The 105486-nt window shown below is 38.7% G+C and overlaps 3 protein-coding genes and 1 long non-coding RNA gene across 8 annotated transcripts; 3 read left to right on the top strand and 1 right to left on the bottom strand.

Annotated features, from left to right (window-relative positions):
• The first annotated feature begins 11785 nt into the window (after window positions 1-11785).
• LOC127525482 (uncharacterized) lies at window positions 11786-44601 on the top strand. Of its 4 annotated transcripts, XR_007933353.1 has the most exons (5): window positions 11786-13353; window positions 13598-13651; window positions 34463-34632; window positions 34711-34792; window positions 42400-44601. It is a non-coding gene; the product is annotated as an uncharacterized LOC127525482 (long non-coding RNA). The 4 variants fall into 4 exon arrangements; XR_007933352.1 differs by having other exon boundaries at window positions 34463-34792; XR_007933354.1 differs by lacking the exon at window positions 42400-44601 and having other exon boundaries at window positions 34711-35937.
• fndc5a (fibronectin type III domain containing 5a) lies at window positions 27876-39840 on the bottom strand. Its single transcript, XM_051918058.1, has 6 exons — window positions 39328-39840; window positions 34444-34559; window positions 34100-34298; window positions 33842-33931; window positions 31376-31552; window positions 27876-31035 (listed from the first exon to the last, which is right to left on the bottom strand). Exons 1-5 carry the CDS (start codon window positions 39395-39397, stop codon window positions 31419-31421), a joined length of 609 nt encoding a protein of 202 aa, XP_051774018.1. The 5' UTR covers window positions 39398-39840; the 3' UTR covers window positions 27876-31035; window positions 31376-31418.
• Window positions 44602-70013: 25412 nt separating the features above from the next.
• Window positions 70014-72561, top strand: olig4 (oligodendrocyte transcription factor 4). Its single transcript, XM_051917148.1, has one exon. It carries the CDS (start codon window positions 71518-71520, stop codon window positions 72265-72267), a length of 750 nt encoding a protein of 249 aa, XP_051773108.1. The 5' UTR covers window positions 70014-71517; the 3' UTR covers window positions 72268-72561.
• A 5857-nt stretch (window positions 72562-78418) lies between these two features.
• bsdc1 (BSD domain containing 1) lies at window positions 78419-87922 on the top strand. Of its 2 annotated transcripts, none has more exons than XM_051917146.1 (11): window positions 78419-78503; window positions 79200-79257; window positions 80480-80596; window positions 80789-80956; window positions 81121-81175; window positions 81437-81552; window positions 81647-81715; window positions 82757-82844; window positions 82976-83392; window positions 84049-84152; window positions 86896-87922. In XM_051917146.1, exons 1-11 carry the CDS (start codon window positions 78493-78495, stop codon window positions 86926-86928), a joined length of 1236 nt encoding a protein of 411 aa, XP_051773106.1. In that variant the 5' UTR covers window positions 78419-78492; the 3' UTR covers window positions 86929-87922. The 2 variants fall into 2 exon arrangements, with proteins under 2 accessions (XP_051773106.1, XP_051773105.1); XM_051917145.1 differs by lacking the exon at window positions 78419-78503 and adding an exon at window positions 78586-78680.
• Window positions 87923-105486: the final 17564 nt, after the last annotated feature.

Here is a 105486-nt window from a genome sequence, read left to right as displayed (position 1 = left end):
TGCACTAAAAACTATTGATGACTCATCTTACCCTCCATTTATAAAGTCCATCTGAATCTGACCGGCAAATAGCATGTAGACATTTACGGCTCATGGCTGTTTTGCCATTTTTAATGTGTACACCTTCTAAAAGATTGTCAGCTTTCTTGTGTATTATAGTAAAAACCAAAGCCAGAGTGACTTTATCAAATGACTTCTCACATTATGATCATATTTCTTTCCAGAATGCAAGACACCTGAACTGATTGACATAATCTTCCTTGTGGATGCCTCTGGTAATCCCAATAAAGATGGTTTCCAGGAATTTATAAGCCTAATGACACATGTGGTGAACAAATCTGTGGTTGGAGAAAGACGGGTACGATTTGGCGCCATCACCTACTCTGACAGCCCTCAATCGGAGTTCACCCTGAAACAGTACAAAAGTCAGGCTGATGTTCGGAGGGTTATCTCAAACCTCAAACATTCAGGGGGAAGAAGAAACACGGCCCGGGCCCTTAAATATACACTCTCCTACTTTGACGAAACACATGGTGGACGACGGGCAAAGAATGTACCCCAAGTGCTGTTTCTGATTATAGATGGCAAGGTTAATGACTTGAGTGGACTGGAAGGATGGCCTGAATCCCTGGCAAAATCAGAAGTCAACTTTTTTGCTATTGGTACTGAAGATGCCGATGAGGTCCAGCTAAGGGAGATGGCGGGAGAGAAAGGAAGAGTGCACTATGCAAGCACCTACCAGGATCTGCGCGGACAACAAAAAACAATCACCCAAGAGCTCTGCAATCTTACCAAACCAAGTAAATTTTATTATCACCTTCTATACGTGCCTGAATAACTAACTAAAATGGCAATGCTACAAATGTAACTATATTTATCAGTAGTGTGAGTAGCTCAGCTGTTTTTAATATTCTGTAGATTTTTTAATAACAAACTTCCCTGTTATATTGATGTTCATTTCTCTGTTTTCATCTCCAGTTATATGTAATTTGGATTTTGTTCTCTCTCTTATGTTGTATTAAGCGTAAATGTATTTGTTTGTATTTATTTCTGCTTAGTCACTTCACACGTCTGTACTGTACTTGGTCGTAAAAATTTGTCACTGCAAAACAGATTTAAATTCGATCTAGTCTTCCCATGCTTAATGACAATATAATTCAATTTGAAGCTCTGTATTCGCTCCATATGCTGCTTGGTGTTTATGTTTTATGGTTGCTTCATCTATGTGTCTCAGCCACGATTGCTTGCTCACCTGTGGATTGTTTATATATTCAAGTCGTGACTCGTTTACATTTCATACCACCTTCTGAGCTATCTGTAGCTATCGGTACAAATGCAAGTTCTGAAGTGACCAAGTGTTAATAGTGCCTAAATTATGAGTAGCTTATGGCTTGCCAGTCTGCAGTTACAATGTTGCTTCACCTACAATGAGTTTTTGTTTTTGTCTCTATCAATGTTGTTTTTCTTTAATGTTTTTTGTTTCTTTTTCTAGTTTGTGAGATGGAGGTATCAGACCTTGTTTTTTTAATTGATGGATCAGAGTCTGTTGAGGAACCAAGTTGGTATATTCTCAGACAAACCATGATTGGCATCGTGAAAGAACTGGATATTGCTCAAGACAAGTGGCGAGTGGGTGTCGCCCAGTTCAGCGATATACTCTTGCATCAATTTTACCTGAACACATACACTAGTTTTGCAGAAGTGAAGCAAGCTATAAACAACATTAAGCAACGAAAGCAGGGCACACATACTTGGGACGCCCTGAAATTAATTAGACACTACTTCACAAAAGAGAATGGATCCAGAATAGATGAAGGAGTCACTCAGAATCTCCTGCTGATCACAGATGGAAAAGCTAATGATCCAAAAGACTTGAATGCATTGGCTTATCTCAGAAACAAGAAAATAACAATAACTGTTATTGGGGTTGGCAATGAAATAAAAAAATCTGAGCTGCGTGAAATAGCTGGATCACCTGACCGGGTCCTCATTGAGACTTTCGAAAGCCTTGAACTGAAGACAACCATAAAGAAAGTGTTAAATTTCCTCTGTAAAGACCAAGGACAGCCTCCCGAACTTGGTAAGTAATTAATTGTTTTAATTATTTTTACAGTATAATTCATAATTATTATATTCCAAATACTCTACATATAAGCTCTGTTCCTAAACTTGATGAGCTGCCATCTATTTCCAAATATAACCACTAAAATGCTGCCTTACACTGTGTCCTAACCAAACGCGATGTGATAAGATTCTAGCAATAAGCCTGTTTGTCCATACCAGATGTAATGCGACAACGAGATGCGATAAAATCAATCAAAAACCACAGCCAATCAGAAGAGCATCAGGGCGGGCTCTCTGCAGTCACAATGATGAGTACATAATCAAATTCATAAATATTACACAATTTAAACATTATTCAAAGTACATTCTGAGTGACTGAAACAATCTGTCATATAATACACTTGTTTGTTCACAATGAGTTGACAGTTTGAACGTCCTTCTGCCCATTTATTTATTTTCACGATCTGAGGTGAATTATCCATGGTTACTTTCAGTACGACTACAAAGCTGAGAACACAAAATGATATTCAAATGCACATTAGATGCTTTTAACAATAAATAAAGCACATAAACATTACTTATGATTATAATTGCCATACTTTGTGTTGTTGTTCCAGCCGTGCATATATTAATACATATATGCATATGTATTAATGATAATGATGTATAAAATTTTGTCTGTTCCCTTTCTTGAATCTGTTTGAACAGTTTGCGATTTTGATGTTGCCTTTGGGTTTGACGTGTCCAGACAATCAACACAGCCTCTGTTGAGACCTCAGGTTGAACCGATAGTTACTGCAGCCATCCACAGTATCTCCATGATGGGTGATCTGTGCTGTGTCAAAGTGGACAGCATTAAAACTAGATTTGGCTATAGGCTAGTGTCTGGACGAAATGGCAGAGTTCTGCATAATTTTAGCTTTGAGAAGTACAACGAGGATGTGGTCAGTAAAGTGATGTTACTGCGACCTACGGAGCCCCTGGCCTTCAACGAGTTTCTGTTAGATTCCTTCAAAGAAATGTTTATCGTCTCCAAAGCCAAGGCAAAGGTTGGAATATTTCTGAGATATAAAATTGTCAGCTATATATTAAATGCTTTATGTTAATGTGCGCTCAATTAAACGAGCACTTCTGCTGATGTTATTTGTTAATGATTATACATTTGTGATGTTTTACTGACATGCTGTAAAACAAAGTTGAACAATAATTTACACAACCAAAGAAACACTATGCACTTGGTATTTGGTAAGATATTTTTTCCAAAATGATGATTTAAGTTGAAAAAGAATCTGTAACAGGACTAAAAAATATGAATTTTAAAAATGCAATCATGATTGGGACATAAGATTCAGCATCTTTTTGTTTACTTAGATCCATATTGGGCGCCTAGATTGCATTTATTTTTTATTGCTCTATTTATTGCTACAATTAATTTTGCTGACATTTAATTGTATGTTTGTGTCTAGGTTTTAATAATCTTTACAGACGGTTTGGATGATAGCATTCAGCGTTTAATGGCGAGTTCAGAGAGACTTAAGCAAAGTGGTAAGTGGCTATGTCTTTGGCTATGTCCACATTATTCCGGGTATGTTTGAAAACAGTGCTTTTTTTCTAAGTAGTCTCTGTTCATGTTAGCTTTTTCAAGCATTTTCCAAAAGTTGTTTGCTCACTGAAACGTCTAAAAAAGCTTAAATCACCTTACTGAACATGCATAAAATGCTCACTGAGATGAGACCGAGTGTCAAGACATAATTGTTACGGACAGAAGGGAGCGGAGACACTGGTAAGTGTAAACAGATTGAACAACAACAGAGCATGCAGGCAGAGTGCAGGTGAGTTGAGGCAGATGAATATGTAGACTGGACGTGATACTGGATCTGATACTTGTCTTGTTTTCCCAGGGAGCGTGGATGGAGGTTGGCGTGGAGCAGACGAACACACTGAAACTCACAGGAGACGAGGAGACACAAGGAATCACAGAGAACGCTGGAGACAGGTAAGTAGTCGTTTAAAGGAGTCCTGAAGGTAAGCATAACAGGGTGGTGGTCGACCTCTGCCGCGAGGAGCTGGTCTGTTGGGATGTCTGGCATGGAAGTCATCAAGGAGACTTGGATCAAGAATATCATTCCTAGGAACCCATGATCGTTCTTCAGGGCCGTATCCTTCCCAGTCCACCAAGTACTCTAGGAAGCCACCACGACGCCGGGAGTCCAGGATGTCTTTGACTAGGTGGGCCACTCCGTCATCTATGATAAGTGGAGGAGGGGGATCTTCGGTGTCACCAGGCTCTGTGGAGGGAAGAACAGAGGGATGGTGAGGCTTCAAAAGTGAAACGTGGAACACTGGGTGAATGCGATACTCAGGGGGGAGTTGCAGGTGATAGGTGACAGGGTTGAGTTGCCGGATGATGGTGAAGGGGCCAACGAACCTAGGACTCAGCTTTCTACAGGGCAGGCGCATCTTGATGTCCCGGGTTGACAGCCAAACCTCCTGTCCTGGTTGGTAGTTGGGTGCGTGGGAACGTCGAAGGTCGGCTGTCAACCTGCGCCTGCGTAGGGCTCGTTGGAGTTACAGATGCGCTGAGTCCCAGACCCTCTCACTCTCCCGGAACCATTAATTCACCGCCGGGACGTCTGATGGTTCCCCATTCCAGGGGAACAGTGGGGGCTGATAGCCGAGTACGCATTGAAATGGAGTAAGACCTGTGGTGGGCTGACGAAGAGAGTTCTGGGCGTACTCGGCCCGGCCCAGGAACTGGTTCCAGGAGTCCTGGTGGCCGTGACAGAAGGTATGTAGGAAACGGCCGATCTCCTGTATCTTCCTCTCCTTCTGCCCGTTCGTCTGGGTATGGTAGCCAGAGGAGAGACTTATGGCCACACCTAGGAGCTTGAAGAAAGCCTTCCAGACTCGGGAGGTGAATTGTGATCCACGGTCAGATACAATATCTTCAGGTAATCCGTAGTATCTAAACACATAGTTGAACAGTAACTCAGCGGTTTCCATCGCTGTGGGTAGTCCAGGCAGGGGAATTAGTCGACAGGACTTGGAGAACCGATCTACTATTACCAGCAACGCAGGTATATCCGTTGGAGACTGGAAGGTCAGTGATAAAGTCCACTCCTAGGTGTGACCAAGGGCGAGTGGGAACGGGCAGAGGTTGGAGCTTACCGAAGGGAAGATGGCGTGGACTTTTGGAGACGGCACATTCCCTGCACCCCTGTACGTACCTCCTGACGTCGGGTGTCATGTTTGGCCACCAGAAGCGCTGTTTTAACAGCGAGAGGGTCTTGTTGACCCCTGGGTGGCCAGTGCCCAGTGAAGTATGTGAAGAGTGAATCAAGGGGGTGCGTCGTGCTCGTGGGACATACTTCAATCCGGGGGGACAACCCGGCGGGGCGTTGGCGGAGGCATTGGGCTCGGGGAGCGTCTCCTCTGACCAGGAAATGGGACTGACGAAGAGTTTTTCGGGGATGATGGGCTCTGGATCATCGTTGCTTTCCTCAGGACTATGAATGCGGGACAGGGCATCGGCTTTTACGTTCTTTGATCCAGGATGATAAGAGATGGTAAAATTGAATCTCGTGAAAAACAGAGCCCATCTAGCTTGGCGGGGATTCAATCTCTTGGCATCCCGTAAATACTCCAGGTTCTTATGGTCAGTCAGGACCACAAATGGATGTTTCGCTCCCTCAAGCCAATGCCTCCACTCCTCCAGGGCAAGCTTGATGGCGAGGAGCTCCCGGTTGCCGATGTCGTAATTTACCTCCGCCGGGTTGAGTTTCCGGGAGAAGAAAGCACATGGATGGAGTTTCCTGGGATTCCCCTGCTGCTGCGATAACACCGCTCCCACTCCGGTGGTTGAGGCGTCGACCTCGACGACGAAAGGGAGATCTGGGTCAGGGTGAGCCAGGAGGGGAGCGGTTGTGAACGCCGTCTTGAGGGCCTCAAAGGCTTGAGTGGCTGTTGGAGTCCAGGACAGAGACTTGGGCTTATTACGGAGGAGGTTGGTGAGTGGACTGGTGATGGAACTGTAGCCTTGAATGAAACGGCGATAGAAATTTGCAAACCCCAGGAACCTTTGCAATTCTTTTAAAGATGTGGGAGTGGGCCAGTCTTTTACTGCAGTTACCTTCCTCTCGTCCATGCGGACGCCACTGCGATCGATGTTATAACTGAGGAATTGCACTGAGGGCTGGTGGAAAGTGCACTTCTCGGCTTTCAGGAAAAGGTGGTAGTCCCTCAGGCGTTGAAGGATCTCCACAACGTGCTGGCGATGTTCGGCCATGCTCCGGGAATAGATCAAAATGTCATCAATGTAGACCAGGACTGACTTGTGCAGGAACTCCCGGAGCACCTCATGCATAAAGTCTTGGAATACAGAGGGGGCATTGACCAGTCCATACGGCATGACAAGATATTCGTAATGGCCAGTAGGTGTCACAAAGGCTGTTTTCCACTCGTCCCCCTCACGTATTCTGATGAGGTTGTACGCGCTGCGGAGGTCCAACTTGGTGAACACAGTGGCGCCGCGTAGATGTTCCAGAGCTGATGGGACGAGAGGAAGGGGGTAACGGAACTTGACGGTGATCTGGTTGAGAGCTCTATAATCGATGCAGGGCCGCAAGCCTCCGTCCTTCTTAGCCACGAAGAAAAAACTTGAAGCAGCAGGGGAAGTGGACGGTCGGATGTAGCCTTGTGTTAGAGCCTCGTCGATATACTCCTCCATGGCTTCCTCCTCCGGGATCGATAGGGAATAGATTTTTTTCCCCCTGGGCACTGGCTCACCTGGGATGAGGTCGATGGCACAGTCCCATGGCCAATGGGGAGGCAGCTTGGAGGCTTGCCTCGGACAGAAGACATCACTGAAGTGGGAATAACAGGCAGGGATGTCAGTAGAACGTTTTTCAAGTGGACTCTCCACTGTAGTAGCACAGACTTGGATTTCTTTGGAACTTGGAGAACTGAAAACTGGGAACTCAGTCTAAAGGAAAACAGTCTTGGAAACATTGGTTACCCCACTTCAGGATCTCTCCTGTCCGCCAGGAGATGGTGGGGTTGTGCTGCTCAAGCCATGGGCGCCCTAGAATCACGTCAGCTGTTGAATCCTCCAGAACCAGCAGATGGATCTCCTCCATGTGGAGAATTCCAACTTGGAGATGAAGTGGTCCCACGCTTTAACGTACTTTCCGCAGGGGTTTTCCAGTTACCGCGTGGATCTGGTAGATCTTCGGCGTGGGGGTTGTCTTGAGTTGAAGCTGGCGACAGAGGGCTCCGGAGATAAAGTTTCCAGCTGACCCAGAATCGAGGAGCGCACTGACTGGAAGACAGAAATCAGCAGCAGTAAGGTTTACAACAATGGTGAGTGGTTTCATCTTATTCAATGTGGGCAGAATGACACTCACCATAAGCCGCACTGGACGAGTGGGGCATTCAGAGATGTAATGCCCAGCACGGCCACAATACAAGCAAAGATTCTGGGCCAGCCTCCTCTGTCGCTCAGTTGACGAAAGACGGGAGTTTTCTATTTGCATGGATTCGTTGGCTGGTTCTGGGGAGCTGACGGATTCTGGCTGGCGGAGGTTGGATGGAAATAACGGCTGGCCCTGGTGCTCTTCGAGGCACAGCTGCATACGAGTGGCGAATCTGATGGATAACTGGATGAATTTCTCGAGCCCGATGGAATCCTCGTATGCAGCGAGATGCAACCGCACACGTGGATCGAGGCCTTGATGATAGGTAGTGATAAGGGCTTGTTCATTCCAGCCACTTGCAGCAGCTAGGGTTCGAAACTGGAGGGCATAATCAGAAACAGTTAGTGAACCTTGTTTCAATTTACATAATCTCTCACCGATTGATGAATCCCAAGCGGGCCTTCCAAAAACTTCCTTCAAGCGGGCCTTCCAAAAACTTCCTTCCTATTGAACTCGACAAGGATAATACAACAGGATTATTCAGATTCCAGAGAGGTTCAGCCCATCGAAGCGCCTTTCCATCGAGTTGAGAGATTATGAAGGCCACCTTTGTTTTATCATCCAGGTGTAAGTGCGGTTGCATCTCCAGGACCAGCGTGCACTGCAAGAGGAATCCGTTGCAGTCCTCCGCCAGACCAGTGAAGGGCGCCGGTTTGGCCATGGGACTGGCGACCGCAGATGGTGAAGGAGATGCAGCGCTGAATGCGGAAGTGCTCGCTGGTGTTGTTACCGTGGAAGTGCTGGTGAATGTGCGTCGAAGTGCATCAACCAGGTCTTGAAACGGGTCCGGATTGCTCATGTTGGTTGTTCAGACGGTGTTGGTCCGGTCTTCTGTTACGGACAGAAGGGAGCGGAGACACTGGTAAGTGTAAACAGAGTTTATTGAACAACAACAGAGCGTGCAGGCAGAGTGCAGGTGAGTTGAGGCAGATGAATATGTAGACTGGACCTGATACTGGATCTGATACTTGTCTTGTTTTCCCAGGGAGCGTGGATGCAGGTTGGCGTGGAGCAGACGAACACACTGAAACTCACAGGAGACGAGGAGACACAAGGAATCACAGAGAACGTTGGAGACAGGTAAGTAGTTGTTTAAAGGATTCCTGAAGGTAAGCATAACAGGTCAGTATGCATTAACGAGACCGGACAGTGAGTGAGTGTTCAGGAGTGTGTTTTATGCTGCTGTGGTGATGAGTGCTGATGAGTGTCAGGTATGGCTGGTTAATACTCAGGAGAGGAAGTGCGTTGTGATTGGGTGAGTGTAGAGCCTGGCGTGTCTGTGACAATAATAAAGTTCTCACACCATTCTTTTGGCACGATCATTTTATTAGCAGAGTCCCACGACTCACTGGTTTGTCTCGGTAACACTTAAAATTGCCTTTGCATATACTCTAATGCGCAATTTTTGTGTTTTCCACAGGAAATTTTCTGTCATATTTGCAGGAATATAATATGAAGATTTTACAAAGAAATATTTATCTTTTAATATTTAAAACTTCAGGTTTAGAGACTGTGACCCTGACCTTGAACCATTTAAAAGCTATTTGTGCTTATTTCTGATGTGTAAACTAGGGGTTGATGCACTGCTGATTGTGTCTTTGGAGGGAATAATGGATGTTCACCAGCTGGAATTTGGTTTCGGCTACATGCAGCCACTGACCATCAACATGCTGAATTTAGGCAATGCTCTTATGAAACAGATTGTAAGTATCAAAGCAATTCTTACTCCTCTGGAGTCTGAGGCTGATTTGGGGGCCTGGAGTAGTTTTGACATGCCCTGACATTTGTGTTTTTTTTTCAGTTTTTTATAAACATATTAATGACAAAAGTCTCATTACACTGTATTTAGAACAAACTACGCTACAATAATATGTGAGCAACAAGTATGTACATGTTTGTATTTTTGAGAGTATTACGTATATGAAACAAAAACAAAAAGTCACGTATTAACGTTAATGTCCACTCTTAACAGAAAACATGATTTTTGTGATCTTATGCATGCACATATTATTGCACATCATGTGAAGAAAATTCTGTATAGGCATATATTTTAAATTACAGTACCAGTCAAAAGATTGGACACATTACTATTTTTAATGTTTTGAAAAAAGTCTCATGCTCATCAAGCCTGCATTTATTTGATCAAAAATACAGAAAAAAAAAACAGCAATACTGTGAAATATTATTACAATTTAAAATAATAGTTTTCTATTTTAATATACTTTAAAATATAATCTATTTCTGTGATGCAAAGTGTCTAAACATTCATATTACCTCTATGGCATTTTATATATTATATTTGTTATATTATAGAGCCTAAATGTTAATGTGCAGTTTAATAAATTGCTAACACATTTTATTTCAGTATTTATTACGTATTTCAGTTGATTTCACCCATCTCAGTATAGCAATATAATTTGGGAATAGCCATGGCAATTTACTAATGTAAGTCGATCTACCCCATTAATTCACACTGAGACACACAAAACTTGCAGGATTCTTATTTAAACAGTCTTTTTGCGGCTTAATATTCACAGACACTATATCGCAATTAAAATAAAGAACTAAAGAATAAAAAAATCTTACCATTCACAGTCATTGGCTTAAGTAGATCCTCGAAATGAAAATGAAACCAGCTCTTCCACTGAGGTAAATACTTTTAGAATTATTCTTCACCGCATCTTAAAATGATGAAAGGTAGCCTACATGAAACTGACCAAGCTTGATGCGCTTTCCCGAGCTGACACGGGCGTTCACTTTGTTGAATGTATCGCCTCAGAATTTGCGTCTGAATAGGCGCATGCTCCGTGGGTGTGGCCGCATTAGAAGATAATGAGCTGTCTCGCAAACGTCTGACAACCTTCTCTTTCCAAACAGATTACATAAACAGAGAATATTTGTTTTCGATTTGACTTACATGATTTAAAACCTGACCTTTCACTGTTCTTTAGACATATGTCTCATTTTTTTGTGATTAGTATTCACTAAGTTACAGTTCATTTTCTGAGGACTATCAGATGGACTGCCTTCAGAGGGAGACGACAGATCACGCATCATGTTAGTTTTCTTTATTTTGCAAAAAGCACAACATTTTGTTTTTACTCTGAGTGTACACAAATAAAAGAAAACATTCTCTAGTTTCAATTGATATATTACATCTGTCTCTATAACAAAAAATGACAGAGTATTTTAAGTTGATTTTGCTGCTATGTGAAAAAAATCCAGCAAAACGCGGCGGCGTGTTTCCCGACTCAGAGTGTTAAAGGGCACCTATTATGCAAAATTCACTTTTACATGGTGTTTGAACATTAATGTGTGTCGGCAGTGTGTGTACACAACCACCTTATGATAAAAATCCACCCACTCTTTTTTAATCCCCATAAATGGGGGACGGTGTGTTTTTGCTCACACCCAAAAAGTGGGAAAAGTGGTTCGCCCTGGAGCAAGTGTCCAGGCATGCTGTGGTCTCCACAGATGCCTCTGCCACCGGCTAGAGAGCCACGTACAACGAGCATGCAGTTTCGGGTCTGTGGACACGACCCCAACTGCATTGGCACATCAACCGGCTCGAGTTGTCGTCAGTACGTCTTGCACTGGGCCATTTCATATTGCTGCTACTAGGCAAGCACATACTGGTCCATAAGGACAGCACTGTGACCGTTGCGTACATCAACCATCAGAGTGGTCTACGCTCCCGTCGCATGTCATAACTCACCCGCCATCTCCTCCTATGGAGTCAGAAGCATCTGAGGTCACTTTGTGCCATTCACAGCAGTCTCCATCCCCAGGTGGTTCAGCTGATCAGGATATGCTTCGAGACTGCACAGGTGGACCAGTTTGCCGCCCCGGACATGTCTTATTGCCAGTTGTTTTGCTCCCTGACAAGGGGACCCTCAGTACAGATGCGCTGGCACACAGCTGGCCCCAGGGCCTACGCAAGTATGCGTTTCCCCCAGTGAGCCTTCTTGCACAGACGTTGTGCAAAGTCAGGGAGGACGAGGAGCAGGTCTTGTTGGTTGCGCATTATTGGTCCAACCGGACTTGATTCCCGGAACTGATGCTCCTCGCGACAGCCCCTCCCTGTCCTCCCTCTATGAGGCACCTCTATGCATTGAAGTGGAACCTGTTTGTCGAATGGTGTTCTCTCACTGGGAGAACCCCAAACTTGCTCAGTCAGGAAAGTGCTTTCCTTCCTGCAGGACAGGTTGGAGCGAAGTGTATGTCGCCACTGTTGCCATGCATTTGCATGAATTTGAAAGTAAGTCTTTGGGGAAGCAAGACCTGATAGTCAGGTTCCTGAGAGGGGCGAGGGGATTGAATCCTCCTTGTCTACACTCTTTACTTTCTTGGGACTTGTCCCTGGTGCTTACGGCACTTTGGAGACTGCCCTTTGAGCCCTTGCAGTCAGCTGAGTTAAAAACCCTGTCCCTTAAGACAGTTCTCCTGGTCGCACTGGCTTCTATCAAGAGGGTAGGGGACCTGCACGCTTTTTCAGTCGAAATTGTGCCTATAATTTGGCCCAGGTGATTCTCATGTTATCTTGAGACCCTGGATATGGGCCCAAAGTTCCTACCACTCCCTTTTGGGATCAGGTGGTGAACCTGCAAGCACTGCCCTTAGAGGAGGCAGACCCAGCCCTGGCTCTGCTCTGTCCCATTCATGCTTTGCACACTTAAGTGGACAGAACACAGAGCTTCAGGACCCCAGATCAGCTCTTCGTCTGTTACGGAGGCCAGCAGAAGGGAAAGGCTGTCTCTAAGCAGAGAATGGCTCACTGGATAGTGGATACCATTGCACTGGCATAAGGGGTGTTGCTTCTTCCTGGGCGCTGGCATGAGGCCACTCGCTGACAGATATATGTAGAGCTGTGGGCTGGGCGACACTTAACACGTTCGCTAAGTTCTATAGCCTTGGTGTAGAACCGGTAACCTCCCGCATAGTCACCCCTAGTGGCCAGTAAACACCAGAACCCCCCTTCTAGTGTCGGCTTGCTGTGCCATTCCCCTCTCTTCGGACCGGATAAGTGTGCTCATTGCTCCAGTAAGTTTCCCAGTTGGCGAACCCTGTAGAGTTCATCCGTCACCCCTTGTGGCCTCAGACATTGTGGAGTGTCTGACGCTAGGCCTAGCACTCGTATGCACTGCTACATGTGTTATGCTTGGTGCCATATGTTGTGACCCCTATGGCAGTCCCATGTGTGTATTCTTCCACAGTAACTCCCCACGGTGAGCCAGTGTCTTTCCCTTGGCAGAGGCTGCTCTGCCGTCCCTGCTAAGTGTTGTCTTTTCCTTGTTGTCTGGAGCCACCCCAGGGACATGTATTCTCCACGGCACCTCCCTTCGAGCAGGATGTGGATTCCACAGTGTTCCATAGAAGGGCACGCTTTTCCAGTGTTATCCAATAGTCTCACTGAGTGGGTCATGCGGAACAGCAGTGATAGACTTCTTGGCGTAAGCCCGGTCCCTCTTCCGCTCCGAGGTGTGGGGGGATTCTGAGGCTTACGAGGGGCACTAGAAGGGCAAGCAACTGTGGCATTTTATTAGGGTTACCAATTCGTCCGTTCAATTCTGACATACGCCGAACGTGACCGACTGGAAGGGAACATCTCAGTTACGTATGTAAATGAATTTGTGGTAAAATACCCTAAAATTTGACTGGATGCATGGCCTGTGTCTTCAACAACAGTAAACGGTTTCACACATTGTGCACCTTTCTCTCCTCTCAGGAAACAGTGGGGCTGAGGAAATGCTGCAATGTGTCTTGTTCATGCACTGGTGCACCTGGACCACGAGGACCCTCTGGAAGACCGGGTCAAAAGGTCAGAGATCCTGGTTATGTGGATTTAATGGATTTTTCTCACTATGTCGCATTATGTCATTATGCAAAGGATAAATGCATTGCTGCTTTAGATTTTGACATAAATTGGTTATCCTTGAAAGCAGCATGATTTTAAATATCCTTTGCATAGGGAATGTGCCTATAATGCCTTTAAGAATTCTACTTATGTAGGGAGCTCACTCAGTTTTGTGTGTCAGCATCTCTTTTTTGTTTTTATTATTTAGGGCTCTACTGGTCAGAACGGTCATCCTGGATTTCCAGGAGACGAAGGTAGTGTGGTAAGTAAAAGTGTAAAGGCCCGTTCACACCAAGTATGATAACTATAAAGATATAGTTCTAAAAATCATTCCAAATATAAAAGAATAGCAGTGTCCACACCACAGCTATAACGATAACAATAAAGAGAAACTATATCGTTGGGATCACTTTCAGATATTTTTTCAGCTGTTGAACGATAAACGTCTCAGGTTACATATGTAACCATGGTTCCCTGAGAACAGGGAACAAGATTCTGCGTTTACCGCTATGGGGAACGGTCACTCATGACAGGTGTCCGAATGCCAAAGAATCACACCACTCCAATCCTATTGGCCGGCGACAGCCTATGACGTCATCATAGCGCGAACCCGGAAGTATAAAGGGAACGCCTGAGGAAGCAGTCAACACCTACTCATCTTGAGGGACTGTTCAGCAGGCAGCCCGAAGCATGGCAGGGCATTGCAGAGTCTTGTTCCCTGTTCGCAGGGAACCATGGTTACATACGTAACCTGAGACGTTCCCTTTTGAAAGGGAACTCAACTCTGCATTTACCGCTATAGGGAACGATATACCCACGCCGCCATGCTAAAGGAAAGTGTATGCCAAATGACTAGACAAACGCCCAGCAGTTTCAGAGAAATGCCGGGAGCAACTCCCCCTCAGGTCACGCAAGGCTGTCAGTGACAGCATTCCCTATGGCCAACAGCCCAAGCTGAGCCTAAAAGAGGCCATCCGCAGAAAGCCTTCCAAAGCTGCTCAGGGTATCTGGGACCAGCATTCCGTGGAAAGCGGTCCCTTAAAGGGAATATGGCCAGGAAACCGAAAGGAACCCCGGCCAGTCACTAGAGGTGAACAAAGTCACCCTCAGTGCCACCAGGGAAGCCGTACTAATTTGGCGAAGGCCAAACTTAGTTTGGGCCAACCCTGTCTGATACACAGAATCTCCATAACGCATTCTTCAGAGAAGAGAGCAAGTAAGAGCGACTGCGAATGAGCAGTGAGCAACTCAAACCCACGCGCAGAGATGGGCATCCCGGAGAACAGAACTCAGCTCAGTGCTATAAACCCTCGTATTGAGGGGAGTATAATCCGCTTATCCTAGGATCTACTCAGTGTCTGACTAATGCACTGAGGAGGCTGTGCGCTAGAAAAACCCTGGTACAGGGGAGCACAAACCAGCCTGGGCCTGGTCTCAACGGGAAACTTCATAGAAGTCTACAACCAATGACCAGCTTAGGGAGCTAAGCACAATTACACAGTCAATCCAAAGGGATATACGAAGCTCAACCTAACAGATAGACCATACTGTAGGCACATAATCATAGAGGCCGGAAAAAGGGGCCTTCAACATAACTAAAGTTCTAGAAGAGGAACTAAATATCATACCAGAAACTCAAATCGCATGGTGGTATTCCAGGGTGGCCCATAAGGCCACTCACCTGAAAAGCTAACATGCCGGGCGCACGTCCAACCATGTAATTAAGTAACTGTGAGTGCCCACAAAACAGTCCATCCTAACACAATCCAGTGAGCAGTGTATTTGGTAAAAGAACCATTTTACTCTTTAAGCAAGAGGAGTACAGTGTATGCCATCACTTGCCAAAGAAGGCCCCGTGGGCCTATAACCTCAGCAGACACGTGGCATCAGCTCGTGGCAGTGTTATCAAGCTCCAGGTGGGACAACCGACTACAAAGCAGGTTTATAAGTCACCCGAAGCCCTGGCCAGCCAGCGACATAAAATTCCCTTTACTCTCTTAGTAAAGAAATGTAAAAGAAATGTAAAAGGTACATTCCAGCATGTTACCAAAGGAGGCCCGAGGGTCTACCTGTCACATGCGGCACCAGCTAGCGGCCACTAAAGTTCTAGGAGCAAAATAGAACCGAGTTAAAAACAAGGTAACTACTTAGCTCAACTAGAGCTAAAGGAGACCATGCTCAAGGAAGTAAATGCATAAAACCGAACAACCAATCGGTTTAACACAAGAACTCACCCTGAGAGGCAAGCCACTCAGAAAACGTACTCAGTAAAAGCACCTTTTACTCTCTAAGCGAGAGGAGTACACAGCTGAAACTCCAGCATGATATATAGGAGGCCTAAAAAAGGCCTACGACTCATAAACATGTGGCGTCAGCTAGTGGCAATCATGACCCATCCATGGTGATGAGTCACATAGAGACCAACACAAAACTGTGCCAACATGCAAACTGAAAGGAGGCCCTGGTAGGGCCTTCAACCTCCATGAACACATGGCATCAGCCAGTGGTAGCTTCATGACTAAACCAGCCAGTAGGCCAAGTACTCGATAAGACACCTGAACACTTGGATAAGAGGAGTACACAGTCCGCCACAGTACTCTATGAGAGGCCTGACCTAGGGCCTACTCTTACAGAGGTAGGTGTGGCCGATGGCGGTGTGAGTCAGCAAACATGACTTAACCATGGAGATGGAGAAATATAACCAACCCAGCTGTGCCAACATGAAAACTGAAAAGGAGGCCTGGCAGGGCCTACTACTTTTAGCACCATGTGGCGCCAGCCACTGGTCATAAATAGGGACCAAGCTCAAAGGGGACCAGCTCTAGACCCAACAAGCTAATTGTGGGTAACTAGCTACACAACCTGAGCTAAGCCTACACATTCCAACAGGCAATGTACATGGTACAAATAAATATGCTACCATGGTCTAAGGGAGGCCTACAAGGCCTACCACCTCAAACAAACATGAGCATAAGCCTGAGGCAGTGCTAAGATATGTGAGCAAACTCGCGATCATAAACCAACAGCGCCCAAGATACAAGCTGTACTTAGAAAGAGGCTACCAATAAAGAGCCAACAATCTTAACAGTATATGTAAAACAGCTGCTGTGGTCATGATCGACTGGGAGCTATCAGAGATCATTTCTATTCTAACCAGAATAAGATTCTCTACACTCAACCTGAGTGTGCAATCCAACAGGTGATGCACTCAGTGAAACACAAACCCTAGCCGGGGAGTACAACAAAACACTACGTTCTTAGATAGAGGCTAAACACAGCCTGCTATCACAGAAACAGGAGATAACCTGTGGCAGCACTAGAGTAAGCTCACATATTTTAAAGTATGTAGGGCTAAGGCTTAGAACCCAAAGCAAAAATAAATGCTTTGTAATACATGCCATCCAAACAGGATAAATGTTTTCACAAAACCGACCTGAGATCTGTGTTGAACCCTTGAGAGCGAAAGCTAAAAGCATTTAGCACCGTATACTCAAACTTGAATATAATTCAAGGGGCTCATGAGAAAACATTATAAGCATGACAAAGTTATACAAAGTGGGGCCTAGCAACACTGCATAACTTATCTTCTCAAAGATAAGGGCCTACCACCTGGGAAAAACAGCACCAGGAAGGCTCATAACAGCCTATAACCCTAGCTGTTAACCTAGCACCTACATCACATCGAAGGGGAAATGGGCATACGGCCAGCAACTCCCTCAGGAGGAGGCCAGAACTAGGAACTATACAACCTCAGAGGGATAGTAATAATAAAGGTGATGTAACAAACAAACACCTAAACCTAGCTCTAGCCTAGCCGTTAACTAAGGCCTACTGGGCCAAGCAAAGCTTGGGCTTCATTTTGAATCCTTCAAATAAGAGGAGAAAATGAAGCACTACAAGCAAACAATGTCAGGCGGCCGATAAAGCCGACCTGCACACAAATAACTGAAGTGACGAGTGCTAACTCAAACCAAACTAAAGTATTAGCTGAGAAGCTACTCTAACATAGGAGGCTACAAAATAGCAGCGATAAAGCGACCAGCATGTTTTGAAAACTAGCCAACCTAATGCTACAGTTATTTTGCCCAAAAGAACCCCTTCTAAATTTACTGACTACATGCTCAGGAAAGCTATACAGGAAAAACAAGGTCCATACTTTTTATAAACATAAAAATATAGACCTAGCTTACCTTCCTGCGGCTCGTAGAACGAAGATTTTCCCTCCTTATTTTTATGCATGAAGAAGGATGAAATCAAGAGTTCTTTTAAGCCTAAAAGCACTTTCACTATCAAGCCAGAAGGCGGCCTTTAGAAAAAATATTATCAAAGGCCCAGCCGTCAGCCTAACTGTAAAAGAAACACCTGAGCAAGTAGAAAGAAGCTCAAACTCAGGAGGCAGAGGAAGAAGGGGCGAGGGCAAACGCAAAGTTGCCCCTGCAACGAGAGGGAATTAATCACAGATGCTATTGGTGTATGTGATTGATCACCTCCTCAAACCTGCTTCTTCCTCCTCGAGTCCAGCCGTCTCTGCGCCTTGCTCTGAAAAGATGAGGTGCCTGAGCGGCCATACTGGACCTCTGGCCCTGTCTCAGAGCCTCAGCTCGAGATGGGCCAGCCTCCTGATAAACTACATGCTCAGAAAAACTATACAGGAAAACAAGGTCTTATTTTAAAAACATAAAATAGACCCATCTCATATTCCTGCGGCTAAAAGACCGAAGATCCCTAATACTCTTTTTTTTTTTTACATGAAAAAGGATAGAATCTAGGGTTCTTTTAAGCCTAAAAGATCCTCTCATTATCAAACCGAAAAAGCAGACCACCAGAAATAATTACTATGGGCCCAGTCATCAGTCTGATCATAAGAAGTATACATGCATACAAATACACACACACACACACACACATATATATATATATATATAATATATATATATATATAGGAGGTGAAAGAAGAAAAGGAGAGGGTAGATATAAATCGCCTTTTTAAATAGCTGGGGGATCGATTACAAATGCAACGGTGTTTACAATCGATCACCCATCTCACTCTTGCTTCTTCCTCCTCCCGTCTGTCTGGCTCAGATCCAAATCTGAACGGCTAGGGGACTTTTCATGCCCTCACGATCTCAAACGCAGAGATCAGGAAGGAATGAAAAGTCTATGGGAGCAACATTCATGGACAGAAAGGAACCGTTCGACGAGCCATCTGCGCGCAGCCCCTTTCTTAACGCGCTCTCACGGCAGCTGCAGCACGCCGAAAAGCGCGTCCCAAAAACACAGCAGCTCCACATACCCCAGCAGCCAGGGGAGCGCTCACTATCGGATGCGATGACGTCAAACACGGACGTCTCCATCATCCAGCCACTCATCCTCGTCAGCCCCGGGGAAGCCGAGAGAGAATACAATTCACAATAGACAATTGAACAATAGACAAACACACAGACGGCGCCCTCAAGCACCGTCTATGCGCGCTCCTCTCCAGACAGAAAAAACACCAGAAACGTGTAAATCAAGTGTCAAAACCTGGGACATGGATGAACACATTCTCCTGAAAGTTTGTAAGGCATATATAGAGTAATTCCTTACCGGTGTTGAAAATAATGGCATAGACAGAACAGTCCCGAAAGACAAGAAGATGTTGACTGCTTCCTCAGGCGCTCCCTTTATACTTCTGGGCTCGCGCTATGATGACGTCATAGGCTGTCGCCGGCCAATAGGATTGGAGTGGTGTGATTCTTTGGCATTTGGACACCTGTCACGAGTGACGGTTCCCCATAGCGGTAAACGCAGAGTTGAGTTCCCTTTCGAAAGGGAAACACTGACAGCCAACTGGAATTCATGCATTTAAAATGGCAGACGGCATTGCAGAGAATTTAATCGCAGAGGTCCAGAAAAAGCCACCACTGTTTGACAAGTCAAGCCCCCTTTTCAAGGATACTTTGTGTGTATATATATATATATATAAAGGCTGTCGATTTAGATAAAGACAAAGCAAAACTGTTCATCTCCGCACAATGCACAGCAGTGTTTCATTTCTGAATATGTGTTTTGAAGGAACCGAGTGAAATCAATCTAATGTTGGTAGCATACAACGATTAGATGTGGTGCTTTATATGTTGATGTGGTGTTTTATGTTGTCGATGTATGTTTTCCATTCTTCTACGTGTTTTGTAAAGCGCTTTGGTGCAACCTTTAAATTGTGCTATACAAATAAACAAGACAAGACAAGACAAGTCAAATTAATGATTCAGCGGACCATTCATAAGACTTGTTGAACTTGAAGCAGTGCTACACAGACGGATTGGTGTATGATATCAAAGTACATCAAGAGCGATTCAAAAGCATACAGAGCTGTCTGCTTTCTATTCGCTCTTGCGGTACTTTACTAGTTTGATGTCATGTCATTGGTCTGTGTAGCACCGCTTCAAGTTCAAGATGCCCGAAGAGAACCATTTATTTACTTTACTCCTGAACAAATGCAGTCATTTGAATGAATCAAATGAATGAATGAACGACTTAATCAAGACATTTACCTTCACCTACTGGCAGTTTTAGTTTCTTATTTAGAGTCTAATTTTATTTTTAAAAAATAATTTAATATTTCCATATTAATTAAAAAATAAAGGTATAGTTCACCCAAAAATGAAAATTCAGTCATCATTTCTCATCAATATCTCAGAACTGCTCAGAATGCAGATAGAACCTTATAATTCCAAGGGGATGACTTTAAATAAAATGGATATGTGGAAACAATCGGTCATACCCTCAGAATAAATGGTGAAAAGTATACAATGAGATCATTATGCCAGGCTAGCAAACACTGTGAAATAAAATTACCTCAGGTAACTTATCCAGTGCTAGTTTCGACAACATTGTCTTTAAAGCTTCCTTTAAAGTTGCAGTGAAAAAGACTAGGCATTGTTTTGATTCCACAATATTGACTTTGTCAGCTAAATCCACTGTTAGATTAGATGGATTACACTAGCTATTCACTCGAAACATAGCATGCTGAGGACATTCTGGGACTTCCGGGCAAGATGGCATGTTGAAAAATCGCTCGCATCTGAGACAGAAGCAAAATTGTCCCAAATCTTTATCCACTTGTAAAGGCACTCCAAATAATTGTATAAATCTACTCTTTTTTTTTTTTAGCTTAAGTTATATATCAGAGTAAAAGCAGAAGGCTTAAAACTATCTTAGGTATTAAAAAATGAATGTTGACCTCCTTTGGTTTACCCAACATGAAGTAACAAACCCAAAACTTGCAGTGAATTGCACGTATATTATATTCATCTATTCAATCAAACATCATTTACATTGCACAAACAAAACAACAAATAAACCAAGTAGAAAATATGAAATGAAATGATCAAAAATATTCAAGAAATATTCAATAAATGTTCAATGTTTTGATGATATGGACCAGAAAAAAATTGTTCACACTTTGATAAATAAGCCTGAGGCTTCAGAGAAAGATTTAATATTATTGATACTCAATGGAATTTGACTTTGGTCTTTAAGAAATACAGTAGTATCATCAGCTAGTTATATTTTAAATTCTTTACCAAATATAGAGATACCTTTTAAACTGGGATTTTGTCAAATATTAATTGATAACAATTCAACAGCTAGAAGAAAAAGAAATGGGGCAACCTTGTCACACTCCTCTATCACAATTAAAGCGTTTAGTAATTTGAAAGCCAACCAAAACTGAGGAGTTAATGACATAATAAAGCATTCTCACCATGTTGATAAAAGTAAATACAAAACGCTAAGAGATTTAAGCAAAAATTGTTGTTCTATAGAGTCATCCATCAATGAATCGTGATTCTCTCTCCAACGATTCTGAGAATTTCACCACTCGAACCATCTATAAAATAATCTTTCAAACAGTTTCATACAGGCAGCCCTATTTTTCTTACAAATTCTCTACAAAGGCATCATTTATGTTGTTTGAAATTCTGTGGGCTTATATTTTATAAATACGAAACTCACTGACAGAAGGCTGCTTTCAATTTTATAGTAAATGCCCACATGCTGTTTGTGAAGAGCGCTTGTGCAAGTGGCTGTGTGCGACTCCGTGTAAGTGGTTAAATGTGCCCAAAATGCTTTTATGGCACGAAATTAATGTAAACACACTCAATTAGATGTCTTAAGGGAGTAAACAGACAGGACAAAGACATCTTGTATTTCAAAAGAGATCTGTGCATTAGTGTGAATGCAGCTTAATAGATCTTCCGCTGTCTATGATGACATCAGTAATAATCAAACAACTGTAGGGCTGAGAAAGAGAAAAATCCATCACAGCTTTTGAATGGAAAACGTTCAGATACTCTTAACTCTCAGGGGTCTGTTCATAAACATATTAATGGAAAAAGTGTCATTACACTGTATTCAGCACAAACTAGGCTACCATAATATGTGAGGAACATGTATGTACATGTTTGTGTTTTTGAAGGAATAACGTTTATGCGTGGTTATTGAAAAAACAAAAAACTTAAGTCACTGAAATAAAGCCAAAAAATATATATTAAATCTGTGTTCACAAGACTTCTGGGTATTGGAGGTTGTAGACTAGAGTTTTTGCTTCAAAATGATGTAAAAATTATCCTGCATACTCGTTCATTTATAACAATATATTGATTTAGTTTTTGTAAGACACTTTTTGTCAAGAAACACAGTATGCGTGGAGGCGTGAATCATCATGAATAATGGGTGATTTACACCTGAGAAGACAAAAGAATCGCATAAAGACATCTAATGAGCTGCATATTAATGAGCTCTTTCAGTCAGGTAGGCTGTGAAAAAACCCTCTGTGATCATGTCTCAAGCTCATCATGGTGTATATCAAACATACAGAAAAAACAGCAATACTGTGAAATATTATTACAATTTAAAATAATGGTATTCTATTATATACTTTAAAATATAATGTATTTCTGTGATGCAAAGCGTCTGAACATTCATGTTACCTCTATGGCATTTCATATAGTCTTTTAGCTTAAAAGCATGCACATTTGGAGAAATATTGATGGGTACTCATATGTTTATGTCAATTTTCTATACAGAGAAGTAATATTTATTCAATATTTATTGTCATCACTGTGAGCGCTGGATACTGTGTTTTCAATTCATACTTGCAGCCGGAGGGCGCTCTGTACACCTTTAGTCCACAAATTACTCTAAAGAAGAACAGGACATTCAGGAACTAACGGCATGTCTTCCAGAGATCGCTAACCATGGCTTTAACATCCAGATAAACACTTTTCAAGACAATAAATGCACGATTGAAATGATATATACATGTATTGCCTCAGAATTTGCGTCTGAATAGCGCTCGCTCCGTGGGCGTGGCCGCATTAGCGGATAATGAGCTGAATCACGGGCGTCTGACATGTGTCTCTTTTCATACAGATTACATAAACACAGAATATTTGTTTTCGATTTGACTTACACGATTTAAAACCTGACATTTCAACGTTTTTTTAGACATAAGTCTCATTTTTGTGTCATTAGTATTCACTAAGTTACAGTTCATTTTCTGAGAACCATCAGATTAAACTTCGTTCAGAGGGAGACGAGAGATCACGCATCATGTTAGTTTTCTTTATTTTGCAAAAAGCACATCATTTTGTTTTTACTCTGGGTGTACACAAATAAAAGAAGATATTCCACACATTTTAATGGTGTATAACTCTTAATTATATGTGCAACATTGACGGAGTATTTTGAGTCTCTTTCACACTGGTAAGAAAAAAACCGAGGTGGTATCGCCGGCGTGACCACCGACCCGAGGGAGTTAAAGGCAGAAGCGGGAGCAACACACATTCAGGTTTTTGCCCTCCTTCAGGGAACGAGGATTACATATGTAACTGAGATGTTCCCTTTCAGTTGGAATTGGGCTCCCTAACAGAGCACCACTATTGCTGCCCCTTCCAGCACCCCTAGTAAGCCACCTGATCCCCCCTTAACTACTGAGGCGGAAGACAGGACAGGGCTTACGCAGAGAGAGTCTATTACTGTTGTTCTGCTTGACCCATACAATAAGACTATTGGACTGGAACACTGGAAGGTACACTGCGGAATCCACATCCTGCCCGCAGGGAGATATCATGGAGATTGCACATATGAACTGGGCGTTAAGGGCAGTACAACTTATGGAATGTCCCTGAGGTGGCTCTGGCCTAGTTAGGATGGAGTCAACACCAGCAGGGACGTCAGAGCGGACTCTGACAAGCGAAAGACACAGGCTCACAGAGAGGGGAACCGTATCGTAGAAGAATACACATATGGGATCACTGTGGGGATCACAACATATGGACACCTAGCCTAGCACAGGGTTCAACCAATGGGCGTACTTAAGAGTGTTAGGCCTGGCGTCAGACATCTGACTGCCAAGGGCGATGGAGGAACTCAACAGGGCTCGCCATGTGGGGAACTGAACAGAAGATCAAAATAAGCGCACGTATATGGTCTATAGAGGGAATGGCGCAGCAATCGAGACACTGAGCAGTCTCTCCAGTGTTTACTGGATACTTGAGGTGAGTACACGGGAGGACACTGGCTCTACACTGGCTCTTTCCCTTCTGCTGGCCTCCGTAACAGATGAAGAGCTGCTCTGAGGTCCTGAAGCTCTGCGTTCAGTTCACGTATAGGCGCAAAGTGTGAATGGGAGAGAGCAAAGCTAGGGCTGGGTCTGCCTCCTACAAGGGCAGTGCTTGCAGGTTCACCACCTGATCCTTGAAAGGCATGGTGGGAACTTTGGCCACATATCCAGGCATGATTCATTGACCGAAAATGCTTACAGGTCCCTTACCCTCTTGATGGAAGCCAGCGCACTTAAGAGCACTGTTTTTATTGGCAGAATTTTCAGCTCTGCAGACCGCAGCGGATTTAAGGGGGCTCTCTGCAATGCAGTAAGCACCAGAGAAAGATCTCAAGAGGGTACGGGGTGATTAGGTCATGCTTTCCCAGAGATTTACAATCTACAGGATCATGATGTGTGGCAATCGCGGCAACATACACTTTTAGGGTGGAGAGAGACAGCCTTCGCTCCAACCCTTCCTGGAGGAAGGAAAGCACAGCTCTGATCGGGCATCTCCAAGGGTCTTCCCAGTGAGAAGGCATTCCTTGTAGAGGGTGCTCTTGCTGAAGTGATGGCGTCTACCACTGCCTGGGGTAGATCACCTAGGACCTCTGCGTCCCATCTAGAGACCATGTGTGGAGGTTCCAGAGATCTGGACATGGGTGCCAGAGGGTGCCCCGTCTCTGAGAAAGTAGGTCCTTCCTCAGAGGAATGCGCCAGGGAGGGGCTGTCGTGAGGAGCATCAGTTCTGGGAACCAGATCCGGTTGGGCCAGTAAGGTGCAACTAACAGGACCTGCTGCTCGTCCTCCCTGACTTTGCATAGTGTCTGTGCAAGTAGGCTCACTGGAAACGCATATTTGCGTAAGCCCTGGGGCCAGCTGTGTGCCAGTGCATCTATGCTGAGGCTCCCCCCGGTCAGGGAGTAAAACAACTGGGATGTGTCTGGAGAGGCAAACAGATCTACCTGTGTGGCTCCGAAGTGTCTCCATGTCAGCTGGAGCACCTGGGGATGGAGTCTCGACTTTCCCAGAAGCACAGGCTGTTGTGAGAGCTTTTTGGCTGTACGATTGAGAAGGCCCGGAATGTGAATGCCACGAAGCAACCTCAGATGCTTCTGACTCCATAGGAGGAGATGGGGGGGCGAGTTGCGACATATGGTGGGAACGTAGACTACCTTGATGTTTGATGTACGCAACGGCCGCAGTGCTGTCCATATGGACCAGTACGTGCTTGCCTTTTAGCAGCGTTTTGAAGCGGCCCAGCGTAAGCAACTCAAGGAAATTGATGTGCCAGTGCAGATAGGGACCCATCCAAATACCTGAAGCTGCATGCCCGTTGTTTGTGGCACCCCAGCCAGTGGTGGAGGCATCCGTGAAAACAGCATGCCTGGACACCTGTACTAGGAGAAGCCTACCACTTCATGGCTGAGTTGCTGTTGTTCCCAATTGCTTCCACTTTGTTATGATACCACTAACAGTTGAACGTGGAATATTTAGTAGTGAGGAAATTTCACAAATGGCAACCTATCACGGTACCACGCTTGAATTCACTGAGCAATGTTTGTAGAAGCAGTCTGCATGCCTAGGTGCTTGACTTTATACAACTGTGGCCATGGAAGTGATTGGAACACCGGAATTCAATGATTTGGAGAAGTATCCCAATACTTTTTGCAAAATAGTGTACTTTGGCTGCAGATGCCATATGCCCCAGGAGCCTCTAAAATGGTATAAGTGGAGCCACTGTTCTGCCCTTGAGAGTTCAACTCCATACTAAGTAAAGAGATCCTCTGCGTGGGAAGAGTTTGCTCTTTTCCCAGTTGACCCGAAGCCCCAGCTGGCTGAGGTGACTGAGCACTATGTCCCTGTGTTCACACAACTGCTCTCGCGACTGAGCCAGAATGAGCAGTCAACGAGGAAGTTGAGAATGTGAATGCTGTGCTCTCTCATGGAAACAAGGGCTGCCTCCATGACCTCTGTGAAGACGTGAGCCGACAGGGACAGCCCAAAGGGGCGGACTGTACTGTTATGCCCACCCCTCAAACACAGAGCATAGGAATGGTCTGTGTCGAGGGAGAATCGAGACATGAAAGTAAGGGCATAGCATTCTCGAACCAGGCCCTGCTGCCCGTTGGCGATAAAAGAGGAGGATGAGGATGCCCAGGCATAGAGTGACGCAACGTCATCCGCACACCCTCTTGGGACCCAGAGATAGGAGAAACTGCTCTTTTTTTAAAATTTTGGGTACAAAAAGAAAAGCAAACAAAAGATTTTCTACCTGGCCCTCCTTCTACCGAGGGAGGGAGCGATGCGGTCACCATCTCCCGAAGAGCTGTCGCCTCCATCTCTGGGTCACCCGTCTCAGGGCTGCTTGCTTTTATGCTTGCCGCTTGGTATGGCGGGGGCCTGGACGGGCAGCACCGCCTTCCTGCGGCCAGCTCCCCGCTGTTGCCTAGATGGAGGCTGCTGCTGAGGCTGTGCGGGGCCGGAGAAAGCCGCAGGGGGATGCCCTCTGCGACGAGCAGGCAGAGCAGCTGCAGCTGGCGGCAGGGTGGGAGCAGCAGCGGGCCGCTGGGGCAGGATGTGTCTGATCGCCTTTGTCTGCTTCTGGGCAGCCGAGAACTGCTGGCCAAATAAAGGTGCTGTCCAGGATCTAGTAACCTCCTCATGCACTTCCGGAAAGAATGGCACTGGGAAAACAATCGTCCAACCTCCAGGGCTTGGGACACAGAGGATGCCCACTGTGATCCTCAGGTCAGCCTGGCTGAAGTAGCCCTCTTCTGAAACCCAGAAGATCTAGATAGGTAGAGGTAAAGGAATTCCACCTCTTTTAAGGTATTGGAGTCTCGACCGTAACAACATGATAATCATCTTCCCGGAGTGTGTACGTGACTCATCCATGAAAGCAACCTCAGCGTGCTTGATGCCCAGACACGTGAGGCAACGATTGTGACTGTCATCCGGCAACCGGAAATGACCGCATCCAGAAACACGCAGGTGGAATGACATCTTTAGAAAGATGCAACATTAACATCTGTGTTTTGCTCTTTTAGGGATTAAAGCGTTCTTAAGTCCTGAAGCGCACAGGTGAAATGGCCGCTGCACAACTAGCAGGGAATAGTGCAGCCTGCGGTGTGCTCAAAGCTCTTTTAGACTGTATTAAACAGCAGGAAATATACTCTGGAAGATCGTGACCACCGCTGCAGCGCCGCCACACCATCACTGGAAGCAGGGGCTTCTTCCTGGAGAGCACTTGCAGACATTCGTATAACACTCTTTTGTAGTGATAGACAGAGCAGAACAGTTGAACCGCTTGGCTCTGAAGCGAAAAGCTGAATGTGCGTTGCTCCCGCTTCCGTCTTTATACCCACGCTGCGGGGGCGGAGCGCACAATGCAAATCTCGCATGACAATGAGCATTGGCTCGTTTAGTTTACACTCGAAGGTGATAGGGCTCTCAGGCGAGATCCCAATTTGTCTGTATGTTGCGACGTGATGTCGAATGTGACCAACTGAAAGGGAACACAAATTTTCCTGCCAAAACTAACACTCTTGATAGTCTGATCTGCTATTGCATGTAGTCTTAAACCATATTTAGTCATTATTTTATTGCTTTGAACATTTTTGCTTCAGTGGGTCGCTGAGGGTTTAGATGCATGCCAGAAGTGTGCAAAACTGAAGTGTTAAAGCTGAAGTGTGTTTTTTAGATGTTCAAATAAATTCTCCTATCCCAGTTTAATATGCAGAGACAACTAAAAGTATCCCATTTACAGCTAATAGGTTTGTGCAACCAATGGCAGACAGCGGGAGTGCTGAAGAAACTTATTTGAAAACTGCCATTAAGTTTGCTATTCCATATTCAGATTTATGAGGTGTGACAGTAACAGCATAAAATACTTTTTCAATTTCTTTTATCAGATTTAATGACAATTAACTGGTTCAGGTTAGTGTGGTAAAAGCACACAGTAAAACTGAGAGCGTAGTACAGTGATTTCTGTCCGTTAAATCCCATAATGTTATCGACCACCATTGATGGTCCTGTCGGTTTAAGTGCAGTCCTGGAGGCCGGTCAGAATCCCCCGTGGTATTATTGCTGATGTGAAGCATGTTCAGCCCTTGTTTAGAGAGGAGGATAGTCTCCTTCAGAGACGACGTTGAGAAAGCACAGGGAATGTCCTTTGGAGAAACATCATATTAGCAGAAGTTCCGATTGGCAGTCCACAGAAAATGTTCTATAGCATTCATCACAACGAAATTCTCTCACGCCATTTAAAATGACTGAAACCAGGACTGACATCATAATGAGAAATAGTAAAGAGGCCATTCACACAGAACGTGTTTTTACATTCCACTGTACTATTTTTCCATAGTTTTTCAATGTAAACATGCTAGACGGACGTCTCGCGCATGACACAGCATTCTAAAAATGCTACACTCAAAAGTTCAACTTTTTTAAAACACATTTTTAGACTTTGCTGGGGTCTTTTATTACACTGATCTCTATCTTTCATTTTTAACAGCAGAAATATGGTCTGTGTGGAACCGGCCCTTTAAAATGTTTAAATTTCGTAGCCCTACTACAATACCTTTTATTAAAGAATAAACACTACATATAGCCTAAGGAAATATACACAACCAAACTAAAGTATGATCAGAGCTGGGTAGTAATGGATTACATGTAATCCGGATTATGTAATCAGATTCCAAAAATTAAGTACTTGTAATTAGAGTAAACTACTTTTAAAAATACTCGTAATCAGACTACAGTTACTTTTTTATGGATTACATGATTACATATTATTTACACAATGGCAGTAAGTTGTTCACAATTCATTGATTCTCCTAATTTTTCATTTTTTTAATGTTTATATTTTTTTTCATAACAAACCTGCCGCTTATATACGTTCATGATTCTTTGAGTTTTTCTGGCGATGAGGGGGAGGGGTGTGGAATCGTGCACAGAAATCAACAACAACAAGAATATTTGTTTTTGTAAAGTTGCTGTTTTCTAAATTTACTTAATTTTAAGTAAAAATGTTTTAAAATCATAAGATGTGATTTTGTTTTATTCAGTGTTACTATCAGTAAACACTAACAGGTGTATTAGTGTCAGTATTTTGAAGTATTAATGGTCCATACATTGCACTTTAAAAAGAATCTGTTAAGGCTCTTCTTGGTGAACAGAATATATTTTTTGGAATATATTTTTTCTTTGTATCTTTCAAAATAGTACAAGATTATCCTACAATATATGTGACATCAAATAAGGGTTAGCGCAAAAGTAATCTAAATGTAATCCAAAAGTACGTTACCAAAAATGTGTAATCCAAGAGACTATATATTACTGATTACAAATTTTGTATTGTAATTTGTAATCAGTAACTGATTACAATTCATAAGTAATCTACCCAGCTCTGAGTATGATATTTAACAGTAATAGGTACTTTTTTGTCAATTCATCTTTTTTAGTACCATGACAGTAGCTCAGCTGGTTTCAATAGTGTAGTTTTTCCAAAAACAAGCTATTTGTACAACAAGTAGCAAGGCAGTATAACAAAACCCCCATATTTGTTTTTATGTCACATTATATCACCCACCGAGGTGATAATCAAACACACTCTCCTAACACTGGAGTGTATTTAGTGAATTAATTTAGTGAATTATTTCAGATTAAAAAAACAACTCACTCGTTTGAGTCCCTGCATCTGCATGGCATTTTAAGTGCTTGTTTAATAGTGAAATATTTTGTTAAATGTTACTAAAATTTTAACTTGGCTATATAAGTGAGTGTTTTCTAGTTTGTTGTTGTATTTAGTGTAAATTTATCTGTTCATGTTTAATTAAGTCACTCTAATTGAGTGTTTATTCATTTAAATCCCCTTATTTTGTGCCACAACAAATACAGATCTGATTAAATTATTCATTTTAAGCTTAAAAAGCTTCAGCGTACATTTTTCAGAGTAGCTTTGATGAATCTCACCTTTCTTAAATGACGAGTGGCTTAAAGAGTTTTAAAGTATCTTCCCCAGCACTGCTGGTTTAGTATATATCCGTTTTGTTTGTCAAGTATCTCTGCAGGTGTAAACAAGAACACAATCAATAGAAGTAAAAGCCGCTTCAGTATGCTGAAATGAGAGCTGTCAGTAAAATTATTTCACACTATTCTTTCATCTCTTTGTCAACTCTTTTGAACCAGTCCAAAATAAGCCGCCTATCCTCTGTATGAACGCTTCTCTCCCAGGAAGGGAACAAGCGATTTGAATAAACGTGTTTGGGAAAAGAAGCGCTTGATGAAGCCTTGAAGGATCTTGATGTGAAACATCCATATTCAGGACTGTTTATTAGTCTCTGACCACTCGCTGTCAAATCTGATCTTATACAGTGAGGTCCAAAAAGTCTGAAACCATTAGTAAAATGCTTACATTTTCTTCTTTATTTATTTATTAAATTCCATGTTCTTTTATAGCTGTTCTTTGTCTGGAATATTACAAAATCCCCAAACTTTATTTATTTCCAGGATTATCTGGTATTTTAAATCCCAGATGTGGTTTCAGACATTTGAACCCCAGTGTATGTCCTCCATTTGGTTCTTACTTTAGATTTACTTCATTATAAAAGCCTTCATCTCCATTGAACAGAGGAATGTGGATCATGCCATTTGGAAAGGGTTAAAGAGAAAACCAGATAAAGGCTCAAGAGTGTTCAAGTTTAAAAGAGAAGTGTTCTGAATGGGTCTGGAGAAGAGTCTTTCCCCCTGCATTTCTTTCAGAGGGTTTTCTCCTGTCCCCGAAAAGCCACAGATTTCCAAACAGCTGGAGCCAGAGCAGGTCTGTGTGAAAGTTCACCTTTCTGGCCTCTCTTTCAGATGCTCACTGTGCCCGCAGGATTATTCCAGCTGTCATCAGGAAACTTCCAAAATTCCTGCTTCCTGTTTTGAGGAGGAGCACACATAGCCGTTCTGCAGCCGTGTGGTAAAAGCAGAATCCTTTGAAGTGAAAACGATTCCCGTCACACTTTGATAATGTTCACAGATGGCGTTCGGTTATTGTTGTTGTTCATGGGGAACTGCGGAGATGGAAGCAGATGTCTAACGTTAGTGAGAGGATTCGAGCGCTCAACACAGAACATGGTGGAGTAAATGAAAAATGAAAGAGGTGAAGGTATATGGCCACATTTGCCTGTTTAAATCCAAAACTTTTTTTTTCTTTCTTTCTTTCTGGTTAGTAGAATGGACTATTGAAATAAGTTGTTACCAAAATGCATTATGGTAAGTGCATATTTATAATCCTATGAAATATTTATGTACTGATGTTCACAGAGAAAATGATGCTTATATAGTCTTTTTTTAGACATGAACTGAAATGTTGATGGAGTTTGGTTGGATTTACAATTCCGGATGATTCACCTGCCTAGTGTGGTCTGGACTCTCATAGGGTCGTGGTTATACCTTACTGCGCAGCAGGCCCCCCTGATGGATGCTCAGGGGTACTGCATTCTGACGAGTTCTTGGCTTTGTCCTTGTTATTGTTTGGCTCGTTGTCTTTGATGATGTCGTACTGCCGGCAGAAGAGCGCGATCACACCTGAAAGACACAAAAATTACATGTATGTATTCACCTTATTTTTAACGGAAGAGCGGCGTGGCCGTTTGTAACCTGAATGTGCAAGACTTCCGGAGTCATCTGCTTCAGTTATTTTAGGCCTACCTGTACAAAAACAGTCAGTTATGCTGCTTGATATTGCAAACTGGTATTTGTTATCATATTATTTACAATGTTATTTACACTGAATGCAGATAGGGACAGATGCTGTTTACACTAAATTTAGTGTAAAGAGCAATAAAAAGTATTTTCTTTGTACTAAGTATAAATATTTGTTAATGCAAATTGTGGCAGATGCTATTTACACCTCAGTATATTGTAGTACATTATAAAACAGTATGCAATAATAACATATTCAGTGTATATGATTATATTTATTAAAATTATAAATTGATGCCGCCTTATTGGGACGTTATCTACCCTACATCTGCTCCTAGCCTTACCTGTTAAACACTTTATTCCCACTATTACATACCGCAGGCACTTTATTTCCACTTTTCGAATATTTTCTTAATTTTTTATTTAAAATAAATGCCACTCCAAGCTGATATGCGATGGGAAAAGGGAGAAGAATGAGTTCAGCAAAAGGTGGATTCGAACTTGGGTCTGTTGCCCAAAAGCTAAATAATAAGCGTAATATTCTCTACGCCACAGATTCCATCAGGTAATGGTGGGCGGAGTTAGTGTAAATAGCTTCTGCCAACTAGGCAGGTATTTGCACTTGGTGTAAATAGACACTCTGTTTAATGTATTATCATACTCATAAACACTGGTTTGTAGCGCAAATAGTTTGACCGTTTACTGCACTTTGTTATTCTTCTAGTTATTTACTAGGGGTGGGACGGTTCAGATTTCTGACGGTTCGGTTTGTATCACGGTTTTAGGGTCACGGTTTCGGTACAGTTCGGTATGTGCTATGTTCAGTAAAAAATAGGACAATTGTCAAATAAAGATAAAGAAAATAAAAACAAATAATCTAACTACAAGAAACAGGACAAATAAATACATGAGAGCTAAGATACAAATAAAATAAACAATGTTTTTCAGGTATCTAACAGCTTTCAGGTACAGAAATTGAATAAAGTAATCAAATATAAAATAACACTGCATATAAACTTATTTGAATAGTTAAATAAAGATGAAGCATTATTGAAGTTACAAAAGCTGTTCAGTCAAGAGTGATTTCTTCGTGCTTTGTCGTTCGATTAACATTAAAACTCATAGAGCAGGAATATCAGACTGCTGTCCCTTTAAGACATAATTCAAAGATCCAGTACACTGATACTGATACACATGCGCTGTCTGTCTCGTTTTTCTCTCAAGACATAACCTACTATGTTTGTTAGGATACTCGCTAAGATGGGCGTGTTGACATAATTTTTGTGTGAATTTGTCCGTTTAGGTGCAAGTCTTGAAAGAGAATTTGCGCGAGAGCATTTGCGCGCTGTGACGCGGCTCTCTGTGTACGCGCTTCGGATGAGTAGCCTACACGCGCATGAGCTCTCTTTCGCGTCTTACGGATGAATGTTTAAATTGGAAAGGTTTAAATGAGTTTAGTTAAGCTCTCTTTCGCGTCTTACGGATGAATGTTTAAATTGGAAAGGTTTAAATGAGTTTAGTTTAAACACAGATAGCAACGTGAGATGTTTAGGTTTCACCTGCGCTTGCGTCGCGCGCTATCAACACCCGAGTGATGACGGCGATGGCTTTCGGCACGTCATTGAACATTTGTTTACAGTGACCGTTTTGTCCACGTTCTTTTGATCATCGCTGTTGTAACGTATCAAAACTAGAATGCATATCCATCGACTGAAACATACATTAGCCGAATCCGTCTGTCTGTTTTGCATGTTGTTTTCAACAAACCATATTATAGATGCGTCGTCAGATTTGGGTTGAACCGCGGCGCAAGCGCGTGCCGAACCGTGGGTGGAGAACCGAACGGTTCGATTTTTTACAGCGAACCTGTCCCACCCCTATTATTTACCTATAGGCACTAATGAATCAGAAGTCTCGCACATTCACAGAAATTAATTCCGTGTTGCAAAATAATGTGGATTGTCTGGAACTTAAAAAAAAAATATCAGAGTCTGTGTCCATCACACACTACGCAAAATCCATCAGCACCAACTGCCCAATATCTGCCTCTGATTTTTGGCAACTATCGTCGACTCCTCCAGACTGTAAATTGGAGGTGATAGTTGTGTAGTGTATTCCAGCCTTGTGTATTGAAGCAGGGTTTGAGTGATGTAATGATGGTCCAGTGCTCACCTGCCCACATGATCAGAACCACCACAATAATGATGAGCTCTCCCGCCCTGAGCTGAGCGTTCTGACCAACTTCCTCCATGGTCACTTCGTCTGTCAAGAATATAATGCATTATTAGTGGTGATTATTAATAACATCTAATGGTTTTAGAAATATCCCAGATGTTATAAGACAACATTCTCATTAGTAATTCATACTGAAAAAGCCGTGCTGTGCATTTCAGACTGTGATGTGTGTTGATGTGTGTTTGTTTTCAGTACCTTTGCTCTTAGAGGCCTGTGTTTCTGCTTCTTTCGGGGTTTTGAAATGCAGCGGTTCACTGAGGGGACTCGGTCCGCTTATACTGATAGACTGAACATGCACAATGTAGTCTGTATCTGCCTCCAGATCCCACAATGCACAGCTCTGCGTGGTAGTGTTCACTTCTTGGATGAAGCGCAACATGCGAACATCTTTTTTCTGTTATGGATAGATAAAACTAGTATTTAACCAAATGCTTTCTCTTTTGTGAGATGCTTTATACTAATGAACATGCGTGGTGAATATAGAGTGCTGAGTATGTGACCTTTCCTCTCTCTCTCTCTGTGTCACATGTTGTGATTACCTGTTGTGTGATGGCAAAGCCGATGACTGGCTCTCTGTCCGGGGTGTCCCATGTCACCACAGCTGAGCTGCCCTTCAGATCTCTGATGGACACGTTCACTGGAGCAGCCAGACTGTCTAAGAAGAAGAGAAAGAATCCAGTTGCTTCATTCAAATCATCTTTCTTTTTTGACCGGTTACGATAGCAGAAGTGAGATCAAGATCTTAGTTACACACACCTTCTCCAAATTTGACATCAAAGTTTACTCCTTTTACTTCTTTATTAAAGCACGTTCCTGGTCGTATTGTGCACGATTCATCAGTGCAAAAGAGCTGTGAAGGTGGAAGTCCCACAGAAACGATACATGAGGGTGAGTAAATGGAAGATTTTTCATTTTTATGACTTTTATAACAAAAATTTTTAGTTTGACTGAATAAATTGAGGAAGATCTCCATCTTTAAGCTTTAATCTTTAGATATTTTATAGCTCTTTCAGTTCTCATATGAGCCCCAGTTCTCTTTTGCTTCATGTTGACCTGTAATATAATGTGTTTTTGTGTGTTCAGTGTTCAAGTGTTCTCAGGTTTGTTGAATGATGTGTGCTTCAGAGAGCGCAGGCGCTGTTCTTCCTCTTCTCCACCTACACTGTTTACACTATTTCACACACACTGGATTAAAACTCTATTTCTAGAAGTATAAGCAGACGTGGTTATGAAGCCGTTTGGAGGGATGACTTGAGAGAATCTCACCAACCAGTAGAACTTATGGCGGCCCAGATAAAATTTTTATGCAGACATGTCTAAAAAAGGTTATAGTCCTGGGTTGAGCCTTTTTGGGGTTATTTTTCCAGTGTTTGGGTAGTTTTTGTGTTACCCAGATCCTGGGAACAGGAGAAATAACCCAGGGGTTGAATTATTTATCACGGGCTTTTAGCGCCCTCTTCAGGAGAGAGCAGTGCAGCTCTGTCAAATTGGTGCGTGTCTTCAGGATAAAATACAGGTTTGTGTACGTTTTATTTTACCTAAAAATGTGTTATTGTTCTGTATATCATTTAATTTTATGCAAAGCAACATACAGGGCGTGATGTGAATCAGCGAAACGAGTGTCTTTTCGCGTGATTGAAACGCCTGATGCCTTGCATAAAATGTCATGATTTTATTCAAAAAGAGACAGAATATAAATACTTAGGATGTTTAAATATGTTCTCGGAATTGTACACTGATTATTTATGGACAGGTTATGGAGTCAGCATTTTTCGGCTACGAGTGAAACACAGGCGGCGGTCTGAAGTTATCAGTTCCTCCGCCGAACGCGAGTCATCTCCGGCACGAGATCCAGCGCCGTTACAGTGGAAACAGAACAACAGAGACTGGTCCATTACACTTGAATTACTTCTAAATGTTTCATTTTTACTTCTAATATCTGTTAAACAAGCTTAAATGTGGGCAATATGTATTCTAAATGATATAAAATATGCTATAAAATATGATCGAAAATAAAGGAATTATCATGCAAACCAGTGGTTGTGGAGTATTTAAAAAAAGTTTAGAGGATTTAAGTTAATCCATAAACATTAATTCATGTGTGAAGTAAAAAAAAAAGCTAGTATTATAGTAAAATGAATCAACCGTGGGTTAAATAAACAACCCAATTTGCTGGGTAAAATTAACCCAACGTGTGTTCTGTGCTATATTTACCCAGCCCTTGGGTTGTTTTTAACCCAGTGTTTTTTAGAGTGCATGTGATGAACAAAACTGGTTGTAGTGTATTGCTACAGTGAGCAGAGAATCTTAGTATGTGAAAATTTATTGCGTTCATGTTTTATGCACGGGGTCTCTGAAACACCAAAATGAAGCTATGCATTTTTTCCTATCAGTGTTTTAATCTTTTTGCAAACTATCTGTGAACATTTGAAGATGTAGAGATTTTTGTATTTTATTTTAAATGTTTATTCTCAACAGCTGCATGAAAACCTGTTCTAGTAGAGCCCAAAAACAACATCAAGACTTTGAGAAAGGGCATAGTAGGTCCCCTTTAAAGAAAGAGAAAGAATTCCCTAAACGGTTGTGCCACTTTCTCTTGGACCATGATTCTCTTCAAACTGATAAATGACCATGGAAATGGCAGTTTATGCAAATGCTATAGTGTCTGTTGCAGCCTCGCTGAGAATGTGTACATGCATTTGTCTTCTGAACTGTGCTCTGACATATTTAGATGACGACGCATAAAATCAAGCTTGTGTAGCTAGAAGCATCTGTCGAGTATGTTTCGGTTAGACGTACAGTTTGACTCTTGCAGTAAATAGACTTCTCTATAGGCTGTAGAAGGGCATTCTGGGAGCAATGACATTCACATGTTGTTGAATTATAAATGAAGCATCCCACATAGATGTAGAAGACGGGCTGAAACACATAAACATGTACACTTAATTCCATTCACTTTACCACTTTATTTGTTCGGACATTGATTCAGAAATCATTAGGTTTATCTATCAAAAGACATCTCCATTTAATTCATACAAAACATTTTTAGCAATACAACACTTGATTTTTTTTTTTTTTTTGTTAAAATAGAACATAACATGAACAATTAGCCGTACTTCATACGGTGATGTTACATATTTTATTTGGCTAAGTTCTAGTTTGTTTAAAGGGGTGTTTGATTATGATTTGACTTTTTTAACTTTAGTTAGTGTGTAATGTTGCTGATAAACAACATCTGCAAAGTTACGATGCTCAAAGTTCAATGCAAAGAGAGATATTTTCTTCCCAGGTTGGTGACATCACAAACCCTAAAATTTACATAAACCCCGCCCCCGAGAACACACAACAAAGAGGGTGTGGCCATGTTGGGCTGCTTTAGAGAAGAGGAAGAGTTGTTGTAGTAGAGTGTTGTTGACATGCCGTCATTTTACGCCGGACTGCTTCACAAACGAGGGTCAATTCAACACAAAAGATTAACATGACGGCACATGCTAGTGGATGAGTTGAATCAACTCCACAGCAACTACATAAATTTATCCACTAACCATTCAGAAACGTCTAAAAGTTGTAACTTCTTCCTGAGTCTCTCCATCAGTGTCGACTCCGGTTTGAACAATGTAAGGCTGAACACTTTCGTCATTTTGGCTGCGTGAGATTCTCCAGCTTTGTTGTTGTTGAGCTGTTAAAGCTCCGCCCTCTTCTGGAAAGGGGGCCGGGAGCAGCAGCTCATTTGCATTTAAAGGGACACACACAAAAACGGCGTGTTTTTGCTCACACCCAAATAGGGGCAAATTTGACAAGCTATAATAAATGATCTGTGGGGGATTTTGAGCTGAAACTTCACAGACACATTCTGGAGACACCAGAGACTTATATTACATCTTGTGAAAGAGGCATTAGAGGTCCCCTTTAATTTAATCTCCTCACAAAATCAATTGAGACTGAAAATAAAGAATGACCCAATCTAGAAAACAGATCAAGATGATTGTACTAAAGAGGAAAAGTAGGAACAAAATGAAGGAAGGCTTTTGAGTGATGAGGATTTTGACTATAATTTTGTTCAAAGCCTCGCTTTTTGATCGCTTTTGAGTTTATGCAACTGTTTTACATGAAATTAATAAAGCAATTAGCCACATTACAGTGGGTTTACCATAGGGCATGAAACAGTATAGTTAATTAGCTGTAGGCAAGTTTTATTTCCCAAGCAATGTTGTGATATGATGGGAACTATCCATTTTATAAGAAAACCTCTTAAGATAGTGCAGTTTCTACAGATAAAACTGTCAGTGATGTACTAGTGAGTGAGTATGTGTTTGTAAGGGACAAGGGATATTTTAACTTCATAAGGAAATAGGTTTGTGCTCGGTTGCTATGGAAACATAGAATACAGGAGTAGGACTGTGTTTGGAAGAAAAGGAGGTGAAAGGTCCACGTTAATGCCAGATCGCAAAACAAAGCATATAAATATAACATTGTATATAAATAATGACTTGCTTTCAGTCTGTATCTCACACAAAGCTATATGACTCAACTATATATTGCACAGTGGTGATTTTAGCATCTTTTGGAGCTTGATAGCATGCATGAACTGTTCATCGTATGGAAAAGATTCACTACAAATTGTGTTCCACAGAAAAAACAACATCATACTGGCTTAGACGAGACATGAGGGCGAGTGAATCATGACATAATGTGCATTTTTGGGTGAACTATTCCTTTAAGCCATTATTATTTTTACTATGCTGACCTGATTTGCTCATCCACGTGCTTGTGCCGTTATTTTTGCGTATTTCTCTCTCCAGCTCACTCTTCATCTTCTCGTCTTCTCTGCCACAGTTTCATTTCAGTGTTTAATGCTTTCCCTGAAGTAAACTCACTCACATTTTCTCCTGAAAGCTCAACCTGTCACTGGAGCCTCTAAAAGCTTGAAGGAACTGATGGTTGAGCTGCCAGAAGCCTGTTTACATCCTGATTCATGGCTTTTCCCTCTTTACTAGGGGTGAATATGGTGCACTAAGAATTTATAGCCCATTAAGTTGATGTAGTTGTAGTTTGGATTTATTATTTTGCTGGTTCCGGCTGCATTAGAGGAGGCTTCTTTATGGTGCAGCATTAATGTGTCGAGCTTAAATTAGGCGGTGACATTTATTCAGGACAGAATCACTTAAGTGTCACTCATTGTCTTTCTCTAATTGCTCTCTGAAGAGATTTGCATGCCAAACTATTAAAAATTAGTACAAATATCAATAGCATATTAATATTGAATATTGCAAAACGATATTCGTAATAATGCAGTGCTTCATATTTCATATTTCAAGCCACATGTGCCCACAACTATCTTGTCTCATCGGATGTCATAATGAAGGGGATGTGCAACAGTCCTGCTCCATTAGTATTAATGGAATGAAATCTTGTAAACTTACCAGCCAAGACCCACGACGCTCCGAAACAGCTCAACAGGAGCAGCGGTGTGGGCATGAAGACCCTCCTCATCCTTTCCGCGCAGGCTGGATGTGAATGTCCGCCGCTGGTCTCTCATTCACGTCGATGAATGTCGCTGTGGGTCTGAGGGTTTCAGCACCGCGGACAGCTCCACATCAGCGTCAGCCCGTCAGACTCGCGCGCGACGCGTTACATCGTTCAGCGGATGCTGATATGAGGAAATTCAAACGAAGCCCTTTTTTGTCTTCGCGACGGCTGTCATGTAGCTACCTGCAAGCCTGTAGAGGCTCAAAAACTGACTGAAGGAGCGTGTGAGGAGCCTGTAGCATCGCGCGCTCTCTCTCTCTCTCTCTCTCTCTCTCTCTCTCTCTCTCTCTCTCTCACATACTGTACGCGCCCTAGCTTTCTGATTCTTACACTCTAAAAAGTGCTGGGTTAAAAGCAATGAAAATGGACAAACCCAGTGGTTGGGTTAAATGTTTGCTCAACTTGCTGGGCAGTTTTATTTAACTCAACTATTATTTAAAAATTACTGTATTGCTGGCTTAAAATGAACCCAAAATATTTTGGAAATTAAAAATCAGACACTTAATTAGAGGCAACAATAATAATCAAAAGGTGAACATTTATTAATAAGCAATTTAATAAATGTTTATTGTTTAATTATTATTCATTAAACTCATTGATAAATATTCATTTATTAAACATATTAATAAATGTTATTTTCCAACATTTATGGGTTCATTTTAAGGAAACAATACAGTAATTTTTAAACAATAGTTGAGTTAAATAAAACTACCCAGCAGGTTGGGTCAAACATTTAACCCAATCTCTGGGTTAAAACAACCCAATCACTGGGTTAAAACAACCCAACCGCTGGGTTAAAACAACCCAATCTCTGGGTTAAAACAACCCAATCACTGAGTTAAAACAACCCAACCGCTGGGTTAAAACAACCCAATCACTGGGTTAAAACAACCCAACCGCTGGGTTAAAAGTAAAACAACCCAATCTCTGGGTTAAAACAACCCAATCACTGAGTTAAAACAACCCAACCGCTGGGTTAAAAGTAAAACAACCCAATCTCTGGGTTAAAACAACCCAATCACTGAGTTAAAACAACCCAACCGCTGGGTTAAAAGTAAAACAACCCAATCTCTGGGTTAAAACAACCCAATCTCTGGGTTAAAACAACCCAATCACTGAGTTAAAACAACCCAACCGCTGGGTTAAAACAACCCAATCACTGAGTTAAAACAACCCAACCGCTGGGTTAAAAGTAAAACAACCCAATCTCTGGGTTAAAACAACCCAATCTCTGGGTTAAAACAACCCAATCACTGAGTTAAAACAACCCAACCGCTGGGTTAAAACAACCCAATCACTGGGTTAAAACAACCCAACCGCTGGGTTAAAACAACCCAATCACTGGGTTAAAAGTAAAACAACCCAATCGCTGAGTTAAAACAACCCAATCACTGAGTTAAAACAACCCAACCGCTGGTTTAAAAGTAAAACAACCCATTCACTCACTCAGTTAACATGCACATCATTTTCCAATTAAGAATCATATTATGCTTATGACGTTTTGATTCATATCCATGCACAATTCATTTCATATTAATATCGAAATATGACCTTATACTGATTAAATATAAAAATATAACAATATTAAAAATAAGAATAAATTAAATTGAATCTAAATTAAATCTGTTCATTACTTTAAGAAATAGATGTTTTGTTGTGGGGGTTTTTATCCCAGTATCTAAATGGTTCCTGGTGTTCTTTCTATAACATATCTAGAATTATTTAGCCTGTTTAAGTGTGAAACTCCAGATAATGTTTCTTTCGTCATGATTCTCTCTCTGAGTGTTTTTGTGTCTTCTTGTGTCTTTAAGCATTTCTGCAGAAGGAAAGGATCAGCTGAGTTTTCTGATGCAGTTCATCTTTAATTCGATGTGTAGCATGTAAGCTTTCATTTGAACTTTTGACAAACATCATACAGTTTAGTTTACATTGCAGAATATTCTGGCCATGAAGCACTTCGACAGAATGAGACTTCCTGACTGACATGAAAAGCGTCCGACTCTCATTTTTTACATCTAGGGTCGGATTATCTGTAAAAGCTGACAGCACAAAAATAGACAGCTGTGGAAAACAATTAATTCAAATAATATCACAGCAGTCGTTGTGAATAATGCATACAGACTTTGTGATTTCAGTCCATCCAAAAGTAATAAGCACTGGTTATTTCACAGACAATATTCAGTCATGCTCATGAATGTCTCGCTCTTCTTCAGCATGAGGCCTGATAATGATTGACAAGCGGAGGATAATCTCATTACTGAAGTCATTCACTCGTGTTCGCTGTGACACTTCAGCACGAGTACAGATACACGCACAAACACATGAGAGGTTTGGACATCTTCTCGATGGAAATGTCAGCCTGTGAGAGATTCTCCTGAAGCTTCTTACACAAGAGCAGCAGGAACTCAAGAAATTAAATCAGTCTGGATTTTAGCTGTGCATTGCCAAATTATTACACACCCTTTTTGAACATTCTAAACATATACACAATACAGTGCCTATAGAAGATCATCATACCCCTTTGAAATCGTTACTTTATTTGTTGTACAGCCTGAAATCAAAACCCATTCCCCCCCAAAAAATCCTCATTTTGTCTGCGTGAGATTCTCCAGCTTTGTTGTTGTTGAGCTGTTAAAGCTCCGCCCTCTTCTGGAAAGGGGGCGGGAGCAGCAGCTCATTTGCATTTAAAGGGACACACACAAAAACGGCGTGTTTTTGCTCACACCCAAATAGGGGCAAATTTGACAAGCTATAATAAATGATCTGTGGGGGATTTTGAGCTGAAACTTCACAGACACATTTTGGGGATCTTATATTACATCTTGTAAAAGGGGCATTATAGGTTCTCTTTAAAACAATAAACATTTTAATATTCAAAAAATAGATTACAACTGCATCAATTTCAGGTCAAATTAATTTAACGAGATTTAACAAGATCCCTTTTTTCCACCTTCTGGTTCCTACAGGATTCAGAATTTCAGGAACGGAGAAGGAGCGTCTCTCACTCTCCATCATATCAGAGCTTTGAGTCGTTATATAACGAGCCACAGCGATTCTCATCAAACCTCACGGCCTTTACCTCTCGCTGTCTCCGGGGTGTTTCTGGGCATCTGAACTCACGACTCGCGACATCAGGAAGAGTTGAGTCTCTTTCTCCTGCTTCTACAGAGGTGTGTGTCTGTGTGTGTGTGAGGCAGGACTCCTGACCTCTACAGGGTAACAGGAAGTCCTCAGAAACGCTGACATCATGCTTCCCTCATCTCGTTAATATGTATGATTTGGCATCACTGACTGTCAGGAGTGTGACATATGGTGTCTTCTACATCACTGTCAAACTGTACTGAGATCAGAGCGATAATGTGGCCTAACTGGTGTGGAGAGTGACACTTTACAGTAAGGTTACAGCAAACCAACAATGAAAAAACACTTCTAAAGAATTTATTAATCAATTTCAACATTCGCTAATACATTATTAAAATCAAAAGTTGTATCTGTTAATATAATATGACAGATCTGAGCTAACATGAACTAACAATGAACAGTTGTATTATTGTTAACTAACGTTAAACAAATACAAAATAAATATCATAATTAATAACAGTGAACCACTGGAACATAAAGTGCTTGAATTTCTGCCACTGGCTGTGAATAATATTGTGTTCATTTATTTACAGATTTTTTTATAGAGTAATTGCTCCCTATATCTCATATGTATTCCTCATGTGTTTATTATACAGTAGGTGAATCAGAATGAGATTCTAGAGAAAAAGCAATCGAATATCTTACTGATTTATGAGATGCAATGTTTGTGTATTTGCTTATAAATGAGTGCGCATATGAATTTGTTTGTGCCTCTGTATGTGTTTATGTGACGCTCAAACACTTAGGATGTTTATGCATATTTTAGTTTTATTTATTCCTCCATTTTGCATATCGCTGGTTATTTATGGAATAAGGAATTGAAATATTCTGTGTGTGTGTGTTCAAATGCAAATGTGGGATAAACAGCATGAATTCAGAGATAAATGAGTGTGAATTTGTGTCATTTCATTACGTAACTCAAACGGAGCACACTCGAGTCTTCAACGCCGAACATCTGTGAAGATCAAACAGAGAATCCCACAATATTACATCTCACAGAAGAGAAATATACGATTCTTTTGTACAGTTTTAAGTGAGGTAGATGATTCTAATGACTGTCATTATAGAGTCATTTTATTGGATAAAATTATATTATATTTATAAATCAACACTTTTCTTGCTTCATCTGCAATTTTAGATTTTTTTCACCAAGACTGATGCAATGCATTAATATCTTCTCTATGAAGGATCCATGCGCTGCCTGACATAATCATGTTCAGGGGAAGAATTTGCTGACCTGACGAACAAAATACTTTATAATTGTTCAAGTGTGTTCACTTCAGTCACCTTCAGAGTCTGTCCTATCCTCATTTCAACATCTGGTCCAGTTCTGAACTGAATGTATGTATAGACAGAGCCATTAAAAAGAGTTTAATGTGATCACTGGAGCGTTCCAGGACGTTCTATGAGAAGGTCACTGTCACTCAGCAGTTCTCATGGGCCGCTTCATTATAACACACTGCTAATGAACCAAGAGAGGAACAGAATGAAACTGCGAGGAGAAGTTGCAGTGAAAACAAAGGATTGTTTCTGTATTAAATCAGCATGAAGCGAGTGACACAGAAGCCACCGTACCTTTGCTGTTTCTCTCCATTGTACAGTTGATCTGCTGTATCGTGTCTTTGATGGTCTGCCTCACTTTTATCAGTTCCTGCAGGTTTCTGAAGGGTCATGTGTCCTCATTCATCTTCTGTCAGATCTTCTGTAATTGCTCATCATTAGGCTGAATTCATGTCATGTTTTTCCTCTACAGCTCCGTGGCTCTCGCTCCATTTTCATAAAGCTCTTCATCCCTGGAAATGTTTTGGTGGCCATTATGTTTAACAACCACAAGCCATCAGCGATAAGACATAAATAAAAATATACATATGCATTAACTCAAAAAAAAAAAAAAAAAGGGAGAGAGAGAAAGTACTAAGTATTTTGATTTTCTCTTGGGTTTTTCTTTCATGTCTGTTAACAGTGATGTCATATTTATGTAAATTTATTTTTAAGTGGATATGCATAATTTAAATCCAAGGTTTGAGAAAAAAAAAAAAAAAAAAAAAAAAAAAATATATATATATATATATATATATATAGTCAATGACGTAACTGGTCTTTTTTTCTCCAAAGGCCTTAATAATAATAAAAAAACAAAGATATGACATCCAAAGTATGTAAGGTAGTACAACTATATCTCTTATATTGAATCCAAAAGGTTTTCATTATATTTTGCTTCATATAAAGGTATTTTAAAGATTTTGAACGTCAAAAGGTCATTTGTTTTAACCGTCCAACCGTTCATTTGTGATTAAAATATCTTAAAATGTAATAAATGTATATATTTTTTATTCTGGCATGATTTTATAACATCATATATCAACATAGTGCAAAATGGTGTTAAAATTATGTGTAGAAGTCGTTGCTTTGTTATGAGAAAGAATGTCCGGAAAAATGAATTTCATTGATGTCATTCGGAGTAACCGATATAAAGGGACCATTTTGGATCAAGTCATGCGGTCAATATCATGTGACAGGATGTGACATCATTCAGACACCTGTGAAGGATCACATGGTCATGAAGCAAAGTAACTCACTCTCTCTTAACTATTTGAATAATTCATGTTTTCACTTGATCATACGCATGTCCCGAAACATCAGGTCATTCGGTACAACCGCTATAAAACATGGAAAATGTTGTAATATTTTAAAAACTTGTACTAAATATAAAATGTTTGATTGTTCTTTTGCTAGCTAGCTAGATATCAGCCTGTTAGCATTGTTTGATAATTTCGTCATTCGGTAAAACTGAAATTTTTGTTGAACCGAATGACTTTTTTGTGACAAATTTTCTCCATCTTGTAAGAATGACAAAAGCAGTGTTAATTGATTATAAAAACCACATAATCTCATTGTTAACACTTAATAAAACTTCAAAATTAATTATATCTCCATTTTTTTTCTACACTTTTAAAAACCTTTTAATGATCCTTTTATATATATATAAGGAGTCTTTACAGAGTTGATTTTTATTCCCTGTGGAGAAGGAGAATTAGAAAAGTATATGGATCATGGCTATAGATAGAAGCATTTGCTAAATGACTCCCTACGACTATCAGAGCAGTTATTTATCATCAGACACTAATGCTTTTAGCTCCATTAATGTTTGTACACAACAGTTCATATCTCATTGAGTCTGTTCTTCTCAACTCATGCTCATCTTATCCAGATACTCTTCAGACCTGTGCCCCTCTGTTACCGCTCATCCCGGCTCTCCTGCTGTTATTAAAAAGAGATGAAAGAGATGCAAAGATCTTGTGAAGCTGGACGGGGAATGTTCAGCCCACAGGGGTTCCCAAACGCTCTCAAATCCCACAGAAACAATTACATAAGCATCTGCTAAACTCATGCAGAGGAACAAACATTCCCGCTAAAAGAGTTTGTGATGCAGAATGACCTTATTAATCTTTCAGTATATTAATCATTTAATGTCACTATCTCAGGTGGATACGGTTGCCGTCTCTATATTTGGATGGGGAATCCAACACTTTTAAATTCTCATGATCCCAAACTTCCTTTCTTCATGAATCCCTTTCTGTATTTGTAGTTTTTTCCATTGCTCACCACTTTAATTCTACAAAAAGTACCATAAAAAATGTATGAGTTCAGTAAGGCTCTTTATATACACACACACACACACACACAAGCCGTGCAAAACAGCTCACCATTGAAAGGCGTCTCTTATTCTCACTAAGGCTGAGAATTTTCTATGTGAATATATAGTAAAGTGTAATTTATTCCTGTGATCAAAGCTGAATTTTCAGCATCATTACTCCAGTCTTCAGTGTCACATGATCCTTCAGAAATCATTCTAATATGATGATTTACTGCTCAAGAAACATTTATGATTATTATCAATGTTGAAAACAGTTGTTCTGCTTCATATGTTTAACCAGCACAGCATCTTTTTTCAGGATTCTTTGATGAATAGAAAGTTCAAAAGAAACAAATGATCTAAAAACGCGGTTTGAAATCGCTGGTGTTTCTGACATCACAAACTACCTTGTAACCAATCATATCAATGTGTGGGCGGGCTTTAGCATATCATTAACTATGACCGCTCTGAAGCGAGGGAGTCGTGTAACATTAGCAACAGATTATTAGCTGTTTGATAATGTAGTCAAGCAAAATGCTAGTCATATTAATTAACGTTATGTGTCTGACGTTGTAAAAAGCGTCAGCGTTGTGCACCTCAGTAAGTTGACCGAGTGGATCTCTGAGCTTGAGTGAGTGAGTGGAGGCGGGGCTAATTAGCATATTAATAGATCTGCGTATACTAAATGAGGCAAGGGTGTAGAGTTACATTCAAGCTATTTTAAGGCATTTAAATAGGTCATTTTGGTGATCAAATATGAGTTTTATTGGATAAAGTATTGACTACAGCGGGGCTTTAACATTATAAATGCATCTATGAGCATTTTGATCAATTTACTGCATTATAAAAGTATTAATTTCATTTTAAAAAATCTTACTGATCCCAAACTCAGTTGCACACTGTTCAAAAGTTTGGAATCAGTAAGATTTTTTAAAAACTATTTTTGTTTTACTCTCTTTATACATCCTGCTACTCTAAAGCCTGAGTGAGAGATGGTGAATTGCTATGAACAGTTCAGTAATGGATGCCATAGAGAAGTTTTGCATGTTTTATGATGAGAAGAGAAGAACTGCATTGCTTTTCTGAAAGCTTCACAAACTTATACTCTTTTCTCTTCCATAAGGCTTTTGTGCAACAAACACGTGTGAGCAGAAGTTATTTTGCCCGACAGTTGAGAGATTCGAGCAGAAATAAGACCACACGCATAATACTTTTTGTAAATGAGAATCTTTTCTTTCAGAAATATTTGAAATATTTGAATTGGTCTTATTGAAGAGAGAAAGTGTCACTTTATTATGTGAATATTCCCAGTGACAGTATTTTGTATTAGTAAAGAATTTCTTTGAAGCAAATTTTAATGGCATTACAAATGAAATCTCTCTCTCTCTCTCAGTGTTGTAATCCTTCAGTAGAAGTGTGATGAACGTACAGCCGATTCATTCAAGAGAACAGGATTACACTGAAGAGGAGGAGGACTCGTCCCTCACTTCTGCTTCTCTTTTCTTTGCTTGGATAAAAGAGTTCTGGAACAGAAACAGCCGATATGGAAATAAAGGGATGGGGTTAGGAAGGTCCTGCAAAATCAGTTTGAGGACACTTTTATTCAAAGAAACTTACATTGCATTCAAAGTTATCGTTTTATCAGTTCATGCATTCCCTGGGAATCGAACCCATGACCGTATCATCGCTAGAGTTTGAAGAATTCAGTTAAAGGATTAGTTCACTTCAGAATTAAAATATCCTGATAATTTACTCACCCCCATGTCATCCAACATGTTCATGTCTTTCTTTCTTCAGTGGAAAAGAAATTAAGGATCCAGGATTTTTCTCCATATAGTGGACTTAGTAACGGGTTGAAGGTCCAAATGTCAGTTTCAGTGCAGCTTCAAAGAGCTCTACATGATCCCAGACGAGGAATAAGAGTCTTATCTAGAGAAACCATCGGCCATTTTCTAAAAAAATAAAAATTTATATACATTTTAACCACAAATGCTCATCTTTCACTGCTCTGTGATGCTCCACGCATTACGTAATCATGTTGGAAAGGTCACGCGTATAGGCGTGACCTTTTATCTGTAAATGTAAATCAGTCTCAGTGCTTCATAAACTATTGCACAAACTTATGTACAGTTGAAGAAACACACAGAGACAAACTTTTTCTCAGAGTCTCCTTGTTTAGTTGCACATTTTGCTTAGTGTTCGTGTTTTTGACATTTTAGTTGTGTGAAGGAAGGAACTGTGCTGATTAATCTTGTGTAGAAAGGCTGCGTTTATTTACGGAGGGCCTAAGAGCTTGTGTCTGTGATTCAGGAGACGTCTGAAGAATGAATGCTCAGAGACGAGCGGCTTTCAGGATGAACTAATTAATGCAGGACTGAAGAAGCTGCTCTGGTGTGTTTGTACAAGAATCAGGGTTAGAAAATAGATTGGAGCATTTCATTAGTGTTCAGGGTCAACAGCAACAAAACCTGCTGATGTAGATGTGTGTGTGTGTGTGTGTCAATGCTGCTTTTTACAGTTCTGGACAATGTCATCTCTATGAATTTAAAAGGAAAATCATTTAAATTTAGATGAATCATTAAGATACACTCTTTCTTTCCTTGTTGTGATGTCATGGTTACCAAAAACATCCTCAGCTAGTGCAATTAAAATTCATAGATTGAATTATCATAAACACACAGTTACAGCTTTACTCACAGAGCAGCATTAATAAAACATCTCCAGTCTGTTTCAAATCAGATTTAAAATACAACAAACAATCTGAGAGACTAACACAAGGTTTAGTTTTTTACAAATTTCTTTGTATTTTACTTTTTTCTCAGACAGGTGTTTAACATTGTTTAACATTAACATTGTAATCAGATAATGTGGGGTAATTTAAAATATATTATTCATTTTTTATATAATAAAAATGTAAATAATTATTATACAAATTACATAATTATTATTTTTTTAAAAAAAGAAATTGGCTGGGGTCAACGATTAAATCTTTATTGTATAAATTAAATAACTGTTATATAAAATATTAAACAATTGACCGAAATTGACAATAAAATCATTATTGTATAAATTACATAATTATATTATAAAATAACAAATATTTGACCAAAATGTCAATTAAATCATTATTGCATAAATTAAATAATTATTATGTAAAATATTAAATAATTGGCTGGGGTCAACGATTAAATCTTTATTGTATAAATCAAATAATTATTATATAAAATATTAAATAATTGACTGAAATAAGTAATTAAATCATTATTGTATAAATCAAATAATTATTATATAAAACATTAAAGAAATTGACTGTAATCAACAATTAAATCATTATTATATAAATTACATAAATATTATATAAAATAATAAATAATTGACCAAAATGTCAATTAAATCATTATTGTATAAATTAAATAATTATTATATAACATTTTAAAGAAATTGACTGAAATCAACATTTACATCATTATTGTATAAACAACATAATTATTATATAAAATATTAAACAACTGTCTGAAATTAACCATTACATTATTATTGTATAAATTAAATAATTATTATATAAAATATATTTATTTATTTTTTATTTATTTATTTGTATTATTTGTATTTGTAGTTGCAATTTACACTACCTAAACATATTCAAACACTGATCCTGGATCCATCTGATTTCTTTATTCTCTGCTCCTGTAGTGCTGTCATGTTTTAACACAGACAGACTGTGAAATCCTGCGGTTCTGAGGTTCTGAGGTTCTGCGGTTCTGCGGTTCTGAGGTTCTGCGGTTCTGCGGTTATGAGGTTCTGCGGTTCTGAGGTTCTGCGGTTCTGCGGTTCTGCGGTTCTGCGGTTCTGCGGTTCTGAGGTTCTGAGGTTCTGCGGTTCTGCGGTTCTGAGGTTCTGCGGTTCTGCGGTTCTGCGGTTCTGAGGTTCTGCGGTTCTGCGGTTCTGAGGTTCTGCGGTTCTGCGGTTCTGAGGTTCTGCGGTTCTGAGGTTCTGAGGTTCTGCGGTTCTGCGGTTCTGCGGTTCTGAGGTTCTGCGGTTCTGAGGTTCTGCGGTTCTGCGGTTCTGAGGTTCTGCGGTTCTGCGGTTCTGAGGTTCTGTGGTTCTGCGGTTCTGAGGTTCTGAGGTTCTGTGGTTCTGTCCTCACAGAGGCTTCAGGAGAACAACAGGCTGCAGTGAACAATACAACACACAGATCAAAGCTGGAGGACCATTTCTCATTGTTGCTTTATTTGACACACTTATTAGCATTTTGTGCATCACAGGAGGGCTGTGTGAGAGAAAGAGCGTGATACAGAGACAATGAAAGAGAAACATGCATAAAGAGCAAAAGAAACAGACGATTTCCTCAAACACGGTACAAACTGATGTGAACATTCAAGCTTTAGAGGCAAACATGTGTTTCAGAGTGAGGACTATTATCTGACATTATTTATTACATCAAAATGAATTAGGGTTTGTACATCTGGAACATAATCTGAGGTCTGAATGCTCCAGCTGTTTTTGCTCCGTATCCATATTGCATTGATGAGTCTGATGTGTCTGCAGGGGAAGATTTGAGCTCGTTGATGAAGACTTTGGTGTTCAACTCTCTATATATTATCTGCGCTGGTTAAACATGCTCACATTTACATGAAGACAAAAACAGGTAAAGGAGAAATCATTTTTAATGCATGATTCAAATAATGTTGCGCTGAATTTTCTGTATAGGTTCCTCAAGTTTTCAGTACTATTTTCTTAACTGAAAGAAGAGTTTAAGGATAATGAAGTTTTCTATGACACACTTGACCACTATATATAAATATACTCATATATCTCTTGATGGCAGAGAGCGGTCTGTAATGGAGTGTGCGCTCATCTTCATGTCTCCAGGTGTGATGTTCTGCAGTGTGTCCTAGTTTCTGAATCATAATGAGTTACAGTGTTTTCCTGAACATCCTTGCATCCCCAGAGAGCCCGGACCACCCGCGCTTCTGTACAATTACCGGCAACCGTCTCCACGGAGACCCTGCAGGCCACCTGACTGTGATAAATCATACAGTACTTCTGTGGAGCGACTGCTTCATACAGTATCGATCGCCTCACACTCACTGCGCCTCAGATCCTTCACATATATATTTAATAATCAAAGCTGAATTCGAAACTAAGCACAATGCAATGCAAAAATAGTTTGAGTCTTTATCGGGCATTACGGGGTTAAAGTCCGGGGCAAGTTGTCTCAAGTTTTTTACAATTCCTTAATTGTTCTGTGTATGTTTTAATTGATCTGAAAGGTACAAGAAATACATTTTAAATAAAGATATGTTGTGAAAGTAGTATTTAAAACAACTAAAAATGTATTTTTCTCAAATCAGTATTATTAAACAGCAGGTTCCTATTGTGACAACTTGCCCCACAAAATAGTCGACCTGTGTTCAGTGTACTGAATCTTTTTTTCCTGTGGAATAATAGTGGAAGATTTGTGAGATTTGTGTGTTTACACGACACCGTTTTTAACTAATACCAAAAACTTTTTATGGTCGTTCATTTACACGACAGTTGCGTTTTGGGGGCCTGAAAATCGAGTTTCAAAGTGAATGTTTTTGAAAACAATACCATTATCAAGTCCATGTAAACAACAAGAACATGAATTTGTGGAAACGGTGACGTCATGTGTGTTACGTGTTCAGTCTAGAGTCGTGTGCTTCTTTACAAAGTGACATCGCCATCTACTGGCCTGGAGCAGAATTCAGCGTTTTTAGTCATTTTCACTGATCCGTGTGAACGGGGTTCATTTTGACAACGTTGTCGTTTGTACACGAAAAAAGTTTTTCTAAACGTTTTCTGTACATCATTGTCGTGTAAACATGCAAACCCACCCTAAGAAATATTTACTGGAGTGAAAATAACTCGCCCTGGTGGTCTCCTCTATTTCATGTTTATGCTGCTTTGTTGGGTTATTTGTTGTGTAAAATAGGTCAAAAAACTTTCTTGCTGTCCCTTGTTCTTATCTCTCACAACTTCTGCACTTTTAGGTCTTTTCTCATCTGTTGCTTGATGACAATCAGACTTTGATCCTCTGGTTTGGTAAGGTTTCATCATTGTTCATTCAATCATAAAAGTGAAATAACGAACTTCATCTGTCAGCAAACACAGTTTTGATCTGTCTTCATCCCGGTCTTGTTTGCCCTCACAGGAGCTTTTGACAGGTTTCCTCCTTCAAACAGGGCTGGAGTTTTGTTTTGATTTCATGTTTTCACTCCGATCACCCTTCAGGAAGAAAAGAAGCATTATAGAAATGTGCTGAAGGTTCAGATGTTTGTGTTAAGATGGAGCTTTGAAGATTTTCCTGACTATTATTCTCTATCTATTAGTGCTTTTTGCAACACTATAACCAGGGCATAAAATTACGTGAGCAAAAAATCTATGCTGGTGAGTATGTGAAACAGTGTCAATCGCCAGTTGGCTGGTAACATTTTTAAGGATTCTAACAATACAATGTTGTGAGAACATGAATGTGAACAAACATGAACGACAGATGAGGCAGTGCTGCTTCGTCAAGAAAGTTTAAGTCTTGGCTATTTAAATATCCAAGCACAAGAAGAAGCCAAAGGGAACTTAATTCATTACTCGCACGCTGTGTGGGAAATTTAAACATCTGAAGCGCGCACCCAGAAAGCTGTGTAATACTGCAAAGTATACTTCAACCGTCCGCGTCCACACATGGCGTAATTTTTGTCATCAGGAGGGTTCGAGGATGTCCGCACAACCCGTCTGATGCAGCCTAATTTTTGAGGCCACGCAGAAATTCCATGTAAAACAGCGCATGTGTGAGTGACTTGAGTGCTTGGGTGTGAGCAAAACCACAGCGTTTTTGTGTGTGTCCCTTTAAATGCAAATGAGCTGCTGCTCCCGCCCCCTTTCCAGAAGAGGGCGGAGCTTTAACAGCTCAACAACAACAAAGCTGGAGAATCTCACGCAGCCAAAATGAGGATTGACAGTAACGGTGTTCAGCCTTACATTGTTCAAACCGGAGTCGACACTGATGGAGAGACTCAGGAAGAAGTTACAACATTTAGACGTTTCTGAATGGTTAGTGGATAAATTTATGTAGTTGCTGTGGAGTTGATTCAACTCATCCACTAGCATGTGCCGTCATGTTAATCCGTATGGACGCCCACTGTACATAGTGTACCTGTTTGTCAAACAGAGTCATACACACCGGCTAATGTTTATGATTGCTATCAAATGCTGTGAATGATCTAATATTTTTCGCTTGGACAGAAATGCTCCTTTTTTATCAATCGAGCTTGTCGGGGTCAACTTCAGGCTATCCAAGCTAACGAGACTCTAAATAGTGTTCAGTGCTCGTCTGTGCAGCCAACGACAGAACAGTTAGCATGCTTTGCTCAAACTTTTATGGTGTTTGAACTGGTACACCGTTGTCACTTGCGAAAACAAAATGGCGCCGCTGTGGGTGGAAAAGTGCAGACTAAGGGCTGGTAATATTATAATAAGATCCCCTTCCTACGTCACAAGGGGAGCGAAATCTGAGCGGCTTGTTTTTTCACATGCTTGCAGAGAAAGTCTTACCAAAACAAAGTTACTGGGTTGTCCTTTTTCATGTTTTCTGGGTTGGTAGATGCATCGGAGAGACCCTATTATAGCACTTAAACACGGAAAAAGTCAGATTTTTATGATATGTGCCCTTTAAGACAGTGTGCGAATACTGAAATTGTAACGCACTTGCAGGGAGTCAGATGAAGGCAGAAGATTAGAGTACAATACAACACAGTTTAATATCCAAGACAGGCAGACAGGCGACAGCAAACACACGTAACATCAACAATACCGGACAATGAACTTAAACCAGGCAGGAACTTAAATGCACAGATAAATGAGGAGCTCAACGGTGACACAGCTGAAGGTGATGGCAAATCATATTAGAAACCATGACAGCTCATAAGTGGCGGGAAACTAGACAAGAGAAACACATGTGACTGAAGGTGACAAATTAAAAGTCCATGAAAATGAAATTAACTAAACAGAACCGTGACAGAAATGAGCTCTGGTTTAAATAATCTAGTGCTTGAAAGGACAAGTAAACAAAGTCGGATATGGCTTAAGTGAACGTAAACAGTCGAGAAAGTGTGTAACAGTGATCAGTATATTGGATCCGTGCATTAGTCTTAAAGGGACAGTAGCCAAATATTTCTAATACTTTTGGAACTTTTATAAGGATTAATCTTTGTTTAATTTATACAGTGAAGACTATGTTATTTTACATTTGATTACTTTATTCGTTGTCTCGACCTGAAAACTACTCTTGCTTGTCTTTAATAATGTTTTAAATTTAAATTAGTTAGGTTAGGAGTAGCTGTGGTGTCGAAATTTGAATAGAGAATTGTGAATATTCACTGGTATCTAAAATTTTGGTGTCATAACTGGATGTTTTTGCAAAAACAGTTTAATTGCTGTTAATAAAAAATATATTTATGGCCGGTAAGTTTTCTTAAATCACTGGCCATTCAAAAAGTTAGTTTTGGGCCTTAACTATAACATTAACTTTTTAGGTCATAGAGGGACCCAAGCAATATCTAGAGACCAGAATATGGACATGGCCATTAAGCAACCACCTTGCAACCATCAAAAACACCCTAGCAACTACCTAGCAACCACACAGCAAACATCTTGCACTGTCAGAATGCACTAGAAACTACCCTGAATGCTCTAACACACTTGACTTGATTTGAAACGTGAGATTCTGACCTCCCCCTCTCTCTCTCTCTCTCTCTCTCTCTCTCTCTCTCCCTCTCTCTCTCTCTCTCTCTCTCTCTCTCTCCCTCTCTCTCTCTCTCTCTCAGGTTAGAAATGTTCAAGCAGGCGCATGAATAAGTGAAGACACTCAGATGTTACCCTTATGTTACATAATATAATGTTATAATATACCCTTATGTTACATAATATCTGAATGTTGAATGCATGGATAATTGAAAATATATGCTTTTGAGGTCACATACAGTTAATAATGCAAAAGTTTTGCATTTGTTTTTGACAGTTTTCAATATACTGTGCATTACTGGCAATAAATTAACTGTACATTTTTATTGCCAACAAAGTGCAAAAATGAATAAATAAACAGCATTAATAGTAAAATAAAAATTACACAAAAATATTTTATTATAAAGGTAAAGATGTTCTTAAAAGGAATAAAGTACAGACGGAAAATAAGACAATTGTAATGATGAGCATAATGTTCTCTATTTCTTTGTCATAAAGTATTGAGCATAGAAATAAATGCATGAATTATACTAAGCTACACATCAGAAAAGAGAAAATATTAATAAAGGCAACAGAAGCATAAATAAGTAGCCTAAATGGATTAAGGTAATTTACATAACGCCACACAAACATCAAGCGAGATTAATGACAGGATATGTAATATAATCGAACTGCAGTAGCGCGTGAGGAGCGAAAGCAGCGGCTCTTTCCACTTCATTATTTCTTTGTCATCTAAATACCGAAGTGCAGCTTCAGAAGGTCCCCTGGATACAGCTGTGAGTGTGAGGCGGTTATGTAACTGCACACGCTTTAATAATGCAGTCTTCCTCTCCTCCTGTCTTCTAGTTACTTCCTGTAATCCTTACGTCTCATTTTGTTTGCCCCTCACTTCTTAAAATATATAGGTGAGGTCATTCCTGATATACAGTAAATTTTTATGTCCCATCATATATGCCCTAATGTAGGCCTATAGGGCCAAATAATAAAATCATATTAGATTGTACCAGATGTTACTTTTTGTCTCATCATCAAATAACAAAACATGAATTCTCTAGGATATTATTTTAATTAACTTTTAGGATATTAACTCCTGTGTCTTTTGCTCATTCATCCTGCAGGAAGTGACATCATATTGGAGGGAAAACAACAGTTCGGGCTGTCAATTAGCTAGCTAACTAACTAGATAACATGGTCAGTGAACGACTTTCCTGAGGTAAATATAACGTGATTTGTGGTGTTACTTTTTTTTTTTTTTTTTTTTTTCTCTCTGACTGTAGGACAATAGATCATGTTTGACATCCTTACAGAAATCGGTATGATAAGATTTCAAGAGATGTCAAAATAAACTTTGAAATCATGCAAACACATGTAATCATATAAAACTAACTCTCAATCCCTCAATGAGCAGTAGCTAACCATTATTTCCACACTGTTCAGTTGATTTGTGTAAATAAATAAATAATAGATAACCAAAATGAAATGTCTTTATGACATATACATGCAAAGTATATAAAGCAGGGGGGATTGTCTCTATTTTCTTCAAAGGTAATCAGATAAAACGATCAGTTTTATAATAATTTATGCTTTCTGGTTGTGTGTTGAGTTCGTTTTCATAAACACATCGAAGCACTACATTAAACTACCACTAGAGGGCGAAATGTGCCGTTATGAGAAATAAGATGTTGTGCCTAACAGTATCTTACAATTCTTTTTTTTCCCTTTGGAAACTTTATTTCTTGGAAATCACTGTATCGTAACGAAAAATACATAAGAACAAATGATGTATAGGCTGTAATTCATACAGAATTCACATCTCAGATTACTTTGTTATTTGCATTGGTGGAATATATGGGCCATTCTACAGAACTGGTGCAAAAAACACATTTAAAATGCATTGAAGTATTCAAATTTTAGATGTTTACTAAGATCTTTCTATTATTTATTGAATCCCACAATAATATTTAAAATATCAGTAAGATTAATATATATAAAATCATCATTTATTGGGTACTTTCAATTGGGAGGTGTCTGTCCCAAACCCTAACCCATAAATTTCAGCTTGTGAAAATGATATTGAAATAATTTTTGCATTTTTTTCCATTGTTGCTTTTAAAAATATATTTTTGATTAAAAAAAAAAAAAAAAAAAAAAAAAAAATTCATCATGAAACTTTATGTAAAGAAATATGTCCCGTATTTTCATGTCTCTACCGAAACAGTGTGTGTTTTTCATTGTCTGAGACTGATTTTAACACACTTCTACATTTCTGATCAGGAAATATTCCTGTGTCCCTCCCTCTCATAGCCTCTCTTTCACAGTAGATAGGTCCATCATTCTGAGTTAAATGTGTTCAAAAGTCTGAAAATCTGTGTGTCACTTTAAGGAACGTCACTAACAAACACCTTTTTCTGCAATTAAGCAAACTTTTTTGGGTGTTATTCCATAAAATGTAGTTTTTCTGTGTGTACAACTGTTCAGAGCTGTGCTAGCTAACCATGTGCTGATTAGCATCTAAAAGTGTCTAAAATTGTCACGACCGAAACATGTCATCATTGTTTTGGTAGTGACAAAAAGGACACATAATCATTTATTTGGGGGAAATAAACTTAATTTTAGTACAGTTATGCAAATCATTAGTATTTTAATATGTTTTAGTATGTGAGTTTTCTGTCATGTGATGTGGTCACTACCAACACATTACTGTCACTACTGAAAATGTGCAGTCATGACCGAAACATGGGATGTTTTGTCAAAAAATAAAGTATCTTGAATGATCAACTAAGATGTTATTATAGTGTTTGGTTCAATGTTTATTCAAACTAATGAATCCTTCACTTTGAAATCAGTTTGATAAACTTTATGACTTTTACAAAGAAAGTTTGGATTCAAAATACAACAAATCTCATAAATCACACTTGAAATATTGTTAAAATTGTAATTGTTATTGATTTACCTGTGAAAACTTTTTAAAAAATAGCAAAAATATATATTTACGAGGTAGATGTAAACAAAATCTTAATAGGTCAACGTAACCCTTCTTATTAAATTATTGTGTTTCGGTAGTGACAAATTTGGAGAGAGGAAAAATATTCCAAAACTTTCTGAAAATACAATATGAGAATTAACTGTACAATTACTAGAAATGTGTACCTTGTTTGTTATACAATTTGCATACATACAAAATTTGTGGAAAAAGAAGACGTTTCCAACAATGCATCTCATTTTCAGTGTGACCTTTTTTCCATTTTTTGAGCTCTTATGTTTTGACATGTTTAGATGCATCGTGTTAAATACAGATAAATACAGGTATATTTATTGTTTTATTATTTCAAACCCAACAATCTTGCTTATGCAAAATGTTTTGCTTTAGTTAAAATAGCCACCACTTTGACATCTAATGCAGTGACATTCAGACACTTTTAAGTGTCTAAATAGTTTTTGGAGCCAGTGTATTTACACATCAGCACACAGCTTCAGTTATGCCATGTGTGTTTTCCCATCTCATTTGCATACTGATCTGACCCCATGTTGATAGGCTACCTGAGCCGACTCTTCCTGTTCTATTTGTTTTAATCTCTGCAAGACCTTCCCCGTTCTCGTCCTGACAACACGTTTATTTTCTTTAGGAACAAAAGTTTGTCCTCGGGCTCCTGCGGGGCCCCCGAGAGAGCAGTTTTTGGGGTTCACAGCGCGTGACCTCTGAGGAGGTACAGTGACGTCCTGAACTCTTCAGCATCAAAGAGATCTGCAGGGGGCGGAGCTGAGACACACGCATCACAATGCCGCTCCACCTACACTCTCCTGCTCCGGTTCCTCACTTTCCTCAAGTATGCGAATATGAATGACCCCTGACCTCTCTGTCACATCATCACTGGTACTTTAATCCTTTCAGCTGATGGTTGCACATTTCACTTGACTTTTTGTTTAGATTTATTGAAAAACTTGATTTTCTGATACTTGCCTCCAGACTCATTAAATTGATCAAAAGTGACAGTAAAGACATTTATAATGTTACAAAAGACTCTATTTCAAAGAAATTCATGAAAGAATCCTGAATCACTTTTAACAAAAATCTGAAGCAGCACAACTGTTTTCAACATTGATAATAATTATAAATGTTTCTTCAGCAGCAAATCATCATATCAGAATGATTTCTGAAGGATCATGTGACACTGAAGACTGGAGTAATGATGCTGAAAATTCAGAGGAATAAATTACACTTTACTATATATTCACATAGAAAACAACTGATTTTTTATTTAAAGTGTCAGGTGGTGCAACTGTCCGAACAAATAACCAGACTAAGAAAACTGTTTAAATGGTGTCTTGATAATAAATTCTAAATACTATGGCATCATTTTCAGTTTGAAACATTTCATATAACCAAATTTTATAAATATCTGTAGTTTTAAAGCTGTTGAGATAACTGAAAAACCATTTAAATGTCAGGGTGGCACAACTGCAAACATGACTCTTTTATGATGAATTGACAATGTAATAGCAGTAAACATGATAATGCATGAAAATGTTTGTAGATCTCTCTCTAATACTGGTAAAAACTGTTGATTTCAAGTATGGGTAGGTTGGTTCACTTTCCATGTTCAACTAGAGTGTATCATCTGGTTGTACCACCTGACATAAAAACAGTCAAAAAGTGAATTTTAAAACTTTGAAATGTTATTTAACAACTGAAACTTGTTTAAAGGGTTAGTTCACACAAAAATGAAAATTATGTCATTAATTACTCACCCTCATGTCGTTCCACACCCTTAAGACCTTCGTTCATCTTCAGACAAATTAAGATATTTTTGATGAAATCCGATGGCTCAGTGAGGCCTGCATTGACAGCAAAATAATCAACACTTTCAAGGTCCAGAAAGCTACTAAAGACATTGTTAAAACAGTCATGTGACTGCAGTGGTTCAACCTTAATGTTATGAAGAGACGAGAATACTTTTTGTGCGGCAAAAAACAAAATAACGACTTTTCAACAATATCTAGTGATGGGCGATATCAAAACACTGCTTTGAATCTTTACGAATCGAATCAGAGGTTCGGAGAGCCAAAGTCACGTGATTTCAGCAGTTTAGCCGTTTGATAGGAGATCCGAATCACTAATTCGAAACAAAAGATTCGTAAAGCTTCATGAAGCAGTGTTTTGAAATCGCCTATCACTAGTTGAAAAATCGTTATTTCGTCTGTTTGGCGCACAAAAAATATTCTCGTCGCTTCATAATATTAAGGTAGAACCACTGAATTACCACTTAATTTGTGTTCTGAAGATGAACGAAGGTCTTACGGGTGTGTAACGACATGAGGGTGAGGAATTAATGACAGAATTTTCATTTTTGGGTGAACTAACCCTTTAAACACATTGTTCATGACTCAAATATATGCATTACATCAGTTTTAAAAATATTTTTTAAAAACCCGTTTTTTTGATTATATATATACACATGAGCAGTGTTGGGGAAACGCATTACAAGTAACGTGAGTTACGTAATCAGATTACTTTTTATAAGTAACTAGTAAAGTAACGCATTACTTTTAAATTTACAAGAAAATATCAGTTACTTTTTCAAATAAGTAACTCAAGTTACTTTGTTTTCCCATTTATTGGTTGAGTGTACATCAGTTATCACGGTGCATTGTGGGATTAAATGAGTGCACTCAACTAATGTCTACTATGGTTTCAGACACCAAATAGCTGTTAAATAGTGCCCTATTTAAGGGTATGGGGGCGATTTCGGCAATTTCATTTGCTCATTTACTTCTTCTCCTGTGTCCTATTCTTCTGTATTCCAGAATGGCTTGTTTGTTTGAGCTGCGCCCTCTACTGTACAGGCGTGAATTTGCATTTCCTTCATCCTGAGGATTATTCATTTCACTTTTGGTGTAAAAGGGACTTTACATTTATAAAAACAAACAAACAAACAAAAGCAACATTGAATGTTCACATTCCCTCAGTAACAGACACAAAAAGAGCAAGACCAAAAAACCATAAACAGTTATGATTATTTACACAGACCACAGGTTAGTTAAACATTAAGAGTCCTGCAACTTACACATCATTGTCTAGTTAACATCTCACCCTGACATCACCTTAGCACTTCACTTTAACCCATAAACACACACACACACACACACACACACACACACACACACACACTCACAGCTGTCAGGACCCAATGAGACGTTGAGATCTATGGCTGCAGCACACGCCAGAACAACACGTGCAGGAGCTCAATGTAAAGAAAAAATCCTAAAACAGAACAGATTGGACCGAAACACACACACACACACACACACACACACACACACACTCCCCCTCAGTGAGCCTCTGACAGTGATAAACGTGTCGTGTGTGTGAAAGGGACAACAAACAGACAGTGGCTTATTTCCACAGCGTGTGTGTGTGTGTGTGTGTGTGTGTGTGTGTGTGTGAGCGAACACAGGAGGAGCATCCAATTAGAGGCTGGACACACGCGGGGCTGGGGACGCAGGTTTTGTTTTCTTGAAAAAGTGCCATAAAACAACTCTCCTTAATTGGTGCCCTATAAAATTAGCATTTGCAAGAGCGTTAGATTTCCTCTGGCTTTGTGCGAGTTGTTGACCTTATTCACTTTCAGTTATTTCTTTGGTTTTATTGCAAAACAGAGCAAAACTGAGAGGAAACCGGTATGAAGCATCTCTCCCCCGCGGCGTCGGTCGCGCTTCATTCTGACGCTTTGATCATGTGACTGCTGTATTGTGTGACCTACGGAGACATTCATGAGTTCATCATTAGCACTTTAACCAGGTTTTATTTTAGGCTTAATTCAGCCTGTCGTAGGATTTCAGCTGAACAGGAGAGAGGCGAGATCTTACAATGACTTTTAATGAGAAGCTGTAATGACAGATGTCATCAGAGGATCATTAGAGTAAATGTAGAACAATCAAAGTGTCACGACATTTATAGATAGACGTTTGGCATACAGAAAAACTATATAGATAAGCCTTTAAGTTTGAAGATTATACAGGCCATCATTATTTTCATTCATATTCTTCTGAGATTAGGGTATATTGTTCAGGTGACTGTCAATAATGTTCATATTAATAAACCAGATGTCAACAGAAACACCGTCTCTATCTTCATACACCATAATGCTCATGCCTCCTGCTGTTATTCTCAATCATGTTTGTATACTTTGATTTTCATACTATTCTATTATATAACATTTACTGTATTACAGTAAGGTACTATAATATGATGCTTTATAAAAAAAAAAAAATTAAATTAAGGCAATACAACAAATACTATCTTAATATCTAATTACAATTTAAATAATATATCAGTGGGGTTTTGTCATGAAAATAATGTCACAATGAAAACAATTTAATAAAATATGTAAAATTCATATATATATATATTATGCAATATAGTAAAAAGCAAAAAGGTTAACATATATATATATATATCAAATAATAAAAATAAAATGTTTATATATATATATATAATAACAAATTTTGTATTAGATATAGCAAAAAGCAAAAAAGTTAATATATATATATGTGTGTGTGTGTATATATATATATATATAATGTTACTAATATATATTATAATTATATAAAAAATATAAAAATAAAATGTTTTAAAAATATTTAGAATTATGTTGTAAAATGTATTTATTTAAAATAAAAATAAAATTGAATTTATTTAAAGCAAAATATAACGTCTAATTTTTATCATTTAGTTTATCGGGTGAAATATGACCCAGAGATGTTCTTGACAGGTTTCACCACAAAACTATCTTTTACACCATTTATTTACATCTGTTGTCGTCATTTGCCTTTTAACTGGTTACATTTGCTTGTGCTGCTTCACCATGACAACCCCCTCCACACACACACACACACACACACACACATACACACACACACACACACACACACAGGTCCCATCTGTGAGGGGTCTTGTGCCATGTGTCCATTCTGTGGTTGCCGCGGGCTACAGCGCCCATGTGTGCAGTGTGTGTGTGTGTGTGTGTGTGTGTGTGTGTGGACCGTTTGCTCTGTCGTGGACAGTGCCAGGCCTGCTTTCAGTCACTCGTCGTTGACCCAGAGGTCACGGCGCACAAAGAGGCCTGAGTTGGTGGCCACTGTACTGAAGTCTGATCTGAGGTGATTAACGGCGGACAGAAGTGTGTGTGAGCTCTTTCCTGAGGGCATCAGATTAATTAGTGCCACATAATCGAGCGTATTGACTTATATGACTTTAATGAAGTGACACTGAGCTCTGTTCAGACAATGAAGTTTTCCTCTGTGAATTCAGCCTGAAGAAAGTTGATGTTTGTGGCTCATCATCAGGTGTGAGGGTTAATCAGGAGTCTTTCTTCAGGCTCGTTATGAACGATAAATCACGCCGTGTGCCGTAACGCCTCATGTGTCAGAGGAACGAGAGCGCCGCCATCTTGTTTGCTCTACACTACCGGTCACACATCTGGACACTTTCCTGTATTAGTTTCTTATGATCTTTTTTTTTTCTTTTCTTTTCTTTTTTTTTTTTTTTTTGACCTGAAGGCTTCAGCTTACATGCTTGAAATTAGAAATTGTTCCTTAAATAAAATAAAATAAATAAATCTTTTTAAATCATACGTTATTTTATTTTTATAACAATGTTATATTTTTATATTATTACACTGAACTAAAAATGTAATTTATTTTAATACAAACCTTTTTTCTGAGCCATGAAAAAGTAGTAAAATATTTATGCAGGAATTATGTTTTTCTAAAAATTTTTCCCTATTTTTTTTTCTTCATTTCTCACTTGAGTGTGTATGCCGTCTTTTTGGGATTTGATAATGTGGTGTGTCTTTCTCTCTCTCCTTCTGTCGAGTGTGTGTGTGTGTGTGTGTGTGTGTGTGTGTTGGAGGTTAACACAGTCTGCACTCATTGTAAGCATGACCATCTGTGTGTTTCTAGCACTCCCGTGTGTGTGTGTGTGTGTGTGTGTGTGTGTGTGTACTGATCTCTTCATTTGGATTCAAAGCCACTTCATGATGTTTAAACACACACACACACACACACACACACACACACACACACACACACACACACACACACACACACACACACTTTGTAACAGATGATTTGTTAAGCTGCCTTGAGTGTGTGTGTGAACCACAGAAATGTGTGTTTTTGGACATTTAATGATACTTTACAAATAATTGATGTCATAATGATCATTCTAAAGTCTGTTATCACATCATAGGTTCTGCAGAAATGACTCCATCATTCAAAAGTGTGAGGTTGGTAAGATTTTTTAATGTTTTTGAAAAAAACAGTAATATTGTGAAATATTATTACAATTTAAAATAAATGTTTTCTATCTCAGTATATTTTAAAATGTCATTTATTCCTGTGATCAAAGCTGAATTTTCAGCATCATTACTCCAGTCTTCAGCGTCACATGATCCTTCAGAAATCATTCTGATATGATGATTTGCTGGAAACTAAGATACAGTTTTTTCTTTTGGTGAATAGAAAATAAAAAAACAGCTTTTATTTAATATAGGTAATATAAATGTCATATAACATTATAAAAGTCTTTACTGTCACATTTGATCAATTTAATGCATCCTTGCTGAATAAAAGTATTAAATTTTATCAAAAATAAAACGTTACTGACTCCAAACTTTTGAACAGTAGTATATTTGCCAATACAATTTTACAAAAAAGAAGACTGTAAAACCATAATAAGACTGTAAAATAGAAATAAAACAGACACAAATGAGTCAATAGTTGATATATAGTAAACTATATAACTCTAAAACAATGCTGGGTTAAAAACAACACAAGTTGGGTTAAAAATGGACAAACCCAGTGATTGGGTTGTTTTAACCCAGCGGTTGGGTTAAATGTTTGATCAACCTGTTGGGTAGTTTTATTTAACTCAACTATTGTTTAAAAATGACTATATATCTGACTTAAAATGAACCCAAAATATGTTGGAAATTAAAAATCAGACACATTTATTGAGATGATCACATGAGATGTCAGAACACAGAATTATTATATAACAATTAACAGACTTTGGCAAAAGTCATTTCCTCTCTATTTCATCTCAATGTTCAACAGAAACAGATGAGGTTTGAAAGAGAATCTCATCTGTGATTGTTCAGTTTTCAGCAGCGATTCTTGTGTTTCTTCTGATCTCACCAGCGTCTACTTTCTCTTCTTCACCCCCTCTCTTGTTTTCTGCCTCTGGCAATCATTCCCTCTCCTCCTCTCCTCTTCTTTTCTCTCTTTCTCTGTTCTAGTTGTCTGTAATTTATGATGTTGCAGCAGCAGAATGAAGTGAAGCTTTTCTAACAGACGCCTGCTGGCACACTTTACCCCCTCTCTCTCTGTCAGGGAAAGTTATTGGGCTGTTAGTGACGCTCATAAACGGCTCGGGGCCGTTCACACTGGGCTGTCATGATGTAGTTTAGTTAATGTCATTGTTTCAACAGGGTGAAGTTAATAAATCACTAACTCACACACACACACACACACACACACACACACACACACACACACACACACACACACTCTGTTTTGTAAAACTTTTATAAAAAATAGTTTGTATTATATCATACAGGATTCACATTATATATTGCTAAATTGTTATTCATATGCACGCAAGTATAAATGGGTAAATGATGTCAACCAAAAAGTAATGTCAACCAAATAATAAATAAATACATTTATTGTTAAATATTATTTATCAATTAAAAAAACATATATATATATATATATATTAGTGCTGTCAAATTGATTAATCGCATCTAATATAAAAGTTTGTAAATATATAATATGTGTGTGTGTATAGATATATATATACACACACACACACACACACACACACACACATATATTTACAGACTTTTATATTAGATGCAATTAATCACGATTAATCAGTTTAACAGCACTAATATATGAAGATTAAATCAGTGGCATTTTTGGAAATTCTGAAAACTTAAAGTCAAATTATTATGATTTCTGTGAAGTTTTCATTTTCAATTTAAGGTATACTTTTTTCATGAAAAAAAGTGTAAATATTTGTTAACATTTATTTTTTAATGTACTATTTTTAATGTATTTTATTAGTTTAGTTTAGTTTAGTTTTGTAAATATGAACATTAAATCTGTGGTGTTAATAATTTTTCAAAAGAGTTTTGGTAGAGACTTTACAAAATTTGTTAAAACTTTTAAATGACTTGAGATTGTTTTTATTTATTTAAATCTGTTAATAATTCTGAAAACTTCAAGTCACATTATTATGATTATTATGTGAAGTTCTGATTTTCAATTTAAGGTAGACATTTTTCATTAAAAAAGTGTAAATATTTGTTAATAACAATTAATTATTTTTTATTTTTTAATCAGCACACAACTGAACCTGAAACTATTTGCAAATCAGCATACATTTATAACTTTTTTAAAAAGTTTTCTTAATAATAATAAAAAATCATAAAGCCTTCAAATTAGCAAAAATGACCATTAAATTGAACTCAAATCTTAAAGTGTTTCTCATCTTCTTTGTGACAGTAACAGTATCTGTACTGGTGATTAGATGAGACTGAACGCATTACCAACGTCTCTACGTAGCACTGAGGCTGATCTCAGCAGCTTAAGATCTCTGAAACAAGTGTGTGTGTGTGTGTGTGTGTGTGTGTGTGTGATCTCAGCTCTAATCCTCACTGATCTGTTGAGACACACACACACGGCTGTGATAATACTCTCATTTTCTGCTCACCTGAACACTCACAATTCACACACACCATCTCTCACACACACACACACACGGGTCTTTAACAGCAGCTTAGGAAAGTCAAACACTTTAATTCCAAGTTAAAGACACACAGATTAAGCATAAAAGAGGCAGAGGAGTGAAGAGACACTCTTTTATCCATTCACGAGCTCTTTCTCTCTCGTATCTTCTCGCTGTGTGGCCTGTGGATAGAGTAAACACATGAATGAGAATGAAGCTCTTACACACTCTCATGCATTCATGAGCACACACACACACACACACACACACACACACACACACACACACACACACACAGATGGACATTTGAACACATCACCCACTGATGAATGTTTTGAGCTGAAAGATTCATATTCTCAGGAAAATCTTTAATTGGCAGCATACGACTCAAAAGTTGTCCATATGACTGCTTTGTTGCATAAACCATGACAAGATTATCAGATTTAAATTTTGGTTTGTATAATATGATGAAGTGCACAACACATAATGGCCAATTTTATGATATTTTTATGGTGTTTTATGGTCCTTCTTTGGTGTTTGGGTGAGTAAATTATGACTGAATTGTTCAAACTTCCATTCAAGCGTTTGGGGTCAGTAGGATTTTCTCAGTAGGAAGTCTCTCCTGCTCACCAAGATGGCATTTATTAGATCAAAAATACAGTAAAAACTGTGAAATATTATTACAATGTAAATCAGCTGTTTTCTATGTGAATATATAGTAAAGTGTAATTTATTCCTGTGATCAAAGCTCATCATTACTCCAGTCTTCAGTGTCACATGATCCTTCAGAAATCATTCTGATATGATGATTTGATGATCAAGAAACATTTATGATTATTATCAGTGTTTAAACCAGCTTCATAGTTTTGTGGAAACTGTGATACATTTTATTTTTCAGGATTCTTTGATGAATAGAAAGTTCAAAAGAACAGAATTTATTTGAAATGGAAATCTTTTGTAACATTATAAATGTCATTAGTGTCACTTTTGATCGATTTAATTCATCCTTGATGAATAAAAGTATTATATTAATATTGGGTAAAATATTGGTACATTTCATTGGCATAAGTTGGCCTATATTTATAGTTGACATTTTTATTGCTGCTTTATTGTTGAAAATAAATGTCAATTCTAAATAAATCTATTGATATATAGATTGAAGTTGTGCAGGTTATTTTAGAACAGTGACAACAAATAGACTGCAGCGTCTGTTCATCACATCAGGCTCCTGAGTGACGTAGTTTTGTGTAGATACGCTGTGTGTGTGTGTGTGTGTGTGTGTGTGATGGAGATGTTAATGACTCCTCTTAAAGCAGAGCGGTGTCACTGTAATAACTCTCTCTCTCTCCACAGGCTCTTTTCACACTCTATAGAGTCTAATGGAATTCAGCCTGTCTTTAGAGCTTCATGCCTTTAAAACATCCTGTTTTACACACTTCACAGAGAGAGAGAATCTCAGAAAACCTGCCAACAACATGAACAGGTCACCCCCGATATCAACAACTGCTTTTTTTTTTTTCAGATCTTCAAATTTTATTTTTATTTACAAACATTTTTTTAGTATTATTTTTTGGTATAATGTCATTACTGTAATGTGTCTGGACATTTTACTTTTGAGTTTCATGTAATCCCCATTATTCTCAATGATCTTCATTAACTGCAAAAAAATTTAGCAGACACTTTTATCCAAAGTGATTTACAAATGAGGAATACAACTAGCAATTCATCTTAAATTATATTGTAAATATACAAATGAGTACACCTCCTTTGAAAAGTAACATTTTAAACAATATCTCAATGAACACAAAAACATTTTCCAAAATGTTGACTAAGTTTAATATAACATCTGTTTAACTTATAACATGAAAGTAAGGTTAATAATATAACTTAGATTACACATTTTTCAGTTTTACTCAAATTAGGGTGATGCAAAACACAAAAACTACTACCTCTAGTACTTTGTATGGCCTCCATGATTTTTAATGACAGTCTTCTAGGCATGGAATGAACAAGTTTGTGACATTTTGCAACATCTATCTTTTTCCATTCTTCGAGAATGAGCTCTTTTAGAGACTGGATGCTGGATGGAGAGTGATGCTCAACTCGTCTCTTCAGAATTCCCCATAGGTGTTCGATCGGGTTCAGATCAGGAGCCACTGAATCACTTTCACCCTGTTCTTCTTCAGAAATGTGTTTAGGATCATTGTCATGTTGGAAAAGTGTACGACGAGCAAGGGCACGGAGTGATGGTAGCATCTTCTCTTTCAGTACAGAGCAGTACATCTGTGAATTCATGATGCCATCAATGAAACACAGCTCCTGACACCAGCAGCACTCATGCAGCCCCACATAAGGACACTGACACCACCATGTGTCACTGCAGGCACCATGCATTTTTCTTTGTGACGCCATACAGTTTTGAAGCCATCAGTTCCAAAAACATTCATCTTGGTCTCATCACTCCAGAGTATAGAGTCCCAGCAGTCTTCATCTTTGTCAGCATGGGTCCTGGCAAACTCTAGGCGGGCTTTAGGAGAGGCTTCTTTCGTGGACGGCACCCATGCATGCCGTTCCTCTGCAGTGTACGCCGTATTGTGTCACGGGAAATAGTCACCCCAGTTTGGCTTTCTACTTCTTTAGATAACTTGCATGCCGATTTTCTTCTACCCTTCTCATCAGAAGACGCTCCTGTCGAGGTGTTAACTTCCGTGGACGACCTGGACGTCTCTGTGAGATGGTTGCAGTTCCATCTGTTTTACATTTTTGTACACTTTTGCTACAGTATTCTGACTGATAAGTAAAGCTTTGCTGATCTTCTTGTAGCCTTCACCTTTCTGGTGTAAAGAAATGATTTTCTTTCTCAGGTCTTGTGTCATTTCTCTTCCATGAGGTGCCATTGCTGACAGCATGAAATGGGAAGGGGTTTTAACACCCTTTTATAGTCAACTGTCTGCTGGACACCTGTGTAATGAAGAATTAGACTCACCTGTGCTTGAATTCTTGTTAAATTAGACATTTGTAGCCTAAAATTTGGCTTTGCTCCAGAGACTTTCAGTCATTTTTGCATCATCCTAATTTGAGTAAAACTGAAAAATGTGTAATCTGAGTTATATTATTAACCTTACTTTCATGTTATAAGTTAAACTGATGTTATATAAAACTTAGTCTTGTCAACATTTTGGAAATTGTTTTTGTGTTCATTGAGATATTGATTAAAATGTTACTTTTCAAAGGGGGTGTGCTCATTTACACTGAACACTGTATATAAAAAAAACTGTTTTTAAAGAAAAATATAAACAATTTATTCTAAAGTCATAATTTAACTCTTTCCCTGCCAGCATTTTTAAAGTTGCCAGCCGCGCTGATCAGAATTTTTGATCATTTTCACAAAACTTTCATGGCCCCAGAATATTTTGCTGAATGAATATCTAAACATGTAATATATCAATATATATCAAAAGCCTCTGCTTAAAAAAAAAAAATATATATATATATTTTACATATATATTTTTAGCAATGCTTCTGTTGCTTGTTTCTGCTCCTGTGTTTTTGTGTTTTGATCCAGAGATTCTGTATTCTTTCAGAAGATGTATAATAGCGCCCCCTACCGTATAACAGTGAAATCATGGATTGCCGGAAAATTCCATCAATGGTGGGGAAAGAGTTAAAGGCAATATTATGGAAGCTCTTTTCTGCCACAGAATAAAAAAAAAAAAAGATAATTAAGTTAATAACATGTCTTGAACACTGGGGTGGGGGACCATTTAAAAAAATATATATATTCACTTTTATTTGTGTCAAACATTCAAACATATGTCGTCACATTCAGTTATGAATTACATTAATCATATCATACTAATCAAATAATAGCATGTTTTCAATTAAAAAAACGTTGAGTATTTTGCATCTCTGGATTTTACTGTCAGTCGCTGAATATTTCAATCATAAAACAGTCATCAAATATTAAATGTTTAGCTACTCGGCATGTACTCTTTCACTGCTAAAATGAAAGGGAATTCGCACTCGTCTTCTGTGAACTGTAAGCCCCGCCTTCTTTGATTTGATTGGCCAGCTCACTCATTCTGACAGTGACGAGCGTTGTTAGAGGCAGACCAGCTGAAAAATGTAACTTTTAAATGTAAAAATGTAACAATTTGGCCATTTCTAGTTATTGGTGACTTGTCCCCCTCAATGTCTATGCTGGTTACGGCCCTGGATAATTGAGACTTTTTATCTCACACTTCTGATTTTATTTCTCAGACTTTGCAGCTTTATTTTACTCAATTCTGAGAAAAAAAGTCAGAATTGCGAGATGAAAATTCGCAATTACCTTTTTTATTTTTAAGCTTCCATACAATATAACAAATATTCCCATGATGAATAAATACACAGCAACAACTTACATTTCTGTTAATGTCACTTAATTTAGATTGCAGTGTTTTTGCCGTTGTGGTTTAGTGTGTGTGTGTGTGTGTTTTGTGGAGGCGGGGTGTATTCAAAGCCATTGGGTGTGTGGGGGTGAAAGTGTGCCCCTCTGTCATTGGCTCTGGGCCTAATGTCACATTATGCGTCTCATTGTGTCTTTGTGATGCTGAGGAGTATAAATGCAGCCCTCTCAGTGTTCACACACACACACACACACACACACTCCTCCTGCAGACCGACGAACTGAATCCTCAGAGAACGGCAGCACCGGGACACGCCGCGATTTAGCAAGTGGATTGTTCTTAAGAAGTTCGAGGAAGTGATTTCAAGATGGATTCTGATGCAAGTTCCACATGCAGTCGGTCTTCTTCACCTGACCTGGCTGTGGACTCCAGCTTCTTCTCCAACAAGATGTTCCAAGCTTACGGAGAAACGGGGCAGCCCAGGTCTGAGAAAGTTTCTGGACGGCCGCAGAGCTCCGACTCCAGCGCCAAGAGCCGCGCACGGGCGGATCGCCCCAAAGACGACCTGCAAGATCTACGACTCAAAGTGAACAGCCGCGAGCGCAAACGCATGCACGACCTCAACCAGGCTATGGACGGGCTCCGGGAGGTGATGCCCTACGCGCAGGGCCCGTCTGTACGCAAGCTCTCCAAAATCTCCACCCTGCTCCTCGCCAGAAACTACATCCTCATGCTGTCCAGCTCTCTGGAGGAGATGAAGAAGCTGGTAGGTGATGTGTACGGAGCAAGCGCTCAGAGTCACTCAGCTAGACGGGTTTTACCGCCGACTTCGGCTGCTCCGGCCCCCCAGTTGCAGCTGCTCTCGCTTGCCCCATCGCTGCACTCTCTGGTGGGCAGCACCTCGGCTTCGACCCCCACCGTGGCTCAAGCCCCTCACTCTCCACCCTCGGCCGGGTATCTGGGCTTCCCTGCTCCGCACCTTCCCACCCTGCTGAAAGACCCTCTGCATCTCTCCAGCGGATACAGGCATTTCCCCGGCATGCCTTGCCCCTGCTCCCTCTGCCAGCCTCTCCCTGCTTCCACAGCCAGCCTGCACAGCCTCTCCATGGGGAAGTGATTCAGGCGAGGCCCAGGCTCCAGGCTGGAGTAGGCCAAAGTTGAATTACAGACTCAAAAAGAGCTGAAAACATCTGGATGTGTTTCTAGTTGTGTTGTATACATTGTAAATGTCCTGTACAGAATTTGTTTTTTCTAACAAGCTGCTGCTATTTTTGTACTGAAGAATGTTTTGTAATGTCATAGCTGTCTGAATGCGTTTTTTAATACTCACTGTATGAACACTGTATAGGCTTGGATGTTCTTTGTAGCAAAATGGAGATTGAAAACGTATAGTTTTGTTTCTTAAATTAAACATCTATTATTATAATGAAAATATCTCTCCTGATTTCTTCTGTCTTCATTTGGTCAATCAAATTATTATTATTTTTTTTAGAGAAGTTCACCTATAAGAGATGTTTTTATGTGCATTCAAGCTCAAATCTGATTAGATTAAGCAACATTTACAGATCTTATTGATTGAAAGTCAACACAATCATAGCAAATTGTATTTTTTAAAAATAGAAGATTATAAAATATTGATTTCTATAATATTTTATCTCCCAACATCTCATATATATATATATATATAAAGAAATTAATACTTTTATTCAGCAAGGATCCATTAAATTGATCAAAAGTGACTAAAAAATGCATCACGGTTTCCACAAAAATATTAAGCATTAATGTTTCCAACATTGATAATAATCATAAATGTTTCTTGAGCAGCAAATCATCATATTAGAATGATTTCTGAAGGATCATGTGACACTGAAGACTGGAGTAGTATATATATATATATATATATGTATCATATATAGATGGATAAATCTAATGCTAATATTTTCTCTACTTTAAAAAATAACTTAGAGATTTTTAGCCCTAGTCATAATTTTATTTATTTATTTATTTATTATGTTGAAGTTCAATGAAGATCAAATTTGTCCCAAAGTTAAACAATTTCAAAATTTTATTTTTTAAAAATATGCTAATAAATCCAGGCTGTAATTGCAAATTATAATAAACAGACTTAATTAAATAACTAAAATAGTTAAATAATTGTCTTGCCTGACCAAATAAGATTAAACAACGTTTTTAATTGAAGGAATTGTAGGAAATTATTAAATAATTCAAGAACAATTACTAAATATAAATGAAAAGTATCATTCCTCCCATATTAATGTAACTAAAGCTAATATAAACAGACTAATGAGGTACTAAAATCCTGTAAAATAACAAACGGCAGCTGCTCATCTGTTCTGAGATCATGTGTCACTGTTTATGTGTGTCAGTGTGTTTTGTGATATATATGAATATAAAATTAGTCCATATGCTTTCATCCAGCACCATTACCGCAATATTGCCTGCACCATGTTTATGTTTTTAGCATATGCTAACAAACACAGGCATCATTTCAGACCGCTGCCTTCGGACTGAACCATCTGTACCGAGACTAGTTAATGTATGAAAAAGAACGACAGCCAGACCGCTCGGAGCCCGGGGCCTACTCTCAGCCATCAATCAGAGAGAGAGAGACGCAAGCTGTCGCCAGGTTGGCGCGTCAGCATTGTGCAGCACACGCAGGGGACGGCCAGCGCTTCTTTTCATGTTAGTGCAGGAAGATTTGTCACTGTCCAATAAAGCTGTGATCATATTCAGCCCGTCCTCACTGGGAGTCGTTTTCATGAGAGGCTCTGACAGCTGTGCACACCATCGTTTGTTAGCGGGACAGATCATAGACGTTTGACTCGTCAGACTTTCTGATATGACCAATAGCTGGAGGTGAAGGTGTGAAATAATGAGCACGACGGCATCAGAAATGAATCAGGACACTTAAAGTGACAAAATGCCTTTGATATTAATAATGTGGGTACTGAATTCCACTGCTTAATTTACAATTGATCCAATTGAAATAGTTGACTTGATTTTTTTTATTTGGTGAAAAGTTTGGGGTCAGTAAGATTTTATATGTATATATATAAAGAAATTAATACTTTTATTCAGCAAGGATCCATTAAATTGATCAAAAGTGACTAAAAAATGCATCACGGTTTCCACAAAAATATTAAGCATTAATGTTTCCAACATTGATAATAATCATAAATGTTTCTTGAGCAGCAAATCATCATATTAGAATGATTTCTGAAGGATCATGTGACACTGAAGATAGGAGTAGTCTATCTTTCTAAAATTCTAGCCTTTAAAACTACTGAACTAAAATGTAAAACTATTTCAAACTTAAAGCCGTTAAAACTACTTCAAAGATTCTGGCTAGGCTTTCTCAAGCCAACATCAACGTTTGTTTACAAACTTTTCAGTGTAGTTTTAAATTGTGATAATATTTCACAATATTACCATTTTAATAATTTTACTGTATTTTAATCAAATTAATGCAGCCTAATGCAGGATCTGTGTAACACAGAAACTACCCAAACGCTGGGTTGTTACGTCTGACCCAGGATCAGGGTAACACAAAAACTACGCTAACGCTGGGTTGTTACGTCTGACCCAGGATCAGGGTAACACAAAAACTACCCTAACGCCGGGTTGTAACGTCTGACCCAGGATCAGAGTAACACAAAAACTACCCTAACGCCGGGTTGTTACGTCTGACCCAGGATCAGGGTAACACAAAAACTACCCTAACGCCGGGTTGTAACGTCTGACCCAGGATCAGAGTAACACAAAAACTACCCTAACGCCGGGTTGTAACGTCTGACCCAGGATCAGAGTAACACAAAAACTACCCTAACGCCGGGTTGTTACGTCTGACCCAGGATCAGGGTAACACAAAAACTACGCTAACGCTGGGTTGTTACGTCTGACCCAGGATCAGGGTAACACAAAAACTAACCTAACGCCGGGTTGTTACGTCTGACCCTTGATCAGGGTAACACAAAAACTACCCTAACGCCGGGTTGTTATGTCTGACCCAGGATCAGGGTAACACAAAAACTACCCAAACGCTGGGTTGTTACGTCTGACCCATGATCATATTTTAGACTTTAGAGCGAGCTTTAAAGCCAAAATATTTCATTAACATGTGCAGTAATATTTAAATGCATGAAGTCTTAAGTTACTTTTGAAACATTTTTATGTTCATTATTGTGCAATGCCGTGCTTTACAGACTTTCATTTTAATACAGATGGTGCTGATCGACAAGAACTTTTGTCGAACCCGGAGTGTTACTTTAAAGAGATGTCCTTTGATTATATCAATTATATCATTTATACAAAATGTTAACTTTTTTTAATTTTTTTATCCTAATCAAAGCAATCCGTCACTAAAGGAGTGGATTTTAGGCTCTTTGCTGCCTACAGTAAAATCACACAGCATTGAGTGTCTTGTTTGCTCTAACGCACCATGGCACAACAGTTTTCAGATATTATATTACTGACACTGAAGCATATATCAGTGGACAACATGCAAACTCCTGCAATCCGATGTGCTTTTGAACTTGAAATCTTAATTTGTGCAAAATCCCTTTCTACACACATGCACACAGTTTGAGACTGTATTTCTCAAGAGCTAAATCAAGCGTGAAAAATACACATTTCTCCTCACAGGAATCCCGGGCCGACGACTGAAAGATCAGAGGAGAGATGAAGAGATGTGTCTCCTCTCCTCCTCTGCTCTCCTCCCTCTCTCTCTCACCCTAAATAGAGGAAGACAATAGCACTCGCTCCGAGCACAAAGAGAGGGCGCGGGGGGCGGCCCGTAACACAGCCCCCTCCTTTTGTGTTTTTTTCTCGAAGCGGTCACCGGCCCGGTCGGCCTGCAGAGGGCCCTGACACTCCAACAGCAACACAAAGGCGCTTAGCTCCTTATTTATGGGCCCATTGACAGCGCTAAAGAGCTCCTGTCAGGGGCCTGCTCACAGTCAGCTGGTGAACGTCCCAGCGGGGGGAGGCAGCTGCCGTCCTGCCCAGAGAAGAAGCTCCCTCAGCGGGTCCCCGTGTCCCTGCGGCCCCCCTGAGTCGGGGCCCCCCCTCCAGGTCCCAGGCACAGGTGGGTATGGGAAGCTGAACACATTGTGGGGATTATTGGGAGCTGTGGCCCGGCCTGCTGCACGGGGATAATTAGACACATTGACTTGTGCAAAGCTGGTGTTTCCTGATTGGGGACAGATGGTGATGGTCCACAGAGAGAGAACAGCAGGGGATGTATCTGTATGTGAACGCTTGTTAGGGAAAGGTGCAGATATGAACATATGAACATATTTCTAATACATATATACACTCTAAAAAATGCTGGGTTAAAAAAACACCAACCAGCGATTACGTTGTTTTAACCCAGCGATTGGGTCGATTTAACCCTGCAAATTAGTTGTTTTAACCCAGCGATTGGGTTGTTTTAACCCTGCGATTAGGTTGTTTTAACCTTGCGAATGAGTTGTTTTAACCCAGCGATTGGGTTATTTTAACCCTGCAAATGAGTTGTTTTAACCCAGTGAACGAGTTGTTTTAACCCAGCGACTGGGTTGTTTTAACCCTGCGAATGGGTTGTTTTAACCCAGCGATTGGGTTGTTTTAACCCTGCGAATGGGCTGTTTTAACCCAGCGATTGGGTTGTTTTAACCCTGCGAATGGGCTGTTTTAACCCAGTGATTGGGTTGTTTTAACCCTGCGAATGGGCTGTTTTAACCCAGCGATTGGGTTGTTTTAACCCTGCGAATGGGCTGTTTTAACCCAGCGATTGGGTTGTTTTAACCCAGCGATTGGGTTGTTTTAACCCAGCGATTGGGTTGTTTTAACCCTGCGAATGGGCTGTTTTAACCCAGTGATTGGGTTGTTTTAACCCTGCGAATGGGCTGTTTTAACCCAGCGATTGGGTTGTTTTAACCCTGCGAATGGGCTGTTTTAACCCAGTGATTGGGTTGTTTTAACCCAGCGATTGGGTTGTTTTAACCCTGCGAATGGGCTGTTTTAACCCAGCGATTGGGTTGTTTTAACCCTGCGAATGGGCTGTTTTAACCCAGCGATTGGGTTGTTTTAACCCTGCGAATGGGCTGTTTTAACCCAGCGATTGGGTTGTTTTAACCCTGCAAATGAGTTGTTTTAACCCAGAGATTGGGTTAAATGTTTGTCCAACCTGCAGGGTAGTTTTATTTAACTCAACTATTCTATAAAAATTACTGTATTGTTGCTTGAAATGAACCCAAAGTATGTATATAAATAAGTTTAATAAATTAACATTTATTAATAAGTTGAATGAATAATAATTAAACAATAAACATTTATTAAATTGCTTGGTAATTATTAGTAACTAGTAATTGTGTCTGATTTTTAATTTCCAACCTATTTTGTGATTTATTTAGTGAATCTTCTGCATCTGTTCTGAATGTGACACACAGTAGCGGTTCCATCTGATCAATACGTGAGAACACCTTCTGTGGCCCCAAGATTTAGACTGACAGAGTTAATCAGGGAACCAAAGGTCCCAATTAGTGGGATTGTGGAGCATTTGGGGCACATATTGTGGAACACACGCACATATTGCTCAGGGACGCTTCAATTAAGAGAGAGGCAGGGCTGACCCCGTGACATCCTGTTAAACCTCACTTCCTGTCACTCGCTCAGAGCTCGTGACAGGCAGAACACAGCTGGGACGGCTCCGGGGCCTCAGGTGTAGTTAAACACTCCCATCAGCGCTCAATCCATATGGGCTGTTCTGAATTCTAATGAGGTGATAAACTCCTCGTGTCAATTCCATTATGAGCAAATTCATTTCTTGATTATGTGGAACAGAGTGACGAGACAAACTCTGTCCCATGAGACTTCACACCACTTATGATTGTGTGTGAGTTTAGGAGCTAAGAGCTAATTGTATATATATATATATAACTGTCTTCACTATAAAAGTCAGATATAATATTGTATACATTTTTAAAATAGTGCTAAATACATCGATTTTATTTATTTATTTAAAAACATATTAGTCTTTTGTAGTGTGTGATTGCTGCTCTTGACGGCCCCTGCAGGCCTTCAGTGTAATGACAGGCGTTTTCGCGTTTCATCACAAATCTTGATCCTTTGCGGTTGCCTTACTCCGCAGTGTTATTTAAAAATATTTTAACAAACTATATTCAAACACATTTCACTTTTTGACGCAATATGCCGGTTTATATCACTCTTAAAATGATTAGTAAATAATCCTCACTATGTTTAATGCGGTGTTTATGAATATTATTTTGACGCTGTGGTGAGGTCAGAGTTCAGGAAACACTGATGTCGTCATGCGCTGAAGATGGCAGACGGGTGAGTTTGCAGCAGACAAATGTACACTTTTATATTTTAATGCACGATATAAATAACATGTTCGCGTTTTGCATCAGTAATTCCACTCTAAAGAGTGTGTATCCGCGTTAAAGAGATGCGTGTGATCTTTGTAAATGGCGAGTGTTATTGGCGGATGTGGAGGAGGAAGTCAGACGGGTTTGTTTACAAAAATATCACAGAGTCATGAGCGAAAAATACACCTTACAGTCGCCGTTATTATTGTAGTATTCCTGTAAATTCATCCCATATAAACATAAAGAAACATATATTACAGTAAAGTGATAAAACAGCGTGATCAGACGCATGTCGCAGATTGTTCGAGAATGATTAGATTATTTACACATCGATTATTCTTACAGAACCTCGAATATGTTTTAGATCAAGTACGTTTTTTGAAGAATTATAATTACATTGGTTAGTTTTCTTTTATCTCAGGGTTACAATTAACGTTATGGTGAATTGTAAATAATTTCAGTACTTTGTTTGCCAGTTACTCTCATCCTTCGTGTTATTGTGGAAATAATCTGGTTTCATTAATAATAAAGTTTAAGTGCCTGAGCTTGACTAGAGCATTTCATATACAGAAATAAGAATGTTAGAGTTCTAATGATACTGCCTGACAGGATTTACCCAAACATATCATGTCTTATTAATGATTATTAATGATGATTTCAGGGAAGGAGGATGGTGGGGAGGCTGGTTGACACAGAGCTTCCAGTCTGTCAAAGACAAGGTGAGATAAATCCAGATCAGATCCAGTGTGACTTTAGTAGTGACTTGTGTTCACACATAAACAAATGTAAAAATCAATTAAATCCCCCCTCTGCGCAAAAAACACTATCTTTCATTTAAAAAGAAGGATTTTTTCTCCCTATTTTTCAAAAACACTGGCATCTTAAATCTCCGACCTGAAAGTAATAGCTCAAACTCTTTAAAACAGAGGGTTCTTAATCTGATATTAATTTCACTGCTTTTCTAAGACGTCTGGTTTGGTCGATTTGTTAAGAGGGATACCAAGTAATTTACTCTCAATGCTTAAGTGAACTCTTTTGTTCCACTGTGACATTTCGAAACCAGCAAAAGGTCAAAACACTTTCAGTTAGTGAATTATAAAACACTTCTAGTATTGAGACACTTACATTAAATGACACCAAAGTCCTGAGGAAATATAGTCTATGCTGTGCTTTTTGTTCACAATTTCAGTCCATTTATCCCACCTCAATTTATTATATGGATAATGCTGAAATGTTGTTGGTATCTCTCAACTAACTGATCTCTGGCCACGATCAGTGGAAAACGTTTTGAAACCACCAGTGAGAATGCTTCTGTTTTGCATTATTTTCTAATTTAATAAAATGTTTTATTTTATCAGCAGAACAAAAAATGAAGTAGCTGAAAATCAACATAAATTTAAACTTATTTGCTTTTATTAGTGTAGAAACATTATTTATATTTACATCATAACCTATCTTTGTTTTAAATTTAATTTATAATATAAAATAAATCCCAGATTTTTAACATGGAACCAAATTTCTGGACCCCGGAAATGTTTATCATTTTTTCACCCTGATATCATAACATTATTTAATTCAGTTGTAATTTTTCAGTGTAAATGATTTAATTTGATTGGTAACAGCCTTATAGTGTTTTATTATTCTAATTTAATTTATTGATCAAATTTAAGAATTTAAAATGAATGATGAAACATTCATTTAATAATATTAGGAAAAAAGCCTTTTATAAAGGTAAAAAAAAAAGCAAATATGTAGATTGAGTAGAAGATGAGAATATTGCTTCAGAATAAATTAGATTTACAGAAAAAAATCCTATTTTTTTCCAGACAAGAAACTTTTTTTACTCAGACAAGTGAATGAACATTACAAGCACATGACAAGGCTTAATGTCAAACCCTGTATATATATATATAATATGTGTGTGTTGTGTTTTCTCGACAGTCAGTTGAGGCGTATGAGTTTATCAAACGGGACCTGACCGAGTTCTCCAGCGTGGTTCAACATGACACAGCATGCTCCATTGTTGCGACAGCGAACGCTGTTAAGAGCAAACTGGCCGTAAGGAAACAGTTTTACATTACAGCACACCAAAACAATGTTAATTCTTACCTTGTGCATGGTTCTGTATAGAGTTTGTTTAGTCTTCAGTGCTGAGAATAGACATAACATCTCTTTAGTTTAGTTTATGTAGATGTTAACTCTAGCCACAAATCATGGGTTATAAGCTTTATTTTCTTTTTCTTATTTTAGGTTGAAGGTTCATCAGAGGCCACTGAAAAGGTGAAGAAGGGCATTTCAAATATACTGGGTGTGATCACAGACACTTTGGCCCCTCCCCCAGACATGACCATCGACTGTGATGTCATCACGCTGATGGCCACTCCTTCAGGCACGACAGAGGTGTATGACAGCAGCAAGGTCAGCCACATTCACTCTTTATATATTTATATATATATACATCCCCATCATGGCCATGAGAAATATATGCATGTCATTCGTTGAATCAGTTGCTCAATGGAATGATGTTTTCATGAACTTGTTGATGTCAGTTTTTGAGTCACGTGTGCTGGTTTTCCTCTCAGGCTCGACTCTACAGTCTTCAAGCAGATCCGGCGACGTACTGCAACGAGCCTGACGGTGTGTGTCTAACTCATTCTCAAGCAGGGATGGATGTGTGTTGTTGAGAGTTTGATGTCTATGGCTGGGTTAAAAATATCAATTTCTCGATTTTAAAGAACCGATATTGATTCTTAAATCCCAAGAATCGATCTTTCAGTCTGTGCTGTTTTCAGTTAATGAACTAAGCTTTGTAGCGCCTCCCATCTATCGTCTCAGCTTTCAAATTCTGTCCATTTTATTTCAAAATTCGAATATTTCCATGTATGTTTGTCCTTCCAGGTCCTCCACAGCAGTTTGACGCCTGGCTCTCCAGTTTCATTTTAGAAGAGCGGAAGCCAGAGATCTCTGAACTGCTCGTCAACAGTCCTGCCATAAGAGCTCTCTATACTAAAATGGTATGATGCTTCATCCTCTTTATATTTACTTTCTGATTGACCATGTGATGTTGTCCGGGCACATTGTTCCACATATTTACTTTATTCCTCTCAGGTGCCGGCAGCAGTGGCTCATTCAGAGTTCTGGCAGCGGTACTTCTATAAAGTGTTCCAGTTGGAGCAGGTACAGCAGATCTGTGCCTGAGAAATCAGGATTATGTGCTTATCTGAACACACACATCTCAAACACACAACATAATGACATCAGTACGAGTCACAGGACACTTTCCAGCACAACAGTTTCATATTTGCTTTAGGTGTGCTATCAAAGACACATCCAGTTAATTAAAGATTAACCTGGTAGCGGCATCTGCTGGTCAGAGTATGTATTTACAATAGGTTTGCAGTGTGTGTGTGTAGAGAAGTGGTTCTCAGCCCATTGTCAAACACACATATAATAGTATAGGAAGAGATTTATAAGTTATTTTTTTGTAGGCCAGTCATTTTGACAGTGAACACCACAAGTGTGACTTTGTGCCATTTTGTACAAAATAAAAGCATTTCAAAACAAATTTCCTGGTTAAACATTTAAAGCACAGTAGTGTACAGAACATACAGTTTTATGTAAAATTGACAAAGTTATCCACAAATAACGCTTTTTTCACTCAAAACCTGAGGTACATGTGCTCAGATAAATGAGGCCTACGATCAATCAGTTCCAAAAAGAAATATAAAATCTGTCTTAACTGAAAGAAAACAAGTTGACAAAAAGATTGAATCCAATATTTGGTGATAATGTAGCATAACGAGATATTTATAAGCAATTTTTTGTAGGCCAGCCATTTTTGAGTGTTACAATGTGGGGAAAAACCCACAAAAAATTACAAAAAGTATCAAAAAATTGTTGTCAAAATGACCCAAACATGAGGGTTAAAGGGACAGTTCACATATAAATAAAAGTCTGTCATCATTTACTCGCCATTATGACATTCCACAAAAAAACAAAAAAGAAGCTAATTGGTCAATAAAACATTCCAGGGTCTGGAAAAATGGAAAAATGTTAATTAAAATGCTTTGTTTTAATTGTGATTATTGTCAATGGTGTGATGTTCTGAAATGAGAATATAGTTGCTGCTTTAGGGGTTGCACATGACTACATTCATGAAATGACACAATAATTGCACAAAAACATTGTATATATCATCAAATGTGTGTGTGTTTGTAGGAAGAGGCCAGGAGGGTAGCGCTGAAGCAGAGAGCAGAGCAGACGGATCATTCTGAGAGTCTTGGTTGGGAGGAAGAGGACGAAGAAGGTTTGACCGAAATAAGCAGAATTTTTATGGGAAACATATTAATTCTCTAAACCTTTGTGTCTGTTCTGAAACTTTGTGAACAGAGCATTTATGTTCCTTTATCATCATCTGTTTTCTCTCTCTCTGTGTAGGTGAGTTTCTCGGGGCCACGTCTTCATCTCGCTTAGATTTCACACCACCTGTCGAAGAGGCTCGTGTCCCCGCGGTGACGATAGAGGCCACCCCTGAAAGCTCCTCACCCCCTCAAGTGGTGGTTTCCTCCAGCAACGTAGCGTCTGACGTCACCCCCTCCGTAAGCAGCGACAGCATCAGTTTTCCCACCCAGATGGAGAATCAAGCGGACGTCACCGTCAGAGTCACGCAGCTGTCGCCCGCGGCGGACGAGGTCTCTCAGAAGCTGTCGGAGGCCAGTCTACAGGAGACGTTCCCGGAGGAGCGACCCAAGCAGCGTGAAGAGCCCGCCAGAGAGGAAGTAGCTCAAGACCTCCGGGTGTTTGAGCTCAACTCTGACAGTGGCAAATCCACACCCTCTAATAACGGCAAAAAAGGTGAGAGAGAGGAAACAGGGTGGGAATGATGTGGAGTAATATAACGATTCAATTAATGGTTCTTTTAGTGCCACGAGATCTCGCGAGATTTAAATGTGTCGAGAATTCTCATCGAGGTGAAAAGCTGTCTCGCGATATGGCCATGACGGAGTGTGAGGGTGAAATTAGGATAGAATATGCCACCGCTACGTTTACATTACGCCTCCACTGTCGTTTTGCTTTTTATAGAAATAAAAACCATTTAACTTATTTGGATAACGGTCGCTTCAGTCCCATCCAGCTCATCCAACACGAGCTGCAGGAATAAGAGTTCAATGATCACGTGACGAGAGTAAGTGATGACATGACTGACGAGACTATGGCGGAGGATTTGTTGAACAAATAAGCCTAAGCGTCTGATAAATATCTCATCTTGTAGAATGTGTGCTCAGCATTGCCGCTCCGTATTCACAGAGAATGCACAATTGCGAAAATCGAAAGTAAATAATTACATTTGACGTTATATTCAAATAGAAAGCAGTTATTTTAAATGAGTAACATTTTGCAATATTATGTTTTTACTGTATTTTTGATCAAATAAATGCAGCCTTGGTGAGCCTGAGAGATCTTCTTGAATGCTGATGTTGTGTCTGCTCTGTGTGTATCTGCACTTGTAGGTTCGAGTACAGATGTGAGTGAAGACTGGGAGAAGGATTTTGATCTGGATATGACAGAGGAGGAGGTTCAGATGGCTTTGTCTAAAGTAGACGCAACAGAAGAGGTTTGTTCTTCACCACAGTTAACCATAAACTAGAAATGGCACAGACCCTTATTCTGTGTTTAGGAACAATACAGAAAAATAATATAGAATAATAAAGAAAGGTATGACGGTATATATCGTGGCGATGGTATAAAATATTTTGCTATATTGTGAGATGTAAATATAGTATATGCATAGCACAGCACTAATGACACTTGTTTTATTAATTTTACTTTTAATTTATGTTTTTGTTATATTTAGGGCTGTCAAAATTAACGCATGCAATTCATTTTTCCAGTTTAACACGCAATAAACGCAGCATCTGTTTTTTTCCATCATCCATTATATGATCAAGTGCTATTAAACCATTCAAGCGCCATAAGACGGCACACCAGCCGCATTGAGTTCTCTTTCATGCTTGAACAAAAACCACACAATTATGCTAAAATGCCCGCTTTGTCGAGTATCCTTGTAAGCACAGTCTTAAATAAGTTAAAAAAAGCCTTAAATGACTGTAAAGAGTTGTGAGGACATCATCAGATCCGCGTCATGTGCTTCAGATCTTAAAGTGACAGCAGCCTAATAAGCCTGCTGCTATCTGAATCATTAATGTTAATAAAACAACAAAAGACAAAGAGAAAATCACTCGCTGCTCTTGACTGAATCACTTTTGTAGCTTTAATAAGGATTAATCTATATTTAATTTATAATTAAAGGTGCAATATGTAAGATTTTTGCAGTAAAATATCCACTAGGCCAGTGTTATATTTTTTGTTCACTTGAGTACTTACAATATCCCAAATGTTTCCAACTATTTGTAAATCGTGAGAAATTGCGATTTTAACCAAGGCTCCGGGACGTGTGAGGAGTCGCCTGTCAATTGCGTCATACCCGAGTTACCCTCGGTTTCCGGTTTATTTTGTAGAAACCATGGAAACACCAAAGACACTTTAATATTTACATGTTTTAATAGACAAAGAAACAACTGTTTTAATATATTTATAGACAGAAAACTAATCATTAATATATAGCTCAACACGTTTAGTCTTATTGTTTAAATCAAATTTTCTTGATTTTTTGCGAGTACCATGTTTTACCATGCCTCAGAGAAAAACACTATTTTGTGAAGTAGCTAACATAGCATAATCAGACGCAGCTTTATTTTTAGTAACAGTAATACAGAATTTTCTCCATCATACAATACGTTTTAAAATGAATTGCATGCCATTTATCAACACAAGCCATCCAGCATTTAATATGATAATCTAAAATCGATCGATCTTACTGCAGTGTGTAACAGTGTCTCACAGCAGCCGCCGAGCGAACGCACAGAGTAACGTTTTCAACACACTCAAATGTATCTAATATGATAAACAGAGCTGTGTTACCTCATACTCATGACCGGAAAAGCGGAAGCGGCGCCGGCGACTGTGGCATAATAAAAGTCCCGCTGCTCGTGAGGCGTGTGTTGCGCAATCGCTCCAGCGGTCTCGTTCAGCTCCCACAACACTCAGTCCTGCTCTGCTTCAGACTACAGTAACGTTAACAATCGCATCCATGAACATGATTTCTTCCAGAGTCCTATCTCTATTATTTTGCACCGTCCGTTGAGGTGAAGACCACATGTGCCAAGATTCCACGCTCAAAATGGCGTCATCAAGCTATGCCTTTGTTTTGAATAGGCCTCTAGCGGACAGAAATCTTACATACTGCACCTTTAATGCAGTGAAGACTGAAATTTATTCAATTTCTGTATATTTCCTACCTGTTTGATATTTAAAATACACTGTTTTTATGTTGTTTCTACATGAATTTGGAGATTTAATGTAAAATTATTACAATACAAATATATATAGTTAGGTGCGATTAATTGCAATTAATTACAGAAAAATGTGCGATTAATTAGCGCTAGATATATTGTATTTGTCCTATTGTTTGTAATTTGCTTCTTTGCTATTATTTTTAACAACAACAACAAAACTATATCATGGTATATCGTTATCATGAAATAAAATTTCTCATATCGTGAAAAAAGTCATATCGCCCACCCCAATACAGAATAACATAAAATTACAAGTTTATGAACATAGAATAAGCATCAGAAATCCAAACATTTTTCTAGATTGTTTCTTCCTAATTAACTTATAATTTTAGGATCATCACAAACTCAAGCACTTGAAAACTGAGTGTTGTTGTAGTCGAGTCCCTGTGTTAAAGGGATAGTTCACCCAAAAATAAAAATGAATTTCTTGTGCTGAACACAAAATATTGTGAAGAATATGGGTAACTAAACAGTTGATGGACTCCACTGACTTCCATAGTATGAAAAAAAAAATACTATGTAAGTCAATGGGGTCCATAAACTGTCTGGTTACTGACATTATTCAAAACATCTTCTTTTGTGTTCAGCAGAAGAAACTCATACAGGTTTGGAACAACTTGAGGGAGAGTAAATGATGACAGAATTTTGGGTGAACTATCCCTTTAACTGAACTCCAGATGTGCGATTCGGTAGATACCCAGGACACATTATTTGTTTCACAGAGTCTAGGTGTCTTGGTCATGTGTACGTATGGACAGTTCTTGCTTTAGCGCGTTAGTCATTGACATGTGACACAGTGCAGTGTGGTCATATGCATATCTAACCACCTCCAAAGTGATCTGATCACAAAAAAATTTGAATTTCTGCTGACCATGACTGAGATGAATGTAAATATCAGTTATAATAAGAAATTCGGTCTTCATTATTTTCTCTCTTCACCAGTTGGAAGATGAGGACTGGGAGAACTGGGAGTGAGAATTCTGGCCCGAAATCGACGCGAGACGTTGCTGTTCCCAAAGTGAAACCATGCTTAATGTATTTAACTCCTAGTCTACAGCCACACCTGCTCATTCAACCAGTCCATCGAGCGGCTCTCCTCCTGCCAATGAAGTCCACACGCTAGTTAAACACGTCATCTGAAGTGTGTTCTCTAATCAGAGCTGGTGACCGGTGATCTGTTCTAAAACACTAAGACTGTTCAGAGAACGCACAGATCAGTTCATGAGGAGAGGTCATCTCGCCACGCCATTTGTACATTAATGATATCCTTCTTTGGAGATTTCAGTGGGAGAATGCACATTAATCACCAGGGCCCCTGATTAGCTGTAATCTATTAAGATGTTCATCATTCTTATAGGATTAGAAAATAATCTTTCACATTAAAAATATATTTATGTTTCTTTTTTCTGGCATATAGGTCTCTGGCTTCTTTTTTTTAAAGTTAGCTTCTACTAACACATTTAATCGTATGCAAGTTATTCTAGCATTGAGAATGGAAATGGAGGGATGCTTCATTCGTTCTGCTGATGCTCTATTGTGTGGAATGAAAAAAATGTCATGCAAAAGTTACTGTTTCACTAAATGCACCTGTTGTTTCCTGTGATGTCCACTTTATTTTCCTGTCCTTGTCTTCATCTTCTCATATTATAGTCTGAAGTAGTAAATGTGATCTCTGTGCTCAGACTCTTCATCCAGTTGGTCATGGGTTACTTTAGGTAATTTAGGGATGTGACTTCAAAAACACTTTGTGTAGGTGTAAACTGAAGACCAATATTTTAGGGTGAGTCTCATCTGACTATCATCAGAATATCTTGCATGCTGCATCTCTACAGTGATTCTCTAAGTTATACTCTTAATTATAATAATTATAATCTGCTTTGAAAATGGGTCTCAAACTCAATACTTTTTACAATTATATTGTCCTCTATTTTTCCAATGAACATTACCATTAAAAGCAATATCATGCAAATTGGTGATTTGCTTTAATAGCTGTTTTTTTAAAATGTATTGCACTATATTACACATGCTATAAGTTTAGAATACTTAGCATATAGCGCACTACTTTTATAATGCTTCTGTTATGCTTTTGCATCCTTTTTTTGGAGCTTGACAGCTCCAGTCTCCATTAATTGTAATTGCATGAAAAAAAAACAAAAAAAAAACAACAACAACCAGTAAATCTTTCAAAATCTGTTTTGTGTTCTGGAGAATGACAGGAGGATGAGTAATTAATGACAGAATTTTGCTTTTTTTTTGGTTAACTATTTGTTTAAACGTACAGCTTCACTATGGTGTATTATTTATAATGCTGCGCTCCAGAGGAGGTCGGAATATCCCAAATGAAATGTCCCACTTCAGACCTCAGTGCGTTCCAGTCACAATACGTCACGTTCACATGTTGACCACCTGATGTCGCCATGACCCCATGAGAGTATATCGTGTTTTTGTGTCAGTTATGGCAAAACAGAACAAAAATAACATAAAATCGCTTTGAAAACAGCTGACGAAAAGCAAAAAACGAACGTAAGATTACATTAACTTAATATCCGAGACCCTCTGACCTTTTTCAGTGTATTTTATCTATTGGGTCACCAAAATATATTTTTAAAAGCTTTTTGTATTAATTGAAATGTCTCCTTTAATAATGTTTAACATACATTTTATCTTCATATTAGAAATTTAGTTTTTTTCAGTTGACACCACTTATTTTATCATGTCCCTCAAGGCCTTCTATGAAAGTGTACTTGGGATATGAATAATAAAATGAGAAAAAAGTCCATTCATTTTGGCATTCCCATAAATATCCATCTGTGTTTTTTTTTTTTTGCTGGTAATGTTTTTTTTCTAAGTAAATTCATGATTATTCATTAAAATCACATTATTTAGTTCTGTACCTCAGTAACCCCTCAACCCCGTTACACAAACCATTCTCCCCCTATAAAAGTAATGAACCGATACTTATGTGACATCATTAATAGGAAGTGACATCATAGAAGTCTTCTGAACAACACTGTGAGCAGACACCGGCGAGTTACCACCTTCTTTAATAATTATAACTAAATTATGTTGTGAAACTGTGACAGTCAAGCCTAACGACTCAACCCTGTTACATCAATTAAAGATAAAAAACTATTACTTGTGAAAATGATCTTTGTTATTTCAACATTATTCATGATTTCTTAATATCATGCATGCCATGCGCTCTCCATTTATTCACTAGATTTAGAGCAGTGGCCCATTTGGGCAAAAAAATCACAACCCCGTCACAGTCAACCCCATCGCACCTACATTTTTATTATTATTTTTTTTTAAGTTTATAAAAAAATAATTTAAAGTTAGTTGAATTCTGTCTGAAATGTTCAGAGCAATCATAAGAATACTGATTTTAGTTCAAATTCTGAAGTTAAGCCTTTGATCAGAAATGATGAGGTTGCTGTCACAAAAAGTGCCCATTTCAGGCTTTAGTATAGCAAAATATATAACTTTTTATATTTGCAATTAATGAATTAGTGTGAGGGACATCTGATTAATAGGAAAATGTTGATTTTATCACAAATACATTTTAGAGAGCTCCCTTAGTGTCTATAACTTAAAATAATGACCAATAATAATAGGGATTTGATGCCTGAGATGGGAAAATATGTTTTTCTGGAAGTTAAATATGTCATTAATGTTGTGGGGTGTTCAGAAAAGTAATACATTTTGCTAAAAAAATCTTAATATGTGTAAGTCCAAATCGTACCGGTTTCGTGGAATGACTCATCTAATGTTAAAGTTTGTTTTACGTTCATATTCATTGGAAGCCGGATGCGCCGACATCTTGGAAGTGACGTCAAATGACGCGTTTTGCTGAGGTCGGGGTTGATCATGTACCCTGAGTTCACACGACGAATATCCGACTTTGAGTGTCGTTTCAGACGTTATTTCCTGGAAGGAGGTGGAGAAAATCCAAAATCCGATCTGTCTGGAACGCAGCATTTATGTGTTTTAAGGCGAGACACTACAGGTGAATAGGGATTTTTTTTAAATTAGAAGATATCACTGTGAAACTTCTCCAGTTTATTACTGGCATAAACATAAGAAAAAAATGTATTATAAGTTATGTGTAAATTTATGTTTTAATATGCAAATGAGGCCTTATATACTTAAATATACGCTCATTTGCATACATTTCCAAAAACAAAATCTGGAAATTGGAAAGGTCCAGGTTTAAAATTCTTGGTTCTATTTGTTGACATATTAAATGAAAGGGCTTTTACAGAGGGGATTCTGGATATCTTATTTTGTGCTTTAGCAAATTAGAGAATACTGACAATAGCCTTAAAAATCTATTTTTGCCATGTAAAAGGACCTATAACTCAGGATAGGAATGATATATCAACAAATCCCTCTGTAAAAGCCTTCAGAATATAGATAGGAATAAAACTGTAAAGTTTGTTGTATATAAGTTCTGCTGAAGTGGAGATTTCTGACTCAGAACAGGAGAAAAAACTCATTTTGAGAAAACGGCCTTTAAAGATATTTACTGTAATTGAAATCTATAGACGCAAATAGATAAAGTGCTATAAAATATACACTTAAAAGTGTATTTTGGATGTTTTCTTTCCACCAGTCTGAAAAAACAATTTATGAAAAGCCAAAAAGTGCAAAATCTCAAAATTGACAAGTGCCTGAAAAAACAGTGTTTTTGCCTATAGTGTCTCCCCTTAAGTGTTTATATTTTAGACCTGCCGGGCTGGTTTTCGCGGGAAATTGCGCACACATGTCACTCGCCCGTGCGTGCCTCGTCATATATCCATTGAGAAAAGTTGCTCTGGCTATTTTATGGTGTGGAAGTGTCAGAGGTTAGTTACGAGCTAGAAAGGTTGACATGGAGCTGCTAAATATCCGGGAATTGACCCTTTGCAAAGAAAAAATACATCTTGGAGCAAAGAGGACACTGACAACACGTCGACAGACAAGACAGAGCAGGTTACTTATGATATTAAACAAAGTCCCAGCTTTCAAATTGTGTCTTTTTTTTTAAGAAATTCGAACAATAAAAACCGTTTTGTAGCTCTTTAATGTGTCGCGACAGATCGCTGTAGCGCCTCCGCTCAAGCGGCTCGTGAACCGATCATCTCTTCCTACTAGTTAATTTATAGCATCAAAAAAACATGAATGAACATTAGAAGGAATGTTGTTTCAAACGCGGAAAGATGTCAGTACACACCATTTTTCAGGTTCAAGCCCACCGAGGTTAATCTAACTCCTGACTGCTTTGTCGGACAAAATGGCGGATTCGGCATTATGATTGGTTAGATCGCTTGTCAATCAAACTCCCGCGAAGGGTGAATTATCCGTTAAAAAAAATAAAAATAATAAATAAATAAAATCTCCAAACAGAGGAGAGTCTGCTGGCGAAAAGAAAATGCAACAGAGCCCGTAATAAAATGAGAATCAACATCGGCTTGTCTTTTCAGAGATGATGGAGATCGATGAGGGATTTGAAATGTTGTAAAAGCGACGCAGAGATTGTGTTTTTATTACTCAACAGGTGAGTAAGGTGTTTTATTAAACTGATAAATTGATCTCTAAGACAGTGTAAAGCATTATCTATTGTGAAGGGTCATATTCATAAACACATTCTCTGTGAAAACAAGATGATAAATGTATCTTCAGGATAAGCATACATTATTAAAGCACCTCATTATTTCAGTTATTTTAATCAATGCAGCAGACATAGTCTGAATGTCTCATGGTAGTTTGTTTTGAGGACAGCAGATGGCAGACTTGAGCCAAACCTGTGGGTTCAGACCATTGGTTTTGGCATGCAAAACACAGACAGTGCATAGCCTTTTCCAAACACAACCAGCTTTTTAGTAATTTATTAAAGTAATATTAATATTTTTTTTCTTTGTTTTAAAGTTACGGCTTGGTGGTTGATATGGTTAGTTCAGCTCAGTTTCTGGGTTTATACTCTGTGTTTCTGTTTAATACTAGTATGTGCTTCATATACTGTATGCTTTAATACATGTAAGAATACAGTAAAGTACAGTACTAAACTTAAAAACTGCATTGTGTCACAAGGTCTCATGTTACATGTTTAATTCAGTAATTGGCATACAGTCATCTCAAAAATGGTTATTTTGCATTTTTAATCTTATTTTGTGTAAATCTCTCAATATTTGGCAGTCTGAAATAAGTCAAGAAAGAGAAAGAAAAAAAGAGAATAGCTGTATTAACTGTATTTGAACACATTGCATTGTGGGATACTGCTCTGTGTAGTATAGTACTTCACATATTGGTAACAAATATTTACAAAAAGTAGTAAGCGTCTGCAATAATGTAAAGGTGGTTGTATGGTTAAACAACTGAAAGAAAGAAGTGACCTATCATAATTTAATGGTGACATCATTCCTGTGAGTTGTTTTGAGTGTTTGAGAAGTCTGTGAATGTCATTAAAAACATGCCGTTTACAAAAGACTGTGATTATATATCAGACCGGTGTCTGTACATGAGCTGAATTCATTTCAGAAGGAGGTTTAGAACGAGACAGTATGTTGAGGAAACACTGTGTTGTCTTTCAAGATCCGTGGAAATGTTTTTGTGTTTTGAGAAAGTTGGATTTAGTATTGGAACAGTAGTGTGTTGGAGAAAAACGGGAAGAGGCGTGGCGGCTCATTATCCCATTCCTGTACATTTAACCAAGCCAATTAAAAATAATGAACTCTCCTCATCACACTTTAACTTTCCTGTCGTCTAAAAGCCTTTGAGTTGTTCAGCCTTTCACTCGTGTGCTTTACCCTGAAGAGTCCTTCACTGCTTCACACACACCTGATCGCTCTTCAGACGTGAGTCTGTGAAGTGTTTCTGTCTGAATGCTGCTGGCGATGTTGGCCTGTTTTTGTTCTTTTAGCTGAGACACTTCACATCTCCCAGCATGCACTGCTGTAGGAGGGTTTATCAAAGTTTAAAGGGACAAAGAAATTTGAGTCTCCAAAACCTATAGGGCATTGCTCTCTATTTTCACATTACTCCGTGTTGACATTCTCATGTGTATAAATCATAAAGCAGTGCTGTCTGCGATATTTATCTGCTGTGGTGTAAAGAGTGGGGCAGTCATATGTTGCTAAACTAACAATGTGATACACCAGTAAGCAGATAAATATGCACATATTGGGTTAAATAGTCAAATGTTGGTTATATGATTGAACTGTATCAGTACTTGAATGACATAAAAGTACATTTCTCTCCATGGTGGATTTTTTTTTTTTTTTTCTGAGCATGTGTTAAAAAATATGGAATCCCATTTCTGCCACTTCAGCAAAAAAACATGTTCAAACATGGTCAATCATAATTTTGGCATAAAAAGTGATCATTTTGACTAAATTATATTTATGAGATGGAAAAAGTTGGAATGATGGCGTTCTAAGTCATAATTATATAATAAAAAGTCAAAATAATAAGTCATAAATATGACAAAATTAAAATTTTCTTAATTATGACTAATTAGGACTGTCAAATTTCAACTTTTTAGTTATAAATATGACTTAGTTCCTCAAAATTGTGAGATTAAAGTCATTTATGAGATGAAAAAGTCTGAATTATGGCATTTGAAGTAATAATTATAAGATAAAATATCAAAATAATGAAATATAAAGTCATAAATGGCAAAAAAAACCTTAATAAAGACTAATTATGACTCAGTTTCATCTTTTTATGTCATATGACAGTTCTCAAATTTGACATGAAAGTCATTTATTAGATGAAAGTCAATTATAAGACAAAAAGTCAAAATAAGGAGATAAAACCTCAAATATGACAAAAAAAATTCATCATTATGGCGGTCAGTTTCCACTTTTTAAGTCATAAATATGACTTAGTTTCTCAATTTTCATATGAATTGTCATTTAAGAGATGAAGTCAGAATGATGGCATTCATAATTATAAGATGAAAAGTCAAAATGAGATAAAACTTCATAAATATGACAAAAAAAAATCAAATTTTTCATAATTATGGCTGTCAATTGCCACTTTTTAAGTCATAAATATGACTTAGTTTCTCAACTTTTGACATGAAAGTTGAGATGAAGTCAGAATGATGGCATTCTAAGTCATATGATTAAAAAGTCAAAATAATAAGATAAAACAATAAATATAACAAACAATTTCATAATTATGGCTGTCAATTTCCATTTTTTAAGTCATAAATATGACAGTGTCTCAAAAATTTGACATGAATGTCATCTATGAGATGAAGTCTGAATGATGGCATTCTAAGTCATAATTATAAGAAAAAGTCAAAATAATGAAATATAAAGTCATAAATTGCAAAAAACTTCTCTTAATTAAGACTGTCAATTTTAACTTATGTCACAATTATGACTTAGTTCCTCATAATTTGGACTGTTTATCTCATCATTATGACTTATGTGATGTCATAATAGTGATTTAACAATCATGATTTTTTATAGGGCAAGATTAGAAGTTTACTAATCTAAAATGTGCAGAAAGAGGCTCAGATATCTCAGTATCGTTTCAAATGAAGTCGAGTTATGGTATTTACCATATTTAGAAAGCTGACTTTGGTGTAGTTCAGATTTGATCGCAGTGGCACACATTTCTGCGTCTGGTTTGGGTTTGCAGTGCAGTGACGGGCATCTTCTGTGTTTAATTTGCCAGTGTGTGCTGTAGGTGTGTGTGCGTGGCAGAGATCCGTGTGTGTGTGGCTCGGAGAGGGCAGGCTGTGATTTTCTCCAGGGTTTGGCATCGCTTACGTTTTAAGCTGCTGTTGCTGTTTAGATGTCAAATAGAAGTCGTAATCTCACGAGGGAACAGATGTACTTGTGATCGACTCATACAGGCAAACCTATTCTTTCACTTTTTGAAATGGCTCATTGTAAGTGCAATATCTATAAAATGATTTTTAAAAAATGCTTTTCCGGTAATCATAAATGTGGGAACCCTGTTCTTGTGGGAATTGTGGGAACGCTGTTTTTAGCTGACTGCTTCAGTCACTAACTAGTCTGCTCTCCCTCCAGGTGGTCCGTGTTCTTTTATTGAGAGAGAGAAAAGAAGAAAAAAGCCCCAGACTGGGAGGCACTATAGTCAGACCCTCGGATAAGACTGGGAGCACGGTTACCATAGAAACAACACTCCTCATCTTTATTCTGTTTTGCATCATCTGTATTCCTGAGACAGACTGTAGAATTGAACTGTGTCCTCTCTTTCTCTGCTCTGTGTTACAGTCTTTTTTACTGAGAAAGCGGCTGATATATTGATGCTGTTTTTATTGCCACCTGTTTGAGCTCAGCTGAGGTGAGGGAAACCAGCCTCAGCCGGCTTCTGATGGTGCTAGCTAGTCCATGCTGGTCATTTATGATTATTAGTAATGTTGGTAAAAAGTTTTAAGGTAGGGTAGGTCATTTCAGAAAGGCTAGCAATAGCTTTTAATGGCTTCATAATGGGATAATTTCATTTAGTTAAAAATTGAATACATTTTAATTCATTTATTTATTTGATCAAATTCTATGAAGTAAACTGCTTGTAAACATACTTTATCTTTATCTTTTAACATGAACGTATTATGCAATCATTTAAGACATTTCTCCTTATATAGAACCTTTTTGACATTATGGGCCCTATTGTAACGATCTGAGCACATGGTCTGAAGCTCACGGGTGTGTCCGAATCCACTTTTGCTAGTTTAACGACGGAAAAAATGGTGGTCGCATGGTCTAAAAGGGTTGTACCTATTCTCTTAATGAGTCATGGGTGTGTTTTGGGTGTAATAAGCAATAAACCAATCAGAGTCTCATCTCCCATTCCCTTTAAAAGCCAGTTGTGCTCGCTCCATGGCGGATTCGCTATTTACATGGCGGAATATAGACACCCTCAACCTGACGAGTCAGTTTAAATACATGTGTATTGCCACGATTGGTCAAATAATTAGCGAGTTTCATTCATCATTTCTGCAAATAGTCATTCTGATGCATGCAATCACTATCCATTATGACATGTAGATGTACACAACAATAATCTTTTACATTGTAGTAATGCTTTTATTTTTAATATTTGGCATGTTTGTGTGCTGCTGCGCGTCCCTGTGTGTGTAACAAGCGCGTTGTGCACCCGCCTGTAGGCGCATATTACTAACACGCTCTTTAAATAACAAAAAAAAAAATAATAATCCTGCGCCATTGACTTCAGAGCAGGTTTTTGTTGGTCAATGGCACAGTCATTTTCAGTTCCTCAAAATAGCAACACGCCAACAATGCACCTGAACACACCTCGAGCCCTATCATACACCCAGCGCAATGTGGCACCAGGTGCGACGCAAGTGTTTTTTGCTAGTTTCAGCCCGACACAATTATCATTTTCACGTCCAGTGCTGGAACTAGCAAAAAACACTTGCGTCGCGCCTGGTGCCACATTGCGCCATTGCGTTTGTTGTTTAAATAGCAAATGCACTATTTGCACTCGCACCCATCTGTTGCGTGCCGGTCTTTTATAAGACAATTATAAGACAAAAAGTCAAAATAATGAGATAAAACCTCAAATATGACAAACATTTTTAAATTTCATCATTATGGCAGTCAGTTTCCACTTTTTAAGTCATAAATATGACTTAGTTTCTCAAATTTTGACATGAAAGTTATGAGATGAAGTCAAAATGTCATAGTTATATGATAAAAAGTCAAAATAATAAGATAAAACTTAATAAATATAACAAACTTTCAGAATTATAGCTGTCAATTTCCATTTTTTAAGTCATAAATATGACAGTTACTCAAAAATTTGACATGAATGCACTCGCACATATCTGTTCACCCATGGGCGTGCCGGTCTGAAAACGAGGTGTGTTCAGGTGCATTGTTGGCGTGTTGCTATTTTGAGACAACTGAAAATGCATAGGTGCGCATAGAAGCGTTCAGTCTTTCTGCTTGCAAATTCCACCATGTAAATAGCAAATCCACCATAACTGGCTTTTAAAGGGAATGGGAGATGAGACTCTGATTGGTTTATTGCACGTTACGCCCAACGTGTTCCGGGGGGTAAAATCAAAATTTTTATTTGGAGTCGCTTCAACCCGCGGACATGAAAAACAACCCGCGGCAACAGTGTTAAAGTAGCCCAATTCCATGGGAGAACTGCCGACTTGGCAACACTGGTCACACCTGGCATCGCATTGCGTCAGGTGTGTGATAGGGCCCAAACTATTCTTTAAAATTGAGTCAAGTTCTGTATAGACTGAACCTTTTTTCACCCAGAAATTGCTAGTAAATTTCACAAATAATTATAAAGAAACTGCAAGTATCTCATTGAATTAATCATGACATTTTGGAGAAAGACTGAAAAAGTATTTTGTTGTAAAATTTACTCTGAAAAATCATGTTTTACAGTGTATATACATTTTTTTTTTTTTTTTTTTTTTTTTGACATTCAGCAACAAACCAGCTACCATGTTCCATGCTACCATCTTAAACATGTTGCGCTGCAGGGTAAATCTGGTGAACCTGAGGATAGTGAGTCAAGTATGCTTTTCTTTCTGGAAGAAAGTCTCATATCAGCATATATTTTATTAGATCGGGTCAGGTTCAAGGCTTTCTAGGCTCAATGGTTTGTCATAAATTGGTACTGCGCTCCAAGCTTTCTGTCTTTATCACTGTCACTTCAGATGTCTATTGATAGATGACAGAGCTCATATTAGTGTCAGATTGGTGTATTCTTCACAATATCTCTTCTTTTCTCATCCATAAGCATGAATGGGGCCATAGGAATGTTGCCAGAGGCGATGGAGCCATGCTTGCCACTGAGGAATCCTGGGAATGTTTCCTCTAATCAGCCGAGAATGGCATACAAAGAGTCTCTTTTCCTCTCCTCTTAAGCCCTGAAGGCAGAGACACCATTTTCAAGGGTTTTGTGGGTATTGTGTGTGTCCCGAGTGTTCTGAAAGACGAGAATGTGTTTGGGAAGTTTAAGCTGTTCTGAAGCGCTCAAAGATGGAGTTTATCCTCAAAGCTGTGGCCATCAGAGAATTTCACGAAATGGAATACTTTTAATTCAGGATCTATTCCACCCTGAAAAATAGTATTTAGTTATTACACATATAAAGTTCTGCTTCATGCGCAATAATGTGTTTACACTGGGAGTTAGTATGTGCCAAGCCAGCTTTAAACAGTTAGTTCACCCCAAAATTAAAATTAAGCAATCATTTACTCACACTGGTGTTGTTCTAATGCCGAACGCCCTTCTTTCTTTTATGGACCACAAATAGGAGAATTTTTTTAAATGTCCCTCTCGCTCTCGTTCTTATAATGGCAGTGAATAGAGACCAACATAAAGATTTTAAAAAAGACGCAAAATTATCACAGAATGATCCCGTGTCGTATATTCCAAGTGTTCTAGGGGTATACCATACGGTTTGGTGAAAAACGAACCAAAATGTAATGTATTATTTAATGAAATTCTTGACTTTGGCCATTGGTCTTCTCTATTAGCGCCGCAGTTCACTCCACATTTTTGTTAATCTTGATTTCTCACAACTCATTAGAACAACACCAGGGTGAGTAAACAATGATTAATTTTCATTTTAGGGTGAACTAACTCTTTAAAGGTGCAGTGTGTAAATTTTAGCGGCATCTAGCGGTGAGGTTGAGAATTGCAACCAACGGCTCAGTCCACCGTTCACATAGAGAAGCTACGGTGGCTGACACAGGACAAACATGTCGTCATCTGAGACAGCAGAGAGTAGCCAGTCAAGCAAACGCACTCTGTAGAGCAGTTTGTCCGTTTAGGGTTACTGTAGAAACACGGTGGCGCAAAATGGAGACTTTGATGTAAGGGCACCCGCGGTGTATGTAGATAGAAATTACTCATTCTAAGGTAGTAAAAACATAACTTTTCATTATGTAAGATCTTTCTACACCACTGAAAACATAGTTATGGATATTACATTGCATTTCTGTCAATAGATCCTTTCTAAATATTACACACTGGACCTTTAAGGGAACATTGCATTTTATAATTCTGTAAACATTGTGGGAACGTTACTGTTGAATGTTCTCTGAATGTTCTGAGACAAGTAGTAACATGTAAAAATCATAGATGAAAAACATAGATTAATCCAAATCAAGGGACGGCAATGTTATGTTTATTCTATGTTTGCGCTGCGGTGATGTTCTGTGAAGTGTGCTCTTTGAAGTCAGATTCAATTTTATTGGCTGTTAATGTTTTTATCATTCATCAGTTTGACCAAAATCACTCTGAAGGTGATTACATCAATATGTTTTCTCTGTCTTTATCGCTATCGTTGTGCCGCAGACGCTCATATTATCTTACAGTTAGAACAGTTTTATAATGTTACAGTTAATGCTATTGCTAGACCATTTAGTATATTAGAAAGCTGAATGCATAGTTTTGTAAAGGTTAATTTAATACCAATGCCATTCTCAAAGCGCTCAATCAATCAGGGTAGCATTCTAACAGTTTACCTCAACTAATCAGAGAAATCACAGACAATGCTTTATGATTGCTCTCAGTGAATGAAAAGCTTCATAAAGACTGATTCTTGTGATAATAGAGCGAGACCACACACACGTCTGTCCTCGGGGAATGTCAGCGTCTGTGTCTCGTTTATCTGCTCTGAGAGATCATGTCTGTGAATATGATGGATGGTCAGAAGACATCTGAGCATGCTCCGCACGTTCTGTCTCTCTTCACTCGCGAGTATAAAAAAAATAAAGGAAGGAAATATGATGCAATGTTTCTCTAATCCTTCTAAAATGAGTTTTACTTTTTAATGCATGTTCATCATATTATTGTGCACGATTGATTGAAGCATTGGAGCAAATAAAAAAATATCTTCATAATCTGTTCCATTGACAGACATCACTTTTTGCCACACTGCTTCATCAGCACTTCATTTTATCTTTTTAGAATTATTTTATAGTTTAAATATTTTATTTTTTAATAATCCTTTGTGAATTCATAGCTATAAATTTTAGTTATAGATTTAGTGAATTATTTATATATTTTAAATATTCTATTTAGTTAAATTATATACACTACCATTTAAAAGTTTGGGGTCAGAATTTTTTTTTTTTTTTTTAAATAAATTATTACTTGTATTCAGCAGGGATTCATTAGATTGATCAAACGTGACAGCAATCATTTGATATTAACAATAATCATTTTCAACACTGATAATAATCATAAATGTTTCTTGAGCATCAAATCATCATATTAGAATGATTTCTGAAGGATCATGTGACGCTGAAGACTGGAGTAATGATGCTGAAAATTCAGCTTTGATCACAGGAATAAATTACACTTTACTATATATTCACATAGAAAACAGCTGATTTATATTCTGCTGAAAATAACAGGTTTTTCTTTTCAGTCGTTGCACTGCTGGTCACCATTTTGAGATCACGTGACCAGCTGTGTCTCGCAGTTCTACCAAGTTAAGAATCACAAACTTGAGTTGAACCTCAAACGTTGAGATTTTCCAGAGAACATCAGGTTGTTCTGTTGTGCAGCGGTCATGTAAACCTCATGGCTGAAATTAATCAAACTGACAGAGGATACTGAATTAGAATATAATGTGCTGGTCCATATCTGATTATCTTCACCTGGTTTTGCTGAACACACACACACACACACACGGAGATGTTTAATTGTGTCATTAAGGCCACTCACATGTGAAGAATGGAAAAATGCAATGTTTTCACACACAAGTGATGGAATTATTTGCTCATAAGGCAGATTTCCCCACTGACCGCATCTACAACATCTGCTATCCATTAACCGCGGCCTCTCTCTGACTCTCTCTATCTGTGCCTCTGTTATTCTTTCGTCTTATCTTTGCGCTCCTTCCTCATGACATGGTCAGCAGATGAAGTGTCTCTCTTCTTTCGCTCCAAGTCTTCCCCTCTCTCTCTGATTTTTCAGTCTACAAAGCAATGATTGTGTATTTCCATTTCATCTTCTTCTTCTTCTCATGTCCTTATTGTGTTCCTCTCATCTTTTGTTCCTTCAGTCCATGATCTCTTTGAATCCATATAATGTATAATAACGTTCGTACCCAGATTTCACACACAAAATCGTGCATAAGACAGAAGACAGTGATTCTATTATACAGACTCACATTTAAACTAAAAAAAGAAAGTCATGTACATCAGGGATGGCATGAGGATTCGTAAATGATGATTTTCATTTTCAGTGATCTATCCCTTTAAAATGCAGTCTTGGTAGGTAGATCACTAGGTTTATAACACTGATCCTCACATGAGGAGAGAGACGGAGATGGACAGTGATTTATCAGGACACCGGCCGGCTGCTGTGTGTTTAGTGTGCGGTTTCAATCCAGAGGAAATGAAATATTGTGTTGAAAAACGCCGTGTGTTTTCCTCTTCAAGCTCTCTGCCAACTAATTAAACTGACTGAATATTTGAAACTATTAGAGGTTTTCTGTCAGTTATCTCCTGGTCTCTCTTTTTGAGGCTGCTTTTACAGTGCAAAATTTAGTGTCGCACAGCTACATAAAGATAGGTGGATGAAAACTGCTAGTGATAACCGTACAACAGTTAGCATACAGTGATGATGTAAGAAACATTAGCAAATGTAGACGTATTCACATCTGCCAATATTAGGGCTGACACAACTTCATTTGGACAAAGATGGTCCACTTTTGACATTCTTCTAACTATAAGTAACTTTGCAAGTGCACTAACTCTCAGTGGATTACTAGTGGAGTACTAGTAGAGTATTAGTAGACTGTCTCCTTAATATCTGCTAACATTAAGCCATCATTTACTTTATTTAGATGTTCCTCAACAGACATTCTTCTAACTATAATTAACTTTGCAAGTACAGGTCAACTAACTCTCAGTAGAGTATTAGTGGAGTATTAGTAGAGTATTGGTAGAGTACTAGTAGACTGTCTCTTTAATATCTGCTAACACTTTATTTTGATGCTACCCAGCAGACATTCTACTGACTATAAGTAACTTTGAAAGTACGATTACTAGTAGAGAAATCGTACTTAAGAAAGATTACTAGTAGAGTACCAGTAGAGTACTAGTGGAGTACTAGTGGAGTATCAATGAAGTACTAGCGGATTACTAGTAGAGTACCAGTAGAGTACTAGTGGAGTACTAGTAGAGTATTAGTAGACTGTCTCTTTAATATCTGCTAACACTTTATCTTGATGCTACCCAGCAGACATTCTACTGACTATAAGTAACTTTGAAAGTACGGGTCAACTAACTCTCAGTAGAGTATTAGTAGAGTACTAGTGGAGAACTAGTGGAGTATCAATGAAGTACTAGTGGATTACTAGTGGAGTACTGGTAGAGTACTAGTGGAGTATCAATGAAGTACTAGTGGATTACTAGTAGAGTACCAGTAGAGTACTAGTGGAGTACTGGTAGAGTACTAGTGGAGTATCAATGAAGTACTAGTGGATTACTAGTAGAGTACCAGTAGAGTACCGATGGAGTACTAGTAGAGTATTAGTAGACTGTCTCTTTAATATCTGCTAACATTTTATTTAGATGTTCCTCAACAGACATTCTACTAACTATAATTAACTTTGCAAGTACAGGTCAACTAACTCTCAGTAGAGTATTAGTAGAGTACTAGTAGACTGTCTCTTTAATATCTGCTAACACTTTATCTTGATGCTACCCAGCAGACATTCTACTGACTATAAGTAAATTTGAAAGTACAGGTCAACTAACTCTCAGTAGAGTATTAGTAGAGTACCAGTAGAGTACTAGTAGAGTACTAGCGGAGAACTAGTGGAGTATCAATGAAGTACTAGTGGATTACTAGTAGAGTACCAGTAGAGTACTAGCAGAGTACTAGTGGAGTATCAATGAAGTACTAGTGGATTACTAGTAGAGTACCAGTAGAGTACTAGTACGGTACTATCGGAGTATCAATGAATTACTAGTGGAGTACTAGTAACTTTGCGAGTACAGGTCAACTAACTCTCAGTAGAGTATTAGTAGAGTACCAGTAGAGTAATAGTAGGGTACTAGTAGGGTACTAGTGGAGTACTGGTAGAGTACTGATGGAGTACTAGTAGAGTATTAGTAGACTGTCTCTTTAATATCTGCTAACATTTTATTTAGACGTTCCTCAACAGACATTCTACTAACTATAATTAACTTTGCAAGTACAGGTCAACTAACTCTCAGTAGAGTATTAGTAGAGTATTAGTAGGGTATTAGTAGAGTACTAGTAGACTGTCTCTTTAATATCTGCTAACACTTTATTTTGATGCTACCCAGCAGACATTCTACTGACTATAAGTAACTTTGCAAGTACAGGTCAACTAACTCTCAGTAGAGTACCAGTAGAGTACCAGTAGGGTACTAGTGGAGTACTGGTGGAGTACCGATGGAGTATTAGTAGAGTATTAGTAGACTGTCTGCTTAATATCTGCTAACACTTTATTTTGATGCTCCCAACAGACATTCTACTGACTATAAGTAACTTTGCAACTACATATCAACTTATTGTACTAGCACAAACCCTAACAGTCCACTAATACTCTACTCTGATTGAATTAATTTAATTTTTAAATTTATATACAGTAGCACTTTATATTATACAGATTGTTTCAAAACAGCTTCACATTCCAAAAATTCATCAGTTATGAAACTAATTCAATTTAAGCTGTAAAGCAGCTCCACAGAAGACAATAGTGTCAATATTCAGTTCAGTTTAATGTTAATTCAGTTTAGTTCAATAACAGGTGTTGTAAAGTTAGTATTCAGTTCAAATTTTGTGTTTTCAGTGCAGTTACATTGATAATTTAACTGAATATCAATTGTCTTTTAAATTCCAACTTATTCATAAAAAATAATTAAAATTAATAACATATACACGTTAAACTGTACAATTACACATTATATATCGCACATTTAAATCAACATACATTGAAGTCTGTATACAGCAAATAGAGTCGAAGTATTCTAAAACTAAAATATTTTTTGTGCATCACAGAATTGGGTCATTGACGAATAAGGTTTTTAAAAGTGTAAAAAAAATAATAGAGATATAATTCATTTTGAAGTTTTATTAAGTGTTAACAATGAGATGATGTGGTTTTTATAATCAATTAACACTGCTTTTGTCATTTTTTACAAGATTTGTCACCAATAAAGTCATTCGGTTCAACCAAAATTTCGGTTTTACCGAATGACGATATTATCAAACAATGCTAACAGGCTGATATCTAGCTAGCTAGCAAAAGGACAATCAAACATTTTATATTTAGTACAAGTTTTTAAAATATTACAACATTTTCCATGTTTTATAGCGGTTGTACCGAATGACCTGATGTTTCGGGACATGCGTATGAACAAGTGAAAACATGAATTTTTCAAATAGTTAAGAGAGAGTGAGTTACTTTGTTTCATGACCATGTGATCCTTTGCAGGTGTCTGAATGATGTCACATCCTGTCACATGATATTGACCACATGACTTGATCCAAAATGGTCCCTTTATATTGGTTACTCCGAATGACATCAATGAAATTCATTTTTCCGGACATTCTTTCTCATAACAAAGCAACGACTTCTACACATAATTTTAATACCATTTTGCACTATGTTGATATATGATGATATAAAATCATGCCAGAATAAAAAATATATACATTTATTACATTTTAAGATATTTTAATCACAAATGAACGGTTAAACCGAATGACCTTTTGACACTTCAAAATCTTTAAAATACCTTTATATGTAGCAAAATATAATTAAAACCTTTTGGATTCAATAAAAGAGATCTAGTTGTACTACCTTACATACTTTGGATGTCATATCTTTGATTTTTATTATTATTAAGGTGTATGCAAAAACACATGAAAGGAGCTTGCACACATAGTAGAAAATTTCTTTCACACACTAAAAAAAACTTTATTGTTAGGGTTATATTGGATTCATTTGAAAACGTTTTGTCTTTGTGTTTGGCCTCTGTTTGTTTTTTGTGTGTGTGAAAGACATTTTCTACTATTATGTGTCTTTTTTAAGCACAGTATCATTTTTTGTGTGTGATTTTGTGTGAAATATGACCTGGATATGTTCTTGACAGATTCTGTTAGTGTGGATGAGATGCTTTTCTAGACAATAATGTGACCGTGAGATGACTTGGAATTCACCAAACGTAACAGTCAGTCAGTGTGGAGCGGTGAATAAGTGTGATCTTCTGTTAGTAACACATGTGACATGGGAATCTGAGCAGTGATGTTGTGTTTGTCAGTCCTATAAAGACTGAAATATGTTTCCTAATTGGACCGGTCCTCTAACCACTAACTGCTTAATGTTGTGCTCTGCTATGTGCAGCGCTGCACATTCTAAAGTGTGTGTGTGTGTGTGTGTGTGTGAAGATCACTCACATGTATGTATCTCCGTCAGTGTGTGCTGTCGTGGCTAGGTGGCGCTGTGTCTCTGAGTATGATGAACAGTTGTTCCTGTCAGCCATTTCAGCATGTCAGATCTGACTGGGATCTTCATCTCCAGTGACGGCCGAC

Source organism: Ctenopharyngodon idella, chromosome 13 (assembly GCF_019924925.1).
Source record: "Ctenopharyngodon idella isolate HZGC_01 chromosome 13, HZGC01, whole genome shotgun sequence".
In the NCBI taxonomy this organism is placed as follows: domain Eukaryota; kingdom Metazoa; phylum Chordata; class Actinopteri; order Cypriniformes; family Xenocyprididae; genus Ctenopharyngodon; species Ctenopharyngodon idella.
Note: the sequence above shows the minus strand (reverse complement) of the source record. Positions and strands in the feature narration are given on the sequence as shown.

What these genes read in the sequence shown, in the direction of transcription:
- fndc5a (XM_051918058.1), bottom strand. Translation starts at nt 39,397, where the DNA reads ATGAGGAGGGTCTTCATGCCCACACCGCTGCTCCTGTTGAGCTGTTTC. An exon ending in AGCGTCGTGGGTCTTGGCTG is followed by an intron (nt 34,560 to 39,327) that starts GTAAGTTTACAA and finishes TCTTCTTCTTAG; the next exon opens with ACAGTCTGGCTGCTCCAGTG. An exon ending in ACAGGCCTCTAAGAGCAAAG is followed by an intron (nt 33,932 to 34,099) that starts GTACTGAAAACA and finishes TATTCTTGACAG; the next exon opens with ACGAAGTGACCATGGAGGAA.
- olig4 (XM_051917148.1), top strand. Translation starts at nt 71,518, where the DNA reads ATGGATTCTGATGCAAGTTCCACATGCAGTCGGTCTTCTTCACCTGAC.
- bsdc1 (XM_051917145.1), top strand. Translation starts at nt 78,619, where the DNA reads ATGCGTGTGATCTTTGTAAATGGCGAGTGTTATTGGCGGATGTGGAGG. An exon ending in AGGTGTATGACAGCAGCAAG is followed by an intron (nt 80,957 to 81,120) that starts GTCAGCCACATT and finishes TTTTCCTCTCAG; the next exon opens with GCTCGACTCTACAGTCTTCA. An exon ending in CTCTAATAACGGCAAAAAAG is followed by an intron (nt 83,393 to 84,048) that starts GTGAGAGAGAGG and finishes CTGCACTTGTAG; the next exon opens with GTTCGAGTACAGATGTGAGT.